General features: G+C 42.4%; 3 protein-coding genes across 7 annotated transcripts in view; 2 read left to right on the forward strand and 1 right to left on the reverse strand.

Annotated features, from left to right (window-relative positions):
* The first annotated feature begins 14,970 nt into the window (after positions 1-14,970).
* On the forward strand, positions 14,971-68,007 carry POLR3G (RNA polymerase III subunit G). The gene is made up of 7 exons (XM_073624494.1): positions 14,971-15,088; positions 15,801-15,930; positions 19,002-19,070; positions 21,879-21,932; positions 51,880-51,941; positions 59,360-59,494; positions 67,872-68,007. Exons 1-7 carry the CDS (start codon positions 14,972-14,974, stop codon positions 67,953-67,955), a joined length of 651 nt encoding a protein of 216 aa, XP_073480595.1. The 5' UTR covers position 14,971; the 3' UTR covers positions 67,956-68,007.
* An 18,479-nt stretch (positions 68,008-86,486) lies between these two features.
* LYSMD3 (LysM domain containing 3) lies at positions 86,487-107,330 on the reverse strand. Of its 4 annotated transcripts, none has more exons than XM_073624495.1 (3): positions 107,179-107,330; positions 94,065-94,348; positions 86,487-88,748 (listed from the first exon to the last, which is right to left on the reverse strand). In XM_073624495.1, exons 2-3 carry the CDS (start codon positions 94,332-94,334, stop codon positions 88,212-88,214), a joined length of 807 nt encoding a protein of 268 aa, XP_073480596.1. In that variant the 5' UTR covers positions 94,335-94,348; positions 107,179-107,330; the 3' UTR covers positions 86,487-88,211. The 4 variants fall into 4 exon arrangements, with proteins under 4 accessions (XP_073480596.1, XP_073480598.1, XP_073480597.1 ...); XM_073624497.1 differs by having other exon boundaries at positions 94,065-94,345; positions 107,179-107,322; XM_073624496.1 differs by having other exon boundaries at positions 107,141-107,288.
* A 35,818-nt stretch (positions 107,331-143,148) lies between these two features.
* Positions 143,149-144,179, forward strand: part of ADGRV1 (adhesion G protein-coupled receptor V1) — a 774,317-nt gene continuing 773,286 nt past the window's right edge. For both annotated transcript variants that reach the window (XM_073624499.1, XM_073624500.1), the window contains exon 1: positions 143,149-143,514. The gene's annotated coding sequence lies outside the window, so the exon portion shown is untranslated. The remainder of the gene's footprint in view (positions 143,515-144,179) is intronic.

Raw genomic sequence — 144,179 nt, forward strand, 5'->3', positions numbered from 1 at the left:
TAATTTATGCAAATGAGTAACATGATCGCATGCGGTAAACATTAGTGAATCGGCCCCATAGTCAGCATAGGATTGTATGTACTGTTCAGCAGTTGTCACAGAGCAATTTTGGATGTTTAATGTTCTTTAGGAGACATTGCAGCCATGCTATAGACAGAAACATCACCCATTTCACCTTTATATTTTTATAATCCTTTACAGCTATATTACCATTCCTTAGAGAAACATGGATGCTGCCATCATTGACTGCCTCTCTTCTTTCTTTAGCACCGTGAATCACTATCCCAGAACAAAAGCATGCAGACATTTGCTCCCAAAACTACCAGTGCAATGCTGGTTTCAGTAATGGGTGCACCTCTGCAGTCTTATGCCCAGTGACATACTGGTCCTGGAACTAGCACCATGTCTGGGAATGAGATGACGGATTGGAGCCATGGATGTGCCAAGTGACTGCGAATCTCTCCTTTAAGTATACTGCAACTAGAATTCCCTGTGCAAGGGTAGCAGTGAAAGCAATCCCTACTGGCTTTGAGGTCATTAATAGGCCTAGCTTTAACCCTGATTTAGGATTGTTTTTCTTCCCCTAAGTGCACTAATAAAGGCATCCTAAAGACACATTTGTCTAGCTTGGTGAAGTTTTTTTCTGAGCTGGTAAACTGTATAAGACATTTATATCTATTCTGTCCTGTCTGACTCTGCAATTCTATGGGACAGTTCTCTGTGCACCATGTCTGACACGTTGAGCCAAGGTTCACACTGGTCTGGTTGGCATCACTTTGTAACATCGGATGAATACTTTCAGTTGCTGACTTAGCCCAGTGTATTGGTGCTAGATTGCCCGCTGGTGGAGGAGGAAGAGGTCCACATCCCCCTCCTCCCATCACCTCCTTTGTCCATTCCTTGTCTTCCCATCCTACTCATTTGTAGCTCTTACTCTTTCCCTCCTCTCTGCGCCCCCTATAAGTCAGAAGCTCTTAGACTATTAGATGACACCAGCTCTTACAGGCCACTGGATTCAGATCCTACTGATATTTTTCAATGAGGCTTGTTGCAACTTTTGGACGAGGGTGGAGAAATGGGAGTTTTAGAACATAAGATTATTGATATCATATTTACAGATAAACCTGTGACCCCAATGTTCCACCATCTTCCAAAAGTACATAAGCAACAATCCCCTGTTCAGGGACACCCAATAGTGGCAGGTATTGGATCCCCACTAGAAAGACTCAGTGAATGGGTGGATGAGCATTTACAACCCTTGGTTAAATGCTTGCCTGGCTATCTTAGGGATACAGGACATTTATTGGCACATACACATGAGATAAAATGGTTGGCCAATAGTTGTTGGATCACAGTGGATGTTAAAACATTATACTGCTGCATACCACACCACTTGGCACTCCAAGCTGTTAAATATCACCTTACATGTTATAGTTGTTATAAGCGGGAAATGTGCAAATTTTTGTGCATGGCCATAGAATTCCTGCTAAAATACAACTATTTCATGTTTGACTCTAAATATTATTTACAGTGCCGTGGTACATCGATGGGTTAAAAATTTTCCCCTTCTCTTGCAAATTTATAGTTGGTGGGAGGAGACTTTTCACTTCTCCCAAGGTAACCCATATGGAGAATACATTGATTGGTATTGTCGCTTTCTGGATGATTTGATATTCGTATGGAAGGGGCCAGCCAATGTATTGGACTCATTTTTGGCTTATCTCAATGCCAATCATCTGAATTTGGAGTTTACCCACACTTCAGATCCAGTTAGTATTGATTATCTGGATTTGACTTTGGTGGGATGTGTGGATAGTGGAATAGTTTCTACCAGAACCTACAGGAAGTAATGTGTAGGTAACTGACTTCTGTTGGCATAGAGTTGTCACCCAGCACATACAGTGCGGGCATTGCCAACGGATGAGTTCATTAGAGCAAGGAGAAAATGTTCTTCTGATAAGGATTTGGTTAAATAATGTAACATTGTTTTCCAGTAGGTTGAGAGAGCGAGGATATAGCGGATATCTAATAGATAGAGGCAGAAGATTGGCAAAATAGAGAACGTGGTGATCCGATTGGGAATTTCTCTTCTATCAGTAAGAAGGCATGGTCCAGTGGGAGTGGAGGTGTTCACTTTGTGACCACTTACTCACAACAATACAACCAGATTGTTTCTATCATAAAACACTGCCTTCCTATCTTATATGCGGATAAAACCTTGCATCATATTTTAAGACAGGGGTGCAGTTTTTCTAGTAAGAAAGCTCCTACTTTGGGTACTATGCTTTTGCCTTCTCTATTTCGTTCCACTTCCCCTTCCAGTTCGTGGTTGGGGACAGTGGGCTCCTATCCCTGTAGTTATAACACCTGTAAACGGTGTAAGAGGCATAGAAAAAGCAAGTCTGTGATTTCAACAGGTAGAACATATCCAGTAAAAAGTTTTATAAATTGTAACTCAAAGATGATTGTCTATCTAATTGATTGCAGTAGTTGTAGAGTATAGTATGTGGGATGCACTATCCGCAATTTACGTATTAAAATATCAGAACACTACAATGACGCTTTAAATAGTGATGCAAAAAATATTTCAAATGTATCTAAACATTTTAGAACAGTCCATGGTGGTTATCTGGAGTCTTTTTCTTTTTGCGGTCTGGATCAGGTAAGAAGATCTGTTGGGGGGGGGGGGGGGGGGATACACACCATACCCTACTTCAGCGGGAAGTGTGGTGGATACACAGATTGAATACTCGATTTCCTAGTGAAATGAACAGTAGAATGGATGTGAACTTGTTTTTAAAATAATATAATTTAATTCCACAGGGGGTTAATAATTGTTTGCCCTTGAGTTTTCAGTCTATGTTTTCCATTCTTTCCCTCCCCCTTTTTCTCTGGTTATACCAACCTCACATGATTTTAATTGTGAATTGATTTTAAATTGGATTGTACCGTACTGCCCCCTTTTTTGGAGGAATGGATACTTTTCCTATATAAACTTGATTTTATTATAAATCTGAATGCTATGAGGAAGGCGTTTGCCGAAACATGTTAGCGTTTTGATGTCGCACTGCTGTCTGTGCTCAATAAAGATTTAAGGAGAAGCAATCGAGTTGCCAGCATTCTTTTTGCAATTTTGATGTATGGGACACAATGTCCTGAGCACCATTATTCAGCTCATCATCCTATAAATATGCGGTAGAGCTTGGGTGAGTCTTTGTCTACACTACCGTACCACTGATCTTGCTCCCTTTCCGGTTACTCGGGATCCGGTTACCTTTACCACATTTAATAGTGTTCACCCCAGCCTAGCAGGCCGAACACTAATACTATTTAGATTGTAACCTGGAGTCACTCCTGCTTAGTGTCTTCATTACCACCTGTTTTAATAATGTCTTATGTTGGTATATATATATGTGCATATATACACACAGTATGTTATGCGCATAGACAGATGTTGTTGAGGGATACTTTTGGTTTACTGTCTCTTATCTATATACAGTATGTGAGACTATCTGTATACCACCATGCTCCTGGCTGGGAAACCTACTTTCTATTGTTCAATAATCCAAATGTAAAGTCATTGGGGTTGATGTACTAAAACTGGAGAGTGCAAAATCTGGTGCAGCTCTGCATATAAGCCAATCAGCATCCGGCTTTTTTGTCAAACCTTAACTGAACAAGCTGAAGTTAGAAGCTGATTGGCTACCATGCACAGCTGCACCAGATATTGCACTCTCCAGTTTTAGTAAATCATTCCATGTATCTGTTTATTTTGTTCTAATGTTTCAAAAAATAAAAATATCGATAAGGAATAGGAGGTGAAGTGGAGATTTAAAATGAATCCTTACGTTGCCTATTCAGGACAAAGCAATGGAGGACACCCAGTAGCCGCCCACATACTCCAGAGTAAAATGTATTTTACCTGATCCAGGCAGGTGAATGGGGAAGTGATGGAGGGCAAGAGAAGTAAGTATCCACAGGTGGAAAGGCTGGCCCCCAAGTGGACCTGTTACTTTGTTTAGTAAGGCCACAATACCAACTAATTAAACACGTCCCTACCCGCCCATTGTCATATGACATCCTCAGCTTCCTGGCAGTATAGGGGTCGCGCACGTGTGCCCGGCGGTTGCAATGTCCGCTGGGCACTCGCGATCGCTTGTTACAGAGAAGGACCGTGGATCTGTGTGTGTTTACACACAGATCCATGTCCTGTCAGGGGAGAGGAGACAGATTGTGTGTTCCTAGTATATAGGAACACCAATCGGTCTCCTCCCCAGTCAGTGCCCTCCCCCTACAGTTAGAATCACTCCCTAGGTAACACATTTAACCCCTTGATCGCCCCCTAGTGTTAACTCCTTCCCTGCCAGTGACATTTATACAGTAATCAGTGTATTTTTATAGCACTGATCGCTATATAAATGTAAATGGTCCCAAAATAGTGTCAAAAGTGTCCGATCTGTCCACTGCAATGTCACAGTCACCATAAAAAGCGCTGATCACCACCATTACTGATAAAAAAAAAAAATAATAATAAAAATGCCATAAATCTATCCCCTATTTTGTAGGTGCTATAACTTTTGCACAAACCAATCAATATACACTTATTGCAATTTTTTTTACCAAAAATATGTAGAAGAATACATATCAGCCTAAACTGAGGGAAATGTTTTTTTTTTTTTTGGATATTTATTATAGCAAAAAGTAAAAAATATTGTGCTTTTTTTTCAAACTTGTCACTCTTCTTTTGTTTATAGTGCAACAAACAAAAACTGTAGAGGTGATCACATACCACCAAAAGAAAGCTCTATTTGTGGGGAAAAAAATTCATTTGGGTACAGTGTTGCATGGCCACGCAATTGTCATTCAAAATGTTACAACACTGAAAATTGGCCTGGGCAGGAAGGGGGTGAAAATGCCCTGTATTGAAATGGTTAAAGAATCTCTGGGACTAAAGTTTCTTTCTTCTTGAAGGAATGCAGTGACCCTATTTGGTTCTATATTGCTTCATTATTGTACTGCATTGTTTTCTTGCTTTTGCGACCCAGAAATATAACATAATAAAATGGGTTAATTGTTATTGTGGGTGTTAGGAACTAGGAACACATAAAGAATAAAAACCAAATGGAATTCTCTGTATCCATAGAAACATAATTACACAGCAAGTTCATGGAACTAAAATATACTGAAATATAGCATACTGTAGACCTTAAAAACAAACACCAGTCACACAATTTAACACAACATTTAATGCAGAACTAGTCAGCAGGGTGGGTCCCAGAGCTTGCACTTTAAAAACAAATCAGCATTGGCAGCTCACGTATTTTTATTCTCAAAAGTTCCCGTTGGAGAGAACCTGTATTGTTACCAACCATAGTACGATGAGTACAACACTGCATAGTAGCAAATCTGCTCAACAACGCTTCTAAGGTTCTTCAAATATTGGGATTATTGCAGCATAAAAGAAAGAGTAGACACCTCCTCCGCATACAGGGCCGGTGCTACCACTAGTCAAAGTAGGCAGCCGCCTAGGGCGCACTGCTGCTTAGGGCGCCCAGCCACTGGTGCTCCTACTCTCTGCATCAAGCAACTAAGTCTCAGGATCAACAGGCAGCCCGCGCTCCGTTCGCACATAGTTTCAGAGGCGCAGCGGAGGCGGAGGACTGTGTCTGTGTCCCGACTCCCAAATTAATGGAAGCAAGCAAACATTCATTGATGGGCATTTGTAGGCTGCATTGATGGGCGCTGGTAGGCTGCATTTGATGGCGCTGGTGAGGTTACATTTGATGGGGGCTGGTGAGGCTGCATTGATGGGCGCTGGTAGGCTACATTTGATGGGCACTGGTGAGGCTACATTTGATGGGCACTTCATTAAAAAGGTGGGGTGTACATAGGCAGGTAAAAGGGGGTGGAGTCAGGGGTGGAGCCAGGGGGCCGGCATCATGAGGTTTCGCCTAGGGTGTCAAAAATCCTTGCACCAGCCCTGTCCGCATATCACAATGTAGTACTGAACGAGCATAGCTAGGCACAAGTGCTGGCACATGGAGCCGCCACTAAGGCATAGCTCCCAACTATCCCTGATTTTGAGGGACTGTCCCTGATTTGAAGCAATGTCCCTCTGTCCCTCATTCCTCCTCATTTGTCCCTCATTTTGGTCTGATCTATATAGATGTATTTAAAATGCACTTTTTATCTTTCAAAAAGTGTTTTCCAGTGCTAAATCTTTTACCTGATTTCTAAATGGCTGCATTTGTAAATTCCAAAAGCCAATATAAAGGAATAGTAGTGGTAAAAAAAGCACTTGTGGGTTTAACAAATCTTGTTTTTTTGTACAATTCTCCTTTAAGGGGGCGTGGCAAGGGGTGTGTCCTATGCCTGCATACTTTCGCTGATAGGTGTTCCTCATTCCCATCTTAAAAAGTTGGGAGGTATGACTAAAGCCACATATCACACTGTTGTGTTGCTTTAATGCTATGCATTATCGTGGACAGCCCATTTATTTTTTTTTATTACCAAAAAGGTAAAGTCACATATACATAGAGAGAGATATTTGAAACAGAGCTATTGTCAATTGCAAATTATTTACATGAAAAATTCAGCAAAGGCAGTGATTAATCCAGCTTTCTTTGCTTCACTTTCTATACACCTCCACTGTTCATGTATATTTTAGAATAAAGTGAAGTATACTGATAACGATACACCCCTAATATGATGCTTAAAGCGGAACATTTATACTCACCTAGGTGGATGCAGTATGGATCTTTCCCCTGCCGGCCCTGCAGTGAGAGATGAACAATGAAACACCACTGATCGCTCAGTTCTCCCCATACGTTCTGAGCAGAGAGCCGTGACTGGCTCTCCTCTCCAGCGCTCGCTGTGGAGGGGGTGGGAAGGGCTGGTTCAGTCTCTCAGCAACTCTCTGAGAGGCTGAGCCAGGTGCCGGTCCAGGCTTCTGGTTGGATACTGACCATATGGTCAAGACCTTTCCTGAGCTTGGACTTGTTGAGTGACGTCAGCCTGCTGTCGGCTGAAAACGAGTCACAGGAGTGCACAGTGAAGTGATTTTACTGATGCAAATATCTGAATTCTTGTGCAAATATACCAAAGAAAGAATGACCATGAAATCAAAACAAATGTGACCATTCGTAAATCCATCAATCCATCCAACTTTTCTCAGGAATAAACATAGGTCCTCTGAGGGACAATTTAATCTGTGCCCCATACAGGGCCGTGTTTTACCTGCACTGGAATGCACAGGTGATGCATGCATCCCCATGCTGGCAGTTCCATATCTGTCTACTAGGACATAATTGTGACATTTGTGTGGGTACACAGCCACGAACACACCCAGGGTGAGTTCAGGGACACACACCCAGCAGCACCCACATAGATGTCATATTGGGAGCAGCAGTAATGTCTGTGTCCCAATATACAAGTATGGGACTGCCGGCACAGGGATGCACACAACACTTGTGGATCCCTGGACCAGTAAATCATGGCCCTGCACAGTGCATGGATCAAATCGCCCTGCATGAACGAAGCTTAACAGATTAAGTAATTGAATAACATTGATTATCTCATTACAATGGCATTTGAAAGTCTGTGGGATATATAAGACATTGAGTAAACATGTTGTCCTTGAAGTTAATGTGTTGAAAGCAGAACAAAGAGGTCATCACAGTTTGTTATGTATAGGGCTGTGTAGCCACAGACTGGTCAGGGTACCCATGCTGTGTAGAAGGCAAGCTGGGAGAGGCAGTATGCTGTTTTGGGCAATGTTCTGCTGGGAAACATTGATTCTGCCATTCATGCAGATGTTACCTCGACACATACCACCTACCTAAACATTGTTACTGACCAAGTACACCCCTTCATGAAAACGGTATTCCCTGATGGCAGTGGCCTCTTTCAGCAGGATACTGTGCTCTGCCACACTGCAAAAAATGATTCAAGAATGGTTTGAGGAACACAACAATGGGTTTGAGGCATTGACTTGGCCTTCAAATTCTTGTGTGCAGGATCATATATATATATATATATATATATATATATATATATATATATATATATATATATATATATATAGACCTGATCCTGCACTTCTGCTTGCAGGGGGCGTGAACTTCTGCCTGCAGGGATGGGCCGCTTCTGCTTTGATAATTTACAGCAGAAGCCAATCTAAGGGTGCTGGGCACTCGATATCCTCCAGCACCCACCAATACATATTGGCTGAAATTAATGTTATTTTTTTCCAAAATTGTCTGTCTTTTTTTGTTTATAGTGCAAACAATAAAAAAACGCAGTGGTGATCAAATACCATCAAAAAAAATCTCTATTTGTAGGAAAAAAATGACAAATTTTATTTGGGTACAGTGTCGCACAATTTTAAGTTAAAGTAAAGCACTTCCGTTTCACAAAAATGGTTAAAGTAGAACCAAAGCTGAATATACTCACCTTCATTCTAAAGATCTGTGGGGTCTGTGAGGCCTCTTGTTGGCACTGACATTAGGATTGCCACCTCACCCCTTTAAAACCGAAAACATAATAATTACACAGGTTCTGTGGCTGATTAAGGTGGTAATCACTTGGTGCCTTATCTGCATTAAATCAGCCTCAGAACCCGTGTAAATCATATGTGTTTAAAGGGATGAGGTAGCAACCCTAACTGACATCTTCTTCCTGGTTTTACCAAGGTGTTGGCTCTTCAGCCACCTTGATTGTTTGGAGTGGGTTGAAGTAACTTTTTCGCATGTGCAAGAGTTCACATCCTGGCTAAGGATAGGCTCAGGTGTGTCCGCAACCGCACATGCACAGCCCGCCAGAAGGTCGGCACTGCACAGCGCTAATCACAGGCAGTGAGACATTTCCCGATCTCTGCAGCCGCTGATCGGGTAAATGTCTGTGATTAACACTGTGCAGTGTCAACTCCCTGGTGAGCTCGGGCATGTGGAGCTGCGAACACGCCCCGAGCCCATCCTTAATCCTGGCACCGTGCCAAAAATGGACCCTGCGTTGTGCATGTGCAGCTTATTGTGCAATTTAAAGGAAATTGCCAACAGCCAGGTAAGCTTCTTTAATTTTAGAATAGATGTAGCATTTATCTTCTGCGATAAATAGCCTGCACGCTCACAGTTTTTATTTTTATTTTATTTTTTGACTCTTTAGTTCCGCTTTAAAAACAAACTGACAGAGAGGGAATGACGTTCCTCTTTAAAAGTATACTGACATGCTCAGACGAGCTCACCTGTTGGTAATGAAAGCCTGTGATTCTCTCTAAGGCTCAGTATTTGTTTGGTAGAAAAGACACAGAACTCCTTGGAGGTTTTTCTCTGAACGCCCACCCAGTGTGGTAGTAAGTGTTGTGCCTATGTAATAATTTATGAATATATTGCACTGTGGATTATAACTCTTGTGTATGTTACTTTATGAATATTTATCTGACTGAAAAAACTAAAGATACTAAACCATCATTGCCCATTTTAGGAAAAGAGAAGTTCCTTTAGGCCGGGTTCAGAAATGCTGCGGCCACAGTTCACAGGAGGGGTCCGGTGCTTCCCTGTTCACCTATTCAGGTGCAAATTGGGTCTGAATTTTTGCCTGAATTTGAACCAAAGATGCACAGGACCCTTTCCAAATCCGGACCGTGGCCGCCCCGAAGGTGTGTGAACAGGCTCCATTAAGAGCCGGTCACACTCTCCTGTCATGCAAACTGCATCCAATATGCATAAGTGTGTTCCCAGCCTTTGATGTCAATTAAAAAAAAAAAAAAAAAAATTTTTTATTATTTACAGTGTAGGTAAATCCTTATAGTTCACCCCACCTTCGGATTATACTAACACAAGCTTCTGTCTTCTGATACATTAGGATAAGTTTAGACGTGCAGTTGGGTGGTGGTAAATATGCGCATTTGATCAGCGTTTTTTAGCGTTTCCTCCTTAAGCCGCAAATGGTAGCGGCTGGAGGTGTTTACATGCAACGGTTGCAATGACTATCCACCTTGTTGCGATTGGCTTCTGACATAGTTGCGGCACATTTGTTGGCAAAAATGGCAAGAAAGGTAAGCAGGCGTCACATGGCCTCCTGACAATCTGTCAATTGCCTCTGAAAGGGGATCACTCTTTAAAGGAGTGGCAGCTTTAGATGGATTAACTCTACCCTTAATCTGTATGTGCTATACTATCAGGGGTGTTCACGCTCCTCTGTAACATTATAACAAAGGTGATCTAGCAGATGTGGCACTTTTTGGTTTACAGACATCGCACAGAGGTGGCCGTTGTCTCCTCTCTCTCGTCCATATTCCATTACACTTTTTTTTTTTTTTTTCTTTTCTTTCATTAATATCATGGGGACACACCATGATTTTTGGCATTTCCCATGTATTTTAGTGATTTTTACATAATTATACACAATAAAAATGCATAAATATTATATTTTTGATTTCTTTCCTAGGTTTCCTTTCTCGCCTAATTTCAATGCTCTTGATATTGTTTATTGATTTTGGATACAATTTGGCCATGCAGAAGTAAAGCTGTTGCTAGGGGCAGCATAGGGGCAGATTCACTTCTCCACAGATCCTATTTTCAGAATATGTAAAAACATGGTAGGAATGTTACCATAACAGGTTTCCAAATTCCCACGTGTAGCAGGTCCTAGCTTCTTCTTGTTAGACCGCACATTCTCTGGCTTTTTTTGTAAGTGATGCTACCTGTCAACAATCACTAATAGCAGCTGGGAAGTACAATAGAATATGGCTATTACTGAGCACTGTTGCGATTGGATGACAGTCTATAATGTTTCAAGCATTTCATATTGGCAGGCTTTATTGGTTGAACTAGGTGGACTTGGGTGGTTTTTTTTTTTTTTTTTTTTTTTTTTTCAACCTATGTTAAGGATTTTTATACTTCCTCAATATAGAATGGAACAATGCACCCTCCCATATGACATCGTTTAAATGGAAAATGAAGGAGCCTGGAAGTAAATTGTCAGCCAAACAGTGGCTGCATCCAATCGGATGCAACTACCATCTGGCCATTCTAATCTGTTTAGGCTGTCTGAATACAATAGACGTCAGGGAAGATACCTCTATTCATGCTGGTTGGGGGAATCCATAGATTTCTCTTGTTTGGCCTTAGAGGCTTAAGCCCCATACACATGGGCCAAATGCCGGGAAACAACGGCCAGATCAAAAAAAAGCCCGACATTGTGTATGTCGGTCTGTTGGACGTGTATGCTGGAAAAACAGTGACCGATTCCCGATCAGCTCTCTCAGCCAACGTCAGGGAGCGCTAATCAAAGTGTTCTGGAGGGGAGGCCACCCCCATGTCAGAACACTCAGCAGGGGAGATCACTGAACTATCCTCACCTGGTTAGTACCCTGACCCTGACCGGAGCTGACAGTTGCACAAAAACGAATAGTGTGTACTACCCAGCATTAAGCAGGCCAAGATGATTCATTCATTTCTTTCCTTCAATCAGCGGGTTGAGGTGGATGGTAGAATCCCTCCCATGGAGTTATTGTATTCTGGCAGCGTGTAGGTATCGCCACAATCAGAATATATTAATTGACAGCACTGGCTATAGCTGCCATCATTGGTTGAGTGAAAATTTTCCAACAGGCTGGTTGTATAGAAGTCAATTGAGAGACTGTTGAACTGGACAAATTTAGATCCATCCAACTTTACAGGGGTTGGTTTACTAAAGGCAAGCAGCCTGCTTACGTTTCAAGGGAAGTACTTTGCATGATCTTTGTTTAGTGAATCATGTGAAGCTCCATTGACTTAAATCCTCCAATCATGTCAAAAAATGCAACTTGTATGCAAGTATGGCAACCTGGAGGCATTTTGTACACAAGGGGTGATGAATTAAAATTCAAGGAGGTCTGGTTGCTAAAATTTTCCTCCAGCCGAGATCGGAATCTCTTTAATAAAACATAAAAGTAGGCCAATCACATCCACATTTCAAGTAAACGACAATAGAACCGCCTTACATCAGGTGCCCCCATACATCTGATTCCCCCATCAGAGCCTGATTATAGCTTAGCAGAGTCCATTAGAGCTGGGCAGGAGCTGGGAGAAGCATGCTGCAGGGGACGGGGCATACATGTAATATCATTTGGGTGCTATGACGCCGGCGGTCCTAGCAACACGTGACTCAAGCTTGGTGAGGATCAAGCATAGCCACACTGGGCCGTCTGTCGGTCCAAAACCGGACCTTGGTCCACCATTTTAGTGAAGGCTGCTCTACACTGTTGGTGTAAATCTCATTTCTGCCTTATGTGATCTCTACTTTACCTGGAAGTGTGTATGGAGACACAAGGCAAGTTTCAATCAAGTCTCAATCTGTCCAACTATGTTCTACTCTGTCCACCTCTAGGTGATCCCTGAAAACTCATCCCTTCAGGGGAGCCTATCCCGCCTCCACCTAACAACTAAACTTTTAATTCTTCCATCAGCTCCTCCCGCAGTTATTACATTCTGTACCACTTTCCCCACCCTATTGGATTGTAAGCTCTTATGAACAGGGCCATCCTAATCCTGTTGTATTGTAACTGTATGGTCTTCCTTTTACTTTTATAAAGCGCTGCAGAGACTGCTGGGGCTATATAAATCCTGAATAATACAAAAAATTATGATAGAAAGGTTTCAGGTGTTTTGGGGTTTGGTTAAGTACTCTAAAGGGATCCCCCCCACTTCTAAAGTGATGCAGCATTTTTTGTTACAACATGAAGATGGCATCAGATGGTTATATTGAAATCTGCCTCTACCAATTAGAAATTAGTTGAGAAAAGGCATGGTGAAACAAATGTACATAGTAATGTATAAATAGTAGTAGTGTAGTGTACAGACCCCTGACAGGTCCCACTGTAGTTCTATTCCCAAGTGGACTCAAGCAGCCAGGCACATAGTAGCTTCCCAGTCTCTCTACAAAAGAACCAGGCAGAAAGAATTTTTTTTTTTTTTTATAGCATTTATTTCTTTAAGAACTTCGATGGGTTATATGGTGAGCTTTGGGATACTCCAAACCTAGTGAAAACTTTTAACAGAGGTCACTCTCTGGTAGTAGCTAACCTCTTCAGGGTAGGTGTCTTTCGCAAGAGGATATGGACACACAGTTTAGGGCAATGGTTCTCAACTGCAGTCCTCAAGTACCTCCTAATGGGCCATGTTTTGGGAACATCCCTTAGATAAAATAGCTCTTATCAATACCATGTCATTGATATTGATTTTAAAGCAGCTGTGCAAAGTAAAGGAAAACCTGAAAACATGACCGTTGGGGGTACTTGAGGACTGAAGTTGAGAACCACTTGTTTAGGGGACCCCCACTCTAGAAGCAGCCCTGAGCTAGCAACTCTAGAACAATCTCTCAAAAGGGGGGGTTAAGCAGCTACAGTCTCTCTATGATCTCTCTCTGTCAGGCCTGTACTCACTGTGTCCATGTGTACACAGAAGCCTCCTTCCAGTACCAGCCAGACCCTGTAGCCTCCAGGCCAAATCTTCAGCAGACTTTCTCCATTGTTTTCAGTAATAGGACCCCCCAGCTCTCCCTGGGCTGGAACATTGCTGAACCACCTTGAGTGTCTAGGTAAGCTTCCCGGAAAGGCAGACAGCCACTCCAGGCTAGGTCTCTTTCCACCAGGACAAGATCCCTGCTGTTCTAGGACTATTTATTCATACCTCAGCCCCTGCTGGTCCTCTCTCTTTACTAAGAGCCGAGGCTGCATGAATATTCAGTCCAGGTTCTGCCTCTTCCAAACCACAATGTTCGAGAACTTACCAGAATACAGGGAAAGTAGTTGAGCCTGCAACCAGCAGGACCCAGAACAGCCAAAAGCAATCAAATCTTGCTCCACTGGCTACAGAGGAGTCAAATTTTTATTTTTTTTTTACCTAAAGCTAATGCAGCCTAACTAGGAGGGTGCTACATAAATAATCCTTGTAATATATAAGTTTACCCAGAGGGGATTACTTTTTTTTTTTTTTTTTTTTTTTTCTACCAACCTGCAGCACAGCAAGGATTTTCTGGGCCTGACCATTATCAAGGGTGTAGAGGCACCTAATTTTGATTTGGAGAGAAGTGAAGGCTCCATGTATAGCCTGGGTTTTGGATCCAACAAGGCTGTGCGTGGATGTCGAGATCAATTTGGGGACTAGCACAGACACTTGCAGGTGCATGCACTCGAACACTGTTTCCTTGGAAACCTTTTGGGCCAGGTTGGATGCACTTTAAAGCACACGCCTCAACCCAAATGATTTGTACAATGCTTCCTGTTCATTTTAATGGTGGAGCGAATGAAGTGTATGCAGTGGCGGCTGGTGCTCCAATTTTTTTGGGGGGGGCCCAAAAAAACTGAAATACTGACCCCCCCCTCCATCAATTGCAGCCACTTGTGCCCGTCATATGCAGCCACTTGTGGCTGACGAGGGGGCCCCCCGCTCGTGGCTCTCTGACACAACCCCCCCCCCCCGGAAGGTGGTCCGGCACTTGCCGCCAGTCCTGAGTCCACCAGAGTGGCGGTGGGGATGTCCGTCCTCATGTCTCCTCTGTGCCACCTCCTCCTAATCCAATCGGGAAACAGGTCTGACGACCTGCCTCCCTGATTGGCGGGGGAAAAACGTTCGTGCGAAAATTAATTCGCTATTGTCACACAATTGGGTGGGATCAGGGCGCTCTCTGCTCCCCGAGCCCACCCTATTTTGAAGCCTATTAGAGCATCTGACTCTAATCAGGTGTTTCAAAAAGTACCACCCCCTCCCGCCCCGCCATAGGAATCCATGTGTCCTGAAAGGGGCACGGGTCGCCCATATTGCACATAATGCCAATATTTTTGCATTAATGACCATCACACATTCAATGCTGCAGACTTCTATCTAGATGTTTTTTTTTTTTTTTTTTTATAAACAATATGTATATTATTTAATCCAATGAAAGCAAACCTTTGCTAACTATAAATGACTGTTTTGTTTTTCCAATAGAAATGGCAGGTAAAGGAAGAGGAAGAGGGGCTTCCTTCACATTTGACCTACAAGCCATTGGTTTCTCAAGGGGTGATTCTCTTCCTGAAACTCAAGCACAGCCTTTGCCCCTATTCCCCGTAAGTCTGTTTTAGTAAACCTTATAGAGCATTTGTATTTGTAGATAACTGTACGGACTTCATGGAGGAGCAAATGTAGCTGAGAGGAGGGTGCAGGGTAATTGTAACATAACCATTTAATGGTGTCTTTGTAATCTTTTTTTGAGATGACCAATGTAAAAGTATGTTTGGACACCTTGAAGCATTCAGATATTTTAATATTCTGTGCTAAGTGAATTCTGCCATGAAATCAAGAGCAGGCCTGAGAAAAGTAAAACTAAGGCAGGCCATACAGCGTTCAAATCTTGACCGGTTCAGTAGGAACTGGACTAGATTCTAACCGTATATGGGCAGGTTAGAATCACTCAACTTGGGTTTTACTTGCTGGTAGAAAACAATGGCCTGGCAGGTTGGATTCCTGCATTAACACTATCTGTGTTGATGGGGTAATTGAGTAAATTTCTTTCCTGCAACCCATGGTGGCAGGAAAGAAATTTGCTCTGTGTATGACCGTCCTTAAAAGAAACACAGATGAGGGCTTTTTTCCCTATAGACGTAATAGCAGGCATCTTGCTGTGTCTACTTTTAGATATATACAGGTTCACTTTTATGTAACTGCATTGGCTTCTTATTTTCTTTCAATTCAAACTGCTATATTTTCATTTGGTCAGTGCTGTGTTGTCTGTGCTAAATTGTGCTTCCTATTCCTTTTTTTTTTTTTTTTTTTTTCCAGAATATAGATTACAAAGCTGCTCCTCTAATAGAAGGAGAAGAGCAGGATTATTTATTAGCATTAAAACAAGAACTAAGAGGAAACCTGAAAAAAATGCCGTATTATATAAGACAAGGAGTTGTGAAGCAAAGTATGGTATTTCCTTTTGTTTTGTTTTTTATTTCATATTACAGGCTAAGTTCATCTTTTTCCCCTAAATTCCAACTATGTACCAATTTACCATTTATTGTACCATTGTTGCAGAAAAGAAAAAGCTTTTTCTATATTGTAGGGCAAACCTTACCTTAGCCTCCAGTGTCTCCTATAGAAAATCATACATAGCTTCTGCTACCCATCCCTTAGGATGTGAAAACCGTTAGAAGGAAGTACTTCAGCCACTGACCTTATTAACACACACCCTGCACATATGTTCCGCCTCCAGGAGATTGTTCCAACCAGTGTCCTCCTGCTGATCAATTATTTATTTTTTATTTTTTTGTACCTTACCTTCATCTTGCATAGATTGTTTACTTGTCAGACTGTGCAGGGGCTGAGCAATCAAATAACGGCCAATGTGTAGCAGAGCTGTAGTATTGAAAACGGGAGAAGTTTGTCCCTGGAAGTCTGTAAAGCTCACCGTACACTAAACAATCTCCTTTAGATCTACCATCAACTATGTAGTGCTAGAGCCTGCCTGACTGGATACAGAGCGATTTGGAATAGATAGGTATGTCTTCCTATTGTATAGCTTTGGTAAATCTAAAGGAGAGCCTACAACGATTGTACAATCAGATTGTATAGTGTATGGCCACCTTTTGTGCACCTAAAATGAATTGGTTGCACTTTAGGTGTCATTAACTGGAAACCGCACCCCAAATACTGAAGGAAATTTTGTTGAGTGCAAAAACATGCCAAAAACGCTTCAAAATGCCCCATGGGCTACTTTTGGTGCATTTGTCACACATAGGGCAGCCCGTTTAAATCAATGGACCACTCAAAAAATGTCCACTTCCACTACTCTGTGTGAATGGGGCCTGAAAGCGAAATTGGTGTATGTACAGCCTTCCCATGAGCTGAAACTGGATTACACGAACGTTAAAGTGGTTGTAAACACCATTCATTAAATCTGACCTGGGCACATATATCTGTAGTGTTTGCTTATCTCTCTCCAAAGCTCTAAGTCCTGTGTCTTTCCGCTGCTCCATTCCTCTGTTATCAGCAGAGTCACTTCTGACTTGCTCTCCGACACAGAAGATGGCAGCAGCTGAAAATTTGCATCGGAGAGGGAGCTTAGAGAGAGATTAGCAGGGAGCTTGTCTATTCAGTGTACAGCTCTGCATGTTCCTTCGTTTCTCTGCCTATGTGGAGTGGAGGTGTGTGCCTTTCCTCCAATCAGCTCTCACACAGTGTATGCCCAGACTCCACACCCACTGCTGAATGCGATAAACAGATTTGTAAAGCGATGTGCACTTTCTAAAGAATGTAGAAAGGGAAAGACAGCAGATATACATGCATACCTCCCAATGTTTTGCAATGGGAATGAGGGACACCTATTAGCAAAAGTATGTAGACCTAGGACACACACCCTGCCACGTCCCCTTAACCACTTAAGGACTGGAAAGATTTACCCCCTTAATGACCAGGCTATTTTTTTTGCAACATGGCGCTGTCGCTTTAACTGACAATTGCGTGGTCGTGTGACGTTGTACCCAAACAAAATTGATGTCCTCTTTTTCCCTTTTTTTTTTTTTAAACTATTGTTTTTTGCTATAATAAATATCCAAAAAAATATAAAAAAACAAATTCCTTCACCAGTTTAGGCCAATCTGTATTCTTCTACATATTTTTGGTAAAAAAAAGTCGCAATAAGCGTATATTGATTGGTTTGCGCAAAAGTTATAGCACCTACAAAATAGGGGAAAGATTTATGGCATTTTTATTTATTTATTTATTTTTACATTTTTCTCCCAGTCAGTCCACTACCCCCCCCCCCCAGTTAGAAACACCTCCCTAGGGCACTCTTAACCCCTTGATCTCCCCCTAGTGTTAACCCCTTCCCTGCCAGTGTCATTTATACAGTGATCAGTGGCTATTTTTAGCTCTGATCACTAATAAGGTCACTGGTCCGAAAAAAGTGTCCGATCTGTCCGCCGCAATGTCGCAGTCCTGCTAAAAAAAAAAAAAATCACTGATCACTGCAAATTACTAGTAAAAAAAAAAAAATACTTTTTTACATTTAAAAAAAAAATAAAGTGCAATACTTGCATTCAATGAGAAGTGACCCTTGATCTTTTGGTGATGTGGGGGTTGTTATTAGCTGGACCTGTCACAGGCACGTGTGAAGAGTGCTAACTATGCCTCTCCTTTCTGCCCTCCTCCATTCATCGAAGCTGTACTATAGCTTTTATTAATGAAAATTGCTGTATGACTAGTGGAGGTGGACTTTTCATTCATCCACCTATCTTCCTTTTTATAGAGGGCTTTCCTTTGATGCAAGCTATAATACAACTTCTATGAATGGAGGAGGAGGGCAAAAAGGGGCAAGCATAGCCAGCAATCTTAATGAGTGTCTGACAGGTCCAGCCGATCATACTAACCCCCACAGCACCAGGAGAATACAGCTGTGGGGGGGCAGTGGACTTTGGATTTCAACTAAGAAATTGGCCAGTAGCACAAGAGACACTTCGGATTTAGAGTTTCTATTTACGGTCTCAAAAAAAAAAAAAAAAAAAAAAAGTAAACTTAGTTTAAATTTGCAATGTTTACCTGACTATTCTTAGCAGCTCTATTTATAGAGCTCACTACCTCAAGCATTATTTTCACTCAGTCAGCAAAATGAATAACTTCCCACCTCTCTGCCTACTCTGTTTTAACAGTATTTGCTTAAAGTAAAGTGAACAATTCCCATTTTGGTTTCCACATCTTCATTTAACAGTACATATTTTCAGTCACAAGACTGATTCTCAGTGGGGTTGATTTACTGAAACTGGAGAGTGCAAAATCTGGTGCAGCTCTGCATATAAACCAGCTTTCAGGTTTTATCAAAGCTCATCATTGATACAAGCTGAAGTTAGAAGCTGATTGGTTACCATGCACAGATGCACCAGATTTTGCACTCTTCCAGTTTTAGTAAATCAATCCCAGTGCTCTATTCATAGTGCTTGTCATAGTTTTGATAACTAACCAAACCATTTCCAAATGCAATTTGAATTTGCATCGCAGGCATTGAAAGGTATATCACAAAATATGAAATGGAAGCAGAACAAAAACTAAATGCGGAGTGGGTGCCAGGTAAGTGTGCATTATTAGTTTCCCTATAGAGAAAACCTGTGTAGAATCAGTATAACATGGCTTTTGGTGTTTACATACAGTATACGCTTTGTGTGTTCAACTACCCAAGACCATAAAAAGTTACTTTATTCTATAAACTAAAGGGTGATCAGAGCTGACCTGTCTGTGTCTTTCTGCGCCACTCTCGTCTTTCTAGGCCTTGTAGATCACTCCTCCTACTTCATAGGCCAATAGGGAGGTAAGTGGTACATAAACAGTCTGTAACAGCTTATGATGTCAGCAGAATGAAGCAATCCTGGGTCCCTGAGTTTAAAGGCCAAAGTTCGCGTTTGGTAGCATGTTACACCCGGGTGTAACATGTTACCAAAGAGCACCTATTCGCACCCCACAGATTCCCCACTATGACAGCAGGAACGGAATCTTCTCCCTGCACCCGCTGTCACAATTTAGCAGCCGTGCGAGCCTCCTCCCACATGGCCGTGTCATCCACAGTCTTCCATTGTGGCAGATGGCTTGTGGTTCGCAATGAACTGCGAGGGTGCTGGTGAGTGCTCTCGCAGTTCATTGATCTTCTTGCTCTCCAGTAACTGTTTGCCTGTATGGGAGGTAGGGGCAGACAGCTATATTAAGATGCTGCAGGAGCCTGGCATTGCCTCCGTGATCTGTGCATCCTAGCACATCATGACCTTAACCTACAGGAGGGCTAGTTTGTCTTTTGTTTAACAAGAGACTTTACTAACACTTATTACAGAGGGCCAGGATCAAAGTACAGCCATCCGCTAGTGACCACCGGGAAGAAAAACAGGCATGTGAAACAGTAACTGCTGAGACCTTCCAAAGGGGCAAGGCATAGACCAGTCTGTAGGCAGGTGCCTACACGAGGGTTCATTTGTTTTTCTCTCTGTGTTCTTGTTTTTCCTGTCTGTGCTCGTACCCTCAAGTTAATTGGGCCAGTCAGGTGTAAACTGTTACAATGTCTTGATGTTTTACCTAAGGTTGACTTGTGAGCTGGGTGTAAACAAGCTGGAAGGGTTAACATTTTTTCCTGCCATTTTTAGCAAGGTTACCCCCCTACAGGTCATACCCTATAAAAAGGGCTCACCCAATGCCCTATAGGTTCTGTTCTGGGGAAATACTGCCAAAATGTAGCTGCTACTCTGCTGGAGTGAATCAACCTCTTGCGGAAGGGGGGTATGATGGGAGCCTAGTCAGGGATCCCAGTGGCGTCTTGGAATTAGCGACCCTCATAGACCTACAAATGTTAGTGATGGACTTTACTGCCTTTGTGGTCTACTGCCAAATCGTGGACCTTAAGAGACCCATGTTGCCTCTTGTGGATGTATTGCCTAAATGGACTTTTGTCTTAAAATAATTGCTTTATGGACTTTGCCTTCTGCCTATGCACACTTTGTGGGGCACTTGGAGAACTCTGTACAGGAGTGTATGGAAAATTGTTTTGAGAACTGTTCCTGTATTCTACTAAACTACCTCAGTAAAGGATCTTTCTTTGTTCACCTGCTTTGCCTGGTCTGAAGACTTTTTAAGAGGTATCTTAAATGGGTATATGCACAGCATATCAAGAGAACAGGGCTTACAACTTGGGGACTGAGTTAATGAGATGCAAGTCCAGCATGTAATATGCTGTCTAGTGTAAGCTATATTGCTGTTACTTTGGACAACTGTATTGTGTAATTTGCTTAAATCAACCAACCATCCATGGAACGGGTGACATGGCAAAGGTGATGATTACTCTGGTAGTACATGAGGTTTTGTGCTTGACACCTTCACTAGAGGCTGGTTCCCCATTTCCTGGGACCAGATCTGTGGCACAGAGTGCCTAGGGACCCAGCCAGGAGTAACAGGAAAGAGTGAGATGTATAAGGTACATCAGGAGAAAAAGAGCAAGCACATAAAATGGAAAGCGTGTTTCCTATATCCAGTAGCAACAGTTAGACATGTCACTGGGAGTGAGGTGACAAGGATTGCTGTGTTGGTGGAGACAGGTACAGGCTCCGCGGTAATATGCAATAAATGATGCACACCGGGGGAGTGGTGTTCTCAAACAAGTAGCTGTGTCAGTAGTGCTTGTAGTTAATTGTAAATCATTTTGGCCATGAGTTACTAACTGTACGTTGCTGCCACTTGTAAGTCTGGAGTTGTGCCTTAATGTTGACTTCAAATGACCGCAAACTCCTATCTAGTGTTTAGGCATTTGCAAGTGCAGTTTCTTGGTTTTGCCGCTAGGACGTATCGAGCCCCGCCCACAAGTCATCCTCATTTTACTTGAGTTGCTGACCCAAAACAACCATGGTCATCTTGGGTCACAGGGAGAGCAAAGATATTGTATTCATCATAACAAATGGAAGACAGCGTAAATGAACCTGTATGGGCAAAGCAGAGCATCCCATCCAGTGGTGTGTTTATACTAGGGGTTTCTTTTGCCCGTTGAGGTATATTTTATAGAAAATGTAATGTTTTAAAAAGCAGTACATCAAAATTGGGGGGGGGGGGGCTTAGGCTTTAAAAGCCTAAGCTATTCTAAGCATTACAAGTGGCAATACATGTACACAGCTAATGGTACACTTGAGAGAGGCTGGTGACCCACATTAAAAAGGTAATTGGTTTCATACAGAGCGTGAATGTGCTTATGGAATCTGGTGCCTGCTTTCACTTCCTACTTGTAATTTAAAAAATTACAAAGCACATCTGGGTGTATTGGGCAACCTCCATCCTCTCCTACCAGGTCAATTCATGATTCTCCCATAACCATCAGCTTTTTTTGTTCATATGCATTTTACTTTTGATTAGATTGGCGAACACTGCCGAAAGAGATGAAAGAGATCAAGAAGAAGCCTAAGAAACGTAATAACACTATTTTTTTTTTTGTTTATAATTGGTGATGTGTCGGGGTGGTAGCATTGTAAACAAAGTAAAAAAAGCAATGTAAAAAAATGCAATTGTAAATGAGATATTGCTAAAATTTTAATGTTCTTAAAAAGAATATTTGCTTTTATGTTACTATTAAAATGAAACTTTGCTTATGTGTTAAGAATAAAAGGGGGTTTCTGGTTTAAATGGGAATCCTTGGATTCTCCCCTCTTTGAAAGCAATGGGTGATGAATTTTACAAGTGCAGTTCCCAATGTGACATCTGCAGGAGGAAGAGACCACAGCACTGGGGGCTTCAGCATTCACTAAAAATATAAAGAAAGTATATTGACCAACAAATGTATATTCCTTTTAACCGCTTCAGCCCCGGAAGATTTTACCCCCTTCCTGACCAGAGCGTTTTTTGCGATTCGGCACTGCGTCGCTTTAACTGACAATTGCGCGGTCATGCGACGTGGCTCCCAAACAAAATTGACATCCTTTTTTTCCCCCACAAATAGAGCTTTCTTTTGGTGGTATTTGATCGCCTGTGCGATTTTTTTTGTTTTTTTTTTTTTTTTTTAATTTTTTGCGCTATAAACAAAATAAGAGCGACAATTTGAAAAAACGCATTATTTTTTACATTTTGCTATAATAAATATCCCCCAAAAATATATAAAAAAAAAAAAAAAAAAAATTTTCCTCAGTTTAGGCCGATCGTATTCTTCTACATATTTTTGGTAAAAAAAAAATCGCAATAAGCGTTTAATAATTGGTTTGCGCAAACGTTATAGCGTTTACTAAATAGGAGATAGTTTTATGGCATTTTTATTAATAATTTTTTTTTATTAGTAATGGCAGCAATCAGCTTTTTTTTTTTTTTTTTTTTTTTTTTTTTTTTTTTTTTTATTGTGACTGCGATGTTATGGCGGACATTTTTGACACATTTTTGGGACCATTGTCATTTATACAGCGATCAGTGCGATTAAAAATGCACTGATTACTGTGTAAATGACACTGGCAGTGAAGGGGTTAACCACTAGGGGGAGGGGTTAAGTATGTCCTAGGGGAGTGATTACTAACTGTAGGGGGATGGGCTCTGTGTGTGACGTCACTGATCTCTGCTCCAATGACAGGGAGATCGAGTGACACTTGTCACTAGGCAGAACGGGAAGATGCTGTTTACAACGGCATCTCCCCGTTTGTCCTCTCCGTGAGGCGATCGCGGGTAGGCCCGCGGCGATCGAGTCAGCGGGACCCGCGACCGACTCACGGAGCTCCTGGCCAGCGCGCGCACGCAAAGGCACGGCGGGGAATTCAAATGGATGTACAGGTACGCCCATTTGCCCAGCCGTGCCATTCTGCCGACTTACATCGGCGTGCGCCAGTCGGGAACCGGTTAAAATATACCTGTACCAGTATGGATGATATTGAAGATGGGAATATTTTTAAACACAGGGCAAAAACTTTAAAACATAATCTTCTATGGACTGGCTGTATTTCTATAACTTGCACATGGGCAGAGCCGAAATTCAGGCACTCCTAAAACTGTGCAGGTAGCCCAACTGCCACTTACTTTAGGTGTGAACTCATTCATGCCCCTTTGCCCCTTTTTTTTTTTTTTTTGAAATGTAGGTCATGAAAGTAGGATATATATATATATATATATATATATATATATATATATATATATATATATATATATATATATATATATATATATATATATATATATATATATATATATATATAATCAAATGGGATTGCTGCACAAACTATCTTTATTTGTAAAGATTCTGCAAAAAGACATAATCAAATCAGGCATACATGATGTATAAACGTTTTCAGGCTATTATAGATCGCGCCCCTCCTCAGAAAATCCATGCCTATCAAATGATCATTTAAATGTGGGAATATATATGGTCCACTAATAATCAATTAACCAATTATTCATATAAAATGAACAAACAGTTTCTCTGGAATCAATCAGACAATTGAAGTATCAAAGTATATCATCAATAGGGATGAGCCGAACACCCCCCGGTTCGGTATGGACCGAAAATTTGCATGAACTTTAGAACCCCATTGAAGTCTATAGGACTTGAACGTTCGAAATCAAAAGTGCTAAATTTAAAGGCTAATTTGCATGGTAATGTCCTAAAAAGGGTTTGTGGACCCGGGTCCTGCCCCAGGGGACATGTATCAATGCAAAAAAAGTTTTAAAAAAGGGGGCGTGACCGGAAGCCGACCTCGATGGACGCTTGATCCCCTAGCTCCAGCAGCCCGCAGCAATATAGGCACTTTTGGGGACAAAAAACAACCCCCTATATGGGCAGATCGCGGACCACTCGATCCTCAAAACACAGGAGCACATCCCAACCCCCTCCGGGGACCTCCGCAGACCTCCGTACCCTTTTTCAGCAGTCGGAGGGCAATCCGCCGGAGGAGACAAGATGGCGCCGATCACACAGGCACATGAGGGACGGATGTCTCCACGGGATCAGCCGCCACAGCTTACACAGCAGCGATGCCTTATGGATCCCTCTCCAGCGGCGACGGGTCCGGCATCCTCAGCCACACAAACAGGAGCAGTGAGTCCATCCACCCTCCCCGATCCCCAGGCCTGGCAGGCACGTGCGCCGCAGCCATCCGAGCCGCCCATCCCTTCACAGCACTACACCCAATGCTCGGCGGCTTTTCCGAGGCTGTTGAGGGCGGCTTCAGACCCCTACCTCCAGGAACAGACATCTCTGTCCCCAACACCCTCGGCCCTATCTCAGGACTTTCCTCCATTACCAGGCCCTGCTCATCCCCCAGTGGAGCTGCATCATGTGCAGGGAGAGGAAGATGGGACACTGTGGGCAATGGCAGCATCCCTCCCCCCCCCCCCCACCTAAGACGCAAAGACTCTCTAGATCCAGGGACACTAGTGTCTCTAAACGCTGCCTTCCATTAACCCCACGTATGCACAAAAAGCCAGCACCCCTCAATGCTCCTCTACAGACACCCATCATGAGAGACCCCCCCAACTACCACAGGCCTTGATATGGTCCGAGCCGTGGGAACCTCCAGCACGCGGGTCACACCGATCATCTGAAGCAGGATCGCTTGGCCCACGCTCTCCACCTCCAGCCCCAGCCTCGCCAAACCATAATTTGGGCCTTATACAAGACCAACATATGCCATCTCCATGGCACACATGTTTCCAGGCGATGCCCACCAAAGAGGACTTTAAACAACTCATAGAGGATGTAAAATCAACCTGTCGCACAGAAATCCAGGTTCTTCAAACGGGACTTAAACATCTAGCAGAGTGGAAACGGCGGAAGAAGAGATCCAAAAAACTAAAATAGCAGTCCACAGAACACAGCTGCAAGGAGCGGAACACCGTTCTCTCCTCAGAGACATGCAAAGGCACATAGAAGACTTGGACAATAGGGGGCACCGCAACAATATCCGAGTGAGAGGTATCCCAGAACCAGAGGGCAACGAAGACCTGCAAATTACCCTGCAATCTATCTTTAACAATTTATTGGGCGAACCCCCTGCGAAACACATAGAAATGGACAGAGCACACCGGGCCCTGCGACCCAAAGGACCTGCATCGAAACCGAGAGATGTTATATGCAGAATTACCTCCTATCCTCTCAAAGAATCTATCATGAGACAAGCCCGCATCGCACGTAAAATCATCTACGAGGGAGCCCAAATACAGCTGTACCCTGATCTGTCCTGGATCACCCTGCAAAAGCGCAGACTACTGCAACCTTTACTGTAAATACTGCAATCCAAAGCAATTCCTTACAGATGGGGTTTCCCCTTCACTCTCACTGCAAAGCAACAGGGAACTTCCGCTGTGTTGCGATACCCAGAAGACCTCCGTGTGTTCTGCAACACCCTGGAGATTCAACCCCCACAGCTACCAGAATGGGACTTAGTGGCCATTCCCCCTTCACCGCCTACAGTCTGGCAGAAAGTACCCTCTTCTAACCGGCCCCGAAACCCAGAAGCACCCCGCAAGCCTGCCAAACACAGGAACTGATCAGTATTATTGTCCTAATATAGTCCACACCCTTTTTACAGGATGTGACTACACCGTCATAATGACTTTTCCTGCTCGGGACTCAAAAATTGGTCAAACATACTAGTTCAGTACCCCCCAAATTGCCCCTAAACCACAGTTTACACTGCTACTAAGGGCATGCTATGATTAGGCTCCGAAAGAGTAGACGCTCTACCGTCCGCTTCCCACTCCCCCCCCCCCCCCCCCCCTCCTGATTTTTAGTTCAGGGATTTATATAAGTGTTTTATACCACCTTATTGACTGCGGACCCCCTGGTGACCCCTCCCTGCCACCCCAATCGGACTGGCAGCGGACAGACACTTGGGACTCCGTGTAACCTAGGCCTATTGGCCATTTAAAGTTTGATAATGTGTGCGTTCTGTTATCACTTGGTTTTACTTAATCATCTTTTTTTTCCCCAACTCTTTTCCTTCTCTTTCCCTCTTCGTAGGAGCCAAGTTTATGCAGCGGTGCGGGTGAACGGTCCTGGTCTCCTCCCGGGGAGTGCCGACTCCGGGTTTTTGACCTCAGACCCTGGTGCATCATCACTGGGTAAGCAAACATACACCTGTTTACACGTAAATAGATGGCAAAGTTACTATCCTTAAACATCCATGGCCTGAACTCTAACAGAAAAAGGCATCTGGCACTGCGGGAGTTCAGACAATCAGGAGCTGATATTATACTAGTACAAGAGACACATTTCAATAAAGAGGGCTCGTTCGCATTCGCTTCCAGATATTTTCCACAGGTGTATCTCTCATCTAGTACTCAAAAAAAAAAAAGTAGGAGTGGCCATACTACTCAAAAAGGGTATCCCCTTCAGCTGCGTAAACCATTATTCTGATCCTGGAGGCCACTTTGTTATTCTACACGGACACTGGCATACACAACCTATTACGCTGTGTGCTATATACGCACCTAACACTAAACAATATAATTTTCTTTCTAAAGTATACACACGCATCTTTAAATCAGACCCCGGGTTTTGGTGGTCAGGGGAGATTTTAATCTCACTCAATCAGCAACTGTCGATCGTCAGGTGGTGGGCCCCCGAGTGTCTCCACCAGGTGTCCTTCGGGATTCTAGATTGTTCCGACAAATCTCCAGACGATATGCGCTCTTTGATGCTTAGAGGGTCCTTCAACCGGGTGATTGGCAGTACACATTTTATTCTGCCCCCCACCGCACACACTCTCGCATAGACTACTTCTTTGTTAACAATCATACACTTAAACATACACGAACAGCCCAAATACTCCCTATCTCGTGGTCGGATCACGCCCCTATTTTACTAGAACTAGATAATCCCAACCGTAAATCCTATAACTGGAGGCTTAAAACATTTCTCCTTCAACATCTCCCCTCCCAAGTTGAACTACATACCACCCTAAAACATTACTTCATAGAAAATACCACCCCGGATATATCACCAACCACCCTCTGGGAAGCCCATAAGGCGGTTCTACGCGGTAAATGCATAGCTTTATCTTCCGCAAGGAAAAAGACTCCCTAGCTACAAAGACAAAAACTGAACAGGATCTTAGGATGGCCGAACGTAAACTCCAGACTACCCCCTCCATACCCACCCTTCGGAAGGTTGTTAGACTTCGCTCAATTTTAAAGGAGCTTGCCCTAGGCCAGGTAGAAAAAGCACTGACAAGACTGAAGCAAGTATTCTACGACAAGGGAAACAAAGCGCACTCCCTCTTGGCTAACAAATTACGTGACAAATTTCACATGCAGACGCCACATCAGATCAAAAACACATCGGGGCACATAGTCTCCCACCCTAAAGAGATAGCCCATGTCTTTGCAGACTTCTATAAACACTTATACAATAACCCAGCAATACCTAGTAACCCCCCTTCGCCAGACTTAACCCACAAAATGCGAGAATACTTGGAACACAATGGAATTCCCCACTTAACACCCTCTGACCTGTTGACATTGAACACACAGATTACAGATGAGGAAATAGAAATGACCGTTAAGTCCCTCCCATCTCATAAAGCCCCGGGACCAGACGGATTCCCGTATGAATACAACAAGACGTTTCTCCCCATATTGCTTCCACATATGCGCAAGGTCTTCCATACCTTTCTTCACGACGCCTCCATACCCCCAGACATGCAACGTTCTTTTATAACTTTAATTCCTAAACCGGACAAAGACCCTTCCCTCTGCGCAAGTTACAGACCCATTGCATTACTGAATTCTGACCTTAAAATTTTCACCAAATTACTCTCCAACCGCCTAAACCAGATTCTCCCCTCCTTGGTCCATAAAGACCAGGTGGGGTTCGTCCCACTGCGAGAGGCCGGCGACAATACCAGAAAGGTTATAGATCTAATAGAGGTGGCGAATAGAGAACACCAGGCAGCCTTGCTGCTAAGCTTAGACGCAGAAAAAGCGTTTGATCGCCTGGGATGGCCTTTTCTTTTTGCCCCCTTAAAATTTATGGGATTTCGGGGCCCCTTCTTACAAGCAATCAGACATTTATACACCTGCCCTTCATCCCAAGTCAGGACTCGCTTTGCACTATCCCCGGAATTTTCAGTAGCGAATGGGACCAGGCAGGGGTGCCCACTTTCGCCCCTGCTATTTGCACTATGCGTTGAACCCCTTGCCGCATCCATTAGGAGTAATCCGGATATACGGGGAATATCGGTTAGAGGAAGGGAGTTTAAAATCTCCCTCTTCGCGGACGATATCATACTTACATTAACTCAACCTCACATTACTCTCCCGATTTTGCAAACAGAACTAGATCGCTTTCGTGCTCTCTCTGGGTATAAGATAAACGCATCAAAATCGGAGGCCCTTCCCATCAATATCCCTCCCACGGAGGTCTCGCTCTTAAAATCCAACTTTCCATTCACATGGAAGACGACCTCCCTGAAATATCTGGGTACAAATATCACACCTAAATTCAATACGCTTTACCAAGAAAACTTCCCCCCACTGTTCCGATCCATAAGATCCTCACTGACTCAATGGAAAAAACACCACATCTCACTACTAGGCCGAATAGCTTCAATAAAAATGACTATCCTTCCAAGGCTTCTATACCTCTTCCAAACACTACCCATACCAATTCCGATTTCCCAACTGAAAAAACTCCAATCCGACCTACTTCATTATACATGGAATTACAAAAGACACAGGGTTCCGAGATCGGTGCTGATGGCGTCTCGCAATGAAGGAGGACTAGCATTCCCTAATATCACTAAATATTATTACGCAGCTCAGTTGCGAGCAGTAGCCTCCTGGTACACCCACAAATCTTACAACAAATGGACAGAAATTGAAAAATTATGGCTTGCTCCCATACATCCAAATAATCTGTTGTGGAGTGCGAATGCGGACGTAGCCCCTGAACGTATGCTGGGTCCCATGTCCCATTTGAGACTTGCACTATGGCCCTTAAACATAATCTTTCATCAGATAAATCGCTTCTGACCTCTTTCATCTGTAACCCAAAAGTGCCAGATAGTCTAACTTGCCAAATGTCACATCCTTGGACGTCCCGGAATTTGTTCCACTTTGGGAACCTGGTGGACCCCAGGACTAGGAAACTATTGCCGTTTGCTGAACTACAAAACAAACATGACCTCCCCAGACAGGCATTTTACATGTATTTACAAATTCGGCATTATGCACTTACTATAACACCCACCCTACAATTCTCACCACCATCACCGTTTGAAACTATTATCCTGGCAGGTAACAACCAGAAGGGGCTTATATCGAGCATATACAAGATCCTGGACGTCTTCTCTGAGGATGGCCAGGGTAATCATCTGTATATGACTAAATGGGAGGGGATCCTCGGTGAGGAACTCCCTATTTTACAATGGCAGATCATATGGAATCAAACAGAAAAGAGCTCACTATGTTCTTTATACAAAGAAAATTCTTATAAAATCCTCCTGTTGTGGTACATGACCCCAGAGGTTCTCTGTGCCATCTTCCCCAATAGTTCCGATAGATGTTGGAGATGCCAGGGAGCAAGGGGCACCTTCATACATATATACTGGAGTTGCCCATTGCTAACTCCCTACTGGTCCACAGTCGAACAATTACTAGCACGTCTCCTGGACACGCAGGTGCAGGCGTCCCCAAAATTCTTCCTATTGGGCCTATCGCCACTTAAACTTCCCACTCCATATAAAAAGCTGGTACGCCACATACTAACGGCAGCAAGATGCCTTATAGCACTACGCTGGAAACATTCTTCCCCCCCCCCCCCCCCCCTCTGCTGAGGATCTATATACTAGAATAAAGGACATGGAGGTGATGGAAAAGATGACGGCCAGACTACAAGATAGATTGCAAGCACATAACAGGGTCTGGGAGCTATGGCACCTCCGGGAGGACCCACCATGACCAGGTAACACCACCGTTGGTATACCTACTATTCCCCCCCCTCCTACTTTCCTCCTTTCCTACTATCCCCTCTACTTTTCTATACCAAGTACACCTGTGATTTCTATAAGTTACAGAGAACTAAGTTGTGACTCTGCAACCACATTAAAGTTATAAACTTGCCAATAGATATATTAAATGACAGACGATGACGCTCAGCTGGCACTTTGCAAAGTTTAAATATTGGAACATGGCAATTGAACACCAGCACTTTATACAGAAGAACTGTATTTTTGTACTACTGTTACACTTACCACTTGTTAATGCATAATGTACTGCAAAAACAAAATAATAAAAACGTTATTTGAAAAAAAAAAAAAGTTTTAAAAAAACGGCCATTTTTTCGGGAGCAGTGATTTTAATGATGCATAAAGTGAAAAAAAGTGAAATATTCCTTTAAATATTGTACCTGGGGGGTGTCTATAGTATGCCTGTAAAGTGGTGCGTGTTTCCCGTGCTTAGAACAGTCCCTGCACAAAATGACATTTTTAAAGGAATAAAAGTCACTTAAAACTGCTTGCAGCTTTAATGTAATGTCGGGTCCTGGCAATATGGATGAAAATCAGTGAGACAAACGGCATGGGTACCCCCCCCCCCCCCCCCCGTCCATTACCAGGCCCTTTGGGTCTTGTATGGATATTAAGGGGAACCCCGCACCCAAATTAAAAATAGGGGCCCCCCAGGCCCCATATACTCTGAACGGCAGTATACAGGCGGTGCAAACAAGACAGGGACTGTAGGTTTTGCTTTTAAGTAGAATCTGTTTGTAATTTTGAACTGGTACATTTTTAAAGTGTACCTCCAGCCAAAAAATCTATTAAGCTTTTTGGAAAACATAGGGAAAGGTTATCACCCCTGTGACATTTGTTTTGCTGTCTGTGCACCTCTTCAGAAGATTTCACCTCACTTTCTGTCACAATGACAAATGTTTTTTTTGACAATTTGGGTTTTAGTGAAACAAGGATTGGTGATAAAGCATCAGTGGAGAGAAGACACGTTTTTCCCATATTAACTATTAATTACAGGAGAGAATTTCCCTTCCTAGGGGTAGATTTCATCTCACTTCCTGTTGTCTCCTTCTGTTTTGCAAGTAGGAGTCGTTTGTAAATTGGATGTTTGAAAGTAGGGGCTTGCCCTATATATTCTGCAGAAATTGTGGCCTTAGGTGTTGGTGTTGCCACAACACTGTAAGCCCTCACAGTTACTCTTGGTGGGTGCAGGAACGGGCTCTGCTGTGAAATATTAGATCAATAATTGTAATTGCATGCCCCTGTTGAACAGGGGCAGAAAAATTGGGCCTGTGGTGGTGGTGGTGCTGGTGCCACAACACTGCAACCCCTCACAAATACTCTAGTTGAGCGAAGCAACGAACCCTCCTTGCAAAATATTGCATCAAAAATTGTAATTACACGCCCCTGTTAAACAGGGGCTGAAAAATTGGGCCTTAGCCACTGGTGGCGGCGCCCAGAACCAAAAATATTCTTACAAGCTATCAGCATGATCATTGAGGAGGAAGAAGTCACTCGGCATAACAGGATAGCATCAGCATAGGCAGTCTTGAAGGGATCTGACAGTTCAAAAAAAAATTATTCGGTTACATCAGCATCAGGTGCTTGGTAGCTGGTGGTATTCCAAGACTGATTCATTTTTATGAAGGTCAGTCGATCGACTGAGTCGGACAGGTGCACCCTGTGATCGGTTACAAAGCCTCCAGCAGCACTGAATGTGCGTTCCGAAAGAACGCTGGATGCAGGACAGGCCAGTAGCTCAATTGCATACTGTGCAAGCTCTGGCCAGTGATCCATCCTCAAGACCCAGTAACCCAGAGGATTTTCGGTGGGAAAGGTGTCCAAGTCAGATCTTGCTCCTAGGTATTCCTGCACCATGTAAAACAGATGCTGGCGAGGGGGGCGTGGCTGGATGTGATCGCGGCGGGACGTTTTTCCTGAGAGCTCCAGCTATCCTCCGGTGAATAATCCTGTTTTCGGCCGATCGACCGGTTCCTATAGTTCCTCTCTGTGGCTCATAGCTGGCGGAAGTAGCTGGGCACAGTAAGATGCCATCCTCGGCATGTAAAAAACAACAGGCACAGCGTACTCAGCCGCCGCTGGAACAGAGGAATCTCTGCTCTCAGGGAAGCATGGTGGTTAGCTCCGCCCACTCCTCCACTCCTGTCTCCTCAACACAGCGTGCCAACCATTCGGCGGTGAAGATGGCACAGCAGGGCAGTTCTGCTTCACGGGGGCTGGAGGATCTCTCTATCCCTTCCCAGGAGATAAAGGTGGACACCGCAGCCATAACAGGCCCCATCCTAGAAGCTATAGCGGCATCAAAATCCAAGCTTATGGGACGCATAGATCTGCTAGCCTCTGAATGTAACCTTCTCTGCCATGATCTTGATAAGATTAGGGGCAGACTGACCACAGCGGAAGGATCGTATATCGGAAGTGGAAGATGCTTCTCATGCCCAGGGATCACAGCTAGAGGAACTTTAAAGTTATGGTGAGATCATTACAGCATAGAGCAGATAACGCGGAAGACCGCCAGAGAAAAAATGTGAGGGTGGTGGGGTTGCCTAAAAGGGCTGAGGGGACTGCTGCTACAACTTTTGCAGAGCAATTCTTCAAATCCCTATTGGCGTTGGGGGATCTCCCTCCCACATATGTTGCTGAAAGAGCGCACAGGGTTCCCACCGGCTCTAGGCCCTCAGGCGCCCCGCCACAACCTTTCCTGGTTAGACTCCTTAATTACAGGGATCGTGATATGTTGTTGGCGGAAGCACAGAAACGTAAGGAGCTTAAATTTGAGAATGCTCGTATTATGCTGTTTCCCGACTTCTCGGCGGAGACACAAAGAAGACACCGGTCTTTCACGGGTGTGAAGGAAAGGCTCAGAGAACGGGAATTAAAATACAGTATGCTATACCCTAGCCGTCTTCGTGTGCAGTTTAAGGGCACTGTGAAGTTCTTTGACAACCTGCAAGATGCCTGCGATTGGTTGGACCAAAATCCATAAACCACCATCTTATAGCGGAGCAGGAATTGCATACGACCTGTTATTTTGATTTTTTGTTTTATCCCTTTTTATTCTTTGCGGATTTTTTTTCTTTACTGCCGGGGTTTTTTCCGGTCTCTGATTCGATGGCGCACTCATGTCTGACCTTCCTGTGTGCGGGGTGAACTGAACCACTGCATATACACACCTTACTGACCCCCCCCCCCCCCCCGTACAACTACAGTTATCCGCCTGTAACCTATGCATATAGTGAGGGGGACTTTTAACGTGGACTGCACACTATGACTTGGTGAGTTGTTGTTGTTGTTTTAGCATGGAGTTCTAAGTAGGAAACGCCAGAGAAAATTGTTTGTTTTTTTTTTCTTTTTTCTTTTTTCATTGTCCAATGCCGAAGTGTCGCGACACTTCAGGTTGAACTCTTCAAGGTTTTTTTTTTGTTCCAGGGCTAAAGCTGCATACCGGACCAGTTTTTTTTTTTTTTTTTTTTTTTTGTAGTTTCTGGTATAACAGCAGGGGGGGGGGAGGGTTTGAACAAGGCCATAGGATTTATATCAATGATGCACCTTTGTCTCATAGTTTGTACATGCCCATGTGTAAGCTGTATTCAGCAGTCGCTGCAGTGCAAATAGGGGTAGTTCTGACAGCAGACTTTTTACACTATTCTGATGGCTAGTAAGCTACAAATAGTTTCATGGAATGTGAGGGGACTAAACAATAAATTTAAGAGGGTGAAAGTATTTCAAAATTTGAAGCCGGTGAAGCCACATCGTCCTCCTTCAAGAAACACACCTGGAGGGTAGTAAAATTCTATCTTTACGCAAACCATGGATTCAGAGGGCATTTCACTCCACCTATTCTACATATGCCAGGGGAGTTTCCATTCTAATCAGCAAAGCAATTGCGTGTATGGTGCATCAGGTGTTTACAGATTCGGGCGGACAATATATGTGGCAATTGTATTGGCTGTCTCGTGTCAAACAATTTTGTTAGTAAGCATATATTTACCTCCTCCTTTTCAGGTACAATTGTTATGACTTAGTGGTGACACTGGCGCCTTACTTGCATCTCCCTGTGCTTTTCATGGGAGATTACAATGCCATACTAGAGCCTGGGTTGGATTCCACTAATGTAACTAGGCCAGCCTCGGTTGAACTATCCACCTGGGCAACTGTGGTGGGTTTAACCGAACTGTGGAGGTGGGGGCACCCAGACGCCACTTCATTCTCTCATCTATCTTTAACTCATAAATCCTTGGCCAGAATTGACTTGGCGTTTGGGAATGCCACCATGTTAAAGTACCTCCTAAGATTCAGAATATCTGGCTAGGGGACTTTCCGACCATAACCCACTCTTGGTTACCCTGGCCTTCCCCTTTGGGGGGAGGAGAGGGGGATGGAGACTGGCACTGGGTTGGTTACAAGAAGAGCAAGTGACAGCTCAAATTAAAACTGCCATGGACACCTTTTGGGTTACCAACATAGACTCGGCTGATCCATCTTTGGTATGGGACACGTTTAAGGCAATATCAAGGGGTGAGTGCATATCTGCCATTAAAGCAGCTAGGAGGGATCATAATGAAGAGGGTGACCTTCTACTGGCCAAAGAGCGGGAGAGTGCCAAAGCACATGCAGACTCTCCCTCGGAGGCCGCTTATGTGTCACTACTGGAAAGCAGGAGACTGGTAGCACTGCACTTCTCTGATCTAGCCCATACAGAGGCAAAACACAGGTCTGAAAACATTTTTGCTGAAGGGGACAAAAACGGCAAACTTTTGGCCAATTTAGCAGCTGATCAAAGGGTACCAGTTAGTATCCCCGTAGTATGGACAAGGGACGTAAGATTGGTGTCTGACCCTGTAAAGGTACTGGAGGAATTTGTAAACTTGTAAGTCCCTGTATTCACCTATCCCTGCGTATGATACTGAGGAGTTGGAAGAGCTACTGCTGAGGCTCTCTATGCCCAGATTGTCAGATACTGATGCTGCCCTTTTAGATGAAGGTATTTCCGTCTTAGAAATTGAAGCAGCCATACTTGCTTTCCCTCCCCATAAAGCTCCGGGTCCAGAAGGATTTCCCGCTGATTTTTATAAGTTATACATGTCACAACTAGCCCCTAGGCTAAATATGCTTTTTAAGCATTGTCTGGAGCAAGGATCCTTGCCAGCATTCATGATGGAAGCTTATATGGTCCTCCTCCTGAAGCCTGGCAAGGACCCATTAGAGTGCTCCTCGTATCGCCCTATAGCGTTACTTAATATGGATTTGAAGATTCTTGCTAAGGTGCTAGCATCAAGGTTGGCCAGGGTTATTGATACCCTGGTGGACATTGATCAGACAGGCTTCATTCCTGGCAAATCACCAGACCTGAATCTACGGAGATTATTCACACTTAGATACTACAGAGTCCCCGGCCAAGGTCGTAGTCTCTATAGACATTGAGAAGGCCTTTGACTCTGTGGACTGGCAGTATATGCACAGGGTGTTAGAGGTCATGGGGTTTGGCCCAGGATTCTCTCGATGGGTAAAGTTGTTATATAGCACTCCCAAAACGGCAATTCGGTTAGGAATTAACGTTTCTGATTATTTCCCAATAGGGAGGGGTACTAGGCAAGGGTGACCACTATCCCCTTTTTTTATTTGCCCTGATGATGGAACCCATGACAAGGGCACTTAGAAGATCTGAGCTGGTAGGTGCGATTCGGGTGGGTAACATTAATGAATGTGTAGCATTATACACAGATGATCTGCTCCTGTTGCTCCAGGATCCGGGTCCCTCCTTAAAAGCAGCCCTGTCGATATTGGACAGGTTTGCCACTTTCTCGGGCCTGGGAGTAAACTGGAGCAAATCCTCAATTCTGCCATTAGGTAGGGAGGCTAGAAAACTTCAAGATGACACAATACCGTTGCAATGGGTCTCCTCAATTACCTATCTAGGAATAAAAATAACAGCCTGTATTCAGGACTATATGTCTCTAAATCTCCTCCCCCTAGTTAATAGACTCAAACAAAAAACCCAAGCTTGGCAGAAATGACCTCTCTCTCTGATAGGGAGGGTTAGCCTTATAAAAATGAAGTTTCTCTCGGTTATACTATACTTTTTACGCCACTCTCCCATATGGATACCAAAATCCTTTTTCAGAACATTAAACAGTATAATAGGTTCTTTCATATGGTCCCCACAGGCACCTCGTATAAGCATCAAAATACTTCAGGAACCGTGGGGTCAGGGGGGATTAGCTCTGTCTGACTGGCATAAATACTATATGGCTGGCCAGATGGTGGTTGCTAGGCGATGGCTGATGGCGGATGACAGGGACTCCGCCATGGTTCTGGAAGCTGCGCACTTGGGGTCCTATGAAAGTCTGAGACTGGCCCTCTACAGAGGCCCGAAATCTTGCCTGCCTTTGACTACCTTGATGAAAGTGACCATTAGGGCATGGGAAATCACCACCACTTTGATGTCCCCTAGCTATTTGGGAGTTACACCATCAGCCCCACTGTGGATGAATCCAGCCTTGCCTCATTTCTATTCACTCCCAGATCCTATGGTATGGGGGTGTTAAAGTGTTGGGAGATATCACCAGAGAGGGGGAGCTGTGGACATTTGACCAATTAAAAGCCAGACATAATTTATCACATTCCTTCTTCTTCCGCTATTTGCAACCCTTGTAACGTGGATCGAGGAGGGTTGCCACGCGTTTCAGGCACAGTTCGATGGCAAAAGAATAGAATTCCTGCCATCAGCACTGGAGACTCTTTTGACTGAGGAGGAGTTGGTTAAACCTCTGTCAACAGTGTACAAATCTCTCTTCCAAAAGACGCCACTAGGTGTAACCAGATGCAGGGAACGTTGGGAGAAAGAAATTACTAGTATACAGGGGGAGGATTGGGAGAATATGTGGGATCATCCTTTTCAATACTTAGTGTCCGCAAGAGACCGCCTAATCCATTTCAAGTTCCTTCATCGTATTTATTTTACCCCTGCTAGATTATCTTGCATATAACCTTCCGTTAGTAGTCAGTGCTGGAGATACTCTCATTCCCCAGCTGACTCAGAGCATACTGTATCTTTTGGAGTTGCACGCATATTCAAACTTTCTGGTCTGGGATTACTGAATGCCTCTCGGAGCTACTTAGTATCCCAGTTTCTATGACTCCCAGAGTCTGTCTAATAGGGTTGGTGGAAGAGGTGGTTCCATCCAGAGCACACCGCACTTTGTTAAATATTGCGTTGTTTTATGGTAAAAAGGCCATCCTATTAAAATGGAAGAAAACAGCTGCACCTTCTATATTGTACTGGAAGGGTCTGATCAACTCTGTAATACCTCTATACAAAGCAACATACAGGTCCAGAGGCTGTGAAAAGAAATTCAAGAAAGTGTGGCAGGCTTGGCTAGACTCTTTGAATACAGTAGGCTAATTATTAATGTGAAATTTTGTTTGCATTGGAAACTTATGATATCTGGATAACCTAGGCGAATCCTAATTGATAGGATTCCCCTCATGAGAAATAGACAAAATACCCACTTACCTGATTGAGTAGCTATCTATCCAAAAAGAGGCATGGTAAATTTATGTAATAGTGTTAAGGTGCACGTATGTATGTATATTAAATATGGTAATTGGCTGGTTGGGAGGGGGGGGTGGGGGGAATGGGAAGGGAATAGATTGAACGTTGTTGATGGCCCTGTGAGGCCAACCCAGGTGGCACGTTGCCTGCCGGGTTAGTGATTGTTTTTATGTTTTGTATTGTGTGCAAAAACTTAATTAAAAAAACAAAAAAAAACGCTGGCGATGGTTGCTGGAACCGATCATACCTTGGGGCTGCGGACTAAAAAATTGTCTGAACGCATCGGTCAGATGGCCACCTTCTCCGCTGCACCTTCTTTGACTGACCGAAGTCTCAGCAACACGTTGTCCAGGAACAGGAGTTTGTAACCTCCCAGTCTCTGGGAACGCGTTGCACAGACCTTTCTGCAAGGCCTCCCAAAGATGTTTCATCGTCTGCTCCCTCTGCGATGGCAAGATAAGGTCCACGACATTACCCTTGTAACGTGGATCGAGGAGGGTTGCCAGCCAGTATTGATCCCTCTCCTTGATACCACGAATACAAGGATCCTTCCGCAGGCTTTGCAGGATCAGGGAGGCCATGCAGCGTAGGTTTGCTGAGGCATTCGGTCCGGAATCCTCTGGGTCACGAAGGACGACATGATCCGCAGCCACCTCCTCCCCAGCCACGTGCAAGTCCATGGGTTTCTTGGGACTGTAAATGATCCCTTAAAGACTGCTGCTGATGCTGAGTGCCAGGATCCCTTAAAGACTGCTGCTGATGTTGAGTGCCAGGCTCCACCTCCATCTCCTCCTCCCTCCTCCTTCCTCCTCCTTCTTCTTTATTCCACACAGCGTGTGCTACAACAGGTGGACAAGGGACAGTGTCACTGATGCATGCACTCACTGCTCCCCATCCTCGTGGCCTTCTCAAATGGTGACAGGACAGTGCATGCATCCCTGATCATGGCCCACTGGCGTGGGGAACAAAAAAACAAGCTCCCCTGTCCTGGTGCCATAGTCGCACAGGTACTCATTGCTGGCCCTCTGCTGTGTGTGCAGCCGCTGCAGCATGGCCAACGTTGAGTTCCACCTGGTGGACATGTCACAGATTAGGCGGTTCTTGGGCAGGTTAAATTCCTTTTGGAGGTCAGCCAGCGGAGCACTGGCATTTATATGACCTGCGGAAATGCACACAGACTTTCCTGGCCTGCCTCAGGACATCCTGTAAGCCTGGGTACCTGCCCAAGAACCGCTGAACCATCCAGTTAAGGAAGTGAGCCAAACAGGGCACATGGGTCAGTTGTCCCTGTCGGAGGGTGGAGAGGAGATTGGTGCCATTGTCGCAAACCACCATACCTGCCTTAAGCTGGCATGGTGTCAACCACCTCTGAACCTGCCCCTGCAGAGCTGACAGAATCTCTGCCCCAGTGTGGCTCCGGTCCCCCAAGCACACCAGCTCAAGCACTGCATGGCATCTTTTGGCCTGCGTGCTTGCGTAGCCCCTTGAATGCCTACGGAGCACCGCTGGTTCCGAAGACAAATCGGCACAGGAAGAGGCCATGGAGGAAGAAGAGGAGGGGGTGGAGGAGAAAGGTGTGGCAGAATCACCACTAGTAGTATTTTGGAGGCGTGGTGGCGGAACAACCTTCTACACTACTGCACCCTGTCCTGCATCCTTCCCAGCTGCCGGAAGAGTCACCCAGTGTGCGGCGAAAGATGGGTAACATCCCTGTCCATTCCTACTGGACCATGAGTCAGCGGTAATATGCACATTAACGCTGACCGTCCTGTCCAACGAGGCCAAGACATTGCCTTCCACATGCCGGTAGAGAGCCGGAATCGCCTTCTGTGAGAAAAAGTGGTGTTTAGGAACCTGCCACTGAGGAACCGCACATTCCATAAACTCACAGAAGGGGGCAGAGTCTACCAACTGAAAAGGCAGCAGTTGAAGTGCTAGCAATTTAGCCAAGCTAGCATTCAACCGCTGGGCATGTGGATGTCTGGGAGCGAACTTCGTTCGGCGGTGCAGCAGCTGGGGCAGGGAAATTTTGCCTGGTACAATCTGACGTCGGTGTACCAATAGCAGATTGCCCCCAAGTATTTGGCTGTGACACACCTAATTCTACACCTTCATTCCTCTTAGTGCAGGTCTCAGAGAGGACTGAAGGTATAGTGGGGTTGGAGATCCCAGCTGATGAGGAGCAAGGAGAGGTCCTCTTTGCTCTTTGGTGTGAGTCTTTTAGGTACGCATGGCAGGTCAACATATGTCTGGTCAAGCATGTGGTGCCCAAGCGGAAGATGTTTTGGCCACGCGAGATATGCTTGAGACATATGTTGCAAATAGCAGCAGTGTGATCTGATGCACTCGTCTCAAAAAAGGCCCACACCAAAGAACTTTTGGAATAACACGCAGAGACAGCAGCGCCCTGCACATGTGGAGCTCTGCGGTGTGATGCAGTCAGTGTGCTGCCCTTAAGCTAGCCCCTGGAGGGCATCCTGCCTCGTTGGTGATGTGCCTCCTCCTCCTCTCTCCCATCAGGCACCCACGTGGAGTCAGTGACCTCATCATTCCCACCCTCCTCATCACTGGAGCAAACTTGGCAGTATGCTGCAGCTGGGGGAACATGACTGCCAGATTGCTGTCCTTCTTCTTGGGCACCCCCTCTCTGGGCTCGCGTAACTGCCTTCCTCTAGCTGGGTACCATCATCAGAGCCTTCAAAACGCTGGGCATCCTCCTGGAGCATGTAGCCAACACTGTGTGGTCAAACAGTTCGGGGGACTCCTCAGGAGGACATGGTGGGGCTAGGGAAGGAGTGACTGGTGCCACTGAGCCGAGGGACAAAGTACCCTGAGCCTGGGTGAGAGGATGAGGACAGCTTGGTCATCCACTCTACCAAGTCTTCAGCATGTTGCGGCTCAACACAGCCAGCTGCCGAAAAAAAGGACAAGAGTGTCCCACGGCCACATGCTGATGAAGATGCACCGTCTCCACGACTGTTGCCTCTAGACACAGAGCCTGCTTGCCCTCTTTTATTGGCTTGTGACTGTCTGCCTCTCCTTGTTGGCCTTCCAGACATACTAATGGCCTGCAGTGAGATGTAGGTGCACAAAGCTGGGATGTGTATGTGTGTGTGTGTGTGTGTGTGTGTGTGTATATATATATATATATATATATATATATTATATATATATATATATATATATATATATATATATATATATATATATATATATATATATATATATATATATATATATATATTATTACGGATACTGCAGCTAGCAGAATCAACTGCCTGCCTGTAGTATTATTAGTATGAGAACACCAGAAATTGTCTCCAGGTAGTTTTAGGTGCGCACTGTGCAGAGGACGCACTGCACTAACTTGTAAATACTACAGCTGCCTGCGGTACTAATAGGATCAGAAGAACACCACCAATTTTCTTCAGGTAGCTTTAGGTGCACACTGTGCAGAGGACGCACTACACTAACTGTAAATATTGTAGCTAATAGGATCAGAAGAACACCAGCAATTTTCTTCAGGTAGCACTACTGTCACGTACCTTATTGGAGTGAAGTGACGAGGTCAGCCTCCCTGGTATCTCCAACCCAGGCCCCGCTGAGGATGGAAACAGAAGGACCCAAAAGAAAGGAGGAACACGAGTTCATGCAGATGTAGCCCTGGAAGCTTGAGGCAGATGATGCGACTTTGGGAATGCAGGAAGTTGCAGCAGATCGCAGGAGCGGAGATGCAGCAACACGGCAGGCAGCTTGGAGCCAAACAGGATACAGGAGGGAAGTCACAGGAATAGCCGGGTTCGGAAGCAGGCGGGCAGCAAGGTACCAAATCAGGCAGGAGCAGAGTCAATAGGAAGCCGGAATCGGGAACCAGTAATCGAAGATGAGGGAGAATCCAGAAGCAAGGTCAGGAGAAGCCAAGGATTTAGCAACGGATATCAGGCAAGCAAGCAGAAACACGGGGTACTGGTACAGTAACAGCTGAAGATCAGTCATCATCTGTTACAGTCAGTGCGCCCCTTAAATAGGCCATCTGGCGCCAAAGGGGAGCGTGGACGCGCTCCTGCAGGCGCACACACTCCTTTGCGCACACACATTGGTGCATCTGCGATCCAAAGAGTCCCTTATGCGTGCTCGAGTGTGCCCGAGCGCAACAGTTCTCTTTCAACTACACTAACTTGTAAATACTACAGCTGCCTGCGATACTAATAGGATCAGAAGAACACCACCAATTTTCTTCAGGTAGCTTTAGGTGCACACTGTGCAGAGGACGCACTACACTAACTTGTAAATACTGCAGCTGCCTGCGGTACTGTAGTAATAGGATCAGAACACCACTAATTTTCTTCAGGTAGCTTTAGGTGCACACTGTGCAGAGGATGCACTACACTAACTGTAAATACTGTAGCTAATAGGATCAGAAGAACACCAGCAATTTTCTTCAGGTAGCTGTAAATACTGTAAAAACACCTGCCTGTCAGTAGGAAGAGAATAACCGGAACGGATCAAGCTAAACTGAATACTCTGTGTGTATGTGTGTGTATGTATATGTGTGTGTATGTATATATGTATAATATATATATACACTGTAAGTGCAGCTAACTGACTCGCCTGCCTACTCTAACTTAAATCAAATGACACTGTCTCTCTGTCTATCTCTCTCTCTCTCAACGTCGGAACACACTACACAGGGCCACCGTGCAGGCGGCCTTATATAGTGTGGGGCGTGTACTAAACTCCCTGAACCATAATTGGCCAAAGCCACCCTGGCTTTGGCCAATTATGGCTCTCTGTACAGACGGCGCTGTGATTGGCCAAGCATGCGGGTCATAGTGCATGCTTGGCCAAGCATCAGCCAGCAATGCACTGCGATGCCGCAGTGAATTATGGGCCGTGACGCACCACTCGAATTTGCCACGAACGGCCCATATCGTTCGTAATTCGGCGAATGGGCGAACATACGATGTTCGAGTCCAACATGGGTTCGACTCGAACACGAAGCTCATGCCTAATCGTCAAGTTTAAATTTACATTTTCTGTGATCTTGGAGACAAGAGGTCACAAGCAGAAACGAAAGAAAAGATCACACCTTGTAGGATAATAATCAGAAATCCTAAAATGAATTGAATAAACATGAAATCAACAAAAAATAATATTATAATAATATATCAAAGAAAAAAATTATACAAAGTAACCATCATTATGCGATCATCTGCATGTGCCGGTACATCCATGCAATCCCATACACAGAATATGCATAGGATCGTACACACGACCGGCACCACACAAACGACCAAATATAATAGGCATTATAAATATAATAATCTATCGAGAAAATTCAATAAACTGCTCATCCCAATGTTCAAAGAAATAAATATAAGTCAAAATTGGAGTTTAACCCCTTCGGCTGGAGTGTGTCCAGTCGATGAATCCAGCTAACCTAATTTCCCTGCCTCCTCCTCGTCTATTTTTATAAATGCCGTCTATCGCCATAAACCTTAATTGGGACACTGTGTGTCCCTGCTCGACAAAATGTCTAGCTAAGGGGAGTTTAACAAATTTGTCCCTGATGGAATACTTGTGACGGGCTATGCGGTCCTTAACCTTCTGTGTGGTCTCCCCTAGAGGTCGACCAATATATCGGCCGATATTTGGCCATTTTGGAGAAATCGGCATTGGCCGATTTATTATCCAAATTAGGCCGATATTGAACACTGGCAGTACCTCTGCCAGCAGAGTGTGGAGAAGGGAGGAGGAACGTGGGTTGGTGTGTGAAACTGTATGGAGAGAGATGAGCTGTCAAAATTGAGGTTGGATGTCGGGTGGGCGGGACACAGGGTGGGCAGGACCCAGCTATCCAACACCAGCCAATGGGATGGTATCTGAGCGGGCCGCTACGTGTATGTGGCCCCATCCCTTTCTTAAATGGCCCAATCATTGGCTGGATAGCTGCTGGGTCCCGCCCACCTCCGACATCACGCTGAATTTGTCAGCTCCTCTCTCCATACAGTTTCACACAACGCGGCGCTGCAGAGAGAATTCAGTTTCACACAGTTACACTATCGGCTGTGAAACCTGCCAGTGCCACCTGCCAATGCCAACCAGTGCCACCTGCCAGTGCCAATTAGTGTCATCCAGTGCCACCTGCCAGTGCCATCCAGGGCCACCTGTCAGTGCCACCTGCCAAAAAAAAAAAAATCGGCTTAATATATCAGCCGCAAAAATCGGCATCATATATCAGCCATCGGCCACCCCTATTTCTAAATATCGGCATCAGCCAGAGAAAAACTCATATCGGTCGACCTCTAGTCTCCCCCACATAGAAGACCGCAGGGACATTTAATAATATACACCACATAGGACGATTGGCAAGTATATTGATCTCTGATCGGAATATCATAGCCCCTAAGAGGGTGAGAAAAATGTTTCCCTTTTATTATGCTTGAGCATTGAATGCAACAAAGACATGGGAACGAACCTGTATTTTTAGGACTTCCCTATCGGGAGCTTGATATTGAATATTGATCAGATTTCACCAATTTATCACAAATCGTCCTCCCTCGTTGATATGATGGCAATGGGGGATTATTACATTCAGGAACCGAAGGATAGGCACTTTGTAACATGGACCAATGTTTCTTAATAATGTTATTGATCGTATGTGAAATTGGGAGGTGAACGGCCTGAATAGGATTAAAGTGGTGGGCCGAGCACTGCAAAATAACATCATTGATGCTAGTACACAAACTTATTTAATTTCTGAACATCCCGTGACTCCAATTATTTATGTGCTTCCTAAGATGCATATAGATCCCATCAATCCCCCAGGCCGACCCATTGTGTCCAGCACTGCATCAGTAACCATGCCTTTGCTAAATATCTTGATAAATGTTTAACCCCATTGATTAACCAGACTCATTCGTATATTAGATATACTGAGGATTTTTTAAATAAAATTCATTCTTTGACTATTCCATCTGATGCACTGCTGGTCACATGGGATGATGCTAATTTATATACAGTCATCCCACATAATCTGGGAATAGAAGCCTGCAAGCGTTTGCTGATTAACTCCAAAAAATACACTTCTGCCCAGATTTCGTTTCTCCTTGAATCATTGGCTATAGTATTAGAGGAAATTTTTTTTCTTATTCAAGGATATCTATTATTTACAATTGGCCGGAGCAGTGATGGGCAGTAATGTAGCGCCACCTTTATGCTAATGCATTCACGGATATGATCGAAGAAGCTTTCATTTTCCATTGTACATTATTCAATGAACACTGTACAGCATGGTACAGGTTCATTGATGACGCCTTTGCTATATGGACAGGTGATCTACAGTCATTTTCCTTGTTTCATTTTCTATTTAAATTCGTTCATTCCTGGCTTGAAATTTAACATGCTGAGTAACACTGGTGCGGTTCCATTCTTAGATATACTTTTATCCATTAGGGATGGACATAGTCAGTGATTTTTATATAGAAAACCTACTGACCGCAATCAATTGTTGTTTTCTAGTTTTCATCCCCCTGAAGTTTTTAAATCTTTCCCCTGTACTCAATTGAAATTTAAAACTAGAATCACTAGTGAAACAAACACTTGTAATATCAGATTGAATGAGATGGAAGACAGACTGCGACAGCGAGGTTATCCTACAGATTTAGTTCATTCTGAACGTATTAATATAAACAATGATATTTCACCTACTAAAAACTTGGGCCACAGAATGCCGTTCACCTCCCAATTTTACCCTTTTTCACATAAGATCAATAACCTTAAACATTGGTCCATGTTACAAAGTGCCTATCCTTCGGTTCCTGAATTTAATAATCCCCCATTGCCATCATATCGATGAGGTAGGGCGATTCGTGATAAATTGGTGAAATCTGATCAATATTTAATATCAAGCTCCCGGGTAACTTTTTTTTTTTAGGCCCTAAAAATACGGGTTCATTCCCATGTCTTTGTTGCATTCAATGCTCAAGCATGATAAAAGGGAAAAGTTTTTCTCACCCTCTTAGGGGCTATGATATTCCGATCAGAGATCACTATACTTGCCAATCGTCCTATGTAGTGTATTTTATTAAATATCCCTGCAGTCTCCTTTTATGGGGGGGGAGACCACACAGAAGGTTAAGGACCGCATAGCCCAGGGGTCTCCAAACTTTCTAAGCAAAGGGCCAGTTTACTGTCCTTCAGATTTTAGGAGGGCCAGACTAGGGCCGGTGGCAGTAGAAAATGTCCTGGTGTCCAGTGGGAGTAAACCATGCCCTATCTTTGGTGTCAGTGGGAGGAATAGTGCCCCTTTGTTGGTGTCAATGGAAAGAATTCTGCCCCCTAGTTGGTGTCAGTGGGAGGAATAGTGGTCCACCATTGGTGTCAGTGGGAGGAATAGTGCCCTATCTTTGGTGTCAGTGGGAGGAATAGTAGCCCAAGGTTGGTGTCAATGGAAAGAATTCTGCCTCCTTGTTGGTGTCAGTGGGAGGAATAGTGGTCCACCATTGGTGTCAGTGGGAGGAATAGTGGTCCACCATTGGTGTCAGTGGGAGGAATAGTGGTCCACCATTGGTGTCAGTGGGAGGAATAGTGGTCTTCCATTGGTGTCAGTGGGAGGAATAGTGGTCCACCATTGGTGTCAGTGGGAGGAATAGTGGTCCACCATTGGTGTCAGTGGGAGGAATAGTGGTCCACCATTGGTGTCAATTGAAGGTAATGTGCCCTTTAGTTTTCCACTGCTGGTGTCAGCGACAGGAATTATGCCCCATTGTTGGTTTCAGTGGATGGAATGGTGCCCCAAGGGCCAGATAAAGGCAAGCAAAGGGCCACATCCGGCCCCAGGGCCGCAGTTTGGTGACCTCTGGCATAGCCTGTCACAAGTATTCTATCAGGGACAAACTTGTTAAGCTTCCCTTAGCTAGACATTTTGTCGAGCAGGGACGCAGTGTCCAAATGAAGGTTTATGGTGATGGACGACATTTCTAAAAATAGACGAGGAGGAGGCAGTGAAATGGCTCTAAGAAAGAGAGAAGTTAGCTGGATTCATCGACTTGACACACTCCAGCCAAAGGGGTTAAACTCCAATTTGACTTGTATTTATTTCTTTGAACATTGTGATGAGCTGTTTAATGAATTGTCTCTGGATAGATTATTATATTTATTTATAATGCTTATTATATTTGGTCGTTTGTGTGGTGCTGGTCGTATGTGCGATCCTATGCATATTCTGTGTATGGGATTGCATGGATGTACCAGCACATGCAGACTATCGCATAATGATGGTTACTTTGTATATAATTTTTTTTCTTTATTTGATTTATTATTATTATTATTATTATTATTATTATTATTATTATTATTATTATTATTACATCATTATTTTTTTGTTGTTTTTCATGTTTATTCAATTCATTTTAGGATTTCCGATTATTATCCTACAAGGTATGATCTTTTCTTTCGTTTCTGCTTGTGACCTCTTGACTCCAAGATCACAGAAATTTAAATTTAAACTTGATGATCTACTTTGATACTTCAATTGATTCCAGAGAAACTGTTTGTTCACTTTAATTGATTAATTAATTGGTTAATTGATTATTAGTGGACCATATATATTACTACATTTTATGATCATTTGATAGGCATGATTTGCGGAGGAAGGGTGCCATCTGTAATAACCCGAAAACGTTTATACATCATGTATGCCTGATTTCATGATGTCATGTTGATGTCTTTTTTGAAGAATCTTTTCAAATAAAGATAGTTTGTGCAGCAATCCCATTTGCATTTTCTCTATATCGAAGCCTGCGGGAAGGCTTGATTGCTAAGCACAACCAACTGTGACTGACGTGCACCTCACCCTTTGGACTGATATTGAGATTATATATATATATATATATATATATATATATATATATATATATATATATATATATATATATATATATATATATAATAATATATATATATATATATATAATAATATATATATATTTTTTTTTTTCTCTATCTCAGGCCTGGATATACCATTAGACACACTAGTCATGTGCCTATAGGAGGCAAGGCTAGCTTTTCTCTGTAAATATACATTCCAGCATCTGAAGTTGCTTAGCAGTATCGCAGCACAAGTACAGAATACTTTGTGCTGAAGATCCTTAAAGTGTATCTGTATTCTGTATCCAAAACTTTTTTTTTTTTAGTTTTGGATAGAATGGAAAAAGGTTGGAACCCCTGTTGGGTTTTACGTCCCTATTTTGGGAACAAGACGAGGGTAAAACAAATTGTTGTCTGTAACCATAGCAGGGCCCAGAAACAATATCTTACCTAAAGCACACTGAAGCTAACACTAATTTAATTTAAAAACATTTTTTAAATCCTACCTAAAATGCACTGACACTGACCTTTGCCCTAGATCAAACATTGATCTAGCTATTTTTTTTCTTTTATGTATATTTTTTTTTTTTTTTTTAACCCACACTTGTTTACATTTTTCTCCTCTAGCAAGGAGAGCAAGCTATCATGTATATTTCTCTCAGTTCAGAGGAGAAAGGGAGCGCGCACACACAGGGATGATAGCATGTCAGAGGCCATCACAGTGATCAGGAACCGGGGTTCCCATTTCCCGATGGTTGGTATGGGACCCGGGACTCTTAGTGAAAATCTGGTCCCTGTGCTGGACCATATATGCATATATGTGGACTCGTGGAAGAAGACTCACTTCAGTGAGGCCAAATATATGTGTGCAAGCGGCAGCAACATTTTTACTTCGTTCTATGTTAGGCCTGGTTCACATGGGCTTCAGCTTGGATAAGAGCGGTGTGAACAATAAGCTTGGATAACGCATTTGCAGAACTTTCAGCAAGCTTTTGAGCTTTTAAAGTACTGTTCAATTTAAGTTTGTAAGTGTTGAACACTGATCCTAATGAGCGTGCCAATTTGCCAATTTAAGCAAGCTGCTAGCAGGCTTAAGAAGGCTTTCAACAAGCTTCAAGAGGTGCTGAAGCCTGCTAGAGCTTGTTTAATGTGGCAATCAATGTTCCCATTAGGATCAAGTTTCAAGATTAGGTTTTCAACATTTTACAAAGGGGAGCTTAATAGTACTTTAAAAACTTAAAAAATGTCTGAAAGCTCTGAAAATGCTTTATCAAAGCTTGCTATTCACATTGCTCTTATACAAGATGACGCCCATGTGAAACTGGCCTTTTATAGAGATTCCCCCTCATTTCCTGCTCTGGGGACAATTATTTTCCGACAGGAGTTGATGTAATCTCTCCAATTGGAGCAGCAAAACCTGACCGGAGTTCTAATCCTTCCCTACTCTAACCAAAACTAAAAAAGTTTTGGCAATAGATAAACTTTAACCGCTTCCTGCCCAAGGCCATCATATGATGTCCTGGACTTTTAGTGGAGATATCTGAATGATGTCTGCAGCTGCAGGCATCATTCGGATATCATTCTTTTCAGCTGGTGATTCCCTACACCTCAAGAACAATCAATCATAGCCGCTTAATTTTTATAGGCCAGCCTCTGATACTTCTACAGGCTCGCCCGCGTGAACAGCAAGCTGGAGAAGGAATCCGCCGTCGGCGGAAGTTCACCATAGAGAATACTGCATACCAGATGGTCCCCGGCAGTCTCTATGACCTTCGGAGGCCCGGGCACAATGTTATGACATCATGTCCAGCCCGGTAGATGTAAACATTGCCATGTACTCGGCCGGCAAGGGCGAGATCGGTGTTTTTTTTTTTTTTTGTTTTTTTGTTTTTTTTTTTGTTTTTTTGTTTTTTTGTTTTTTTTTTTAATTTTATTTTATTTTGGTCTTTCCTGCCTAGAGGAGAGATGTGGGGTTTTATAGACCTCACATCTCTCCATAAGGAGGACCTGTCATGCCCTATTCCAAGGGATGTTTACATTCCTTGTAATAGGAATAAAAGTGATCAAAAAATAAAAAAAATGGAAAGTGTAAAAATATCAATAAAAAAAAAAATTGTAAGCGCCCCTGTTTCTGCGAGCTCGCACGCAAAAGCGTATGTCGCACCCACATATGTAAGGTATCGCTGTGAACATTTAGAGCAAGAGCAACAATTCTAGCCTAAGGCCAAGATCTCCTCTGTAACTTTTAACTAGTAACCTGTAAAAAAAACTTTAAAACGTCGCCTATGGAGATTTTTAAGTACAGGCGCCATTCCACGAGTCTGTGATATTTTTTAACGTATGACATGTTGGGTATGTATTTACTCGGCTTAACATCTTTCACATTCTACAAAAACCATTGGGCTAACTTTAGTGTTTTAATACATGAAACCATCCCCCCCCCCCCCCCCCCAAAAAGCATTTGTTGCAAAAATTGCTGCGCAAATACCATGTGACCGCCATTTTATTCCCTAGGGTCTCTGCTAAAAAAAATATATATATAATGTTTTGGGGTTCTGAGTAATTTTCTAGCAAAAAAAAAAAATTTTTACATGTAGGAGAGGAGTGCCAGAATAGGCCTTGTATGGAAGTGGTTAAATGTGGTATACCTGTTTAATGTGTTCAAAATGTCCAACATGACTGTGTTGGGGAGGAAGGTGAAGCCTTTTGCCAAACGAATGAATCTATGCAGGTTCACAATAACCAACAATAAGCCCCCGTTCACACCTATGCGAATTAGATGCGGCTTACACCGCATCCAATTCGCAGGACATTTTAAAATACATTCATTTGAATGTATCTGGTTCACATATGTGCGTTGCATTCGCACTGCGCATTGCACAAAAAAGTGTGCGTTTTGGGCATTGCGGTGCAAATTACAAGCCCATTATCTCCTATGGGAATGCATCTGATTCGCAGATGCATTGCGTTCTGAACAAGGATTTTCTCCTTCTCACTACACCTCCCCCCTCTCCCTGCTCACTGACCCGCAGCTACAACGCAGAGAAACCTTTGAACATTTTTATCTTTTTTATCTTCTCAGTGAAACCTGAGCTTCAATTCGCACCGCACATGTGTGAACCTGGGCTAAAAAAGTTACTGGCCCATTTATGCAGCAAAGGCCACAACATAAGTAATCTCAAGGTTAACTTAACAATGGGGCAACTTCATATCGCAGAAAGAAAAGTTGGAATGGGAATATATATTTGTTGCAAAAACTCAAATATACACTGTGATCTAAATGGGGACAAAAAAGTTTGTGCCACTATGATTTGATTTTGGACTATGAACAGGTGTTCTCCATTACATGCGGATGTGATTGATAGTTTATAGTTGAAAAGGAAGATAAGATTGTTTCTGTGCTTGCTGGATTGTTCTTTGTCTGAAAAATTAGACCTATAGCAGCCACCACATCTAAGAACTGGCAAGCTGCAATATAAAATTTTGTGTCAAAAGTGATGATCTAGTAGAGTAGTGTTTCATTGGACATCCAAGGTCAGGCTCCAGTAACAGAAATCTCATCCTGACTACAAGCCATGTAGAATGAAATCTCTATAAGCCTAGGTTCATACTGACTGTGAGAATGAAATCATGTGAATTCAGCTGAACTCACACAATTTCATTCCCGCATGTCAGTCCCAACTTCGGGGGCGATTTCAGAGACATCTGTGTGGATTTCTGCACAGATATCAATGGAGATTGCACCCTGAAATCGCCAAAAGTAGTACAGAAACTATTTTTGGGAATAGGTGCAGCGTCACACAGATTTGGACGGTGCCATTGTCAGCAATTGCTGCCAATTTGGCATGCGATTTGACATGTCAAATTGCATACCAAATCGCTCCAGTGTAAATCCATCATTTTGCTATTGCATTTCATATGTTTTAAAAAGACTGGATCCATGTTTACACCACTGCTCCCTTTTTTTTTTTTTTTTTTTTTTTTTTTTTTTTACCAGGTGTGAAAAAAGTGAAAGAAAAAAAAGCCATTGCCAATGTAGATGTCCTAAAGAAAATTGAGGTAAGTTGAAAATTTAGTTTGCGATTAACATTTAGTAACTGGGAGAAAAAAAGAGCTAGGTGAGCAGAGGCAAAAGCTAAAGGTGTAGACAAAAAGCTCAAAAAAAAAAACTAGAGGTTACAATAGTTCTTTGGGTGTACATTGACTGCCCACGATGTGCTTCTTGGTTACCAGTTGATCATTTACTGTGGGTCGTCATTGGGGTTTTCTCTTTAATCGTGACCTTGATTTCAGGACTTCCTCCAACAATTTAAAGTGGAAGTCCACCCTAATGCCTCGTACACACGATTGGACATTCCGACAACAAAATCCATGGATCTTTTACAACGGATGTTGGCTCAAACTTGTCTTGCATACACACGGTCACACAAAGTTGATCAGAAATTGCGAACGTCAAGAACGCGGTGACGTACAACACCTACGACGAGCCGAGAAAAATTAAGCTCAATAGCTGCTCTTCTGCTTGATTCCGAGCATGCATGGCACTTTGTGCATCGGAATTATGTACACGCGATCGGAATTTACGCAAACAGATTTTGTTGTCGGAAAATTTGAGAACCAGATCACAAATTTTGTGCGTTGGAAATTCCGATGGAAACTGTCCGATGGAGCCTACACACGGTCGGAATCTCCAACAAGCTCCTATCGCACATTTTACGTCGGAAAATCTGACCATGTATATGGGGCATTACACTTAAATTCTCCCCTGCAATCATTAACCACTTGCCTACAGGGCACTTACACCCCCTTCCTACCCAGCCCATTTTTCAGCTTTCAGCGCTGTCGCATTTTGAATGACAATTGCATGTTAAAGCTACACAAATAGAGCTTTCTTTTGGTGGTATTTTAATCACTGCTGAGTTTTTTTTTTTTTTTTATTTGTTATAAAAAAAAGACCAAAGATTTTGAAAAAAAAATTTTTTTCTTAGTTTCTGTCAGTAAATATTGCAAATAAGTTACATAGTAGGTGAGGTTGAAAAAAAGACACAAGTCCATCCTATGTGTGATTATGTGTTAGTATTACATTGTATATCCCTGTATGTTGCGGTCATTCAGGTGCTCATCTAATAGTTTCTTGAAGCTATCAGTGCTCCCCGCTGAGACCACCGCTTGTGGAAGGGAATTCCACATCCTTGCCGCTCTTTCAGTAAAGAACCCTCTACGTAGTTTAAGGTTAAACCTCTTCTAATTTTAATGAATGGCCACAAGTCTTGTTAAACTCTCTTCTGGGAAAGTTTTATTCCTATTGTGGGGTCACAAGTACCCTGATTACATGTCTGAATGTCCCCTGTGAGGAGATGCAGCTGATCGGCTCTCCTCGCCTCAGGAGCGACTATTACCGGCATCTCCATGTTTACATGTGACTGGCTGTGATTGGACACAGCCGGTCACATGGTTAAAGAGCTGCGGGGCTCTTTACAGAGATCGGGTCGCGCCGTGTCCTAGCAACATGGTGCGGCCCAGAACGAGAGCCACACCGCCCCACCGGTGCAGAAAAATGGCAGCAGGCGCTCTGGGCTGATGAGTCAAAATGTGAAATAGCTGTAGCAGGAGGCAGTTTGTTTATGAAGGGCTGGAGAGCAGTACAATAATGAGTGTCTGTCTGCAGGCGACAGTGAAGCATGGTGGAGGTTCCTTGCAAATTTGGGGCTGCATTTCTGCAAATGGAGTTAGAGATTCGGTCAGGATCAATGGTGTCTTCAATGCTGAGAAATACAGGCATATAATTATCCATCATGCCATACCATCAGGGACGCATGTGATTGGCCCCAAATGTATTCTGCAACAGGACAATGTCCCCAAACATACAGCCAATGTCAATAACAACTATCTTCAGTGAAAGAAGAACAAGGAGTCCTGGAAGTAATGGTTTGGCCCCCACAGAGCCCTGATTCTCAGCATGGAGTCTGCCTGGGATTATATGAAGAGACCGAAGGATTTGAGGCAGCCTACATCCACAGACGATCTGTGGTTAGTTCTCCAAGATGTTTGGAACAACCTACCTGCCCAGTTTCTTCAAAAACGGTGTGCAAATGTACCTAGAGGAATTGGTGCCGTTTTGAAGGCAAAGGGTGGTCACATCAAATATTGATTTGATTTAGATTTATCTTCTCTTCATTTACTTTCCATTTTTTTTAATTGATAAAAATAAATGAATACCAACTACAATTCTGTGAAAAAAGTATTTGCCCCCTTTTTTTTATTTATTTTTATTTTTTTGCATATTTGTCACACTTAAATGACTCAGATCATCAAACAAATTTTATGACGCAAAGATAACCTGAGTAAATACAAAATGCAGTTTTTAAATGATGGTTTCATTTATTAAGGCAAAAAAGGTCCAAACCTGCCTGGCTTTATGTGAAAAAGTAATTGCCCCCTAAACCTAATAACTGGTTGTGCCACCCTTGGCGGCAACAACTGCAATCAAGCATTTGCGATAACTGGCAATGAGTCTTTCACATTGCTGTGGAGAAATTTTGTCACTCTTCTTTGCAGAACTGTTTTAATTCAGCCAGATTGGAGGGTTTTCCAGCATGAATGGCCTGTGTAAGGTTATGATACAGTATCTCAATTGGATTTAGGTCCAGGCTTTGACTAGGCCACTCCAAAACCTAAATTTTGCTTTATTTGAACCATTTGGAGGTGGCCTTGCTGTTGTGTTTCGGATCATTGTCCTGCGGCATAACCAAAAAAGAACACAAAGGCTTATCTCACATTTACTAAAAAACAGCTTGATTATCCCCAAGACTTTTAGGAAAATATTCTGTGGACTGATGAGACAAAAATGTAACTTTTTGGAAGGTGTTCCGTTACATCTGGCATAAAACTAATACAGCATTTCATAACAAGAACATCATACCAAACAGTCAGACATGGTGGTAGTACCGTGATGGTCTGGGGCTGCTTTGCACTTGACAAGTGCACTTGAGCTTGAGGTCACGAACTGCTGGCCGGACATTCTCCTTTAGGATTTTCTGGTAGCGCTCAGAATTCATGGTTCCATCAATTATGGTAAGTCATCCAGGTCCTGAAGCTGCAAAGCAGCCCCAGACCATCACGGTACTACCACCATGTCTGACTGTTTGGTATGATGTTCTTGTTATGAAATGCTGTATTAGTTTTATGCCAGATGTAACGGAACGCACACCTTCCAAAAAGTTACATTTTTGTCTCATCAGTCCACAGAATATTTTCCTAAAAGTCTTGGGGATAATCAAGCTGTTTTTTAGTAAATGTGAGATAAGCCTTTGTGTTCTTTTTTGGTGAGCATTGGCTTTGGCCTTAGAACTTCCCTATGGATGCCATTTTTGCCCAGTCTTTTTCTTATTGTTGAATGATGAACACTGATCTTACCTGTGGCAAGTAAGGCTTGCAGTTCCTGTTGAATGTATTTATTTATTTATTGAGTTTTCAGAAAGAGGAAAATAAATATAAATTATATATATATATATATATATATATATATATATATATATATATATATATATATATATATATATATATATATATATATATATATATATATATATATATATATATATATATATATAATATATAAGCAAGCAATAAAAGAGCAAGTATCTCTTATATACATACAGCATATATCAAAGAAAATAGTAAAAAGGGGGGGGGAAGAAGAAAGAGAGAGGGAAAGGTGTACCCGGGGTGGCGTCCTGACTCACGGCAGACATACACTTTCATTTAGTGAATATATTATACAACCTAGCGTGGTAATAACAAAGATTGGTCAGAGTCGGTGGGGGAATAGTGTTTAACCCATGGTTGCCAGATCTTACTAAATTTATCGGGTTTTTTTTTTTTTTTTTTTTTAAATTCTCTTCAATAGCTGTCATCTTTGCTTGTATGCGTGCTTTATTCATTCTGTGTTTTAGCTTCATTCGTGATTAGAGTTTGAGACTTCCATGCCTTGGCGATGATTTGTTTGGCTGCAGTACTTAGTTAGATAAACAAATGAGTGTGTGTGTGAGCATGGCAGGTTTAAGGTTTAGAATAGCCATAGTGGGATCTGGAGGAATTGTGGTTTCCAAGGCTTTAGAGGCCATAAGAAATATGTTCTTCCAGAATACTTTGACAACACGACATTGCCACCATATGTGGTAATGTGTACCTGGCATGTCACATCCTCTGAAACCATTAATTAGGTGAATATGTGGGAGCAAATTTAGCTATTCTAGCTGGTACCATCGTGTTAAAACCTTATAATTAGATTCTACAGCAAAACCGTTAGAGGAAGTTTTGGTGGCTAACCATATATTAGACCAATCTTTATCATCTAGTTTTTGATTAATATCCTGTGCCCATTTAATAGCATATGAGGGTAGAGTTTCTCTGGAAGTCACATTGAGTTGATGATATAATAGTGAGATAAGTCCTCTAATGTGTGGATCGCTTATACAAATACGCTCAAATTGAGTCATTTGATTAAGAGTAGAACCTGTATTAAGTAATGGTTCATAAAAATTTTTCATCTGTAAATCGCGAAATATTTCTTTTTTAGGTAAACCGTAAGTTTCACATAGTACAGGAAAGGTATGAATATTGGATGAAGAGGATAAATTATATAAGCGAGTAAGATTTACAGTGGACCATATAGGGAATGATCTTGGAAATTTCCAAGCAGGATAAAAGGCTGGATTATTGAGGAATGAAAGCAGAGTACCCTTAATAAGTATATACATTTTGGTAATATTGACATCTTAATAGCGTTAATCCTTCCCAACCAGGACAATGGAAGAGAAGCCCATTGTTTCATGAGAGCAGTAATTTGTTTCAGAAGAAGTAAGTAAATTAACTGCAAAAAGATCCCTAAGGGAAGTTGTGATTTTGTATTCCCAAGTACGGGAGTTGTTTCGGAACCCAGTTGAAAGGTAAGGAAGTTTGGGCTTGTTGAAGTTCAGATTGTGATAAGGAAATATTTAACGCATTAGATTTTGTAGGGTTGATGTATAGACCTGAGATTTGAGCAAAGTTTTCAAGTGTGAGTAATAAATTAGAGGTAGATATATGGGGATGTGACAAAAATACAAGAATATCATCTGCGAAAAGGCATAATTTATGGTGATAACCACCTAATTCGATACCTTTTAATATCGGGGGGTATTCCTAATTAGTTGTGCTAAAGGTTCAATTAATAGGGCAAAAAGTAATGGGGAAAGGGGACAACCTTGTCTAGTTCCTCTTCTGATGTCGAACATTGTTGACTTGTAACTGGAGTATTTAATATATGCTCTAGGATTATTGTATAAAGAGGAGACCCAGGTTAGAAAGTGATTACCAAAACCCCATTTTTCAAGAATATATTCCATATATGGCCATGTGACAGAGTCAAATGCTTTCCTTATGTCTAATGATACAAAGTAAGCTGGGATCTGTCTAGCCATAGCCGCGTGGATAAGTAAGAGTGTACATCTAATATTATCACCTGCCTGACGTTTTGGCATAAAGCCTGTTTGATCTTTATGAATTAGATGACATATGATAGTATTCAATCTGGTGGCCATGATTTTAGCCAATAGTTTTATTGAGAAGGGATATAGGATGATAATTAGTCCAGGAAGTAGAGTCAGAGTGTGGTTTGGGAATCACTTTTTTCCTCTTCCCTCATACTATAATCATAACTAAACCATATAGCCGAAGCTCATTTTATTCATGAACTTGACACTTAAAGGAACTTAACCAGCATGAGAAGCTGGAAACCTGAAGCAAGTAAGAGGAATTAGTTTGAGCTGGAAAGTCAGTCCATTGAGTCCACAATGGTGGGAGGTGAATGTTCGTAACGACCACGCTTATTGAGATTTTGATATGACGAGGTTGCAGAACTGGGTCCTGTAACTTTATTTTGCTGTGAAGATCGAGAGGTGGAACGTCTGCGGTGCTGGTCTTTGGTCGAGGTTTCTTCAGGTAAACCTATTTCAATTAGGATCGATTGTAGATCTCCTGAAGAGCGACAGACTTATTTAGTTTCCAGGTGTGTAAATCGAAGACCGAAAGGAAATCCCCCAATGGTAGACAATTTGATTGCGAAGGAGTATCTGTAATTGAGGTTTGAGTGCACGTCTCTTAGCCACCATAAGTGGGGAAAGGTCAATGAAGAGCTGATAGCTATGGCGCTGAAAGCTGAGGAGTTCTTTGCCTCTGGTGGCTGTTAAAAGCTGTTCTTTGGTTCTGTAATAGTGCAATTTAGTAATGATCTCTCTAGGAGGGCCATTGGATTTGCGTGGAGCTAAGGCTCTATGTACTCTGTCCAATTTAAGCCTGTCAATGGGAATACCAGGTACTAATTCTTGAAACCGCACTGTGACTGTTGCCTGCAGGTCCAAAAAAAGATTCAGGGATCCCCCTAATACCCAAATTCGATCGACGATCTCTATTTTCCTGGTCTTCCAAATGTGACTGAAGTGTGAGGTTTTCTTCTTTTAGGGTCATAAGTTCAGTCATAGAATTATGAGTGCGTGTGTCAATTTAATCAACTCTCAATTCTAGGTCTGCAGTTCTCTGACCCAGCTCTCTGATTTCTCTAGTTAACATTTCTGTTATATGGTCAGAGGTCTGCTTAAGGGCTTTCTGGAGCATATATTCAAATTGTTTAAATATATCAGGCTGTGTAGTATTTCATGTGTCTTTGTGGTCACAAACTGACTCACCCATAGAAGCCTGTATATTCTGGCTGTGAGGCAGAGACTGCTTTCTGTGTGGGCTGCTGTGCTGTGAGGGAGAGGATGATGCCGCCATCCAGCCATCAGTCTGTGGAGCTTTTTCTTTTGAAATACCAGCTTTAAATTTAGTTTTGTACCTCTTAGGACCATTGTTTTGGTAGCTGGCTGTGTTGGCATGAGCAGTGTCCCGTTTTTAGTAGTTTATACCGGCGCTGGGACCTGTAGTCCTTCGACTTGTCATCCCGAGGAGCGGAGCTCTAAGGGGACATTACCGCCGCCTTAGGCTGCCGCGCATGCGCCTCTGAGGCTTGCAGTTTTTCAGATGTTCCGAGTTCTTTTATGACCTCCTGGATGAGTTGTCGTCATGCTCTTGGTAATTTTTGTAGGCTGGCCACTCCTGGGAAGGTTCACCACTGTTCCAAGTTATCTCTATATGTGGATAATGGTTCTCCCTCGTGGCTTTTTTTCCCTTAATAAATTAAATAATTTAAAAACTACATCTTGGATTTACTTGGGTTATCTTTGTGTAATATTAAAATTAGTTTGCTCTGATTCATTTTAAGTGTGAGAAATATGCAAATAAAATATCAGGCAGGGGGCAAATTTTTCTCACTTTTCTGAAAGCAATCTTACTTTACAGCATATTTTCACACCAGCCTAAAACTTTTGCACAGTACTTTACATTAAATAGTTTACCTGGAGTAATTAGTGAAACTTAAACTAAATTTATTGATACAGGAACTGGAGAAAAAAGGTGATGAAGAAAAATCGGATGAAGAAAATGTAAAGAAAAAGGGTAGTGGTGATGAAGAAGAAGAAGAAGAAGAGGGGGAAGTTGAGGCAGAGATTGAAGATGAGGAGGAATATGAAGAAGTAATGTACAGATTTTTACCTGAATTATCTTAGTCAGAGGTAGACCTGTTGATTAAGGATTCTTCCTTTCAGCCACAGAATCAGCTGATGCTGTTGGAGGGAATGGTAGGCAGGGTCAGGGATTGGTCAACCCTATCTGCCTGCCAGTACCCTAAACCTTATAGTCCTTTCAATAATGACTGGCATGTTAATTTGGGGAAATGTCCATTCATTCAAAATCTTTGTGTTCTATTACCCTATAGGCCAACCTTGTTAAGATTAGTTAAAGTGAGTCTAAGGGTTGTAGTTTTTAAAAAACAAACACAAAAAAACAAACATGTTATGCTTATCTGCTCTGTGCAATGGCTTTGCACAGAGCAGCCCTGATCCTCTTCTTTTTGCCCCCCCCCCCCCCGCTGAGTGCCCTAAATAGCAATCGTTTTCTATGGGGGCACTCAAGCAGGCTTGCACTTCTGTGAATGGACATTGTCCATTCACACACAAAGCCAGGCTTCGTCCCACCCCTGCTCTCTCCTCCATTGGCTCACTGGCTGTGATTGATAGCAGAGGGAGCCAATGGCTCCTGCTGCTGTGTGAGCCAGTGAGGAGAGAGAGAGAGAAAGGGACCTGGGAGAACTGCTGCTCTCATGCACATTGTTAGATTGATATTGGGCTCAGGTAAGTATAAGTGGGGGGGGGGGGCTGCACCCAGGAGCTTTTTTACTTTAACCACTTATGGACCAGAAGGATTTGCCCCCTTAATGACCATGCCATTTTTTTTTACGATATGGCACTGCGTTACTTTAGCAGACAATTGCGGTCGTGTGACGCTGTAGCCAAATTTTTTTTTTTTTCCCACAAATAGAGCTTTCTTTTGGTGGTATTTGATCATCTCTGCGGTTTTTATTTTTTGCGCTATAAACAAAAAAATCAATCAATTTTGAAAAAAAAAACTTTTTTATTTTCTGCTATAAAACCTACCCAATAAAATGTGTAAAAAATCTAATTTCTTCATCAATTTAGGTAAAAAAAACAAACAAGCGTATATTGATTTGCGCTAAAGTTATAGCGTCTACAAAATAGGGGATAGATTTATGGCATTTTTATTTTTTGCTAGTAATGGTGATCAGTGATTTTTAGCGGGACCTAAACCTTCTGCCTTTAAAACCACTTTAATAAGTAAGAGTTTCCACGTTGAGCTATATAGGGTAGCTCGACTTTCATGGGGAAAAAAAATGGCAAAGAAAAAATTAAAAAAAAAAAAAAAAAAAGAAAAAAAAAAAGTAAATTGAATGATATTAAAAATGACCTTTTCATTTCTAACTGCAGCACTGTACTTTGCACTGTACTTTTCTGTAAATGCAAAGTGGCTACCTGGAGGTGTTCTGTACACAGAATGTGTACAGAACGCCCCCCAGAAACATAATTTCCTGCTTGTGTGATTGGCTCACTGATTTTCCCCAGAGGTCAGCACAAAGCTACAAGCCAGGATTTAGGCATCCCCTGCAACAAAAATGTCACTTTTGGTTGGATGCTCTCAATAGGAAATTGCGTCTAAAGGGATGCAGACCTTGCAACATTCCTCATTAGAGCCCTGCAGGTGCAGTAGCTGATTGATAATTATGAAACCACTCCCATTGGATTCACTTATCACAAATACACAGGGATTTCTTCAGAATAAAAAAAGGTAAGACTCTGCAACAAAATTTGTTTAAAACACTTGCAATGAACTGTACATAGATCTCCCAGATGGTAATGTTTTTTTTCTCAACAAAAGTGGAGTTATTAAGTGAAAAGCTCTTTAAAAAAGCTTTTTTTTTTTTTTTTTTTCTTTATATATAATATAATGAAATTCTGTAGCTCTTTAACCACTTGCCCACTGGGCACTTAAACCCCCTTTCTAACCAGGCCAATTTTCAGCTTTCGGTGGTCTCACATCTTGAATGACAATGAAATTTTGGTCCTTTTTTTTTTTTTTTCACAAATAGAGCTTTCTTTTGGTGGTATTTAATCACCAGCGGGTTTTTTATTTTTTGCGCTATAAATAAAAAAAAAGACCGAAAATTTTGTAGAAAAAAAAAATGCATTTTTCTTTGTTATAAAATTTTGCAAATTAGTAATTTTTCTATATAAATCTTGGCCAGAATTTATACTGCTACATATCTTTGGTAAAAATAACCCAAATCAGTGTATATTATTTGGTCTTTGTAAAAGTTAGTCTACAAGCTATGGTGCCAATCATTGAAAATTGATCACACCTGATGTACTGATGGCCCATCTCATTTCTTAAGACACTTTAGGCCTAGTTCACACCTATGCGTTTTTGTTTTGTTTTGTTTTTGTTTTTTTTTAGTGCATTTTCCGTTTTGCAGAAACACACTACAGTCCATTTAACATGGATTCCTATGGGTCATGTTCACATCTGTGCATTTTATTGAAAGGACCAGGAATTTTTTTTTTCTAGTTTTTGGTTCCATAGACTTCAATGGCTCAAAGATGTTTATTAAAAAAACGCAAAATGCACGTGGAATATGCAAACTGCAACCTGCATAGGTGTGAACCAGACCTAACAAGCCAGGACACTACAAATACCTCTTTTTGGAAAGTAGACAGTCCGAGGTATTTAGTAAGAGGCATGGTGAGTTTTTTTGAAGTTGTAATTTTTTTTCCCACAATTCTGCAAAATTAAGATTTTTTTTTTTTTTCCATAAAATTGTCATATTAGCAGGTTATTTCTCTCACATGGCATATGCATACTTACAATTACACCCCAAAACACATTCTGCTACTTCTGAGTATGGCGATACCACATGTGTGGGACTTTTACACAGCCTGGCCACATACAGAGGCCCAATATGCAAGGAGCACCATCAGGGACATAAATTACACCATTTCCTGACAACGTATCACACTTTTAAAGGTCCTGGAGCACCAGCACAATGGAAACGCCCACAAAATGACCCCATTTTGGAAGGCAAACACCCCAAAGTATATTCTATGAGGCATTATGAGTCTTTTAAACATTGTCATTTTTTTTCCACAAGTTTTTGGAAAATGTGGAAAGAAAATTTAAAATGCATTTTTCTACGCATTTTTTTTATGGCACTGACAAGTGCTGATGAGGATGCACTGATGTTGCACAGATATGGCACTGTAAAGCACAGATGTGCACTAATGGGGCATTGTTGGGCACTAGGAATATGTTCGAATCAAACGGAAGTCCTACATTTGGTGTTCGTTTATCCGCAAACTAACCGTACATATGGGGCATTCTCGGCAAATTAAAACGCCGCGGAACACCCCATGATGCACTGCGAGATCGCAGTGCATTGATGGCTGCGGATTGGCCAAAGCATGCACCTGACCTGCATGCTTTGGCCAATCACAGTGTGATCTGCTGGGAGAGCCATGATTGGCCAAAGGCAGGGTTCCTTTGGCCAATCATGGCTCAGGGTGCTAAGTCCACACTATATAAGGCTGCTTACATGACAGCTGTATGTAGTGTGATAAGTGTGGATTGAGAGAACTTCAGCTAGATTAGACAAGTTAGTTAGTGGCCTGCAGGCAATTTAGTGTGTATGTATGTATGTGTATATATTCTATCTATGATAAATCATTTCAGATCTATTTCCACCTTTTTTATGTGACCTATAAACTGTACAACTCAATTGAAAAACAAACTGAAATCTTTTAGGGGGGAAGTAAAAATAAAAAAAATTAATGTGGTTGTACACCCTCTTATAACTGGGGATGTAGCTGTGTTTAGAATTAAGCAATCACATTCAAACTCATGTTAAATAGGATTCAGTACACACCTGCCATCATTTAAAGCATCTCTGATTAACCCCAAATAAAGTTCAGCTGTTCTAGTAGGTCTTTCCTGACATTTTCTTAGTCGCATCCTACAGCAAAAGCCATGGTCCGCAGAGGGATCTCATTGTTAAAAGGTATCAGTCAGGAGAAGGGTACAAAATAATTTCCAAGGCATTAGATATACCATGGAACACAGAGAAGACAGTCATCAAGTGGAGAAAATATGGCACAACAGTGACATTAGCAAGAACTGGACGTCCCTCCAAATTCCTGAAAAGACGAGAAGAAAGAGGGCCTATGGCAACATTCAATGAGCTGCAGAAATATCTGGCAAGTACTGGCTGTGTGGTACATGTAACCACAATCTCCCATATTCTTCTTCTATGTCTGGGCTATGGGGTAGAGTGGCAAGACGGAAGCCTTTTCTTACCAAGAAAAACATCCACACCTGGCTAAATTTTGCAAAAACACATCTGAAGTCCCCCAAAAGCATGTGGGAAAATGTGTTATGGTCTGATGAAACCAAGGTTGAACTTTTTGGCCATAATTCCAAAAGATATGTTTGATGCAAAAACCACACTGCACATCACCAAAAGAACACCATACCCACAGTGAAGCTTGGTGGTGGCGGCAACATGCTTTGGGGCTGTTTTTCTTCAGCTGGAACAAGGGCCTTAGTCAAGGTAGAGGGAATTATGAACAGTTCCAAATTCCAGTCAATATTGGCACAAAACCTTCAGGCTTCTGTTAGAAAGCTGACCATTAAGAGGAACTCCCTCTTTCAGCATGACAACGACCCAAAGCATACATCCAAATCAATAAAGGAATGGCTTCACCAGAAGATGATTAAAGTTTTAGAATGGCCCAGACCTGAATCCCATTGAAAATCTGTGGGGTGATCTGAAGAGGGCTGTGCACAGGAGATGCCCTTGCAATCTGACAGATTTGGAGTGTTTTTGCAAAGAAGAGTGGGCAAATATTGCCAAGTCAAGATGTGCCATGCTGATTGACTCATATCCAAAAAGACTGAGTGCTGTAATAAAATCAAAAGGTGCTTCCCCAAAGTATTAGTTTAAGGGTGTGCACACTTATGCAACCATTATATTTTAGTTTTTCTTACTCCACCTAAAAGATTTTAGTTTGTTGCTCAACTGAGTTGTATGGTTTATAGATCACAGTGGAAAAAATTCTGAAATTATTTATCTATCTCATTTTCTACATCCCAGAAAGATGACATTTTAAAAAGGGGTGTGTTTTTTTTATACCCACTGTATACAGTGCATTCAGTGTAGCATGTGTGTGTGTGTGTATATATCTCTATCTATCTATCTATCAGTGCATTGAAGTGGTTAAAGGGAACACAATGACAGAATAAAAAAAAAAAAAAGAACAGCGTGGGGTCCGCCTCCATACCAGGCTGCTTGCCCTCAACATGGGGAAGGTGCTTTGGGGTCCCCCAAGCACATTGCCCCCATGTTGATGGGGACAAGAGCCTTTTCCCGACAACCCTGGCCATTGGTTGCTGGGGTCTGCAGGCGGGGGACTTATCGGAATCTGGAAGCCCCCTTTAACAAGGGGGGGGGGGCCCCCAGATCCTGCCCCCTTATGTAAATGGGTATCGGGGACCTCTTACCCATTCACCAAAAAAGTATCAAAACGTAATAACCACAGACAGTTTTTGACAATTCCTTTATTATTAAAGAAATTGTCAAAAACGGTCTATTGTAGTTTTTTTATTTTTTGACACTTTTTTTGGTGAATGGGTAGAGGTACGATGTACCTGATACCCATTCACATCGGGGGGGTCCCCTTGTTAAAGGCCCCCGCCCACAGACCCCTGACAACCAATGGCCAGGGTTGTCGGGAAGAGGCCCTTGTCCCCATCATGGGCACAAGGGTGCTTTGGGGGGGAACCCACTCCAATTTTATTTTTTTTTTCCCTTGATTTTTTTCATCTATATTGCCAGGAGCCGGCAATACATTACAGCCGTGAGCAAGTTTGAATTACATTTTTTCCTTTAGAGATGTCATTTTGCTGCGGCACTGTTCTAAACCGCGCACAGATGTGCCACTTTACAGGCAAACTAAGGGGACTGATCAGGCTCGATATTTAAAGGAATATTTCATTTTTTATTGTTTCATTTTAAGCATTATTGAAATCGCTGCTCCAGAAAAAAAAATTGTAGTTTTAAAAACCTTCTTTTTGCATTGATACATGTCCCCTGGGGCAGTACCCCAGTCCCCATACACTTTTTATGGCAATAATTTCCATATAAGCCTTTAAAATGAGCACTTTCGATTTTTCATTTTTGTGTCCCAGACTTTCATAGGGTTCGCATGTTTGGTGCGAACCGAACCGGGGGGTGTTTGACTGATCCCTACTGGGCACTGATGGGGCATTGCTGGGCACCGGGGCATTGTAGAGCACTTCTGTGGCACAGATGGGAACTGCTGGGCACTTGGAATAGGCAGAAAAAAACTTGCGCAGCTTCACGCTGCAGCTTCTCCCTCCTCTGCTCACACGATCGGTGTGAGCAGCGGAAAGAACCGGACATGACGCCAGTTTGTTGACAGTTATGGCAACCACATGGTAAAGGGCCACTGGGATTGTCCCTTTACCCTGATCTGTGACGTGAGGACCCGGCGAGCATGGACACTACCATGTGCACACCCCAGGGGGTGCACGGGAATGCAATTCTGAGAGGAAGTCATAGTACGCCCTCCCAGAGTTCTCCGACCGTGCTGTAGCCGTCATTTAGCTAGGGCCCGGGTGTTAAGTGATTTAAAATACATATATTGTTCAGCTTTGTTTAGTTATTATGGAAGATAATACATTGTCTGCATTTGAAAAAATATGGATCTTCTTGTGTTCAGTGAAAAACAGTTGGCATCACTCAGTAAATGATCCGGATTGCTTTCATGGCTTTGTAACCTTGCAGGTGCCTTTTTCTTTGCAGATGGACAATAGAAAACCTTGTTAGTTCACCAATTTAAAATCCCTCTCTACTTGGCATCTGAAGTGCCTTAAAGTGTAAGTCCACCCTAATGCTAAAATGCTAAAATCCTTGCGTCTACAGACATCCACGATCTAACACTAACCTATCTAGCCCTGTAAGGAAGAAAATCGGTATACATACCTTTTTTTTTTTTTTTTTTTTTTTTAATCCAATCCGGCCTCCTGCGGCAGAAGCTTTGCAGAGGATACAACCGACAATGGCTGTGAAATGAATGGCAAGTAACATCACGCATAGACTTACTATGGGGCTTCCATTGTCGGCTGTGTCCTCTGCACCTGCCTCCACAGCAAAGCCGCAGCTGACAGCTCAGCATGGGATCGGGTCGGATCGGCTTCAGAAAAGGTATGTTTACTGATTTTCTTCTTTACAGGGCTAGATTGGTTAGTGTTAGATCGTGGATGTCTGTAGATGCAGGGATTTTAGCGTTAGGGTGGACTAACTCTTTTACTAAACCAACAACAGTAAAATCAGTCTGTACATACAGTAAAGTATGCTTGTTAAACTCACTGTGGAACCTGAGATCCTCCGCATTGTGTAAAAAAAAAAAAAAAAAGGCTGTTTGATCCTGTCTTCTCTGATCCTCCCCTTCTTCCACTGTCTTCAGTACATCTCCTGATCGAACAGAGCCTTGGGGCACTCTGCACATGCTCAGTTTGGTGTGTATTGCTAGAGAATTTTTTTTTTTTTTGGTTTGGAGGGTGCATGTGATCAGCACAGGGCCAATCGGCATTGTCCAGACAGATGGTCAGGGGCCCACCAAGGGCTATTTACCTCTTAGTAATTCTGGTGCTTTTGTGGTGACATTTTCACAATGAAAGTTACATGTGCTAACACACTGTGGTAGGAAAATAAGTTACGCTCCTGTGTTAGCTCATTCTAGTGTTTTTATTCCACTATGGCAAAGCAGCTGCATACACAAAGTCTCCACGCAGGGAAACCACACTTTCTTAATGCGTTTCACCACAATGGGCTTGCTCACAGGGATAGGGTAGGTGAAGCCTTTGCCTACCCTATCCTTGTGAGCAAGCTCATTGCGGTGAAACACATTTAGTAAGTGTGGTTTCCTGGCGACATTATGTATGCAGTTGTTTTGTCAATAGTAGGACTTGAACACCAGGATAAGCTAACATCTTGTATGGTGCGGAGATGGGCTACATGATCTCAGTACCTGGAATGTCTGTGCATGATAGGAGGTGATAGTCTGGAGCAGTGCTTTGGGTGTGTTTTAACACTTTAGTGTTATTTGTTTTCTCCAATGCAGCGTACTTCCAAAGCACATGCTTTGCAGCCCACCACAATGCACAGTAATGCACTACCATGCGTGGTAGTTGGAGATCTTCTGCAAGGTGGATCTCTCTATTATGATCAAACACTTTCATTCAAAACGCGTCAAGACCTTTAAGAACTTACTATTTTGTTGTACTTGCTATTTTGATTATAAATTTCCCATTGTGCTGCATGGACTCGCCTTTCTTTTCCCTTTTTATTAACGTAACAGACAACCATTATTCCTCTTTTTCCTGGAATTATTTTACTGAAATCCTGAAACCTTTTTTTATGTCTTTTAGGCAAATGACTACATTGCCTCCTACTTTGAAGATGGAGATGACTTTGGGAACAGTGATGACAATATGGATGAAGCCACCTACTAGACCTGTATTATAAACTGATGCAACACATGGCAGAAATATAAGTAATATTACTTTAAAATGTTGCGCGCTCTTGGTTTTTGTTTACAAAAAATGGGTATGCCAAGAACCAGTATTTCACTCTCAGGCCTGTACACTTGATACAGATTACTTTAGTTTTTAACCCATAAGGAGCTTGGGTATAAAGTGATTTTTTTTTTTCTTTTATGCACAAAATCAGAATCTGATATGTCAGAGTCCAAAAAACCAAATGGGTCTAGACTCTACTTGATCAGATGTAATCGTATTGCATTGTTTAGGAAAGCCTTCATATGACATAGGTCAACAAAATTACCAGCTGACAGTGGTGGGTTTTTTTTTTGTTTTTTTTAAACTTTAACACATTCTCTGCATAAGAACCTTTTCACATGGATGGACCGTTCGGGTCCGCCTGTCATTATTATTTATTTATTTATTTTAGGTGAACCTGAACGGGCACTTCATGCAGGTCTATGGAGCGAAGGATGTCAGCGATGACAATGTCTGCTGACATCTGATCCGCTAAAATCAGACGTATGGCCCTACGTTCGCATTTGTCCTGGTGGATCGGATGAGATCTGATGAAAACGAACATGCTGTCCGTTTTCATCCGATCCCTCCATAGGAATCAGCAGTGCTCTGACAGGCCCCTCCCCGCTCAGTGAGCAGAGACAGACCTGTCATCCACCGGCTCAGCGGAGATCAACGGAGAGATCTCCCGCTGAGCTGGCAGACTCTGCTGAGCAGATCTGACTCGTGGGAATGAGGCCTTAAGGTAAAACATCTTTTACATGCAGCATCCCCTTCCCCTAAATACTTACCTGAACCTGATCTCAATCCAGTGCCATGCAGTCCAGAGGCACAACTCTCTCTCCCCCTCCTCACTGGGTTCATTGAAAGCAATGGGATTGGCTCCTGCTGCTGTCAATCAAATTCAGTGATGGAGTGGGGCAAAACCGCACTGTGTGCGTCAATATACGTGCACAGTGTGACTCAGGATCAAGCCTCAATGGGTGTCCCCCAAAACAAGCGGCTTGCTACAGGGGCACTTGGACATCAGGAGGAGCCAGGAGTACCAAGAGGGGACCCCAGAAGAGTAAGATCGGGGCTGCAGAACCATTGCACATAGCAGGTAAGTATAACATGTTTATTAAAAAAAACTTTACAATTACTTTTAAAGTTAAACAGGAAAGACAAAGCAACCGGTCCACTTAAATTCCAGCCCCACCAATTGCATATACTTGGCTTTCATTTGCTTCCTTGTTGCACCATTTTGGTGGCAGGAGTGAGGAGAAGCAGTCAGGATGAAGAAGAAACAGCCCTGTGTAAGGACTTCCTCAAACTCCACATAAGAGTGTTGGCTAATTGAGTAGCCAAACTCCTCCATACCTAAAACTTCCATGTATTTCCCTTTGTTCCCAGCAGCCAAGCTGAGCAGAAGAGGAGCAAAGATGGTATGTGTTCAGGGGGCTGTCCTTAATTTGTGCTGCTGCTTCCTACTCCACACCAGCCCTGCTGTACAGGGTCTGAAAGAGACTGATATTCAAAGAGCAAATTGGCTCATGTGCTGACGAGAAGCATGCTGATAGGAAGAGAAAGCATAGTGACAGAGAGAGGTGTTCATCCTGATGCTCCTTCTCTTTTCACTGTCCAGTCATAGATTGGGGAGGGTAAAGGATAATCTGAGCTGAGAGGAAATGGGTTGAAAATATTACTGTGGGGGAAATCTCTGGATTGAAGGTAAATATTGCAACAAACGCTACTTTTGCTAATTTATCTTTTAAGGGGCTCATACTTTTTATTCTTGTTTTTTACTTTTCTGCTTTAGGAGTTTCTTTTCTTTCAAAACTTTAGACTCTAAAGCAACCTATAGATTTGATTTTCTTTCCTCTCCACCATGGATTGCAGCAAAGAAAATCGCTTTTTTTTTTTTCTTTGACCCGTCAGTGTCAGTGCAGCGCAGTTGTTTTCTGCCAGCGGGGGGGGGGGGGGGGGGGGCCCCCTTCTTTGCTAGCAGAACACAATGATTACTGCTAGTGGCTATAGCCGCTGGCAGTGATTACACATAAAAATTCCGACAGCCTGGATTGATTGACTTGGGTACAATAAACCTGTCCATATCTAGATCAAATCTTGGCCAGTCCCTTCTGAACCGATCGCATTTTAATCTAGGTATGATCAGCATAAGACCTGGTTCACATCTATGCTGCGTTTGTGCAGGCACGGTAGCTCATTCATTTGAATGTGCTGCTGTGCCTGCATTACATCAGGGAAAAGGTCCCTACACTTTTTTTTTTTTAAAATGCAGACACACAGAAATCACTGCACCATGCATTTCCTCATGCAGGAAACCGCAGCCCATTTTTCAAAGCGTGAGGGTTCCACCAAGTTATTGGCACCCCTGCGCGTTTTTCTTTAAAGCACCGTGTTTCAGTTGTTCCTCCCTTTTTGACCTAGTGACCTAGGGCACAGGGAGGAACCACCAGTGTTAATTTAGTGTACTAAAATGACTAAAACATTTTATTCGAGTAAATGAATACCATTTTAGTCCACTAAAATACGACTAAAACAATTGCAATGACTTAAATGCCATTTTAGTCAAAAGACTAAGACTAAAACTAAATTGAAATTTGACTTCAAAATTACCACTGGTCTGTAGTGCATGTTCATATCTCAATGCCATAAATAATAACATATTCGATTTTTCATTCCAGCAGTATAAAATGAGTTTGGACATTGTACAGAATTGCTAACTAATGAATTACAATTTAATTACACCCATTTGATTTTAGACGACTAAAATGTACTGGAGATTTAGTCGACTAAATACGACTAAAGCAATTGCAGAAGACTAAATTTGGAATAAAACTAAAATGCCATTTTAGTCCTAAGACTAAAACAAAATCAAAATTTGCTGCCAAAATTAACACTGGGAACCACTGACCCACTGCAGGGGGACCAGGGAGATTAACACACCTAGAAGTATTTATTTTACTTTAGACCTCAGTACAGATGTTCTTTTGAACAGAGCAGGATTCTGGGGTGTAGGGTGGTGGAAAGGTAGTATTTACTTATGTCTTTTCCAAGTGAGCCAATTTTCAATTGTGACACCTAAACTGGTATGAAACTCAAAAGTAAACCATTTATTATAATGCAACCTACCAATTCTTAGATGTGATGGCTGCACTAGTTTTCTTCTTTTGGCTTTCTATCTGTAGTGGTACTCTCGTAGGGGCTGCTGGTTGTTGTGGTTTGTCTGTCACCCTGCTCAGTCAGGCACACAATCCTCAAGCATCCAGAATCCATGTAACAGTCCAAGCACTTTGGGGTTTTTTTTTGTTGTATTTTATTTGGGAAATTAAACTTGGATAGGGCTAGGGTAATCATGAGATGCCCAGTTGATCAAAAAGATAAGGTAGGGACTGAAACCTATATACATCTCCAGTATATACAATTTTCTCTCTTCCTCCAGCACAAAACTTGCTGGGAGAGTATCGCTCCCAGGACCAGCTAGCACTGAATGCAGGACTGACACTGGCTCAGCCAGGCCCAAAGCAGATGCACTTTGCAGGCAGGGACCATCGGCCCCTTTGGTGTATCAAAATTAAATGTAGTCCGAATGCTAGCTGTCCCACGTGGCTACTGATCCCAGTACCACCTCTTCAGGCCCTGCCAGTCCTCCTGGCTGCAGCTGCCTCTGCACTGCCTGTGCCACCACAGTCCACTCCACTGGCTCTGCACCCATCCCAGACTGCACTCTACCAGTCCTCCTGACTGTCACTCACCAGCCCTCCTGGCTGTGACCTGTTGCTCCTCCCTGGAGACTTGCCTGGCAGTGCTCTCCTTGCTCCCATGCCTCCTGTCCAGGACACTTCCTTGTGTTGTGAAGGTCCTGTCCACACCTGAGCCCAGGCCCAAAGTCACCCCCCTCTCCAGACTGGGGAGCTCCCTCCAAGGCCACGACAGCCTAGCACTCCATCTCCAGCTTCCACCTGAACAATCCCCCCCCCCCCCCCCCCACAGGGCTGAGCCTGAGGATTTAAAGGAGGCCTGCCCCCTGCCAATTCAAATTGGGGATTGGTCAGGACTCCTCAGAATACTCCAGGCAGCTCCACCTTTCCTCTCCTCCTTCCTTCCCAGAAGATTCCAGTATGTCCTGGAAAGAAGTGGGAGGTCTCAGTGATGTTGCCTGTGAGTCACCTAGCTCAGATCAAAACAAACAGGCTTGACTGCCAGCCAAGCCCGAAATTTACCTACACTACAGAAAACCTAACTACTGTAACAGCCTAACAACACTTGAGGGTGCTACATATCCTTTTTTTTCAACCTGGTGATCCTGCCAGTAAGTCTGTTCTTTTTCAAAAGAACAAGCTCTCCTGCAGATGTAGCGGTTAGCAGGTCAAAACAAACCACTTAACCTTGACAGGAGTGCTTACAATGATCAACGTTTATGTAATATCCTTTATCCCAAAAAGAACAAAACTGTTCTGTAACTGCTGAACGAGTACCAGCTTAAAAAGTTTGAGCTGGAGTTTGGCTTTAACTTGTTAGTGTATTAACATTCAACACACCCCCAGACTTACAATGCCGCTGTCCAAAGGTGTCTCTGTTGCCCCTTCATCCAGAGTGTAGGCACTCAAATACAGGAGGTAAAAAGAGAGGAAAAAAAAAGCTTAAAAAAGGGTAACTCCACTTTTGTGGGGGAAAAAAATGGCAAATAAAGAAAAAATAATATTGCGACATATCTGCAGCCACTGTAATTTTCTGAAAATGTAATGCAATTGGGCTACCTTGAGTTGTTCTGTACACAGACTATACAGTACTGACTACCCCCCCAGAAACATCATTTCCTGCTTGTGTGATTGGCTCACCAATTTTCCCAGAAGTCTGCCTAAGATACAAGTCAGATTTCAGGCTCCTGTGCAACAAAAGTGTAATTTTTGGTGAGATACTCCCAATAGGAACACGTCTAAAGGGATGCAGGCCCAGCAGATTTCCTCATTACTGTTCTGCAGCTGCACAGTGGTTATGAAACCACTCCTATCAGACCCACTATAAACAGAAGGACAGGCAGGGATTTCTTCAGACTAACAAAAGGTAGGAATCTGCAACAAAGGTTGTTCTAATCCTTGCAATGTACATAGATCACCCAGAGGGGAATGTATTTTTCTCAACAAAAGTGGAGTTACGCTTTAAAGGAAACTAATAACGAGAAAATATGGACCCCAAAAGAGGGGTGGTGACCCCAGGGATTTTATGGGTGAGGGGGAGCCAAACAGTAAAGAAAAGTATAAAGGTGAAGGATGACAGAGTATATATAAAAATTGTAAACTTTATTCAAAATATCACAAGATGTAGAAAATTTAAAACAATCCAATGTACAGAAACTGCAAAAGATCCTTTACATACAGGTTCTACAAATGAAGAACTCATACGTGAATGATACATATGGAAGAATCCAACATGTTTCGGAATATATGAAACGTGAATTCCTTCTTCAGGGGATTTCCTGTGCAGTTATACAATGTAATCTGCAAGTGTATAAGAAGTAAAAATATACTAAGAAACCGAGTACAAAAATACTGGACATTTATAGTTTAGTGGGCATACAGGAGTTGGCTGGGGAGCTTGGGAAAAACTATAACTGGTAATAGTGACACACCAACAAAAAAACAAACTTACTTGTTACACCATTTATAGTTGTTTATAAGAATCAAGGAGGATGCAATGTTCCAAGTGTAATGCTTGCAGTATTGATCTCCCAAATTTTTTAGGTAGTGGAGGAGAAAGGATTGGAGTGGATTGAAAACTCAAACCATCATTTGGTAGTGTTGTCCCATATCAATATTCATGGGTAACAGCATTTGAGACAGGCAGAGTCATAGAATACATCCGGCCTATGCGGTCCACAAGGAACGGCTAAGTGGATACCTATGCCAAATCCTATGGTACAAGAATAATGCATAGTCAGATATGCTATACTGCAAATGAACTTTGGTACATAAATCTATGTATACGGGAAACGTGGCCTATATAGAAAATTGTAGGAGCTGGATAAACTCAACAATATATGCTACTTTCAAAAGGGAGGGAGGGGGAAAAGGGGAGAGAGAAGGTTTTATAGAGTAAAATGCTAAATCCATATATATGGACCTATGCTCTGTTGTATCCATAAGTATGGAACTGACAGCTATGTTAACACATTATGGCAAAAAGGGGGGTTTAGAGCCAATGTATAGTATAAAAAAACTACATAGTTTTTGATGGCTATATAAGTGAAAAATTGCCCATGATTTATAAATAAGGAAGCAATTTACTAAATAAATATAATTAGTTACTTAGTATCTAGCAATAATTCAAGTATATATAAATTGCTAAGACATAAAAAGAATAAAGGACCAAAAGAAAGAGCATGATAGCCAGTGCTTACTTTGTAGTTGAGAGTCTGCATACACCTGCTCCACAAGACACACCAAAGGTGTATGAGAGGAGACTGGTGTGTTGCCAGATTATAAACCAGCTGATTGCGAGGTGTAACCACCCATAGAGGGCGGAGAACCTCGCAGCTGTAGGTGTTTTGGTGGATCAGAGATGTATGGGCAGAGAGGGGAGGGTGGTATCAGCTAGGCGATACACCTCCCACTGCTGACAAGTGTCAGCAAAGGAGGTGATACTATCACCTAGAGCTCATTCCCCCAGCGCAGCGGCGTATGATGCCACCTCGCCAGCTGGCGTGGTGACATCAGACGTCCAAGCACCGCTGACACGGAAAGAGGGTTGCCAATGTAGCGAATCCGAAGGTCCGCTGTCCAGCGCATGCGCAGATGGCGGAGTGCTGCAGGTCCCCAGGCATCCATGGTATGGCTCCACGCATAGATGCGTGGAGCCTACCCGTGCCGGGGGACAACGCAAGGGCCGAAAAACAAACCGACAGTGCCTGAATAATGCTGATAAAAATGGAAAGAGAGAGTGATTGATAATACGTTGGAATATTAGATATGGGGGATCAAAAACAGGTAATTGTAATAATGCGCAAGAAAATATCAAAAGATATTGTAATATTACATTGCATTTTCCCGATTTACATAGCATATATACAGTTGGAAAATATTGAATGCATTTGTACAATCGAGTATTGGATACATTCGTAACATTGATATTCTGATGGGAATCAATAGGATTGGTAAAATAACTTGAAACTCCATAGTCCTAATGCACATATCAGCAGACCAACCATATACTGAGATAGATGCTACACAATATATGTATTATTATTCAGAATGAAAAGAGAGGAAATAAAAAAACGGGTAAAAAAGGAAATTAAGAATACAAAAAGTCAGGAATATAATGTCAGTGATCATATGGGGACCCCTACATATCGCCTTCATAGCCCCCTGATGTAAAACCTTTAGGAAATGTTTGAAACTTAGGATCTCATTTAATCCTGGGGGTGGGGTGGCGTTTAAAGTAGAAATCCACCTCATCTCACGTTGAAGAAGTAGTTTGTTTAAATCCCCTCCTCGAAGATTATGGTGTAGCCGATCCAAAACTAAAACTGATATTTTCGGAAAGGCTACTAATACAGCCACCACATCTAATGATTGCTAAGCTGCAATATATTACATTTTTGGTTTTGGGTTTAATAGTGCTTTAATGACAAGGTGGTCTTAATGTTTTCCATACACTTGTTTGTGCAGTGGTGTGGGGCTTTTTATTAGCAGCCATGTGCCTTGCATAGTTTGCAAACATTCCTAAAAAAATGGCATGATGATCAAAACAAATGTAATATTGATTGAAGAATAGAACCGTAGTAGCTTTGATAGCCATACTGTACATCATGCTTTTTATTTGGACCTTTAACCACTTGCCTGCTGGGCACTTCCTGCCCAGACCAATTTTCAGCTTTCAGCGCTGTCACACTTTGAATGACAAATACCCAGTCATGCAACACTGTACCCATATGACATTTTTGTTCTTCCTTTTTTTTTTTTTTTCTCCCACATAATTCGCTTTATTTTGATGGTATTTAATCACCACTGGGTTTTTTATTTTTTTTGTGCCTTTTTTATAAATGAAAATAGACCGAGAATTTATTATTTGGTCTGTGTGTTAGAGAGTAATGCCTGGTACACACAATGAGATTATCGGACGAATGGTCGTCCGTTTTTGTTTGCATGCCAATCTCAGATCGAACCTGAAGAATTTACTAAAGTCAGGAAACTTCTCGTACGACACAATAAAAATTTGTAAGGGATGTAATGTGTTGTAGTGTATTTGTATTGCATTTTCCAAAAAAATTCCTGCATGTCTGATCTGATAATATTGCATGAACTGTCATGATCGGCTCTCGGAAGCTCTGTACTAACGATTTGATTATCGTACGATTTTTCGTACGATTTTTATGATCGTGTGTACGGGGCTTTAAAGTTAGCCCAGGTTCACGCTGACAGCCGGCTTGAAATTGTGAGTTCCGCTGAACTTGCACAATTAAATACCTGCATGTCGGTCCCGACTTCGTGGGCGATTTCAGAGACATCTGTGCGGGTTGCTGTACAGATGTCTATACAAATTGTACCCTGAAGTCTCAAAGTAGTACAGAAACTACTTTTGGGAATCGGTGCAGTGCCACAAAGTCTGTGTCGCACAAATTTTTGCCCATGCCATTGCTGGCAATAGCTGCCGATTTTGGCATGTGATTTGACATGTCAAATAGCTAAAATGTGAACCTCGATTTAGAACCCTTTCACACTGAGCTGCCCCAGGTGTCGGTGGTATAACGCCGCTATTTTTAGCAATGCTTTACCATCGTTTTCGGCTTTCACACTGGAGTGAATAGAGCCGCTGTTTCAGGGCGCTTTACAGGCGCTATTTTTAACGCTATTTCTAGCAACTGCAAGGCTCCTCAGTGTGAAAGGGGTCTAAGAGAGTCTACAAGCTATGGTGCTAATCATTGAAAATTGATCACACCTGATGTAGTGATGGTCTATCTCATTTCTTGAGACACTAACAAGCCAGGAAAATACAAATACCCCCCAAATTACCCCTTTTTTGGAAAATTGACATTCCAAGCTATTTAGTAAGAGGCAAGGTGGGTTTTGTTTTTTTTTTTTTGCACAATTCTTTGCAAAGTTAAGATTTTTTTTTTTTCTTCTTCCCCACAAAATTGTCAAATTAACAACAGGTTATTTCTCTCACATGGCATATGCATACTTGCAACTACACCCCAAAACACATTCTGCTACTCGTTCTGAGTATGGCGATACCACGTGTGAAACTCTCACAGCCTGGCCACATACAAAGGCCCAACATGCAAGTAGCACCTACAGGAGCATAAATTACACATCTAATTTCTTGACTATCACACTTTCGAAGGTCCTGGAGCACCAGGACAATGGAAACCCACAAAATTACCCCATTCTGAAAGCAAACACCCCGCCTATATTTTATGAGGCATAATGAGTCTTTTGAACATGCCATTTTTTTTTTCTACAAGTTTTTGAAAAATAGTGGGAAAAATGAAAACGCTTTTTTTTTTTTTTTAACAAAGTTGTCCAATTTATAAGATATTTCTAACACATAGCATGTACATAGCAAAAATTGCACCCCAAAATACATTCTGCTACTCCTCCTGATTATGGTGGTACCAGATATGGAAGACTTTTAGACAGCCTGGCCACATACAGAGGCTCAATGTTGAAGTTGCCCCTTCAGGTGTTCTAGGAGCATAAATTACATATCTAACTTGTTGACTACCTATTACACTATAGAAGGCACTGGAGCACCAGGACAATGGAAACACCCAAAAAAGGACCCCATTTTGGAAAGCAAACACCCCAGCCTGACTACCAATCACGTTTTTGAAAGCCCTTTATATTTCTAACACATAGCATGCACATACCAAGAATTATACCCCAAAATACATTCTGCTTAGCAAAGGGTAAACAAAAGATTACCTGTGGTTTTAGTAGTGCAGTTGTCCACAGGAGGAGAGCACTGGTCCAGGCAGCAGGCAGAGATTTGGTCACCGACAGTGAACGGAGTTGTCCAGGCAGCAGGCAGGGATACTGTCCATAGTCAGTACAGGCAGCAGGAAAGGATACTGTCCAAATACAGTGCAGGGTCATTGCAGGCAGAGATATTGTCAGCAATGCCAAAATATTGGTCCTAGTAGCAGGCAGGAACATAGTCCATAGTACAGGTAGCAGGCAGAGGTGTGGTCAGTTTATGCGGCAGGCAGAGGCATGATGGCAGTAAGTCGTACAGGCAGCAGGCAGAAGTAGGGCCTCAGTCAGGACAGAATGGGGACAGGGGTAGAGGCTTCTCCCACCCAAATCTCTTTGAAGCCTCCAGTCTCCAGCCCCTAATCCGGGCATGAGAAAACCAAACAATTACATTTTCTTCATTCAGAAAAACTAATTCTGGAGCCCCTCACCTATGTGAGACCCCTGCGTTATGAATCCCACTACTACAATAGCAGGGTAAAAGATTAGTCCAAAAGGCAGGCAAAAAACTTGGTCAAAACAGTCCAAGGTCCGTTCCAGAGCAGGCAGAGGTATGTACACTTTAAGTGGCACGCAGAAGCATGGTCGAATAACAGGCCAGGGTCAGTTCAGGAGCAAGCAGTGGCATAAGGGGTGTGAAGCTAAAGGGCAGAAATTGAGGATTACGTTTACCATACTTCACTAATAATGTAGAGAAGTATGGTAACGGCGGAAACAGTCACCTATGCAGAGGCCTGGTTGGGAAGGACACTAGGGACAATAAAAAGTGGTGTCTCTTCTAACTCCTCTAGAGCATACCCTACATTTTTTTTTTTTTTTTTAACGTATTTGGCCTGTTTGGGAAGGATTTCTTAGAAAAATGGCGTTTGGAGAGTCTGCTTATCACATCTGATCTAATGTTTTCTGGTGGGCCGTTCGGGTATATAAGGGCAGTGATGATTTCCTCCTAATAGCCAAGGAAGGATACGGGTCTTTCGGTGGAGTTGTGGTATATTATATAAGGATTGTATATGGCCAAATTAAAAAGATAAATTGAGACTTTTTTTATACCAATGGTATGTTTGTCTTGTGGCACGGTAGGGTTGGAGCATTTGATCACTGAAGTCAACCCCCCATGAACAAATTGTATTCGTGGACACATGTTGGTTTTTGGATTGGGCCATTCCTTTCGGGGATTACCACGTAGGTGTTATTGTGGATTGAGGACAGCATGTAGACCTCCCTTTTGTCCCTCTACTTCACAGCCAGAATTTCCTCATTCCGCAAACTCGCTGACTCCCCTCTTCTTGGTTTCATATTAACATAGGTTGAAAAAAAGACAAAAGTCCATCCAGTTCAACCAAAAAAAAATATACAATTCCATACCCACAATTGATCCAGAGGAAGGCAAAAAACCCCAGCAAAGCATGCTCCAATTTGCTACAGCAGGGGAAAAAATTCCTTCCTGATCCCCGAGAGGCAATCAGATTTTCCCTGGATCAACTTTACCTATAAGTGTCAGTACCCAGTTAAATTATATTATGTATTTTTAGGAAAGGATCCAGTGCTTTTTTAAAGCAACAAGCTGGCTAGAACCACCTCTTGAAGGAGTCCATTCCACATTTTCACAGCTCTTACTATAAAGAAACCTTTCCGTAACAAGCCTTTGAGGGAAGCCCTTCCTGTTCGTTCACCAACAGGCGGAGCTCAATAATTGTATCCAATAAGGTGTAGTAACAGAGTGGTAGTATATCTTGTAATGACTGTCGCTAAAGATGCCTATGTAAAGTGTTCAAATAGAAGTGAAGTGTTCCCAGAGTAAAGCGGTCTATGTCCCACTAAAACAAACAAGGAAAGGTTTGCAAACATGGGCAGTGGCCCTCTCACCAACGACAAAGCCGATTCAATGCCTTCCAGCTAGCGACTTCTGGTTGGACGTCCTGACTGCGGACCTGCTTGTGATGTTCGTCCGTTGTGAAACGCAAAACATGCCAATGAACAGCAGGCAGCATTGGATCCCCTCGTAGTCGGGTGGGAATGCCGTACACCGCGTGGTAGGCCGCGACCTCGCTCTCCAGGCATAGAGAGATCCGTCACACACGAGGCCCAAGAGGAAGAGAGCCTGGGGCGGGTTTCTGGTTTCTTTTATAGCCCTTCTCAGCAATCACTCTGATGGCAGCAAAGATCCCTGGGATATGTGGGCTGGGTGTAAAGCCAAGCAAAGGAATAGCCATCTGGTAGAGCTACTAATCCCACAATCCTTTTTGTTTGTCTCACAAAATTATGTCAGTTTAGTAACACCGGGCACTAGAGGGGTAATAGAATATACAGATAGGGCAGGGAATAACTGTTTGTTGCAATTGTAGTCCATATTTCTACATATGAAATATTAAATACACTACTTTTTACGTGTCATTCCATTTTATTACACATAACCTCATTTCTGAACCTATTTGTTTTGGTGTCTTTGTATCTATGGATTGCATGGGTTGTTACCGACATCTGGTGAAAATTTCATGTCAATAGCACCTTTAGAAATATATTTACCTAGAAAAATGGTGATGTGTTCAATACTTATTTTACCCGCTTTATATTACTTTTTTTTCAATGAGTAAGGGTTATAACCCTGGTGGGTTTTATTTACATGCCACAGTACTTTTCTTTGCGCCCTCTGCACAGTTGACCAGACTTGTAATGAACAGCTGGCAGCTAGCCTGCCAAACACTACACATTCGAGTCAATAGGAAAGTCAATGCACAAGGTTGTGGCGCGCTTCTTGGCTAAAATGGGCTTAAAACAGGCTGCACCTCTAAATCTACCCATAATATCCTAAAGTAGACTCCAGGACATTATGTCTGTGCTTATGCACCACTTTATGCAAGTAACAGCACCTGTTACATGTCTATGTTCATACAGTTCATGGGCTGCTGTAAGCAACAGCAGGGACTCCCAGGCCCAACATTTTGTCTTTAAAGTAGTTGTAAACCTCAGACATGAAATATGAACAAATCATATCCCTCTATAGTGTGTACTTGTCTCAACTAAGAGCACAAAGTGTTATTTCCTGTCTGCTGCTTTGTACCTCTGCTATCAGAATGAGTCACTTCTGACAAGTTTTCCTGAAACCAAGAGAAAAAAGGTGACAAGGGAGGGACCTCCAGCTGATTGACAACCTCAGCTCTGTTCCTGTGAGCTGTGTGAAGGGGGTGTGTATCCTTTTTCATGACAGCTCAGACAAGCTGTTTAAATTCTGGACTTTGAACAGATGTAGAGAAGAGAAACTGCAGCTAAACAGGTACAGCTTCTCTAGGAGGATTTGTTTAATCTCTGTATCATCTGAGGCCAGTCGCTTCACTGGATATATAAGGTTACAACCACCTTAAGTTCTACTTTAATTGATAAGTTCTCAATTAATATAACATTTTGTACTAATCATTAATAAATGCACCATGCTGGGCTGTCTGGATAGAGAGGATATGTCCTGTGCTTCCTTTCGTCTCCATCTGGAGGGCTTGTGTGTGTGCGCTGAACACATCAGAGGAAAGTTGTCAAAAATCTCCCATCTGGATATGCTTTAAGGAGTGCCAACTGGAAGCAAACAAGAGGAGTAAATATTTATTTTGATCATTCTGGTACACTTCACACTAATTACTGACAAGTTGGCTCTGATGAAAGGAGGCAATGAGAGTTGGTGGATTCCACAGTAGAATTTGACCCGAATGAAGTCACCAGATGACCACGCCCCCTTATGACGTCACAGGCCCGAGGCATGTTGGGACTGTGACGTTATAGGGGGCGTGGTCATCACCCGGCCGGGCTGCATGCTCGGATAAGGGTCTGGTATGGATTTTGGGGGGACCCCCCACGCATTTTTTTCGGCGTAGGGGGTTCCCCTTAAAATCCATACCAGACCTAAGGGCCTGGTATGCCCCGTGACGGGGCTCGCAAGGTATCAATCTCGCCGATAAAAGCAGCGAGATTGACTTCCTTTTCTAGTCCCGTCGTACCCGAGTCATGTTCAAAATTAACGTACTTGTTCGTGTGTAGGCAAGTCCGTTCATTCAGAAAGCCCGTTGCAACTCAGTCGGGAAGACCGGCGGACACAGTCCACCGGAAAGTCCGGTCGTGTGTAGGCAAGTCCATTCGTAAAAAAAGTCAGTCGGAAGTCTGTCAAAAGTCCGCCCGTGTGTACGTTGCATAAGACTGAAAAACATTCCCAGGAGCCAGGTAACCCTAAGGCTTCATGTATATATGACGTTTTTACAACCTCTCCTGAACTATTTAACTTGACAGATAGTAACCCACATTTAAAGTGTCCGTTTTGCCACGTTTATGTTTAGAAGCGTTTGAAAAAAAGTTTAAAATTTTTTTTCTTCAAAATAGGCAAAAATGAAAAACGCCTGTAAACGAAATGCGGCTAAACGTGCGTTACCGCGTTTGGCATCTGAAACTTCTGCGTCTGAACTCATTTTTTTGCCTTCAAATAAAAGCCTATCAACGCAACTGCCTATAAAAACGTCATTAAATGAACCTGTGCACATGTACACATAATATAACATTGGATGAGTTCAGGGGCAGTTAAAAAAAAAAAAAAAAAAAAAAAAGCATCCAAATGCCTTTGAACGTCCGTTTACCAGTAGCAGTGTATATTTATTTAAAAGGTACTTATATAGCGCCATCAATTTACGCAGCGCTTTACATATGCATTGTACATTCACATCAGTCCCTACCCTCAAGGAGCTTACAATCCAAGGTCCCCAACTCACATTCATACATACTAGGGACAATTTAGACAGGATCCAATTAACCTACCAGCATGTCTTTGGAGTGTGGGAGGAAACCGGAGTACCTGGAAGAAACCCACGCAGGCACAGGGAGAACATGCAAACTCCAGGCAGGTAGTGTCATGGTTGGGATTCGAACCAGTGACCCTTATTACTGCTAGGTGAAGGTGCTACCCACTACACCACTGTGCCGCCCTACATGAGGCCCAAGTGCCAAAAAAAAAAAAATAAAAAAAAAAAATACAGCTGGCATTTTGATATAAAAATCCCCTTGCAAATTCCTAATGGCTCCTAGATTGCAGTATGGTAATTGGTTCCTAAACGCTACATCAATTCGCCGAACATTCAAGATAGTAATGAGGTTCCATTCATTGCAAAAAAATAGCACACCACTTGGTGGCAGTAAAAGTACAGAAAAGCTGGTTAGAAAATGCACACCTCTACATGGCACAACAGCGCCTCAAATTCAATAAAATGCATTCTGTCAGACTATTAAAAGCCATAGATAAAGGATTTGTGTCAGTATTGCTATAGTGACACATCTTTCAAATGATTTTAAAGAAAATACTAGAAGAATAGTTATATGAACAAAGAGTCAATATATTAGCTTCTTTCCAGGAATACTTTTGTCTGTGTATATATAAAGTGATGGCTTCTTTGGAACTGCAGGTCACATCAAGAACAGCTGATAAAGTTTAATCAAACGCAGAACATTCTGCTGGCCATATATTATACAATCTCTGTACAATAGCCTACAGACTTATCAGATCTACTGTATGTACTATGAGGGTAACCCTAAACACTTCATAACATCTAAAAGGAGATTATACAATTAGATTGTATAGTGTATGCTCACCTTTAGGTGTCAAACCACAGATGATGGCGTCAGAGGGGCAATCCAAATTACTGTTTAAGTGGTCTGTTTACTCCTAATGAGAAACATCAACTCAGCACACAACTGGCCAGAAACTTCCATCACAAGTACAGAGACAGATCCCCATATCTTTTTATGGTGAATGTATACAAATCAGCAAACCGGAAACACACAAGTTAACCTATCAGTCTTACAACCTCAATTCCAAAAAGTTGTAATGCTGTGTACATAAAAACAGAACACAATGATTTGCAAATCTCATAAACCCGTATTTTATTCACAATAGAAAATAGAAAACTGAGAAAATGTACCATTTTAAGACAAAAAATAAAAGTAATTTTGAAATTGATGCCAGCAACACATCTCAAAAAAGTTGGGATGCGGTTGGGGCAACTGGGCATGCGGTGCAGCACTAACTTGACAGCAGCTCCCGCTGGTTGCTATGGACAACGGGTCTAGCACACAATTATAAGTAAGCAGAGCACATAAGTCCATCTAAAATATGGGTTTATGAGATTTGCCAATTATTACATTCTGTTTTAATGTAGATTTTACACAGCATCCCAACTTTTTTGGAATTGGGGTTGTATTTTATCTACTTCAATACAGGGCACTTACACGCCCTTCCTGCCCAAGCCAAATTTCAGCTTTCAGCGCTGTTGCTGTTTAAATGAAAATTACGCGGTCATGCTACACTGTACCGAAAACAGAATTAACATTTTGTTCCCACAAATAGAGCTTTCTTTTGGTGGTATTTGATCAACTTTGCGTTTAATTTTTTGCTAAACAAATACTAAAAAAAAAAAAATTCTTTTGTTTCTGTTATAACATTTTGTAAATAAGTTTTCTCCTTCACCGATGGGCACTGATAAGGCGGCGCCGATGAGGTGGCACTGACGATGGGCACTTAGAGGCGGCGCTGATATGCAGAACTGATGGGCATTGATAGGCGACACTGATGGGCACTCATGGGTGTCACTGATAGGCATCACTGATGGCACTGGCCGACATTGGGGATGGGCACTGATTGGCATTTTCCTGGTGGTCTAGGGTGGTATACCTGGTGGTCCAGTGCGGTGTGTGGCGGCAATCCCTGGTAGTTCTGGTGGCATCAAGGTGGTCCTGGGTGGGCTGCGCTGATAAACAATCAGCACAGACTCCTCCCAACCCCCCCCCCCAGCAGAGCAGTCGATCGGCTCTCCTCTACTCGCGTCTGTCAGATGTGAGTGAGGAAAAGCTGATCAACTGCTCTTTCCGTTTACATCGTGATCAGCCGTGATTGGACACGGCTGATCATGTGGTGAAGAGACTCCGTCAGAGGCTCTTTACCGAGATCGATGTAGCAGTGTGTCAGACACACTACACCACCGATCGCCATGATGCGCACCAAGCGGGAAGTGGTTAAAAAGGATTGCGAATACCAAAGGGTTTACTTTAAGAAAAGTAGAGAGGGTTGGATTGCCAGTCTCATATCCATCTTAGATTTTAGGAGCTTTTCCAATATGTACATTTTACTGCACTGTATTGTGGCTTAGGATATCATAACCAAGACATTTACATACATTGATTGGATTACAGATGAGAACAAAACATGTACAAAAATGCATTTACGCGTTTCTTTGCATTTCCAAATACGTATCTGCAGTTAAAATGTAACAACCATGATGACACGAGTGTAGATGCAGAAAGGGTAGAGCATGAAAGTGCGTAACTCTGGATAGAACGATTGACAATTATGAACACAATTCAGCAGGAAGAGTCGATTACCCAGCACCACTCTCCCTCCTCCTTGTGGATCACAGCCCTCTCCTCTTCTGGAAGTATTTAATTATTCCCTGTGCCAGTCAAGCACCCACACACCGCTACCTTCACCTCCCAACATAATTTTTTATGTTGCTACCAAAGAGTGTAGGGAAAAAACTACAGAGTGCCATTTACATTTTAACCTTTTAGTCTGCTGACATCACATCCAAGATGGTGGCACCCTGCAGCATTCAGGGCTTGTGGATATCTATACATGAGGGACTTTTACAGGTAAGAGCATGTACAATCTGATGGGAAGATTAGTGTTGAAATGATTAGTCTGGGAACATGATCTGTAAGAAAATGAAAGCTCAGTCTAGCCAGTAGAGGAGCAGCACTGGATGGTAGATTGGAGCGCTTACAAGGAGGCATGTATTGCAGTAACAGCTGTTTTTTTTAACTTTACTTACTGCAGGGCTATGTATTTTTAGGTTTTTGGTAAAACTTGGAGTTATTGTTTTAATAATTGTAGTTTAAAACCTAATACAAAAAAAAAAAAAATAGTATAAAAAAAAAAAAAATGCCACCATAATGTCGCAGTCAGGAAAAAATAAAAAAAATTAATAATAATAAAAATGCTATAAATCTATCCCCTATTTTGTAGACGCTATAACTGTTGCGCAAACCATTCAATATACGCTTATTGCGATTTTTTACCAAAAATATGTAGACGAATACGTATCGGCCTAAACTGAGAAAATATTTGCTTTTTTTTTTTTAAATGGGGATATTATAGAAAAAAGTACAAAATATTGTTTTTTTTTTTCAAAACTGATGCTCTTTTTTTTGTTTATAACGCAAAAAATAAAAACCGCAGAGGCGAACAAATACAACCAAAAGAAAGCTCTATTTGTGGGGAAAAAAAAAAAAAGGAAGAAGGATGTCAGGCTGTCTTTTCTTCTAGAAATAGTTCATGTTTCAGGCATTTAATCAATCAGAATATGCAAAGTTCATATTCTACCATGGAATCAAAGTTCTTAATTTAGACCTACCCAGCTATGATACATTAAAATGTTTTATTTTAAATGTTTCACAAGTGTATGACTGATAGACACATGAAATCACCATGAAAAAATGTGTTGTTTTTTTTTTTAATTGCTATGCTCCAAACTTCCACGACACAATCTGTATATTGAGATGCTTGTTAAATAGTTGCTCTTAATGCTGTCAGATAATTAATGTCCTAATTGCCACAACAATTAAACTCTCACAACTAATCGTAAAGCCAAAGATTCTCAGCTCTTTATCCCTTTATAGTACTGTAACCACAGACTGCTTTAAAATACTTTCGCTCCATAAAATATAAAACCATTCCAGTGCCCTGTGCTGTCAGGCCTAAAAGCGGGACAATCTTGGCCGGTTCAGCATGGACCGGCCAAGATTAGATCCATGTATGGGCAAACTGATTGTACCCAAGTCGATCCATCAATTGACTTGGGTACAACCAGCATGTCAGAATTCTAGCATTCGATCACTGTGTTCTCCCCATGCTCCTCCACTGGGAGAACACAATATATCAGTGGAGGAAGTGATTCAGGGGTTGCAGGAAAGAAAATTGCATCATTTATGGCCTGTCTTAGTAATAGCAACATCCCTCAGTATAGCTGTCCTCGCAGAGTTGTACTGCAAAGAAAGAGAAGGGGTGTGTCAGACTAGGTCTGTTACTGAGCGCTGATTACTGGGTGTCTACTGGACTCAGATTTAGACCTTCTATGCATATAATGTATCAGTAAAATGAAGGCAAGATTATAAAATACAGGTTGTAACACAACTATTATCAGACTGCATTTCTGCTACTTCAGTTAGATTTTAAAAAAAATGTAAACTATATCCTGCCCAGTGGAACACCACGCAAGTAGCTCTTCCTGCGGCAGCCTAGCAACCCCCACTGCACACCTTGTAGTATAGTGTAGTGGTGTAGACATGACTCAATTCGTTGTTGAAGGCTCTACATTGCATTGTGGGATACTCAGAAGGCTGTCCTGATTAAGGACTCATTCCTGTTGCTGCAAAGTACCTCAGTATTTAGACTTTTAGAAAGAGTCAGCAATGAGGACAGCCCTTGGAGCATCCAACAATGTAGAACCTTTCACAAACTTATTGAGTCATAGCCTACACTACAGGGGGTGGCTAGGCTGCCTTGAAGGGCTGGGAAGTCATTTAAATCAAGTGGTGCCTAGTCTACATTTAAGTTGTGTGGGGCCTTGAGAAATGACAGATTTATTTTTAGCCTAGGTTCACACTGACAGCGGTATTAAACTCTTGCGAGTTCAACTGAACTCGCACAATTTCATACCCACGTCAGACTTCCGGAGTGATTTCAGAGACATCTGTGCGGGTTCCTCTATACAAACCGCACCCGGAAGTCAACAAAAGTAGTACAGAAACTTCTTTTGGGAATCAGTGCGGTGCTACAAAGTCAGCGTCGCACTGATTCAGACGGTGCCATTACCGGCACTAGCCGATTTGGCATGCGATTTGACATGTCAAACCACATCAATGTGAATAGGTTTAAAGCTCTAAAATTTATCAGTATAATAAATATAAAAATTATGTGGTTATTCTGTGTCCAAAGGAATTGAATACCTGCAACCATATACAAAAATAGATTTATGTTCACAGAAGAACCAGTTGCATTGTAATACTAAAGCAGCATCCTCACATAAAATACAATCTCTATCTTCCAACTCTGTATTGCTTTACCAAAGCTTAGCGCATTGTTTCCTGCTAGGATACCCATCCTGGTTTCTCTAGGTGCAGGTAACAGCACAAATTTAGTTCCACAGGAAGGCTGCACCAGTTAACTATTTCCAGGAGAAGAGTCTACCTTTGAAGAATCGGCAGAATGTGAGGAGTTTAAATGAGGCTCCCTGTCTAGAACTTCATAATAGAGAAAATAAAACACTGGTGTAACTACTCCAACAATCACCATGATGACAACAGCTGTCCACCAACCCAAACCCCAGTCTGCTCCATAATAAGGGTCTTTTGGTTTGGCCGCTTTGTAATCAGGTTCAAAATGGAGATCATGGCTTAAAGCAGAAACCACCTCATGAAGGTTTTCCTTTGTCACATCTGTTGACCTCACTATGTGCTTGATATCTCGATCTACTTCTTGGAGAAAACTGTCCGCTGTCTCTAAAGGTGGTGCCTCAAGTAATAAGCTGTATTGCTGCTCTTCTGAAAGCTGACCAGACAGAGTCCTGGATTGTTTACCCTTTGGGGAATACTGGGGGTCAGCCAATAAACTGAAACGCTTCACTGGAATTTTTATTGTCCTCAATGCAAAAAAGTCCTGTTCATTAATGAGGTTGTTGGCTCTTTTCAAATCTGCAACCTGTAGAGATACACAATATACAAGTTAATTCACATATGATAAAATGTCATCAATTGTAATTTTTCTTCTTATATTACAAAGATCTTTACTCAACCGTAGGGAAACTTTTTATTTTTTATTTTTTTAAGTAGAATTCTGCAAAACAAACCCCAATGTAACAGAAGGGAACAACAAAGTTTTATATAAAATGTCTATGGGATTCCCACAAGGTGAAGGCTGCACTCTGGGCACAAATGCTTTTATCTAAAAGAAATACATTCACTTTTGTGCATCAAATGCCTTTGTAAATCTACATACTACTTTTTAAAAGTTGCAGTGACATCAGTATGCTGTACATAGTCTGAGCACAGAGCTGTGAGAGGGACAATCAGGTCCACTCACTACAGGCTCCCTGACAAAAACTACAGAGTGGTGGAGCAAGATCAGGCGTCCTGCACAAGAAGAGAAAGCAGCAGCTATCGGTCTTTATTACAGGTAACTCCCACACAGAGGCATATACAGTTATTTCATGCTAGATTGCTGCACAAATCTGGAAGAAATACTCAGGAGATAGAAAATATAAATTATATATTATACACACACACACACACACACACACACACACACACTAGGGTTGAGTTACTAAAACTGGAGAGTGCAAAATCTAGTGTAGCTCTGCAAAGAAACCAATCAGCTTCCAGCTTTTTGTCAGAGCTTGACTGAACAAGCTGAATGGCTTCCATGCACAGCGGCACCAGATTTTACACTCTAAAGCAACCTCACTGTGTCAATATTTCTTTGGCCCTGATGTCACACGACATTGGACATCAAAGTCGGACGACAAGTTGTACCCCATGTTTTCCAATAATAACCATTCATATATGTGCAACTTCAAGCTGCAGCGACGACTTTCATGCAACTTGAGGGCCATAGACTTCAATGTTAATCCTCAAAGGTTTCACGAAAGTCCTTCCTGAATGTTTTAAATGCAACAGTTGTCCATTATCTTTGGTCAAAGCCAAAGTCGCATCCAAGCAGGGTGGATTTGATTTAAATCAAGTTGATTTAAATTACGATCGAAATCATGATTGAAATCACTAGTAAAAAGGCTTGTTTTAAATCATCATTTTTAAAGAGCAACTATCTTCTCTGTCCCACAGTAGCTTCTCCTTTGACCCACCAACAGTCCCATTCACTTTTATGGGATGGCTGGTGATGCGGCAGTAACACTAACAGGCGCTGCCATGATGGATCTGAAATGACAGGTGCTCTTTAAATGTAAGTACTTATTCTTGCTGGTAGCTAAAATCCTGGTTACAGATTAAGAAAGTACAGAGGTCAGACAGCAAAGCAACAAACTCTAAATAGTCAGGCAAATCAGAAAAAAAAAACAGAACTAGGTTAGAGCAACTCCTCCAAGCTATAAATTAGGGGTGCAGAAATTAATCGCAGCATCGATATCGCGATTCAGGTGTCCACGATGCAGCATCGACGCTACAACCAGCACAATAGAGTGGTGGATGACTTCATCCCGACTTGCCCCGCCCCTCCTGGGAGAGCGCTCCGAGCATAGTCTACTTATAGGTGTTAAAATAACTGTCCTAATGAATCTGGTCTTATAGTACATTAAGTGCCCCACTGTATGTGCTCTTTAAAAAATATGTAGCTACCTACCGCATTTCTCAGAGTGTCCACACCGCTCATGTGACTACCAAGCCCGCCTCTCTTCTGATCTGACAGCTACAGTCAGCGGGCGGGACTGAGAATCCCCCACTGACATCAGCTGGGACGAGAGAGGGAGAGAGGAGAGGCGGGCCAGGCAGTCACATCAGCGGTGTGGACACTCTGAGAAATGCGGTATGTAGCTACACATTTTTTAAAAAGCTCATACAATGTAGCACTTAATGTATTGTAACACGGGATTCATTAAGACAGTCATTTTAAACAGCAGTAGAGTATATAAGTTTGTACTCTGCTTACAATTTGCACTGGCCCCGTGCTGAGAATTCAGCGCAGTCTTCCCCGTTCACACCTCCCACTGTGTTAATTCCTAGTGTGCTGGAAGGTGCAAACAAGGAAGCCAAGCTGAACTCTTAGCACTGAGCCAGTACAGTGAACGTCACAGGGGTGTTTGTCAGCTGGTGGATTCTATCATTCCTGACCTCCCAGCAGTGTGTTTTCCTCCTATGTGAATGCCTGTACCATGTAGTGCACTTTAAGTGAGCGAGATTTTTTTTTTTATCCACAACAGAGCTCCACTCATTTTTTTTTTTAATTAAAAGTCAGCAGCTACAAAAAGTGTAGCTGTTGACTTTTAATAAAAAGACACTCACCTGTCCCACAGTCCAGCGACGTGGCCGCCCAAACCCTCCCTTCTCTCCCCCACCTGTCCGTGGCTCTGGCAATACTACTGTGGGCATCCGGCTGTGACAGCTTGCAGCTTCACAACTGGGTGCGTGTGTCTCACTGTGCTGTCCTGAATAGCCAGGCAATCTTCTGGGACCTGTGAAGTATCCCAGAACATTGCAGGGAGGGGGCCTGAGCGGAAGTGGGACCTTGGTACCTGTTAAAACTAGGTACCCCCCCCAAACAAAAATAATGACATGCCAAATGTGGCATGTAAGGTGTCAGGACTCCTTAAAGTGGAAGTTTCCACTTTTGGGTGCAACTCCACTAAAATGTGTTTATACAGCAAGCACTACGACATCCCCAACCCTGGACTCCAGAAGGATACACACCCCCAACCCTGCCATGTACACAGCACAGGGGATCCTCTACCTCAGATATTCCTCACCTGCAGGACTCCATGATGACCATCCTAACATCCTCCCTTTGATTCTTCCATCCTTCAGCCCCCCCCCCCCTCACCACCACCATTTTTATCTTTGAACTCTTCCATACTTCTATTTCTATCCATGGATCCCTCCATCTCCAGACTCTCCCATCCTTCAGTGCCTATCTCCAGACTCCTCCGGCCTTCCATTCTCTATCCATGGATTCTTCCATCCCCAGACTCTCCCATCCTTCCTTTCTTATTCATGGATTCTTCCATCTTTCAGTTCCTACCCCTCCCTCATATCCTGGACTCTTCCATGTCCTTGTCCTGCTATATAATCAGATAACATTTAAAAAATGAATTTCTTCTAAATACTTGAATTTATTTTGATTGAAACCATTATTTGTAATCGTGATGCATCGGGGGATCAAATCATTGACCAGATAATCGTAATCGAATTGAAACGAATCATGACACCAGTGAAGATGCACACCTCTACTATAAATAGTGGGAAGAGGCCACCTATCCCCAACTCTTCCAAGGTTTTATGCTAGGAAACCTGCCAAGTGTCGCATAGCTTTTTCTCCAGAAGTCTCACAGCTTGGCTCTGCTTCTTCCACACATAGATACCATTACCATTTCTGTGGAAAGGCCACTTATCTTTTGTCCTAATAGTGCATGGGCAGTTCATAGGAATTAATGAAGACTTTGATGCAAAGGCTGTGTAGTGCTCAGTGAAGATCTCAAAGGGATGGGGACAGGCAAGTTTAAAATTGGTAATTAAGGCGGCAAAGTGGCACCCGTGGAAGCAACAGATTTCATTAAAGAAGTATGGCTCTAGTTCTATGGATCACAGGAGTGCAGTTCGTTCTGCATGCCTGTGACCCATTTTCAGCTGATAGTGGGCTAAAGCCTGCTGTCGGCTGAAGTCACTCAGTTGGTCCAGTGAGCCACTGGGAGACTGGGCCAGCCCCTCCCACCCCCTCCACAGTGTGCGCTGGAGGGGCAGAGCAGAGAGTCAGTGACTGGACTGCTACCGCCACTCCCTCCTCAGACTGAGAACTGAATTGGCAGTCTTTGATTGCTCAGTTGTGGTCTTAGAAGCAGCAGGGGACAGATCGATGCTGTAGCAACCCAGGCAAGTATACTTTTTTTTCTCCTGTACATTCCAACTTCATCCTGTCTCTGTGATGCCTATTAACCCCTTTACCTCCTCTTCCCTCTGTACATTAATGATGCACTGTATCTGTTTCATCATTTACATATTTGGACCACCTCAATACAAGCATGGAAAGAAAGAAAGAAAGAAAGAAAGAAAGAAAGAAAGAAAGAAAGAAAGAAAGAAAGAAAGAAAGAAAGAAAGAAAGAAAGAAAGAAAGAAAGAAAGAAAGAAAGAAAGAAAGAAAGAAAGAAAGAAAGAAAGAAAGAAAGAAAGAAAGGAAAAGAAAGAAAAGAAAAGAAAAGAAAGACACCTTGGGGTGTCCACTTTCTGAAAAGGGGTCATATGGCATTTTGATATGTTTTAAAAACTTATTTTCACAAATGTTGACCTTTTTTCTATATACAGTTGGGTCAATATATATTTGGACACAGGCGCAATTTTAGTTTTTTCAGGTATTTACCAAAACATATTCAAGCTATAGTTATATACTGGGTATGGGCTGAAAGTGCATACTCTTAGGTTTCATTTGAGTATGCCCATCCAAATCAGAGGAAGGGTTTAGGAATTACAGCTCTTAAGAATAGCCATCCCCCTTTTTCAAGGGACCAAAAGTAATTGGACAATTAAATCAAAAGCCTTTCATGGCCTGGTGCGAGCTACTTCTTCGTTATTTCTTCATCAATTAAGCAGGTAAAAGGTCTGAAGTGTGGTATTTGCATTCGGAATCTATTGCTGTGAACCTACATCAAGTGTTTAAAGGAGCGGCTCATGCAAGTAAAATCCAGAAATCAGGAAAGAGAAGGGAGGTATCACCGCTCCAGGAGGATCAACCAAAAGGTAAATCTCTTCACCAGTTAAGAAGCCACAGGTGCAGGCAATGCATATAGCAAATGGATAAAGAGTAGTTCTGGACAGCCGCACTCCGAATAAGCCTTTTATTCAAAAACTGCAAACAAAAATACATGCCACAGCAGAACAAAAGAGCTGTTCTGCTGTGGCATGTATTTTTGTTCGTAGTTTTTAAATAAAAGGCATATTCGGAGTGTGGCTGTCCAGAACTACTCTTTATCCATTTTCATGCAAGTAAAACAGGCCATTGTAAGGCTTCAAAACAAATCCATCAGAGAGATATCAGCAACATTAGGAGTGGCCAAATCAACAGTTTGGTACATTCTGAGGAAAAAAGAATGCACTGGGGAGCTCAGCAACATAAAAGGGCCTGGATGTCCATTGAAGACAACAATGGTGAATGATCACAGGATCCTCTCTATGGTAAAGAAAACCCCATTCACAACAGATCTGAAAACTTAAAAATTACCCGGTAAAGAAGGTGTATATACAGGCCGAAACTTAAGCAGCTAAATTATACACTGAAATAGCAAAACAAGGAAGTGCTTACAGTACAACAATGTTGAAGGGCTATTGAATTTAAGGTGTCCCCTTCCACAATGTCCTTGCTGATTAAAATGATGTCATCAAGACGTTCTGTGGAAGTGCTCCTTCTAGTCTTCTCTCTCCCTCGTGGCCGTAGTGCATATTCTTCAGGATCTTCCTCTGATAAGTCATTCTCTGAATTGCCCATAGGTGCAAAGTGATAGCTATGACCTAGTGTTGTGGATGACACAGCTGCTGGTTTCAGGTAACTGCGAGAAGGGTGTTTGCCAGTCATTGTTACAGTACCTGCTGGAGAGAATTAAATGTACAGAGTGATTACCCACAATTAATCAGAAAACTCTACACACAATATAACCAATTTGCTCAAAAAATAAAGAAGTGGTTCCCATAACATGCCAAATTTCACCTCAGTTTAAAACCGTAACAAAGCAATTCTAAAAAGGTATATTAAAAACAAAAAAAATATACTTACCTGCTCTGTGCAATGGTTCTGCACAGAGCGGCCCCGATCCTTCTCTTCTCACATCCCATGCCAGCTTTTCTGGCTACTCCACCCTGCCGAGTGCACCAATAGCAAGCCACTTGCTATGAGGGCACTCGTGCGTGCTCACTTCTGATCCATCCAAATTGTGCCCATTGACACACAGAACAGTGCTCAGCTCCCTCCTCACTGGCTGTGATTAACAGCAGCAGGAACCAATGGGTTCCACTGCAGTGTCTGAGCCAATGAGGAGGCAGAGAGCTGGGAGAGCAGCTCCTCTCATGTGCATCACTGGATTGAGATTAGGCTCAAGCAAGTATCAGAGGGGGGTCTGAGGAGGATCTGCACACAGCCTCGTTGGCTCAGATACAGCAGCAAGAGCCATTGGGGATTAGCGCCAGGAGCATCAGTGGGGAACCTGAAAAGGAGGGAGGATCGGGGGTTCCCCTGTGCAAAACCATTGCACAGAGCAGGTACCGTATATACTCAAGTATAAGCCGAGTTGTTCAGCACATTTTTTTTGTGCTGAAAGTGCCCCCCTCGGCTTATACTCGAGTCAAGCACTTTTCTGGTGCAAAGAATGACATTTTTCAAACAGAATTTGGAGCCTCGTATCTTGGGACCACTTGGTGCTAAGAACCCCAGCTTTGAATATGTTGTAGTGCTAGTTCCACTGGGTTTGCACACCAAATGTGGGGTTTCTAGCACCAAGTGGCCCCCAAGATATGGGGCCCCAAACTCCGTCAACTGTGTCTATCTGCAGCAATGTCATTTCGAGACCCTTTGGGTCCAGAGACCCCAAATTTTGGCTGCAGCTAGGGGGCATCTAGGAACCCTTAACTACCGAGTTTGAAGTTCGGTTGACCTGTGGCTGCAAATGGGCACAGTGAGGCATGCAAATGGGCATTGTTGACCCTCTTTTCCACTTACAGTAGCTGCACATTTCTCACCCTAGGCTTATACTCGAGTCAATAAGTTTTCCCAGTTTTTTGTCATAAAATTAGGTGCCTCAAGTTATAACTGGGTCGACTTATATGCGAGTATATACGGTAAATAACACGTTTGTTTTATATTCATTTGAAAAAAAACAAAAAAAACAGAAGCTTTACAATCAGTTCAAAAAAGCCGAATCTGCTTTCATGTTAATCTCACATAGTGCTTTGATGGATAGTGACTGACTAGGTATCCAAACAAGCTGTATGCTTGCATCAGCATGTACAAGTGTGCACTGACATGTGCCGACACGTGATTTTTACAGTAATGTCTTGTTTTTGTTTTTTTTAGTGTTAAGCTGAGTATTCAGCTAAAAGCACAGGGTCACTCATTTGTCACAATGCATGTAAAGCATGATGAAATGCAATATTTTCAATTTTTCCAGTGTAGCTCGATACAGGACATTGGTGTAGACTGGAAACACTGAAAATGAATTCATTCTGTCCTTGTGTTGGGACTGCGTTGAGCAAAGTACCTTAATGCAGGTGGTGTGAATGAGCCCTTCACTATACCTATGCTTGGAAGAATTTCACAGCAAGAAGCTTTTTACCCAATTTGAAGGTTATAGATTTGATTATTGTTTCTTTTAGTTAAAGTACATGGAAACCCAATCACTCTAACATGCTAATATCATTTCCCCTGATGATCTAGCCATGAGGGTCCTTTTTCAGGTACTTCCTGTTAGGGTGACAACTGTCTCCAATTGCTCTCCTGTCACATGTGCCCTGGCTTATCTCCCTGGACACACATGGCATTGCTGACACATTGCACAGGCACAATGCATAATCGATTAGTTGCCCGATTATTGTTTTTTATTTAATCGGTTGATAACCTTAAAAAAAAAAAAAAAAAAAAAAAAAAAAGTGTGTGGCGTATAATTTAGTTAATATGTAAAGAAAAAAAAAAAAAGGCAATTTATTCTTAAATATCCCTATGAAGCGGTAAATATAAATAACCAACTATATATATTATATATATAATATATTATCAGACTCATCAAATGTCTTCCTTCGAAAAAAAAAAAATTTCATTTTAAGAACGTTCGTTCGATTTTCTAATCGTTAGTGGAGTCAAGTCGACGTTCATTTTCAACCACAGTGACCGGAAAATTTGGAAATAGAAAACTTCTTGGTCAAAAGGAATTTTCAGACAGTGTTTGTGATTTTCGTTCAGAAATTACATTCATTTTAAAAGCAAACAGTGTGTTAAAGACAAGTGAAAATTTCAAACAACATTCTTTCATTCAGCGAATGTACAAAGATTTTTCATCTGAATATTCTCGTCTGAAAATTGATCCGTGTGGCAAGAATAAGGCTCAGTGCTTTTTTGCTGTGCGTTTTGATTTTTGCGCACGTGATTTTGCGGCGATTTGCGTTTTTTCATTTTTTTGGCCAATTTGTTGTTGGGCAGATTAAAAAAAAAAAAAAAAAAAAAAAAAAAAAAAAACACAAATTGCTGCAAAAACGCATTAAATGCTTTTCAGCAGCTTCTCCATTGAAGTAAATTGAACCAAAAAAAGCACCATTTTTGCGTTACAAAAAAAAGGTCCCTGACCCTTTCCAAATATGCTGAAAAAAGCATAGATGTGAACGTTTCCAATGGGAAACCATGTTAATGAACTGCAGTGCGCTTCTGCAAAAAAGCACCAAAAAAAAAAAAAAACACATAGATGTGAACCAGGCCTAAGACGTTTAGTAACATAATGGGGTTAAAAAAACTAAAATTAGCCCTTTATATTACAAAAAGCAGATAATCACTACTGTAAAGGGGTTCATTATTTTACTGTAGAACTGTGAAAGTAACATCTACAGTAGCGATTATTTGCTCTTTTTGTACTATAAAGGGCTTGTTTTAGTTTTTTTAACCCCATTATATTACTGGCCAATTAATCGATTATGAAAATAGTAATCGATTAATTTCATAATCGACTAATGGATTAGTTGTTTCAGCCCTAGTGTTCACTATCACTTAATCCAGTCCAGAATAATGGTGTACAATCGACGCTGAAGTGAATGTACATGGACAGGCTCAAGATTAATCAGTACCGAGATGAAATAAAGAATGAAAATAGAGATAAAAGCATTTTATGAAAAAGAACATGGGAATTGTTTAGGATACACTGTGCTCTAGTAAACTAAATGCTAACCAGTCTGGGTTTCCATCTGTTTTCATTGGTTTGGCAAATGGTACCTGGTATGTGTCATGTACAAAGTCCCTTCAAGTCAATGGCAATATTTATTCTACTTTTCATTTCCTTACTGGAAAATCTGAGACTGGACTGTGAATAAACATGACATCTGTTAGGGCTGATCTTGTCTCTTTTGATTCACTTGCTGCATACCTGCTTTGGATCAATGATTTAGAAACCACTGCATGTTAGCAAGCGATAAGTTTTTTTTGGGTTTTTTTTAAAGGAAAACTAAAAAAAAAAAAAAAAAAAAAAAAAAAAGAATTCAACTCATATGACAGTCTATTACAGTGGTTCTTAACCTTTCTAGTGCCGTGACCCCTTGATAAAATTTCCCAAGTTGTGGGGACCCCTAGCAGCAAACTTATTTTCGTAGCGTGGGTTGTCAGTACCCAAGTCAAGACAAGTAATTTGTGACCCTAACCCATGGACATTTACCCCCCCCCCGCATCCCTTCCACTCGTACAGTATTAAAACCCCTTATGGTACATTTCAGGATGTACCACTCCTTCTCTTTGTTCTCCTTTCTTTCCCTTTTATCTCTCTCTATCCTAATTTCTTGGGGTTTTTTTCCCCATCCCTCTCTCTAGCCATTGTTCTTTCTCTTATTCTTTCTCTCCCTCTTTCTTTGTTTCTTCCCCCTTTTCCTCTCCCTTCCATGTATTCTCTATTTTTATTCCTTCCCTTACTCCTTGGTGGGGGGGGGGGGGTGAGGGAATGGTATGAGTGGCAGTGCTGGCGGGGAGTTGGGAAGTGTGGCTATGCTGGTGGGGGGGTGGGATAAGTGGCAGTGCTGGGGGGAGTTCTGATCAACCAACTTAGGTGCTCTTGATCAAGGTCATCTGCAGATCTGAGAACTGTAGTTGGGACTTTTAATGGCAACTCTAATCACAGGTAGTGTTACTCACTGTGTCTCCGGCTTCACTGTTTTTTCCAGCTCTGTGGTGTCTCGCAGCAGTGACACCTATGCCAAAGTCAGGAGATAGGGTCTCCTCCAGCCCCTCCCACTTCACATTCCTCACCAGTCAGCTGACCTCTAGTCTCTGCCCCCCAGCCATGCCGTGAACTGAATGGGCGGGTGCAAAGAGACTGAGTGGGCGGCCGCGGGCTCCAGGAACAGCCCAGCTGGGCGGCCACAAAAATGTTGGGAGACCATTGCGGGCTTCAGGAACAGCCCAGGATTTGGTGACCCCTGGCAAATCATCATTCGACCCCTGAGGGGGTCCCGACCCCCAGGTTGAGAACCACTGGTCTATTATATGCAGTAACTGGAGAACGGAGGCTTTCAAAAACATGGGCTTTTCACTGCCCAGACAAGTGAGTATATTCACACTTCTGTTACAGATGGGCTACTGGGTAAAAAGGTTACCTTAAAGCAGGGGTAAAGAATTAAAATTCACGGGGGGGGGTCCGGTCAGAAAAATGTTCTTCTAGCGGAGGTCCGAGTGTCATATTGGTGCTATGCCTCAACATGATATCCTCCACATCGCAGCCTCCTGTGCATGTCACAGGTCCCTCATCCCAGACCCCACCATCACAGACTGGTCCCCCATCACATACCATTCCCCCCTCCCCACAGAGCCCTACCTTATTCACACAAGACAGAAAGAATGGCAGTCCTGGACAATGGGCGGGACTTTTCACGTTAAAAAGGTGAGTGATTGATTGCTGGGACCGCCCCGCTGCGTAGCAACCAATCACCTGCTTTTTAACTTACAAAGTCCTTCCCTTTGTCCAGAGTGGCCGCGCTTCTCATCTTGTGTGAATTTTAGACAGGCGGAGGGTGGGGCAGCGATATTACCAAAGGGACAGACCCATGCACAGCGCGTCTGCCATGCTGTGAACATAGCAGCAGCAGGCAGAGAAGCCGACAGCATGGCTACTGGGGCCGGAACCAGATGGCGGTCTGCCATTTAGTGATGCCTGAGATATAGTGAATGCAGGGTCCTGGGTTTAGCAACACTTTAAAGAACTTGTTTCCTTTAAAAAGCAATAACCCGGCAAACAGCCAAGCATACAAATGGAATCTATTTCTTGTAGGGATGCACCAAAACCATTTTTTTTTTTTTTTTTAACACAGAGTACCGATACTTTTTTTTTTTTTTTTTTTTTATAAAGTACTCGCTGATACCAATTACCAATACCTATTGCTAGGAAAAGCAGCTAGGAGGGGTGGTTTGGGAGGTGGAGGGTTAGAAATTTGGGTGAGGGCAGAGTGGGAGAACAGCTGCACAGTGTTCTCTGTGGGTCTCCTCCAGTATCAGCCTGAAGCTGCATAAATGATTGTGTGTCCTCCTCCCTCCTCTGCCTAGATTTGGGTGGACTTCGTGCAGTGCGGGTAGAGGGGGGGGACGCACCAGTGTCCTGAGAAGGCAGGCCGCATCTCTAGGCATGCAGCCAACACCAGCTTGCGCATCTCGCCTGAAGAGGGCTAGAAGTCGGTAGGCAGCTGGGGAGGTGTGGAGGGCTTTTGGACATGTCACCCAGGTGAAAGAGGATCCTGGGCAGCAACTTAGATGTCAGAATCCGCTCCTCTAAAGTTGCTGCATTCGCCGCTGAACACCTCAGGAAGGCAGGAGCGCTGAGCTAATTGCCCTCTTCCTCGCAGGCCAGACACGCCCCCTGTTGACAGCTAAAATGTCTTTGGTTGTCAAGGATGCAGCGGCTCTGCTCCTCAACAACCAATAATTGCTGGCATTCTTTTCTTTACATTTCAGCTGTTAGCAGGGAAATCCAGCTGACAGCTGAAAGAACCAAGCCAGAAGGTATCAGTACACTTTCACTAGTACCGATACCCCTGCAAATGCCTAGTATCAGCACAGTTACCGGTGCAACCGTAAGTTCTTGGAACATTTTTACCTGCCAATGATTTCTGTTCAGCCAGTGTTGTGCTTGAGCCAACCTCATCAGATAGCACAGCCTTGTCCCCGACCTCCACAGGCACCAGCAGTACAGCTTGGCCACATTACTGGCCCAGACAATGAAGAAGCAGCACCACAGGTCAACCCTCTGCTCACTACTCCTCCTGTCAGCATGTTCACTGTCCACAAAAAAACTACTGCACCAATTGGTGATGAACTAGTCTTTTAAATTAGTTTACAGCCAAGTTAGAGCATACTGTAGAAGCACAATTACAGACACAATTGGTGCAATGAATGATCATTATACACTGGCTATAAACCAAAACGAAATGTCCTGCACTCTACTGTGGTCATGTTTCCAGAGAATAGATACTATTAACAGGAAGAATGGTGCCCCGTCCATGAGCAGATAGACAGAGCCTGTCCAATACTGACATCCATATCACTCACTACACATACGCTCCAACACTGCAAACACAACACAAACAAAAAAACAATCCCATAAATTGTACTGATCCCTCAACACAGAGAAATGAGTCAGAGCTGCAAGAAACATCAAACACTGTACACAATATTTTTGATTATTTAAATGCTGTATAGTAAGTGTACCTAAAATAACCATAAAAATTCCTGCAAGCAGCATCTTCGGGGCGTTGCAGGAGCGGTGAATACACCACTCCTAAAACGCCACTGCCATTGAAATCAATGGCCAGCATTGCCGAAGCGATGTTTTGCAGGCGCTTTTAACCCCTTTTTTCGGCCACTAGCGGAGCGCTTTTAATCCCCGCTAGAGGCCAAAAGGCGCCACTAAAACTACGTTAAAGCTCGCTAAAAATAGCGGCGCTTTACTGCCGGCCCCCCATCCCAGTGTTAAAGTGCCCTAAAGAAAATAAATGACCCAACAGCTGCACTCATATGTATGTACACACCATAAAAAACAGATAAAATAGTGCAACATTTTGCTTATCATTATTGTGATAATAAAATCAATATGCAAAAAAACAAATATTTATAAACAATTTCATGTGATCCACAAAACTTAATAATGATTGAAGTGAAAAAGAAGATCCAAAACACCAAAAAGTCCTGGTTGTGAAAGAAAAATAGTGATATTCTTCCAAATCAACTGCAGGTGTTAAACCCCATGCTCCCCAAGAGGTAAAGTAAAAAAAGTTATCCTCTTAACCACTTCCGGACCGCCGCACGCCGATATACGTTCTGACTTTGACGGGGATATCATTATGGCAGCAGCTAGCTGCCATAACCCCGGTATCCTCGTGTTCGGCCGGCGATCCACTTCAAGATAAAAGTGGTCACTGCGGCGGATTTGCTGAGAGATCACTTTTATCAGCAGCAGGAGAGGGCCCCCCCCCCCCCCTCTCCCTCCGCTGCTTACCAGAGCCGGCGGTGGAGGCGATCGGATGCTGTGCCTTCCTTGGCATGGAGATGAGTGAGGGGAAGATGGCCCCCACCCGTCTGACATTGCAGGGCAGAAGCGATGTCAAAACGTCACTTCCGCCCATAGCTCTTAAAAAGGGACATTTTTTTTTTTTTTTTTTAAATTTAATTTTTTTTAATTGCATTTTAGTGTAAATATGAGATCTGAGGTCTTTTTGACCCCAGATCTCATATTTAAGATGTCCTGTCGGGCTTTTTTTTCTTTTACAAAGGATGTTTACATTCCTTGTAATAGGAATAAAAGTGACACAATTTTTGTTTTTGTTTTTAAAAAAATAAAAAGGTAAAATAAGAAAAAAAAAAAAAAAAAAAATTTAACCGCTTGCCGACCGGCTCACGCCGATATATGTCAGCAGAAGGGCACGTACAGGCAGATTAACGTACCTGTACGTTGCCCTTTAAGAAGCGGTTTGCGATCACACTCACGGAGAGGAAGAACGGGGAAATGCTGATGTCAACAAGCATTTCCCCATTCTGCCTAGTGACAGGACACTGATCACCGCTCCCTGTAATCGGGAGCGGTGATCAGTGTCGTGTCACATGTAGCCCCTCCCCCCCAGTTAGAATCACTCCCTAGGACACACTTAACCCCTTCACTGCCCCCTAGTGGTTAACCCCTTCACATGTCGCAGTCACAAAAAAAAAAATAAATAAATAAAATCACTGATCGCCGCCATTACTAGTAAAAAAAAAAAATTATTAATAAAAATGCCATAAAACTATCCCCTATTTTGTAGACGCTATAACTTTTGCGCAAACCAATAAAACGCTTATTGCAATTTTTTTTACCAAAAATATGTAGAAGAAGAATATGTATCGACCTAAACTGAGGAAAAAAGTGTTTGGTTTTTTTTTTTGTTTTTTTATATTTTTTGGGGACATTATAGCAAAAAATTAAAAAATAATGTTTTTTTTTCAAAATCGTTGCTATTTTTTTGTTTATAGCGCAAAAAATAAACGCAGAGGTGATCAAACACCACCAAAAGAAAGCTCTATTTGTGGGGAAAAAAAGGACGTCAATTATGTTTGGGAGCCACGTCACACGACCACGCAATTGTCAGTTGAAGCGACGCAGTGCCGAATCGCAAAAAGTGCTCTGGTCTTTGGGCAGCCAAATGGTCCGGGGCTTAAGTGGTTAAACGCTCCCCGTCCCGCTGAGCTTGCGTGCAGAAGCGAACGCATACGTGAGTAGTGCCCGCATATGAAAACTGTGTTCAAACCACACATGTGAGGCATCGCCGCAACCGGTAGAGAGAGAGAGCAATAATTTTAGCCCCAGACCTCCTCTAACTCAAAACATGCAACCTGTAGACTTTTTTTTTTTTTTTTTTAAACGTCGCCTATGGAGATTTTTAAGGGTAAAAGTTTGTCGCCATTCCACAAGCGGGCACAATTTTGAAGCGTGACATGTTGGGTATCAATTTACTCAGCGTAACATTATCTTTCACAATATAAAAAAAAAATTAAAAATATTGGGCTAACTTTACTGTTGTCCTATTTCATAATTCAAAAAAAATTTTTTTTTTTTTTTTTTTTGGAAAAAATACAAAGTGTGCTTGTAAGATTTTCTAATTTTCTAAGTAATTTGCTAGCAAAAAAAAATGTTTTTAACTTGTAAACAACAAATCTTAGAAAGGGGCTCAGTCCTTAAGTGGTTAACAGATATCCTGACCTTTCAAGGCCAATGTGTGCATCAGGGAGTTGTTACCCCTCACTACAGGTATATCCAGCTCAGCTTTTCCACCTGTTATAGGGAACGCCAATATTGTGTCTATCGATCTCCCACAGGCCTCAGATTGAGCCATATATCCGGAAGAAGAGGAAACAAACCTCATTGCGCAACATCAAGTTAAAAACACAAGAGTTTTATTAAAATTCTACTTACAAGGATTAGTATACAGGCATATCGGAATATACAGTCCCACGCTCTGCTCGTGTACTGAGACCGTCACTGCTATTCCTTGTTATTATAGGCTTACCTGTAGATAAAAGTGGTAGTAAAGGGTTTACAACCACTTTACTAAATAAAATCTTTTATATTTTGTTTGCCTTGCAGGGATAAGAAACAAAGATCTATTAGTAAAATCAGCACACTTTACACATAGTTAGGCACACATTTAACTACTTAATGACCGAGCCTCTGAGATTTGTTGTTTACAAGGTAAAAACTGTTTTTTTGGGGGTTTTTTTGCTAGAAAATTACTTAGAACCCCCAAACATTATATATTTTTTTCAATCACCCTAGAGAATAAAATGGCAATTGTTTCAATACTTTGTCACACCATATTTGTGCAGCAGTCTTACAATTTTGAATTATAAAATAAGACGACAGTAAAGTTAGCCAGATTTTTTTTTTTTTTTTTTTTGAAAGATAATATTTCGCCAAGTAAATTGATACCCAACATGTCACGCTTTAAAATTGCACCCGCTCGTGGAATGGCGACAAACTTTTACCCTTAAAAATCTCCATAGGCGACGTTTTAAAAATTGTACAGGTTGCATGTTTTGAGTTACAGAGGAGGTCTGGGGCTAGAATTATTGCTCTCACTCTACCGACTGCGGAGATACCACACATTGTGTGGTTTAAACACTGTTTTGATATGCGGGTGCTACTCACGTATGTGTTCGCTATTGCACGCAAGCTCGGCAGGACAGGGCGCATTTAATTTTTTTTTTTTCTTATTTATTTTACCTTTTATTTTTACACTGTTTTTAAAAAATAAAAATAAAAAAAATTGTGTCACCTTTTTTCCCCATTACAAGAAATGTAAACACCCCTTGTAATAGAAAAAAAAGCAAGACAGGACCTCTTAAATATGAGATCTGGGGTCAAAGAGACCTCAGATCTCATATTTACACTAAAATGCAATAAAAAAATAAATAAATTAAAAAAATGAAAAAAAAAAAAAAAAAAAAAATTCCTTTAAGAGCTATGGGCAGAAGTGACATTTTGATGTCACTTCTGCCCTGCAATGATATGGAGACGGGTGGGGGTCATCTCTCACTCGTCTCCATGCTAGGTCAAAAGAAGGATCTGATCTCCTCCGCCGCTGCCGATGGCTCTGGTAAGCGGCAGGGGGCAGCGGGAGGGGGGCCTCTCCCGCCACCGATAAAAGTGATCTCGTGGTGAATCCGCCACAGAGGCCACAGAGACCACAGAGACCACTTTTATCTTGAAGTGGACCGCCCGCTGAAGAAGAGGACACTGGGGTTATGGCAACTAGCTGCTGCCATAACAACGATATCCCTCTTCAAAGTACCGACATATAACGACGGTGGTCGGTCCAGAAGTGGTTAACCCCTTCGCAGCCAGTGTCATTAGTACAGTGAATAGTATTATCATTGATCACTATATTAACCATTTGCTGACCAGCTCACACCGACATACGCTGGCAAAGTGGCATGGGTGTACAAAATCCCGTATGGGTACGTTGGGTCTTTAAGAGCCATCAGAGGGCACGCGCCCACTGCACGGCAGGGGACCCGATGCTCGCCGACCACACGCGATCACGTGCACGAGCACCAGCATGGGGATTTGTGTGTGTGTAAAAACACAAATGCCTGTGTTGTCAGGGAAGAGGAGAGATACAGTTTGTTCCTAGTAAATAGACACAATGATATATCTCCTCTCTTACTCAGTCCTATCCCCATACACTTAGAACACACATTTAACCCCTTGATCCCTTAGTGTTAACCCCTTCCCTACCAGTAACATTTACACAGTAATCAGTACATTTTTATAGCACTGATCGCTGTATAAATGTCAATGGTCCCAAAAATATGTCAAAAGTGTCCGATCTGTCTACCGCAATCCCGATAAAAAAAAAAAAAAAGAAAGAAATTATATAATATATATATATATATATATATATATATATATATATATAAATAATAATATCGCAGATCGCCGCCATTACTAGAAAAAAAAATGCCATAAAACTTTGCCATAGTATGCAGACGCAATACCTTTTGCACAAACCAATCAATATACGCTTATTGCGATTTGACGTTTGTATGTATGTTTTTTTTGTTTTTTTATTGGAAATGTTTTATAGCAGAAAGTAATTTTTTTTTCTTCCAAATTTTCAGTCTTCTTTCGTTTATATAGCAAAAAATAATAAAAAAGTACAGTGGTGATCAAATACCACCAAAAGAAAGCTCTATTTGTGTAGGAAAAAAAGATTATATACATGTCATTTCTGTACAGTGTTGCATGACCGAGCATCTAGCGGTTAAAAGTAGCTCAGTGCTGAATAGCAAAAAACAGTCTGGTGATGAAGGGGGGGGGGGGTAAAACCTTCCGGAGGTAAAGTGGTTAAATGTGCATTTTTCATGTGACCCACATAGGGCAGCCCACTCATTTCAATGGGCTTCCCTACACACGACAAAAAGTTGTTTCTGTAGCTGTTTTGTTGCGTTAAGCCATGCACTTTTTCTTGTGTGTAAAAAAATAAATAAAATAAATTAGTATTTTCTTGCAGCGTTTGGATTGCCATTAAAAACAAATTGGCTCATTTTGTAAACGTGGAGCACCCCCCCCCCCCCCCCACAATTTTGCACACATTTTCACACACAGGTGTGAATGAGGCCTAAAAGGATGAACTTGTGTTTGGAGTGAACCCCGATGGAAACGGTCTCTCCCACCCAATCACCTTTGGGATGCCGATGACATCATTGAACCAATACGGTCACACAGCCAATGACACTGACCCAATCTGGCCATGGGTCTATATGAGATCAATGATGTCACCGGCATCCCCGCCCCTTTGTGTACGTACAGCTGTGGGTTGCAGTTGATTGGACGGCAGTGACAGCTCTTATCCAAGTTCAGGCCAATCCCATGCTTAGTAATGACCAATGAATTCCAGCACAGACTGGAACTCAGACACAGAGTTGTAAATGTGAAGCGTTTTAAATGGACTGTCCCTTTAACTCTGGACCAACCAAATAGATGTCAGCCCATCCATGGCCGGTACTGACCACTACAAGGAGACAATTCTGTGATGGACTCATCTGTCATAGAGACGCATCCTCCTCTCTACGGCCTCCAGGCAGACCAGTCACTTCCCCTTCAAAGTCCACAGCCGGACCCCCCTCACCTCAGCCAACACACTGTGTACATCCTGCCGGCTCTCACCTCTCCGCACGGGTCATCTCGGCCACCGTCCCCACAGGTGCCTGCTCTGCGCGCTCCCGCCGCTGCAGGAAGCGCGCTCCGATTGAAAGCCACGTCCGCAAGCTAAGCGCAAAGCCACGCCCTCTCTGAAATGATTAGGTCATCGCGCACGTATTTTGCTGGTGCCATGTTCGCTGTGGGCAGCTTGTACTTCAGTGCCAGGAGCTTGTTCTGAGTGGTGTGTATGAGGAAATGTCTTCTTATTGCCTACAAATGAAGACTTTGCTGCCTGCCTTTTATGTCGTTCTTTTGTTTATGTTGTTATGCTTTCTTTTCTTTATGTTGTTCTTTTATATCCACTTGCTGACCAGGCCTTTTCTGAAAGTTTTTGTTTAAAAGTTTAAATCAGTATTTTCTGCTGGAAAATTACCTAGAAACCCAAACATTATATATATATATATATATATATATATATATATATATATATATATATTAGCAGAGACCCTAGAGAATAAGAGAATAAAATGGTGATTGTTACAATATTTTTTGTCACACAGTATTTGCGCAGCGGCCTTTTAAACACAATTTTTTTGTACAAAATACACTTTAATGCAAAAAAAAAAAAAACGTAGATAACCCATTTTTTTGGTAAAATATAAAAGATGATGTTATGCTGAGTAAATAGATACCTAACATGTTATGCTTTAACCACTTCAATACTGGGCACTTATACACCTTCCTGCCCAGACCAATTTTCAGCTTTCAGTGCTGTCGCAGTTTGAATGACAATTGCGCGGTCATGCTACACTGTACTCAAACTAAATTTCTATCATTTTGTTCCCACAAATAGAGCTTTCTTTTGGTTGTGTTTGATCACCTCTGCAGTTTTTATTTTTTGCTAAACAAATAAAAAAAGACCTAAAATTTAGAATAAAATAAAAGTTTTGCTTTTGTTTCTGTTACAAAATGTTGTAAATAAGTAAGTTTTCTCTTTCACTGATGGGCACTGATAAGGTGGCACTGACAGGCACTGATAAGGCAGCACCAATGAGGTGGCACCAATAAGCAGGCACTGACGATGGGCACTGATATGCGGCACTGATGGGCACTGGTAGGTGGCACTGATATGCAGCACTCATGGGCATTGATAGGCGGCATTGATGGGCACTCATGGGTGGCACTCATGGGCACTGATAAGCGACACTGATGGGCACAGAGAGACTGCAAAGATGGGTTCTTATGGGTGGCACTGATAGGTGGCACTGATAGGCGGCACTGCTGGGCACTGATACGCGGTACCTAATATGAGGCACTGATAGGCATCCCTGGTGGCACTGGCAGTGGTAGGCATTATGAGTGGGCACTGATTGGCAGCTGCCTGGGCACAAATTAGTATTTCCTTGGGGGTCTGGGGGGGCATACCTGGTGGTCCAGTGTGGATGGCCATTCTGGTGGTCCTGGATGGGATCCGAGGGGGGCTGTGCTGATAAACAATCAGCACAGGCCCCCCCCCCCATCAGGAGAGCAGCCGACCGGCTCTCCTCTACTTACGTCTGACAGACGCGAGTGAGGAGAAGCTGATCACTGGCTCTTCCTATTTACATCGTGATCAGCCGTGATTGGACACAGCTGATCACGTGGTAAAGAGTCTCCGTCAGAGACACTTTACCTAGATCGAGTTGCAGTGTGTGAGACTGACACATCACAACAACAATCGCCACGATGCGAGCCCCCGGGGGTGCGCAGCGGCTTAATATCCTGAGGACGTCATATGACGCCCAGTCATTCTGCTATATGGCGGACGGCAAGTGGTTAAAATTGCGCATGCTCGTGGAATGGCGACAAACTACAGTACTTAAAAATCTCCATAGACAACATGTTTTAACATTTTTACAAGTTACCTGTTTAGCATTATATTGGAGGTATTGCTCTAGAATTATTGCTCTCACTCTAACATTTGCAGCGATACCTCACTTGTGTGGTTTGAACACCATTTACATATGCGTGCGCGACTTATGTATGAGTTCACATCTGCGCAGGAGCGTGGAGATATGGGGTGCCTCAAATCCTTTTTTTTTTTTTTTTTTTTAATTATTTACTGTATTTTACTTTTTATTTTTTACTTTTACACCGTCCTTTATAATTTTTTTATCACTTTTATTCCTATTACAAGTAATGTAAATGTACCTTGTAATAGAAATAAGGATGACAGGTCCTCTTTTTTGAGAGATCTGGAGTCAAAAATACCCCAACTCCCTCATTTACCTTTATAAAGCCAAAGATCAAAAAAAATAATATTTTTTTGAACTATTGCTTTTTTAAAAAATATATATATATATTTACTATGTCCTGGAAACCAGCAGTGATGTCATGACGTTCCAGTCCTCCAAGGGTATAGAGATGAGTGGCCGCCATCTTGGCCTCACTCTTCTCCATACTCAGCTACTGCCAGCGTCGGACCGCTCCTGGGCTTCACCGATTGGTCAGGTAAGCCCAGGAATGATGGGGAAGCTAGCTGCTGCCATAACCCTGGTATTTAACGTGAAACAAATGACGTATTTTTACTATAGCCCAGTCAGCAAGTGTGTTGTAGAGTGTAAGGTGTGTCATTCTGTCCAGACTGGTTGGAAGGGACGTGACTAATCCTGAAGTTGATTTTATTGCAGGACTTGTTCAGCAGGTGTGTCAGGTTGTGTGATATGTGAGGAGAGCAGCTCTCTATCTCCCACATTTGTGGGCAGCGTCAGGGCAGAAGTGTGTCACTGCTTCTTTGGTAATGTGAAGTTGTATGATAATCCCTCATTCACAACTGAGCAATTGCGAAAATGCTCAACATAACGATTTCCATTATACTTAATAGTGCCCATTCACACCTGAGCATCATACTGTCACTTTTCGCACAAAAGGGCTTTTTTCCAGGAGCTTTTTTAGACTCATAGACTTCAATTGGAGCGCTGAAAAAGCACCCTTTCTTTAAAAACCCGCCACACCTGCAGGCAATTGCATGGTCCTTCGGCACCTTGTGGTTTGGTTTTGCACACACCAAAATTGGCAAAGGTGCCAATGCATGAGAGTGCCATTAGGAACTAAAGGACAAGTATAGCTAAAGCTCATTTGACTGTACTTCTCCTGTGGATCACAGGAGTGCAGTTCTTTGTGACCGTTTTCAGCAGACAGCGGGCTGAAGTCTGCTGTCGGCAGGCATCACAGAGCTGGTTCAGGCTCAGGAAAGATCATGACCATATGGTCAGGATCCACCCACATGCCGGCACCTGGGCACCTGGCTCACCCTCTCAGCAAGCCACTGAGTGCCTGAGCCAGTTGCTCCTCCACAGCCCAGCTCTCCAGTGAGTGCGGGGGGGGGGGGGGGCAGAGCAGAGTCACCAGCTCTGTACCCACGGAACTGTGAGAACTGTGAGCTGTGGGAACCGAGCAATCAGCGGTGTTCAATCGTTCGGTTCCCAGTGTTGGAGCCAGCAGGGGACAGATGCAGCATCGGACCAATGCTGCATCCAGATAAGTAAGTATAATTTAAAAAAAAAAAAGATTCCCAAACTTCTCCTTTAAAGACTTAAAACTAAAGAGCAGTGCATTTCTGTGCAGGTCAGGAATGGGCATGATTATGTACACGTACCTGAGCTGCACACATGTGAACCTAGCCGAACAGCTGGTCTCATCTTCCTAGTAATCGCAGGTCTGTGAATAAAATAGAGAATTGGGGTGTCCATGATAAAAGTGGAGACTGGTGAGGGCCTACATCAACCTCTGCAACCTGAATGATAGCCATTACAAGAACCATGGCAAGCGGCAGAGGTTTGGGGAATAATTTGGCACAGCGGACCTGGCTCAAGAGCTCTGGTAGCAAAAGACGCCACAACACCACACAGAAAAAAAAACAGCAAGCAGATACAAAAACAACAATGATGACATATAGGGGTTAATTTACTAAAATTAGAGAGTGCAAAATCCGGTGCAGCTCTGCATGGAAACCAATCAGCTTTCAGGTTTTTGTTTTTTTTGTCAAAGCTTAACTGAACAACCGGAAGTTAGAAGCTGATTGGCTACCATGTACAGCTGCATCAGATTTTGCACTTTCCAGTTTTAGTAAACCAACCCCACAATGTCACAGATGATGCTCCTTTCCAAAACAAAAATGAATGAAGCTTGAAAACACAGGAAAAACATACAAAAAAAGTTTCAATGTCTGAAAATGCTTACACTCAAGTGTGGAAGGGGGCTAAGTCATGGGTTAGCACTGCCTAGCTTTTAGGGCTGGTTCAAACTAGTGTTTTAGGGCTGATAAAATCCCACAGTTAAGTCACGCATTTACTGCCCCAACTGCTACCCCCTTTAACTACAGAGGCAACTGCGTTCAATGCACAAGGTTGCGGCAAACTAGTGCAGCAATCAATGGATTAAAGCAGGTGGTAAGGTGGCGATACCATGCCTCCTTACCACAATGCCTGTTAAATTCTCTCTAAAGAGAGATCTGAATGCAGATCGCTCTTCACAAACCAAAGCTTGTGTGACTAAGCCCTTAAATAAAAAAAGTAAACATATCATATTTGCCTGCTCTGTCCAATGGTTTTGCACAGAGCAGCCCTGATCCTCCTCTTCTATGGTCTCCTACCGGCGTCTGTGTTTCTCCTCTTCTCCAAATGCCTCCATAGCAAGCCGCTTGTTATGGGGGCACACGTACGTGCTTGCTCCTGAGCCCCGCTCTGTATGTCCATAAGATACACAGAACTGGTCTCAGTCCCACCCCCGCTTCCAAACTAGCTGTGATTGATAATGAGGAGGCAGAGAGCCGGGAGAGCAGCCAATCTCATGCACGTCGCTGGATTGCAATTGGGTTCCGGCAAGTATTGAGGGGGAGGGGAGCTGTGGGATGAGCTGCATCTAACGAGCAGGGCCCTCTGATCCCTTCTGTATTGTTTTGTATTGTAAGTATACTGTCTTCCCTCATGTTGTAAAGCACTGCGCAAACTGTTGGCGCTATATAAATCCTGAATAATAATACTGAGGGTGAAGCTTTTAGAACTTGAAAGTCACTCTCTGTAGAATAAATATATCTCAAAGTCTATTATCATATTAGTGATCAAGAATACGGAACAGTTACATAATTTGGTAATAAAGAATTGAATAATTGATAATAAACCATATGTATTTCATACAGGGTGATATTGCTACTGTCAGTCATAGTTACTTAATCCGTAAGGTTGAAAAAAGACACCAGGCTATCCAGTTCAACCTGTAGTGTGTGTTGTGTGTGTGCATGTGTTTATGTCAATAGTAAATCGTATATCCCTGTATGTTGTGATCAATATCATGTGTTGAATAAAAAAAAAGGAATCCACCAGGGATAAAACAGAGGCATACCCACAATCGGAGCATAGCATCTAAACAGTTAACCCAAAAGAGGTAAGCATGGAATTATTGCAATGGTAAAGTCATCCATAAATTGTGTTAAATAAATATCTTTATAAATAACATAATTACTAAGTAACTCCAGTCCTCTGATGAATCAAATACTGCAAAATCCCCACCTCAGCAGAAGTAGTTATCTAAATGACTCAGCTAGCCAAACTTCACATGCTGAGCCAGCAATACATTGGTGTACTAAGAAGAGAATATACATTTAAAGTGTAGACACATATCTCCCAGACTACAATCAAATATTGTCTACATCAGAGTCAACCAAAGGAGTCCCCTCTTACATCAGGGTCCCAGCCAAACATGCCTCCCCCCCCCACATCTAAGTCCACCTCAGAAGAAGTGTCAGCTCTCCTACATCTCGGTTAGACATCAAAGAAATTCTGGACAGCGCATTCCAAAAATATTTGCCTTTATTCAATAAGGTGTCATCCAAAATACAGGTCACAGCATAGTGGAACAAAGCTTACGCGTTTCGCACTACAAGGCGTGCTTAGTCATAGCTGTCTCCTACATCTGGCCAATTAATAGACGATCAAACCCATGTGAAGCGGAAGACCCACATGTTATAAGGCTCTTAACTCTTTACTTCTGTGAGTTGCTATTTTCATTTACCTTTTGCTACACTTATGCTTCGTACACACGATCAGATTAACGGATGATGAAAATCGCTTTCTGATTGATCGTTCGATAATCTGATCGTTAGTACACAGCTTTCGACAGCGATCACGACAGTCCGTCCAACAAAATCCGAAGGGACAAACATGAAATCTTTGCTCAGACGATAGCCTATCGTACAACAATCGCTTAATCAGTACAGTATGCATCCGCTAAAAAACGATAGACGAACACCACGCATGATCGGAAACACAAAAATAAACTGGAAGGAGATGGGAGAATGTAAACAATGTTTGTACCGCAAAAATGCCCCAACATACAACAGAAACTCGCCTGTAGCCGATCACAATATTCCTCAGCAATCAATGAACAGATAATATTATTGTAGTTAATTATTTATCAGCATGTTCCATGAAAATATCATATAATTATATTAATTATATAATGTTTTGATTGCACTTTATTAAATTCTGCTGAATGTCAAGAAATCCAATTATGTAATTTTTACCAAAAAAAAAAGAATAAAGACAATAATAAAGCAAGCAGAGTATTATTAAATCAGATAATGTTTTATTAAAGTGTTTCATAAAAAACGTGAAAAAAGAAAACTCAGGGCTTCTACATGTACCCAATATCTTATATAATAAACATTATATTTAAACTTATTACACGCAATATAGTATTTGTCATTCACTAGTTTGTAAAGAACTAAACTAAGCAAATTAAAGAGAGGTCAATTATTAATGCTGTCTGTGCTCCAATTTAGGAGATTCACCCTCTCTATTTGACATGTTTACCATTATCATTCAAAGCACAAAGGGGTCACACGTATTTGACATCATTTCCGATACGTAGCTACGCACACCGGAAAGGTTTTTCCAGAATAGTACGACAAAAATCGTACTTTTCGTAGAGCACATTTTGCACTGTTGTATTCGATATTAGTTTTATGCAACAAAATGCGAACGATACGTCGTACGATAATCTGATCGTGTGTATGAGGCATTAGTCTGCTGCCCCCAGTGGTGTCTCCTTTGCATTACAGTCACAGGTGCTGCAAGCCCTTCCAAGGAAGCTCATCCTGTTCTGTAAAGGTCCATCCTTAGAATCTGACATGTATATGCCTGATATCACTACTTTGTCTTGTAAGTTGCCAATTGTCAAGTGAATACATTTGTTTTTATACTGATACATTTAGATGTGCCCTCTGTTGTCCTTATCTATTACCGTAGAGAATCTTCACAGGGCTCTTGAGAGGTGCTTTGAAATCACTCCACCACCTCACCCAGACCCTCAAAGCCATCTCCCTTCTGTGTGTTGGTCACATACACTTCTGTGCCATATCTCTCCACATACCAGGGTTGCCAACTTCCCCACGGCATTTTGTACTGACAAAACATGGGAAATTAACTAACAGAGCACATATTTTACTGGCAACCTGAAAAATGACAGAACTCCTATTAAAAACGAAGACAACCAATATTTAAACAGTATAAACAGGGTATGGAAACACTGGCAATACACAAAACAAGTAAGTTGCATGGTTTACACTTACAAAAGTCAGCACAGCATGAAGAATTATCAGCCCCTGATATTTATGGACAGTGGTAAAATTCACTGTTTTTTTTAAACTGTCAGTAAATTTACTGACGGTTGGCAACCTTGCCACATACTTGTTTATAGGTGGTTCTCTTGCACACTATCTTATGCCTATCTGAAGATGCCATCACAGTGAATCCGTTAGAACACACTCGGAGTTGGACCTTGATGTTACACAGCCTCCTCTCTCCATGTTGTTGTTCTACTACTCAGTCTGTAGGATTGCCTTGTACATTACACTATTCATACCAACGTTATGTTTTTGGAACTGAAGAGTTGTACTCTAGAACCTACCCTACTACTAATATAGACTGATGACTCACTAACTTTGAGTGTCTTGGTGGGATTGTTAAGCATTTTATGTATACAGCATTTTGAACTATACTTTGAGACATTTTGCATTTTGGAGACTGTTACTATTCATAATGATGGTATATTTTTGGAACTGAGGATCATTATTGTACTCTAGTGCCCACACTACTACTGATACAGACTGATGGGCCAAATGTGAATGTCATGGTGAGACTATTAATCCTTTTATGTATGCAGCATTTTGAACTATACATTGTGGCACTTTGCAGTTTGGAGACTGTTGCATTTGGCTATCCAAATTCTGTAGTATGTGCCAGTTGACATTTTGAATAGATTTTTCATTTGCATAGGATTACAATTGCAATGCTAGCTGGTGCTGGAAGCTTTTCATGTTTGGATGACCCTTATGGACTGGAGGGAAAAAACAATTATATAACCTTATATTGAAAAAACTCTAAGTGGAAACCTCTGCTAGCTGATACTAGGCTATACATATACAGTGGCACCTTGGATTACAAGCATAATCCATTCCAGGAGAATGCTTGTAATCCAAAGCACTCGCATATCAAAGCGAGTTTCCCCATAGAAGTCAGTGGAAACGAAGATAATTCGTTCCATATTCACTTCTATTGCATGCAATACCGCATGTGGCCAGATGTGGGGGGGGTGCTGGAGAGCCTCGGAAATACTCGGGTACAGCTCAGCTTAACTCGGAAAGGCTCGAAAACACTCAGGAACAGAGTATTTCTGAATATTTCCAAGTGATTCTGAGTATTTCTGAACGGCTCCAAAGAGTTCCGAGTGTCACCGGCGCCCCCGCACCTCGGGCCAAATGCGGTACTGCACACCCCATTAGCTTGAATTCTGCTCGTTTTGCAAGACAACACTTGCAAACTGAGTCAGGATTTTTTAAAAAAGTTGCTCGTCTTTCAAAACGCTCGTTAACCGTGTTACTCGTTAACCAAGGTTCCACTGTATACAGCGGGTAAAATAAGTATTGAAAATGTCACCATTTTTCTAGGTAAATATATTTCTAAAGGTGCTATTGACATAAAATTTTCACCACATGTCGGTAACAACCCATGCAAAACAAATAAGCTCAGGAATGAAGTTATGTGTAATAAAATGGAATGACACAGGGAAAAAGTTTTGAACACGCTAACTGAAATGTATTTAATACTTCATCCAAAATACTTTGTTGGTAATGACAGCTTCAAGAAGCCTCCTGTATAGAGAAACTAGTCACATGCAATGCTCAGGTGTGATTTTGGCCCATTCTTCAAATCTTGAAGGTTCAGTGGGCCTTTTCTATGAACTCTGATCTTTAGTTCTTTCCATAGATTTTCTATTGGATTCAAGTCAGGTGATTGGCTGGGCCATTCTAGCAGCTTTATTTTCTTTCTTTGAAACCAATTCTTGTATCTTCCATGGTCAGTGCACAGCCCCACCAATCCCTGCTCTCGCATGGGGAAAGGGGGGAGGAAGTGATGTTTGCAGAGTCAGATTGTGTTCTATTGCCATGGAAACGCAGAAGCTCGGCAGCAACGTTACTTCTTCTTCTGACGTAATGTCCCAATGCTGGTTGTGGCCACTGGCAGGTCCGTGATCGCTGTGGAGCTGACATAGATCACGTGACCTGTAGATCCAAGTTGGTCGACACAGCAGAGGCAAGTGTTTTTTTTAACAAAATAAACTCACGGTACAGTGTACCTTCATGTAATCAGTGGGCACTCAAAGGTGTTTTTATTAGCCACATGCTGACCAGCCGCCGCAGTTGTACTGCGGCAGAATGGCACGGCTGGGCGAAACGACGTTATGTAACGTCGCTTCGCCCTGTAGGCCATTAGGGGGCGTGTGCCCCCCGAGCCGATGCGAGTGCCTGGCAGTCTCGATCACAGCCTGGCTCCCGCGACACACAGTTTCCGGTTCTCTGAGGGGAGAACTGACAAATCCTCTGTTCATACAGAATATGAACAGAGGATCTGTTAGTTTCCCTGCACAGTCCACATCCCCCTTCAGTTAGAACACATCCTAGGACACGCATTAACCCCTTCACTGCCCCATAGTGTTAACCCCTTCACTGCCAGTGACATTTTTTGCAGTAATCAGTGCATTTTTAATCGCTGTATTAATGCCAATGGTCCTAAAAATGTGTCAAAATTGTCCGACGTGTCAGCCATAATGTCGCAGTCATTATAAAATTCACTGATCGCTGCCATTACTAGTAAAAAAAAAATATTAATAAAAATGCCATAAAACTATCTCCTATTTTGTAGACGCTATAACTTTTGCGCAAACAAATCAATATACGCTTATTGCGATTTTTTGTACCAAAAATATGTAGAAGAATACGTATCGACCTAAACTGAGGAAAAAAAATTGTTTTTTTTTATATATTTTTGGGGGATATTTATTACAGCAAAAAGTAAAAAATAATTAGTTTTTTCAAAATTGTCGCTCTTCTTTTGTTTATAGCGCAAAAAATAAAAACCGCAGAGGTGATCAAATACCACCAAAAGAAAGCTCTATTTGTGGGGAAAAAAGAACGTCAATTTTGTTTGGGAGCCACGTCACACGCAATTGTCAGTTAAAGTGACGCAATGCTGAATCGCAAAAAGTGCTCTGGTCTTTGGCTAGCCAAATGGTCCGGGGCTGAAGCGGTTAAAGTGTTACTAAGCCCAGGATCCTACATTCACTATATCTGGTCTCCCACAGTACACAGAACATGGAAATGCAATTATTTTAGTACATTTAAACTGCTAAATACCTTTTCTAATCAGCAGTATATAGCAGTGTTGTGATTTCTATCAGTTCCTGGTGAAGCTTGTAGGAGGAGTTTTCATGCTGCACTGAGCTGTCCTTTGAGGCTGCAGGGCTCCTCACCCTCTGTCTCGATATGTCTGGACAGTGCTGATTGGCCCTGTGCTGATCACATGATCACTCTCCCAAGAAAAAAAAAACTTCTCTAGCAATACACACCAAACTGAGCATGTGCAGCTTGACCCCAAAGGCTCTGTTTTATCCAGACTTGTCCAGGGGGACAGTGCAGGGAGGGGAGGATCTGTGCATATAAGATCAAAAAGCCTTTTTACATAATGCAAAGGATTAACCCCTTAGGTTCCACAGTGAGTATAACAAGCATGCTTTACTGCATATACAGACAGATTTTACTGTTGTGGGTTTAGTAACACTTTAAGGGTAACAACCACTTTAAGAGAACTTAATAACATTTTGTATTTAAAAAAAATAAAAAAAATAAGTATTTTTTGGAAACCTTTTGATTTTCTTTACTATAAATTAAATAAAATCTATGTCTTATTTGCAATTATATTGGGCTGAGCAAGTACTCAGAGGGTTGCACATTTTATGTCTATTCATAATCTGTATGTATGGTGTGGTATTGGGTGATTAAGCTCATGTGGTAAATGCGTTTTTTAGTTAGTCATGTCAGTCCGAACTGCAATTTAAGGGCATGGCAGGCCACTTTTTCAAAAATAAACCATGTAGGGATTCTTCTCCAGCAAAACAACAATAGCGAAAAAACAGCAAACCAGCTGGTTACACTTCAGCTGCACCACTGCTCTTATCTCCCAACTTGCTGGCACTTCAGGCTCACTCAGCCTTTAGTTGCAGCCCCTCACTGCATAGGCCCACTCTTTGCCTATAAATAAGGTTCAACTTGGGCTCTCTCACTCCTCCAGATACTTACGAACTCTCTCTAGCCCCCTGGACTCTCTAGCCTCCTCAGCTTTCTCAGCCTCCACTGACTCATGCAGCTGTCCCGACTTTCCCAGTCCTGTGGAAGGAACCTCCCCGTTATGGGGTGCAGTCTCCTGGCAGGAACACACAGCCCTGTCTTCAACTACCTGTTTTTGACAGGTACCCTTTCCCACTTCTGTCGGACCTCGCCATGGCGAGGTCCATCAGAAGTTCGGCCCCCCTCCTCCCCCCCCGCTGCCGGGCCATTCAGAAAGCGCAGTGCACTTTGCGCATACACAGTAGGGACCCGGTTGGGAAGCTGCAAGGCTTCACTGCCAGCTTCCAATATTGGCAATGGCGGTGGCAGCACCTGACAGCCGATAAAAACATAGCAAAATTGATGGATTCCAGGACAGGTAAGTGTCCTAATATTAAAACTTTTAATTTTTGGAGAGGGGGGTGGAACTCTGCTTTAAGCTCCAGAAGATTTTACCCCCTTCATGACCAGGCCATTTTTTGCTATTCGGCACAGTGGTATTTTAACTGGAAATTGCGCGGTCATGCAACACTGAATACAAACAAAATTTATATAATTTTTCACACAAATAGAGCTTTATTTTGGTGGTATTTGATCACCACTGTTTTTTTTTATTATTATTTTATTATATAAACAAAAAAGACATTTAAAAAAATAAATATATTTTCGATTTTCTGTTATAAAACATATCCAATTAAAAAAAAAAAAATCTAATTTCTTCATACATTTAGACCAAAATGTATTCTGATACATGTCTTCGGTAAAAAAAAAATCCCAATATGTGTGTATTATTTAGTCTGTAGGAAAGTTATAGCGTCTACTTAAAAAAAACACAAGCGTAGTATACAGTTTACTGCAGCCAGGAAGTATGAGATGACTGCTGACATCATTTTTTAGATGTAATTTAAAACAAGTAAAACTGGTAATTGTTGCATGTATTTCTTCTAGAACAAGTACCTAGTCAGTTCTGATTAAAAAGTGCTTTAAAAGTGGAATTCAGGGCTTTACCTAACTAGTCTTATAAATGCTAACCTCCCCCCAACACCTATTCTGACCTGTGTAAGAAAGATTTGTATACTTACCTATTTTCAGCCCACTCTGCTCCAGTGATGTTATCTCCCCTGTGTCAGGCAGCGCTAGCTGTAGGGGAAAGGATAGAGAACTCAACAATGGCTGGTTATGCCTGGGAGCGGTGATGTCACCCATAGGCTTACTATGGCCCATCCGTTGTCGGCTCACCCTCCTCTCCCCCACAGCTGCCACTGGCTGACACAGGGGAGCCAGATTACATGACCAGACCAGAGCAGGCTGAAAATAAGTAGGTATACAGATCTTTCCTATACACATTAGTCAGCATAGGTGTTTGGAGGGTACAGCATGGAATTCTACTTTAAAGTGGTTGTAAACCCTTACATATACTCAGTGAAGTGACTGGCCTCAAGTGATACACAGAGATGAAACAAATCTTCCTACATAAGTTGTACCTATTTATCTGCAGTGTTCTTTTCTCTACATCCGTCCAAAGACTAGAATTTGTAAAGCTTGTCTGAGATGTTAGAAAAAAGGGGGTGGAAAGCTGAAGTCACACTCTGCAGAGCTCAGTGAGGAGAGCTCTGACAGCTGATTGGAGGGAAGAGACACACCTCTCTTCACAAAGCACACAGGAACATAGCTGAGGCTGTCAGTCAGCTAGAGGTCCCTCCTCCCCGTCACTATTTTTCTCTTGGTGTCAGGAAGGCTTGTCAGAAGTGATTTATGCTGATAGCAGAGGAAAGAAGCAGCAGACAGAAATGACACTTAGTGCTCTTAATTGAGACAAGTACATGTGAATATGGCATAATGCTGATTTATAGACATGTACACAATAGACCTAGCCCTGAAAAAAGTGCAAATTAGAAAAAAAGGCTTTGGCTGAACATACACTTTAATTTCAACTTTATCGTCACCACTGAAGCCAGGTGCTGGGCTACAGCAATAAGGAGAAGAAGACGTTGCCTTTTATTCTTATCTTGCTCTCCTGAGATACTGATGTTATGCTGCACCACTCTCCTATGGCTAACAAAGTCACTGTTACACCCCATTGCTTTCTTTTCTAGGAAACGCAGCCCTGCAGAAAGAAATCATGATGTGGGAGATCGGGAGTTACTGGTCATAAAGACATCCCTGGAAGAATGGTGTTACTTATTGGAAGGAGCAGCTCACACCATTTTGATATTTACCGATCACAAGAACCTCGAGTACCTCTGGACAGCCAAATGGCTAGGACCAAGCCAGGTGGGCACTATTCTTCTCCCGCTTCTCCTTCCATATCACCTACAGACCAGGTTCCAAGAATGTCAAGCCTGATGCGCTATCCCGCATGTACGCAGAGGAAGGAGAAGGACATTATCAGACAGTCACAATCCTGCTGGCCCAAAGGTTTCTGCTACTACAGGCAGATTTAATTACCCAGCTTAAACAAGCTTCCACAAGGGACATTCTGCCACAAGGTTTTTGCCTCCAGGAACAAGAGGGGCTATTTCTGCACAACCAAAAGGTGTTTGTAACCTCAAGTCTGCACCCCAAGATCCTCAGCTTGTGTCATGATCACCCCTTGGCGGGACATTTTGGGGTAACCAAGACAACAGAGCTTGTGCAACGTTCCTTCTGGTGGCCAGGTTTAAGATCCGATTGCAAGGATTATGTTGGTACCTGTGGAGTCTGCATCCGAAACAAGAATGACAAGAACAAATCTTGGGGTCTGTTAAGACCTTTGCCTATTCCCAAGAGACCCTGGGAAATGATCAATATGGATTTTATTGTTGAACTTCCCCCATCTGAGAGGTTCACTACCATCTTCATAATCATTGACAGATTAACGAAGATGGCTCATTTCATTCCTATGTTAGGAACCCCCTCAGCAACAGAGACCGCTCATACCTTCATCAAGGAAGTGGTTAGGCTTCATGGGGTACCCAGCAGCATCACTTCCGATCGAGGAGTACAATTCACGTCCGGATTGTGGAAAGATCTTTGCAGGATACTTAAGATCGAAACTTGTTTCTCATCTGCCTATCATCCACAGACGAATGGCCAAACAGAACGAACAAATCAGACTCTGGAACAGTACCTTCGGTGCTTCTCATCCTTTGTCCAAGATGACTGGGCATCACTGTTACCCCTGCCAGAATTCGCACACAATGATGTAGTTCATTCAGCCACAGGACAAGTCTTGTTCTTTGCAAATTATGGGTATTTCCCAGTCTTCTAACCAGACATCTTGCCTGATTCCTCGGTCCCCACAGTCCAAGAAAGAATAGGTGCTCTTCAGTCAAATTACAAAGTATTACAAAATGCCATTTCCAAGGCTCAATGGGACAATAAAAATTATTTGACAGAAAAAGAAGAGGAGACCTGAAGCTTCAAATAGGAGACAGGGTTTGGTTATCTACTGCCAACTTAAAATTGTCTTGTCAAAATTAGACTTGAGAAACTTAACATTAATAAATCACCGGGACCAGATGGCTTGCATCCGAGGGTACTTAGGGAACTCAGTCAGGTGATTCCCAGACCGTTGTTCCTAATTTTTACAGACAGTCTATTGACTGGAATGGTACCAGCTGATTGGAGAAAAGCCAATGTAGCACCAATATTTAAAAAGGGCCCAAAAAACATCCCTGGGAATTACAGACCAGTTAGCCTAACATCAATAGTATGTAAACTCTTGGAGGGGATGATAAGGGACTATATACAAGATTTTAGTAATAAGAATGATATCATTAGCAGTAATCAGCATGGATTCATGAAGAATCGTTCTTGCCAAACCAATCTATTAACCTTCTATGAGGAGGTGAGTTGCCATCTAGATAAAGGAAGGCCCGTAGACGTGGTGTATCTGGATTTTGCAAAAGCATTTGACACAGTTCCCCATAAACGTTTACTGTACAAAATAAGGTGCGTTGGCATGGACCATAGGGTGAGTACATGGATTGAAAACTGGCTACAAGGGCGTGTTCAGAGGGTGGTGATAAATGGGGAGTACTGAGAATGGTCAGGGGTGGGTAGTGGGGTTCCCCAGGGTTCTGTGCTGGGACCAATCCTATTTAATTTGTTCATAAACGATCTGGAGGATGGGATAAACAGTTCAATCTCTGTATTTGCAGACGATACTAAGCTAAGCAGGGCAATAACTTCTCCGCAGGATGTGGAAATCTTGCAAAAAGACCTGAACAAATTAATGGGGTGGGCGACTACATGGCAAATGAGGTTCAATGTAGAAAAATGTAAAATAATGCATTTGGGTGGCAAAAATATGAATGCAATCTATACACTGGGGGGAGAACCTCTGGGGGAATCTAGGATGGAAAAGGACCTGGGGATGATAGGCTCAGCAATGGCATGCAATGCCAAGCTGCTGCTAATAAAGCAAACAGAATATTGGCATGCATTAAAAGGGGGATCAACTGCAGAGATAAAACGATAATTCTCCCGCTCTACAAGACTCTGGTCCGCCCGCACCTGGAGTATGCTGTCCAGTTCTGGGCACCAGTCCTCAGGAGGGACGTACTGGAAATGGAGCGAGTACAAAGAAGGGCAACAAAGCTAATAAAGGGTCTGGAGGATCTTAGTTATGAGGAAAGGTTGCGAGCACTGAACTTATTCTCTCTGGAGAAGAGACGCTTGAGAGGGGATATGATTTCAATTTACAAATACTGTACTGGTGACCCCACAATAGGGATAAAACTTTTTCGCAGAAGAGAGTTTAATAAGACTCGTGGCCACTCATTACAATTAGAAGAAAAGAGGTTTAACCTTAAACTATGTAGAGGGTTCTTTACTGTAAGAGCGGCAAGGATGTGGAATTCCCTTCCACAGGCGGTGGTCTCGGCGGGGAGCATTGATAGCTTCAAGAAACTATTAGATAATCACCTGAATGACCGCAATATACAGGGATATGTAATGTAATACTGACACATAATCACACACATAGGTTGGACTTGATGGACTTGTGTCTTTTTTCAACCTCACCTACTATGTAACTATGTAATCTAAAAAGCTCAGACCTAGATATATTGGTCCATTCCCAGTTAGACAAATGAATCCAGCAGCCTACGAACTTGTACTCCCAGAGACTTACAAAATCCATCCTGTCTTCCACGTGTCCTTACTAAAGACCGCAAGGCTAGACCCATTCCCTGTTCATGAGTCAGGTCCACCAGCACCTACAATAATCGACGGTAATGAGGAATATGAGGTCAAGATATTTGTGATTGTAGGAAAAGAAGGGACACCATCCAGTACTTAATTGAATGGAAAGGCTACAGACCAGAAGATAAATCCTGGGAACCAGAATCCAATCTCTATGCCAAAATATTAATACGGGCATTCTTCCAGGCTCACCCCGATAGAATGTTACAAATGGGCATCCGGAGTTTGCCCATTGGGGGGGGCAATGTAAGATAAACCCGGTTGACAAGCATGCATTGGCATGCAGGTGCGGGCATACCAGGGTAAGCACAAGGAGGAGCATGTATTATTGTTTCACTTTAAGCATTAGAAAAATCACTGCACCCAAAAAAACATCCATTAAAAAAATTATTGCATTGATACATATACCCTGGGTCAGGACCCAGGTCCCCAAACACTTTTTATGACAATAACTTGCATATAAGCCTTTAAAATGAGCACTTTTGATTTTTCATGTTCGTGTCACATAAACTTCTGAACCGGGGGGTATTCGGCTCATCCCTAGTAACAAAGGGTATGTTTCACTGCATGTGACCCTAACTCAAGATCAGCAGTTCATTGCTATGCTATTTGCAGGTTTTGAACAAAATAGTGCATGTTTGGATTTTCATGTGGTGTGTTGGAACCCTATTCCAACACACCTCCACTCAATGCAGGTAAAGGTGCGAGGAGGGTCTAAAGAATAATGGTACTTTTATCACTGTTATCCTTTAAATAACCCATGCCCCCCTGCATCCCGCCCAAATCCTAAACTTACCTTTCTTCTCTTCCTGTAGATCAGGGGTAGGCAACCTCGGCACTCCAACTGTGGTGAAACTACAAATCCCATCATGCCTCTGTCTCTAGGAGTCATGGCTGTGATTGTCAGGGTCTTGCAATGTCTCTCGTGGGACTTGTAGTTTCAAAAAAACTGGAGGGCCGAGGTTGCCTACCCCTGCTGTAGGTCTTAACTACATAGCCAACTGGGAGCCACAGACCCCCGTCATAAAAACTCTCCTGACTGGGCTGAACGTATTCAGTAGAATATTAACAAGAATAGGGGCACGTGAAAAATCAGGACTTTACTGGTACCAAGGTTACATCTTGGATAAAACAGCATATACAGCTATATTGAAAATAACACAAGACTGATACTCTATGAGTAATGAAGATGTAACCTTTAGATAGGGTATGTATCCCTACTGTTTTTATTATATGCTTTTAAATCGAAGATGTTATCCTTTGTACCCTTAAAGTCCTGATTTTTATGTGCCCCTAGCCTTGTTAGTATTGGTTATTCCAAATGGGATGTATACTACTCTGGGCAGCAATAATTTAACCACTTGCCGACCGCCTAACGTAGATATACGTCGGCAGAGTGGCACGGGCAGGCAGAATCACGTATATATACGTGATCTGCCTCCCGCGGGCGGGGGGTCCGATCGGACCCCCCCCCGGTGCCAGCGGCGGTCGGCATCTGACTGGGAGCGTTGGGAGGCGAGGGGGAGACCATCCGATCGTGGCCCCCCCCTCGCGATCGCTCCCAGCCAATGGGAATCCTCCTCTGCCTGTGTGTAGTTTCACACAGGCAGAGGATGTGATGTCATCTCTCCTCGGTCTGGCAGTTTCCGTCCAGCGCCGAGGAGAGAAGACATGTAAGTGCACACAACACAAACACACACAGTAGAACATGCCAGGCATACCTTACACCCCCGATCCCCCCCCAATCACCCCCCCCCTGTCACAAACTGACATTAGCAGTATTTTTTTTTTTTTTTCCTGATTACTGCATAGTGTCAGTTTGTGACAGTTACAGTGTCAGGGCAGTGAGTGTTAGGCCCCCTTTAGGTCTAGGATACCCCCCTAACCCCCCCTAATAAAGTTTTAACCCCTTGATCACCCTCTGTCACCAGTGTCACTAAGCGATCATTTTTCTGATCGCTGTATTAGTGTCGCTAGTGACGCTAGTTAGTGAGGTAAATATTTAGGTTTGCCGTCAGCGTTTTATAGCGACAGGGACCCCCATATACTACCTAATAAATGTTTTAACCCCTTGATTGCCCCCTAGTTAACCCTTTCACCACTGATCACCGTATAACTGTTACGGGTGACGCTGGTTAGTTCGTTTATTTTTTATAGTGTCAGGGCACCCGCCGTTTATTACCGAATAAAAGTTTAGCCCCCTGATCGCCCGGCGGTGATATGCGTCGCCCCAGGCAGCGTCAGATTAGCGCCAGTACCGTTAACACCCACGCACGCAGCATACGCCTCCCTTAGTGGTATAGTATCTGTACGGATCAATATCTGATCCGATCAGATCTATACTAGCGTCCCCAGCAGTTTAGGGTTCCCAAAAACGCAGTGTTAGCGGGATCAGCCCAGATACCCGCTAGCACCTGCGTTTTGCCCCTCTGCCCGGCCCACCCAAGTGCAGTATCGATCGATCACTGTCACTTACAAAACACTAAACGCATAACTGCAGCGTTCGCAGAGTCAGGCCTGATCCCTGCGATCGCTAACAGTTTTTTTGGTAGCGTTTTGGTGAACTGGCAAGCACCAGCCCCAAGCAGTGTCAGGTTAGCGCCAGTACCGCTAACACCCACGCACGCAGCATACGCCTCCCTTAGTGGTATAGTATCTGATCGGATCAATATCTGATCCGATCAGATCTATACTAGCGTCCCCAGCAGTTTAGGGTTCCCACAAACGCAGTGTTAGCGGGATCAGCCCAGATACCTGCTAGCACCTGCGTTTTGCCCCTCCGCCCGGCCCAGCCCAGCCCACCCAAGTGCAGTATCGATCGATCACTGACACTTACAAAACACTAAACGCATAACTGCAGCGTTCGCAGAGTCAGGCCTGATCCTTGCGATCGCTAACAGTTTTTTTGGTAGCGTTTTGGTGAACTGGCAAGCAACAGCGGCCTAGTACACCCCGGTCGTAGTCAAACCAGCACTGCAGTAACACTTGGTGACGTGGCGAGTCCCATAAGTGCAGTTCAAGCTGGTGAGGTGGCAAGCACAAGTAGTGTCCCGCTGCCACCAAGAAGACAAACACAGGCCCGTCGTGCCCATAGTGCCCTTCCTGCTGCATTCGCCAATCCTAATTGGGAACCCACCGCTTCTGCAGCGCCCGTACTTCCCCCATTCACATCCCCAACCAAATGCAGTCGGCTGCATGAGAGGCATTTTCTTTATGTCCTCCCGAGTACCCCTACCCAACGAACCCCCAAAAAAGATGTCGTGTCTGCAGCAAGCGCGAATATAGGCGTGACACCCGCTATTATTGTCCCTCCTGTCCTGACAATCCTGGTCTTTGCATTGGTGAATGTTTTGAACGCTACCATTCACTAGTTGAGTATTAGCGTAGGGTACAGCATTGCACAGACTAGGCACACTTTCACAGGGTCTCCCAAGATGCCATCGCATTTTGAGAGACCCGAACCTGGAACCGGTTACAGTTATAAAAGTTAGTTACAAAAAAAAGTGTAAAAAAAAAAAAAAAAAACACATACAAAAATATAAAATAAAAAAAAATAGTTGTCGTTTTATTGTTCTCTCTCTCTCTATTCTCTCTCTATTGTTCTGCTCTTTTTTACTGTATTCTATTCTGCAATGTTTTATTGTTATTATGTTTTATCATGTTTGCTTTTCAGGTATGCAATTTTTTATACCTTACCGTTTACTGTGCTTTATTGTTAACCATTTTTTTGTCTTCAGGTACGCCATTCACGACTTTGAGTGGTTATACCAGAATGATGCCTGCAGGTTTAGGTATCATCTTGGTATCATTCTTTTCAGCCAGCGGTCGGCTTTCATGTAAAAGCAATCCTAGCGGCTAATTAGCCTCTAGACTGCTTTTACAAGCAGTGGGAGGGAATGCCCCTCCCCCCCAACGTCTTCCGTGTTTTTCTCTGGCTCTCCTGTCTCAACAGGGAACCTGAAAATGCAGCCGGTGATTCAGCCAGCTGACCATAGAGCTGATCAGAGACCAGAGTGGCTCCAAACATCTCTATGGCCTAAGAAACCGGAAGCTACGAGCATTTTATGACTTAGATTTCGCCGGATGTAAACAGCGCCATTGGGAAATTGGGAAAGCATTTTATCACACCGATCTTGGTGTGGTCAGATGCTTTGAGGGCAGAGGAGAAATCTAGGGTCTAATAGACCCCAATTTTTGCAAAAAAGAGTACCTGTCACTACCTATTGCTATGATAGGGGATATTTACATTCCCTGAGATAACAATAAAAATGATTAAAAAAAAAAAAATGAAAGGAACAGTTTAAAAATAAGATAAAAAAATAATAATAATAAAGAAAAAAAAAAAAAAAAAAAAAAAAAAGCACCCCTGTCCCCCCTGCTCTCGCGCTAAGGCGAACGCAAGCGTCGGTCTGGCGTCAAATGTAAACAGAAATTGCACCATGCATGTGAGGTATCGCCGCGAAGGTCAGATCGAGGGCAGTAAGTTTAGCAGTAGACCTCCTCTGTAAATCTAAAGTGGTAAATTGTAAAGGCTTTTAAAGGCTTTTAAAAATGTATTTAGTTTGTCGCCACTGCACGTTTGTGCGCAATTTTAAAGCATGTCATGTTTGGTATCCATGTACTCGGCCTAAGATCATCTTTTTTATTTCATCAAACATTTGGGCAATATAGTGTGTTTTAGTGCATTAAAATGTAAAAAAGTGTGTTTTTTCCCCAAAAAATGCGTTTGAAAAATCGCTGCGCAAATACTGTGTGAAAAAAAAAAATGAAACACCCACCATTTTAATCTGTAGGGCATTTGCTTTAAAAAAAATATATAATGTTTGGGGGTTCAAAGTAATTTTCTTGCAAAAAAAAATTATTTTTTTATGTAAACAATAAGTGTCAGAAAGGGCTTTGTCTTCAAGTGGTTAGAAGTGTGGGTGATGTGTGACATAAGCTTCTAGATGTTGTGCATAAAATGCCAGGACAGTTCAAAACCCCCCCAAATGACCCCATTTTGGAAAGTAGACACCCCAAGCTATTTGCTGAGAGTCATGTTGAGTCCATGGAATAATTTATATTGTGACACAAGTTGCGGGAAAGAGACAATTTTTTATTTTTTTTATTTTTTTTTGCGCAAAGTTGTCACTAAATGATATATTGCTCAAACATGCCATGGGAATATGTGAAATTACACCCCAAAATACATTCTGCTGCTTCTCCTGAGTACGGGGATACCACATGTGTGAGACTTTTTGGGAGCCTAGCCGCGTACGGGACCCCGAAAACCAAGCACCGCCTTCAGGCTTTCTAAGGCCGTAAATTTTTGATTTCACTCTTCACTGCCTATCACAGTTTCGGAGGCCATGGAATGCCCAGGTGGCAAAAAACCCCCCCAAATGACCCCATTTTGGAAAGTAGACACCCCAAGCTATTTGATGAGAGGTATAGTGAGTATTTTGCAGACCTCACTTTTTGTCACAAAGTTTTGAAAATTGAAAAAAGAAAAAAAAAAAATTTTTTTTCTCGTCTTTCTTTATTTTCAAAAACAAATGAGAGCTGCAAAATACTCACCATGCCTCTCAGCAAATAGCTTGGGGTGTCTACTTTCCAAAATGGGGTCATTTGGGGGGGGTTTGTGCCACCTGGGCATTCCATGGCCTCCGAAACTGTGATAGGCAGTGAGGAGTAAAATCAAAAATGTACGCCCTTAGAAATCCTGAAGGCAGTGCTTGGTTTTCGGGGCCCCGTACGCGGCTAGGCTCCCAAAAAGTCCCACACATGTGGTATCCCCATACTCAGGAGAAGCAGCTAAATGTATTTTGGGGTGCAATTCCACATATGCCCATGGCCTGTGTGAGCAATATATCATTTAGTGACAACTTTGTGCAAAAAAAAAAAAAAAAAAAAAAAAATTTGTCACTTTCCCGCAACTTGTGTCAAAATATAAAACATTCCATGGACTCAACATGCCTCAAAGCAAATAGCTTGGGGTGTCTACTTTCCAAAATGGGGTCATTTGGGGGGGTTTTATGTCATCTGGGCATTTTATGGCCTTCAAAACTGTGATAGGTAGTGAGGAGTAAAATCAAAAATGTACGCCCTTAGAAATCCTGAAGGCAGTGATTGGTTTTCGGGGCCCCGTACGCGGCTAGGCTCCCAAAAAGTCCCACACATGTGGTATCCCCATACTCAGGAGAAGCAGCTAAATGTATTTTGGGGTGCAATTCCACATATGCCCATGGCCTGTGTGAGCAATATATCATTTAGTGACAATTTTTTGTAATTTTTTTTTTTTTTTTTTGTCATTGTTCAATCACTTGGGACAAAAAAAATGAATATTCAATGGGCTCAACATGCCTCTCAGCAAATTCCTTGGGGTGTCTACTTTCCAAAATGGGGTCATTTGTGGGGGTTTTGTACTGCCCTGCCATTTTAGCACCTCAAGAAACGACATAGGCAGTCATAAATTAAAGGCTGTGTAAATTCCAGAAAATGTACCCTAGTTTGTAGACGCTATAACTTTTGCGCAAACCAATAAATATACACTTATTGACATTTTTTTTACCAAAGACATGTGGCCGAATACATTTTGGCCTAAATGTATGACTAAAATTGAGTTTATTGGATTTTTTTTAGAACAAAAAGTAGAAAATATCATTTTTTTTCAAAATTTTCGGTCTTTTTCCGTGTATAGCGCAAAAAATAAAAACGGCAGAGGTGATCAAATACTATCAAAAGAAAGCTCTATTTGTGGGAAGAAAAGGACGCAAATTTCGTTTGGGTACAGCATTGCATGACCGCGCAATTAGCAGTTAAAGCGACGCAGTGCCGAATTGTAAAAAGTGCTCTGGTCAGGAAGGGGGTAAAACCTTCCGGGGCTGAAGTGGTTAATTTTGTCTATTTATAAAAAGACAGTCAGCATTAGTGTCAATGGTGGACTATCTTTCCATAAATCGAATGTGTATCCCTTTACACTATGATACTTTTCACTATCTGCATTAGCAAACACTTGAGATGTAACTCTTTAAAATCTTTACAACTTTCTTTTTCCTCAGTTTTTTTTTTAAGTCTCTTGGCAGACTTAATTTTTTTTTTACTTTACCTAGCCAGACTTTGCTAAAAAAAAATCACTTTGGTCTTTAAACAATATTTGATAAATTACCCTAATGCCCCGTACACACGGTCGAATTTTCCAACGGAAAATGTGTGATAGGACCTTGTTGTCAGAAATTCTGACCGTGTGTAGGCTCCATCACACATTTTCCATAGGAATTTCCGACACACAAAGTTTGAGAGCTTGCTATAAAATTTTCCGACAACAAAATCCGTTGTTGGAAATTCCGATCGTGTGTACACAAATCCGACGCACAAAGTGCCATGCATGTTCAGAATAAATTAAGAGACGAAAGCTATTGGCTACTGCCCCGTTTATAGTCTCGACGTACGTGTTTTACGTCACTGCGTTTAGAACGATCGGATTTTCCGACAACTTTGTGTGACTGTGTGTGTGCAAGACGAGTTTGAGCCAACATCTGTTGGAAAAAATCCATTGATTTTGTTGTCGGAATGTCCGATCAATGTCCGACCGTGTGTACGGGGCATAAGAGTGATAATCAAAGAGAAAGATATTTCAGCTTTTCTTCCAAAGTGTGATAAATATGCCAAACCCTCTGTTTGACTTGCTTTTTAAAAACTTGAAGATAAACAATGTCCTCGTTTTTCATAGCAGATAACTAGATATCTGCTTTATTTTTTATCTTGTACTAGACAAAAAAAAGAGCTAGAATCTGGACATCAGGACCGCCACTTTCTGTAAATCATTCAAGCCTCCAGTATACTTGTAGCAATGACTTTCTATGGAGCCAATGGAAATAACTGGGTACTCCTAACTATCCAACAGCTTACCAACAATACTCTGACAATAATTAGGCTCCAGTTACTATGGCTTTACCACAAAAAAACACAAAATGGGAGGACGGATATACTAAATTAGCAGGGAATCCTATGTGAACAACCTCTAAAATAGATGCTTTACATACCAGTGCCAACCAAGCCAAAATACTATTGAATTTTTGTGACATGGCTTCTCATATATACTGCATATAAACACTTTTACTTTGATAAGCAACCATTGTCTTTTTTATCAACGTTGAGGAGTTTAAATTGCTGGAGTCTATTCATTTCATACATATAGCTTTACAAGCATAAACACTAAAGCAGTATTACACCCAAAACAAAAAAATGTAATATATTGCAGCTTACCAATCAGATGATCAATTAGATAAGATGGCTGCATTAGTTTTAATTTTTTAGGCCCCCCCCCCCCTCTGTTTTCACCTGGTGATCTGGCCAGTTACACACCTCTTGCATTAGAGTGACCCTTTATATGGGTTTATATTATTTCTGAATCTGTGTAGACATGTCCTGAATCCGTGCCTGTTACCAAATCTTTGGACATTGACACGTCAAGACCTAACAGTAGTATGAAATCTGCATTGCTTTTGAAAAAGAATTGCATGTAACAGATAATATTAGATGTTATAATACATGTTTGTATTATTAAAGTAATTGCAGATCTCCTTTTATTCTATTGAAAGCAGCAGCTTGTCTGTTAATTGGACTAATCCATTGTGGCATTCCTTTCATCACCATCCAAATGCTGCTTTGGAACACAACTCTGGGGGGGGGGGCAAGCTGTGCAAATATGTCATTCGGTATGTGTTTCCTAATATATATGCATGAGACTTAAAAACAGCTCATCATATAATCATTTTTATCTTTAACAGTGAGGTTGGTAATGTTTACTCTCCTTCTGAATATGATTGTTGCTTGGCTGTCATCTCTTTGAGTCGATGTCCCAGAAAAAGTATGCAGATAAAGTTATCATCATTTTTTCTGAATCTTATGCTCCGTACACACGGTCGGACATTGATCGGACATTCCGACAACAAAATCCTAGGATTTTTTCCGACGGATGCTGGCTCAAACTTGTTTTGCGTACACACGGTCGCACAAAGTTGTCGGAATTTCTGATCGCCAAGAACGCGGTGACGTCAACCACGTACGACAAGACTAGAAAAGGCCAGTTCAGAACCAAGCGCGGCACCCTTTGGGCTCCTTTTGCTAATCTCGTGTTAGTAAAAGTTTGGTGAGAGACCATTCGTGCTTTTTCAGACTCGTGGTTTTCAGATCGTTTTCTGCTGTTCAATTTGTGCTTGTGGGTTTGTATCTGCTCTTCAGTGCGTGCAAGCAAGCTACGCATGACTTTGATTAGTCATTGTGTTCTTGTTTGTTCGTTACTGTTTTTCAGGTCGCTCTTCACAGGCCTTGCTGTTCTTTAGTGCGTTCTGTTACTTCGTTCTTAGCAGCCGACCATTTTCTAGCCATGTTGCGTATACGTACTCCTCGTAAAGTTCGTGCTGTGCGGGGGCTTGGTGTTGGGGTCCTAACCTTGACACAATTCCAGTCCATGAACAGGGTGGGGAGGAGTTCATATGCCTTTGCTCCGTGAGATCCGTGAGAATAATCCTGATGATTTCAGGAACTTTCTTCGGATGACGGACCCCGTATTTCACCGTTTGTTGGCTTTGCTGACCCCTTATATTAGCAGGCAGGATACCTGCATGAGGCAAGCCATCACTCCGGAGCAGAGGCTCGTCGCCACCCTGCGGTACTTGGCGACGGGGAGAAGCCTGCAGGACCTCAAGTTCTCGACAGGCATCTCCCCCCAGGCTCTGGGGATCATTATCCCAGAGACCTGTTCTGCCATCATTCAGGTCCTGCAGAAGGAGTATATTAAGGTAAGATTTTTATCCTTTAATATCACATTTTATTGTATTTAATGTTTGCTAATGTATTGTATTTCTTTCCTCATTCCCTAATTACCATGATTATAATATGCTGTGAATGTCCCCTTTGTCCTCATGCATGCTGGATTTTTATGTAATTATTTTTGTTGTTCTTCATACATATTTGCCTTCACTTACCTCCCCAGCATGCTCTCCTGGCCCTATATTCACCTCATGTAGTCACTTAACAATGTATTTTATCAGCTCCATAGTAGTGCTTTACCCCAAACACCCCCTAAAATGTTTAGAAATGTGATTTGTGCTTTAAATTCAGGCAGAGTGCCAGAGGCTTTTTTTGGGGGTCCACAAATCATTTAGAACCCTCCCTCCCCCCAACTGCTAAGTCAGCTGATACCAATTCTCTATCTATCCTCAATCATCTATCTGCTGACTTTGCCAAACCCATACACACTATACCCATCTCTTTTGTGGTCAGATGTATGGATGAATTTCCCAAAGCATGTAGTGCAAGGGCCTGCCTGAATACTTTCAAATGGTACTGTTTAAAGTTTTAACCTATTATTATCTTGATAGGTAATAGCAGAATGTCCAAATGTGCTCAAATGTGTACAGTGTGTATTTATATCTTTGTATTATGACACTTCTTACCTGTAAAGTGGGCTGCCAATAGTGTAACTAAGGAGGGGCTGTTCAAAGTAATACCCATTATTTAGGCATTCATATCTCAATGAAGTGGAAAGGGTTACCTGTCCAAGAGCTCCCCCCCCCCATAATGTTAGAAAGGGCCCAGGAGGGGGGGGGGGGAATATGATAGGTGTACCTTATACTTGGGTGTTTAAAAATTCCCATTAATAAATGTTATCTTGATGTTGGCCAAGAATGTTGTCTAATCAGCTTTCCCTGTTTATGTGCAAAATGACTATTTTTTTTTTGGTTTTCCTCAACAGTTTCCTTCCACGCCACAGGAATGGCAGACTGTGGCCTCCCACTTTGCCCAGCAGTGGGACTTTCCTAACTGCGGAGGGGCAATTGATGGGAAACACGTCCACATCGCCCTACCACCCATCTCGGGGTCGTACTATTATAATTATAAGGGGTTCAATAGTATTGTGATGTTGGCCGTGGTGTCGGCTAATTACGAGTTCCTGTATGTTTACGTGGGGAAGAATGGCCGGATGTCCGATGGTGGAGTCATCGCCCAGATGGAGTTTTACAGGCGTCTCCAGAATGGCAGCTTGGACTTGCCACCTCCAGAAGACAATGTGGAAGGACTCCCATTCATCTTCATTGCGGATGAAGCTTTTGCGCTGGGGACCATCTTATGCGGCCATTCCTTATGAGGACCCTCACCCCGGACCAGAGGGTTTTTAATTACCGGCTGGCCAGAGCCAGAACAGTGGTGGAGAACACGTTTGGAATCATGGCCAGCCGGTTCTGCCTATTTCTTACACCCATACATATGGTGGAGTACAAACTGAATCATATTATCCTGGCATGCTGTGTTCTACACAACTTTTTAAGGAAACATTCTGCAAACTATGCTGGCTCAGTTGGGCCTGAGGCCGGAATTCAAAATGAACCAACCCTGATGGCGCTTGAAAGTGGCCGTCCTGGCTTGCCCTCCCTTGAGTTCTTTGCGGGTAGGGGGGCCATCAATATGCCAGACAATGTGTGAAACCTTTATCAAATAAAAAAAAAATAAGGAAATCTTTGGTGACATTTACTGCTTGTGTTTGTTTTAGCTGACCCTGACAGAAATGTGGTGAGTCCTGAAAATGGTGTGATTGTGTAACCTTATACAAAGCACTGTTGGGTGTTATTTACTAAAGGCAAAGACACTTTGCACTACAAGTGCAGTCTCAGCCAGGAGGTGGCCGGGCCAAGCAGGCTGCCTGATATCCAGGTCCCTCCCCTACACCCGCAAAAACAACGTGGCAGGAAGAGGAGTACCCTGGAGGAGGCTGCCATAGGCCTCTTTTGGAAGGCTACAGAGGCCCTGAGAACCCCCCACACTGTGGAGGAGGACTTTGCTTGCATAACTGCCTGCAAAATGCTGCAGATGGAGGAGGGCCAACAACTCCTGTGTGAGTCCTTAATGTTGGAAGCTCTCAATAAGGGGTTGAGGGGCCAAATAACATCTGCTACCCACATTTGTAACCTCACACATGGTCCTCCTCCTCCAGGTCCTACTAGTCCTCCTCCTCCTCCAGGTCCTCCTCCTCCTCCTCCTCCTCCTCCAGGTTCTACTCCTCCTCTTGCCACATCTCCAACACCAGAGCCACAGCTGGGAAGGAAGCGTGGAAAGACCAGAAAGTGATGACCCTGGGTCCAGTCTGGTCTGGCAAAAGATGCAGTCTCTTGTAGTACCACAGCCTGGGGACACAGATGTCATCTGCTGCTTTCATGATCTCTGGGACTTCTGGACCAGACTGCACTCCCTTATATATGGACTCCTCAGGCCACCAATTTTGATGTTAAAGAATTGATGTCTGCCCTGGGGGTCCAAGGCTTCGCCAATTTCTGCTGTTTATCCAGCGTTGTCTCCCTCTTTGTTTGGTTCTGAGCCCTTAATAAAGGATTTTTTGTTTCAATTATACTCTCCTATGTGTTTTTTCCTTGAAAAAGGACAGTTTGTTTGTGAGGATTCAGGTACATTTCTAAAGTACAATGTGAAATTAACAAAGGACACCAACACCAACAATCTCCTTGAGATTAAATAATATAAGATACCAATGGTGTTGTGGTAACTTGACACACAAAACACACACAAAAATATTATGGAGTAAAACTAAAAATAAAATAAAACAAAGATCAGCCTTGAAAAAAATACAAACCTAAAAAAAAACCAAAAAAACAGTCTTTAAAAAAAAAAAAAAAAAAAAAACAACCCAAAAATTATTTTGTCAGATGTGACACATCCAAATATATTGAGGGAGTCCCGTTAAATAGTAAAGAAAGAAGTTTGTGAGAAGTCTGTGTGAATATGAGCAGCAAAACTACTTCATTCTTCTCACATTATAAAGAAGAAGTGACGAAAGTGCTGTATCCATTGCGAACGCTAATTTTACCAGACCGAGCTGTTCCGTCTCGGAATTTTTTCTGAGCATGCGTGGCACTTTGTGCGTCGGAACTGGCCACACACGGTCAGAATTGACGTGATCGGATTTTGTTTTCAGAAAATTTTATAGCCTGCTCTCAAACTTTGTGTGTCGGAAAATCCGATGGAAAATGTCCAATGGAGCACACACACGGCCGGAATGTCCGACAACACGCTCCGATCGGACATTTTCCATCGGAAAATCCGACCGTGTGTACGGGGCATTATTCTTTATGCTTGCAGTTTGCTAACACATAAAGTAGTGAAGCCATTTGATCATCATAACAGCCATACAACTAGTACTTTGCAGGTTTTAAAATGTAAGTTAAATTTAAAGTGATTGTAAAGTCTCGTTTAAAAAATAAAATAAAAAAACAAACATGTTATACCTATCTGCTCTGTGCAGTTGGTTTTGCACAGAACAGCCCTGATCCTCCTCTTCTCGGGTCCCTCTTCGCTGCTCCTGGCCCCTTCCTCCTATCAAGTGCCCCCACAGCCAGCATTTTGTTATGGGGGCACCCGAGTCGTGTCACAGCTCTGTATGTCCATTCAGACACGGAGCCCCAGCCCAGCCCCTCCGCCTCTCTCCCCTGATTGGCTAACTGACTTTAATTGACAGCTGCAGGAGCCAATGGCGCCACTGCTGTGTCTCAGCCAATCAGGAGGAGAGTCCGGGACAGCTAAGACACTCGTGGGCATGGCTGGAGAGAGATGGGGTAAGGTAAGTTATCAGGGGGTCCTGGGAAGCAGTCGCGGCTGGTGTTTTTTTTTTTTTTTGGTGGGGGGGCTGTAAACAACCACCCCCCCAGCGACCGGCGACACCTCAAACCCCCCAGCCCACTCGCTGTCTGCTGGTCGGTGTGGCACTTACCCCATCTAGGTGGCAGGTGGCAGACAGCGGGTATCAGCATTGGGCAGCGGCAGCAGGCATCGGGCAGCGGCTCCTGTGTCCTTTCCTCCATCGTGGTGAACGTGCGTCTCCTCCCCTCTTAGGAGTCTAATAGGATCGCCTGTCCTTTCAGCCAATCGGGTGACAGGTCTCAAGACCTGCTTCCTGATTGGCCGGAAGGAGGATAGTGTTACAATAGCGAATATTCAGTCGCTATTGTAACACACCTGAGTGGGCTAAGTTCGCATTCCCTGCGCCCCGGCCCACCCTATTTTGAAGCCTATTAGAGCCTCTGGCTCTAATCGGGTGCTTCAAAAAAGCACCCACCCCCCATTGGAATCCATGCATCCAGTATCCTGAAAAGGGCCGGACGCGTGGATGGGGGGGCAGAGCCCATGTGCCCTTAATGGACAGGCCGCCCCTGCTGGGGAGGCTGCTACACACAGAAGTTTTTTTTATCTTAATGCATATGCATTAAGATAAAAAAACTTCTGCCTTTGCAACTCCTTTAATTGTAAGATTTTAACCACTTAAGGACCGGAAGGATTTGCCCCCTTAAGGATCAGGCCATTTTTTGCGATACGACACTGCGTCGCTTTAACTGACAATTGCGTGGTCGTGCGACATTTTATGCAAACAAAATTGACAAAATTGATGTCCTTTTTTTCCCACAAATAGTTTTCTTTTGGTGATATTTGATCACCTCTGCGTTTTTAATTGTTTGCGCTATAAACAAAAAAAGCCCCAAAAAGACTGACAATTTTGAAAAAAAAACAATATTTTTTACTTTTTGCTATAATAAATATCCAAATAAAAAAAATAAAAAAAAAACAAATGTCTTCATCAGTTTAGGCCTATATGTTTTTTGGTACATATTTTTGGTAAAAAAAATCTCAAAAAGGGTATATTGATTGGTTTGCGCAAAAGTTAAAGCGTCCACAAAATAGGGGAATAGATTTAAGGCATTTTTATTAATTTTTTTTTTACTAGTAAAGGTGGTGATCTGTAATTTTTAGAGGAACTGCGACATTTCAGCAGACAGATTGGACACTTTTTACACTTTTTGGGACCATTGACATTTATGCAGCAATCAGAGCTAAAAATAGCCACTGATTACAGTATAAATGTCACTGGCAGGGAAGGTGTTAACACTAGGGTGCGATCAAGGGGTTAAATGTTCCTTAGGGAGGTGTTTCTAACTGTGGGGGCAGTGTAGTGACTAGAGGAGGAGACAGATCACTGTTCCTAATCACTAGGAACAGCAAATCTGTCTATCCTCCCCTGACAGAATGGGGATCTGTCTGTTTACATTGACAGTTCCCCGTTCTGTGTCTCTCAGGAGAAATCGCGGGTGGCCGGCCGGCAGACATTGCGGCCGCCAGCCTGGTGCAAGGGCTCCGGCGTCACACCGTGGGCACACGCCCCCTAGTGGTCTTAAAGTGGCCGACGTACGATTGTTGCGATTCACCCAGGAGAGCCAACCTGCCGCAATACAACTGCGGCGGCTGGTCCTTAGCTGGTTAAGGTGGGAGCATTTTCGTAGTCATAGTCTGCAAACAATTGATACAGTAATGTTAATTTTCATAAATTTCCTGAGTTATTACATTAAAGAGACACTGTTACATACTAAAGGCAGAGGAGGAGAGGGGAGCTCAAGCACACAGCCTGCGATTGCTAGCCTTATCTGTGCATGTCTCCCTGTGTGCTGTGTAGAGGGGGTGGGGGTGTCCCTTCCCTCCACCCAGGTCTCAGATTACACTCAGCTCTCCTCTCTGTGTGACATCAGATCCCCTCCTCTGCCTCTGGAAGCTCAGACATGCTGTGTAAATTCTGCATTTGAACTGATGTAGAGAGGAGGTAAAAATAAAATAAGAAAAAAAGATAAATAGTTAGAACTTATGTTGGAGGATTTTTTTCATGTCTATGTATCACCTTATGCCGCGTACACATGACCGGTTTTGCCGTCGGAATAAACTCCGAAGGTTTCTCCGACGGAATTCCATTCAAGTGGTCTTGCCTACACACGGTCAAACCAAAGTCCGACCGTCCAGAACGCGGTGACGTACAGCACGTACGATGGGACTAGAAAAGGGAAGTTCAATAGCCAGTAGCCAATAGCTTCCGTCTTGTAGTTGCTTCAGAGCATGCATGGTTTTGGTCCGTCAGAACAGCATACAGACGAGCAGTTTTCCCGATAGGAATTGGTTCCGTCGGAAATATTTAGAACATGTTCTATTTCTAGGTCTGTCAGAATTTTTCGAAAAAAAAAAGTCCAATGAGGCACACACACGACCAGAATAGACGATGAAAAGCTTCCATCTGACTTTTTCTGTCGGACATTCCGCTCGTGTGTACGCGGCTTTAGGCTAGCCAGTTCACTGTGCATATGTAAGGGTTTACAGCTACTTTAAAGGAGGTGTATGGGCTTTTGAAAAAAAAAAAAATTCCAAGCTGCAGTATCTGTGTGATGCTGCAGCTGTCCCACACAGACTAACACTGAGAACTGAGCGATCACATGACCTCTGATTGCTCATTTCTCAATCTGTTTCCCCAGCACACAGTGGCACACCAGACTGGGGGGGGGGGGGGGTTGGGGCTGGCTCCAGCTCTCATGAAAAATGCATGACTTTGCAACAGCACTGGTGTGAACCTAGGCTAAGTCACAGACCTGGAAAAATATTCAGAGTGAAGTCAGCACTCTTGATCTGCATACTTGTTCTGGGTCAGTCATTCAGAAAGTATTGAAGCCAGAGGACCACTACAGCAACGCATCTAGCATTTTCAGAAGAAGAAGTCTCACATATTTTCATCAGCACAGATTCCCCTGATCTGTTAATAAATAACAATGTCCCCACACCCCAGAAACACTTGGAGACTTTTCTTGCAGAAAAGCATCCAACATACCATACTTTTTTATGAATGCCTCCTCTTTATCTTGGAGTATACTTGTCCCAAGGGTGCCCATAGTATTACTTTATGCAGTTCAATCAGTATGAGCGCTTTGTGAAAACAGGTCCATGCAATGAGTTAATTCCCAGTCAATAACAAGCACTTCGGACTGTTGAATGCATTTGTTGAATCTATTAGTGTTCTCTGTTTCCCATATAAAGATTCAATGCATTCTGGAGTCTGGAAATGAGGGAACAACATTATACAATTCTGAGAATAGAGATCCTAATGGTTATCATTGTTGGTGAGAGATCTGGCTGCAATTATGGTCATCCTTGGTGTCTTATTTATTTATGTTTTTTATCAGATTCTTTTTATTTGCAGTTTACAATCAATACAAACTTATTGTATAAAATACACTCCCGGAGACATAGCCTCAAGCCATTGTGACCAGATATTCTCAAATTTCCTCATAGAGTTCCTTAAGAACTCCCTTGGTATCTTATTAATTGAATTCATATAATGCACTTCTGTTGAATGCACTATGAGCCCACTTTTTCAAAAAAGCTACTAAAGCAGCGGACCATGAAGTGCATATAGCAGTCATTCAGCAACACTTTTATTGTGCTCACCGATAGACTATATTATCTGGTTGTTCTGGATTATAACACATAATTGTGGCCTTCACTGTTAAATAACCCCAAATTAGTTTCTCCATCCAACAGTGGATGATGCCATACTGCCATCTTTAAAGAGGAGCTCTGGGTTATTTTGTGTTTATTAAAAGTCAGCAGCTACATAAACTACTAATAAAAACACACTCACCTGTCCCAGGATCCAGCGATGTGCTTACCCAAGCCATCCCTTCTCTCTCTCTTCTCTCCCCGGCATCTCAACTGTGGACTCCCGGCTGTGGCAGCTTGTGGCTCTAGAGCTGGGTGGCCACTGCACATGCGTGAGCCATGCTGTGCACTGTGAATGGTCCTGCAGTCTTCTGGGACCTGTGATGTGTCTCAGATGACTGCAGGGAGGGACAGGAGGAGAACTTTCACTCGGATTGTCTAGGCGATCCGAGCGGAAGTTGGAATGGGTATCTATCAAAATCAGGCACCCCCCCTCCCCCCAACCCCAAAGAAAAGTGCTGTTTAGAAGGGAGGAGGCCTCAAAGTGGAGCTTCTCCTCTTGGGTGAAACTCCATTTTAACAGGTGCACAGACAGCAAAAAAAAACTGACAGGGATTCTAATCCCGCTCCACTCTATCCAACACTAAAAAATAAAGTTACTCATCTATGATAATTGAGTGTTTATTTTTACACCATTGGTACAATAATGGATACATTCGCACACATTGTAAGCATTACTGTATATTTTATTTTAAATTTCCCATAGCAACCAGGTAATTAGCATTTTCAGAAAGATCAGCTCAGCAATGGCAGACTCTGTTCTTTATAGAAACAGGTTTACTTTTAGGCCTCATGCACACTGGACATTTTTGGATGTTTTTACAGCTGCTGTTTTTTGGCTTCAGACGTTTTTTTCTACAGTCAATAAACTCTCCAGCATGTTATCCTATATGTCCATGCACACATAGGCTGTGATTAACTGTTTTTGACTAGGGCATTTTTTGGCTTTAAAAAAACCCCAAAACTAGTGAGTTCTGAGAGGAGTTTTTCAGCTGTAAAAATCTCTAACGTAAAAAAAACAAAAAACAAAAAAAACGCCGATAAATGGCTCACCTGCATTTTTTAACATTTTTGATCCCATTGATTTAAAAAAAAAAAGGCTGAGAGATGCTAAAAAAACACTGAAAAGCCTTAAAAACTGCTATTGCAAAAATGCTGAAAAACGTTGAAGAACTCACTGCAAAGCTACTGGCGTTTTTATAACGTTATTATAACGTCCAGTGTGCATGAGGCCTTAGTACTAAAACAAATGTCAAAAAGAGCTCTCAGAGTATGTTCTAGTGTGTAGAGAGTGATTAAATACACACATATATTTAAAGCATTAGTTCTCTAAACAAATGCATTCTACAGCTTTGAATGTGTTATTTTGGCAAACTTAAGGGAAAGCATCTTTACTAAACAGCTTTTATGATCTTATTGTAATTCTATAAATTGAACCAGAATCTCTTCATTGTTTAGGGAGCTTTACAATGCACATATTTCATGTTGTAAATAAAATAATAATAAGGGAGTTAAATGAATCAATATTAGATGACTAGTAAATGTCTTGTTCAATACCTGGCTATAAACTCTGCAGTGGAAGGCATTGCATTTAGCATTCCCTAGCCTAATAAATCTTAAAAGCTTCAATATTGATTCAATGCAGTGAATGGCTGGATCATTTCTGGGAGGCTCTGACAAGTGGACAATTGCTTCCATGGTTACATTTTGATATGCAGTGTGGTCAGTGTGCTTTGTTGGGTTCCTCCCCCCTCCATTGAAGTAAAATAACAAACCACAGGAGACCCTACCACACATGGCGAGCATCATCCAGGAGCAACTTTAAAAGACCAAGCCGACTGGTCAGGAACAAGTCTTGCTCCAGACTCAGACTTCTTTTTAATTTATGCTTCAAAAGAGCAGAGAAAAGAAATCTTGTCGCACACATCAGGTTTTGATGGATAGACACATTTTATCATGCACCCGAATAAAGCTGTAGCAAGCATTTCATGTTCCCGCAGCTCTTTCTAGACGGGAGAAGTGGAAGGGTAACAAGTGGGACGACTTTACATCCATTGTTTGACACTGTCTACACTGTCTGTATCTTCAGTTGCTTTTTACTGATTAAACATCTGACTGAGGTATTTATCCATTTTTTATTTTCTGCTACTTTAAAATGCTTTATGTAAATATATAAAATGTGTAATGTCCAGTAGGAGCTTAACATGCTTTTTTAAGCAAAGAGACTTTAGAATGGCAAAATAAGTTTACATAGACTGACAACTTTCTGACGATGGGACCATCTTTGTTAAGCTTCATTTTCTGGCTCTAATTTGAATTCAGTTGTGTCCTGTCGTTTTTCCTGTTGATTTCTGTCTGGGGATTTGATAGTTTTTAGGGTTAGCAAGGTCCTGTGATGTAGGATTGGTCCCTTTGTTAAGATGAGTTTAGTGGTTTGCGTACTTAAGAGACTAGCAGAGGAGTTATAATTGGTCAATGATAAGGTAATTATAACAAACAGTACATTTTTATATCACAATCTAGGCTACGTTCTATCTATCTATCTATCTATCTATCTATCTATCTATCTATCTATCTATCTATCTATCTATCTATCTATCTATCTATATATAGATATATATATAGATATCTATATATATATATATACATACATATATATATATATATGTATATATATATAGATATATATAAAAATAAATAAAAAATATTCCCACAGAAGTTCTTCATTTTTTTCCCATACCCCAATAAAAATGCTCAGGTGCCTTGGTATTTCAAACATTACTTT

Source organism: Aquarana catesbeiana, linkage group LG01 (genome assembly GCF_042186555.1).
Source record: "Aquarana catesbeiana isolate 2022-GZ linkage group LG01, ASM4218655v1, whole genome shotgun sequence".
Classification (NCBI taxonomy): Eukaryota; Metazoa; Chordata; class Amphibia; order Anura; family Ranidae; genus Aquarana; species Aquarana catesbeiana.

Coding starts and splice junctions, on each gene's coding strand:
- POLR3G (XM_073624494.1), top strand. CDS start 14,972: ATGGCAGGTAAAGGAAGAGGAAGAGGGGCTTCCTTCACATTTGACCTA. Junction 21,933..51,879: donor CAAGAAGAAGCCTAAGAAAC/GTAATAACACTA, acceptor TTTTTTTACCAG/GTGTGAAAAAAGTGAAAGAA. Junction 59,495..67,871: donor ATGAGGAGGAATATGAAGAA/GTAATGTACAGA, acceptor TATGTCTTTTAG/GCAAATGACTACATTGCCTC.
- LYSMD3 (XM_073624495.1), bottom strand. CDS start 94,334: ATGACTGGCAAACACCCTTCTCGCAGTTACCTGAAACCAGCAGCTGTG. Junction 88,749..94,064: donor CCCTTCAACATTGTTGTACT/GTAAGCACTTCC, acceptor GTATCTCTACAG/GTTGCAGATTTGAAAAGAGC.